The 125954-nt window shown below is 36.7% G+C and overlaps 2 protein-coding genes across 9 annotated transcripts; one reads left to right on the top strand and one right to left on the bottom strand.

Moving 5' to 3' along the window:
- Positions 1–19169: 19169 nt before the first annotated feature.
- Positions 19170–57886, top strand: LOC131155049 (beta-amylase 8). Its single transcript, XM_058107958.1, has 10 exons — positions 19170–19933; positions 36407–36628; positions 46033–46113; positions 46290–46493; positions 46833–47027; positions 47254–47418; positions 53119–53379; positions 54130–54342; positions 54714–54930; positions 57247–57886. Exons 1-10 carry the CDS (start codon positions 19502–19504, stop codon positions 57273–57275), a joined length of 2019 nt encoding a protein of 672 aa, XP_057963941.1. The 5' UTR covers positions 19170–19501; the 3' UTR covers positions 57276–57886.
- Positions 57887–58622: 736 nt separating this feature from the next.
- On the bottom strand, positions 58623–100052 carry LOC131155048 (alkylated DNA repair protein ALKBH8 homolog). Of its 8 annotated transcripts, none has more exons than XM_058107953.1 (8): positions 99856–100052; positions 91312–91633; positions 89771–89866; positions 89538–89624; positions 88309–88434; positions 87179–87469; positions 75788–75853; positions 58623–58916 (listed from the first exon to the last, which is right to left on the bottom strand). In XM_058107953.1, exons 2-8 carry the CDS (start codon positions 91612–91614, stop codon positions 58860–58862), a joined length of 1026 nt encoding a protein of 341 aa, XP_057963936.1. In that variant the 5' UTR covers positions 91615–91633; positions 99856–100052; the 3' UTR covers positions 58623–58859. The 8 variants fall into 8 exon arrangements, with proteins under 8 accessions (XP_057963936.1, XP_057963938.1, XP_057963940.1 ...); XM_058107949.1 differs by lacking the exon at positions 58623–58916 and adding an exon at positions 59687–60444; XM_058107951.1 differs by lacking the exon at positions 58623–58916 and adding an exon at positions 75174–75645.
- Between the last annotated feature and the right edge of the window lie 25902 nt (positions 100053–125954).

The raw sequence follows: 125954 nt of genomic DNA, 5'->3' as shown, positions 1-125954 counted from the left end.
ATAGGGTAATAAGGATACCAATGTATTCATTAGAGTGGAAACCAAAGTGGTGGAAAATGGGGTGGTAGAAGATGGATTGACATTCATATTTCTCATAACCTAATTTTTTATAACAGAATTCATATTTGATTATTTGATTATTAAAAAGATATATAAAAAAAACGTACCAAATATGTTAATAAAATTTTAATTTTACATATTATTAATATTTAGTTTTTCTTAATTTTTAGTCATATTAAAATAAATTTTTATTTTTAGTAGTGTTTAAAATATAAGGAAAAATGAGTTTCTTTCTTATTTCCTTTCCTCTAGTAAAATCCTTGATCCGCCCTATGTGAAATTTATTTTTCTCCCAATTTTTTTAATCAGTACAAATAATTACTTGCACTTGTTTGATTCATGCAATTATAGTTGTTATCACAACTACATTTAAAAATGTTAGTGATCTACTCGAGTCATAGATAAAAAGTTGCATCATAGTTTTGAAATTAAGATCGGACCGACCGAAACTAGAAATTTCGTGAACCTTGAACAACTCAATCTAAACTGCTTTGGCTCGAGGAGTTAACCAGGTTAACCCAGCTTTACCACTCCTATATATTAAGTTAGTGCATGTCTATTAATTTAATTTTTTGTGTCCCCATTAAATCCCTTACTATCGAGATATCCTTCAGCTTTAATTCCCCTTCTGGTGCATCTCTCACATAGGCTAGGCACCGCTGACATTCCTCCAGAAGCAATCTCTTCACCTGTACCACTGATAATATCTGCAGTGAGGAGAGCATGCACGTCCCCACATATCAGTACTCTTGCTCCCCTAGAGGTCTGAAGATTACCTCTTTCTTATGGCAGTCAATACTAGCATAACAAGCAACTAACCAGTCCATTCCCATAATCATTACTGTTGACCTTATTGGTCACACCCGATTTTGATTATGACAAATACTCATTATATCTAATGGGTATTTGAGGTTTTGTGTAGGAACTAATATTGTCAAGATCGAGATGAGCACAAAGCAAATAAAGATTGAAGACCATTGTGTTGTAATATATATAGTTCATTCATGTAAATGGTCTGAAATAGTAAATAGGTCTTTGGTTTGTAATAAGCTCACACACATCACATGCATGATATAATACGTAAGCTCGAACCAAACACAACCTAAAGTGACCTTAGGGTTTACCCTTTAGTCGACTGACACCAGACTTTTTCGATTCTTTAATTGGACAAAAATGACCCTAAGACACTCCCCATTGCACCTATGAATGTTAGGCACTTGATTAGGGTTTGAGTGGATCATAACATGACTGAAATGCACACATTGTGCACTTTCGATCTACCGGCCAAGGCAGTTCATTTTGCCCTGGTCGACCGAAACAGGCTTGGGTCAACAGTTGACCAAGGCCCTGGTTGACTGAACCAATGTAGTTCAAAACCCCCCGGTCGACCGAAACCCCCAGAGATCAACAATTTGACCATCTAGTCAATCGAGCCATTTTTGTACTCCAACTACCTAGTCGACCGAGGGTCCTCGGGAAAAATCCCAACGGTCTGGTCGACCAAACCAGCCAATTCAAAATGGCCCGGTCGACCGAACCTCGAAGAATTGGGAAATCGCCCACTTTCGGTCGACTGAGCCCTCAGTTCAAAAACCTCCTGGTTGACCAAAACTGTTCTGGTCGACCGGACCTCTCGGGTTACCCTGATTTTTACCGCAGTTAAACAGGGTTAAAATATTTGAAATGTCATTAAACTTCCCTAATAATACCCAATAGGTCCCTAACGATCATATCTATTCCCATGTCTATATATATGAGACCATTTGTGAAAATTAGAGAGGGATTAACGATTTTGATTAGGAGAAATTCTCTAAAATTTTCAATCCTAGAATACTCATATCTAAGCCCCAACCACTCAAACTTACCTTCTCTTATTGCCTAAACTCTCTATAAGTTGATTGAGTGTTTGTTTGGAAAGGTTTACTCTCCTTGTTTTGCTTTATTGATACAATTTTATTGAGAGTTAAACCTAAGTATTCTTAGGGGACTTTGTTAATAAGTCTCTCCTAAGAAAACTTTTATTTGATCTTCTGATGTTGTATATTCATTGCAATATCTTGAGAAGATCGTATATTATTTTGGTTACAAAATCTTTTCATAATCACTTTCAAATATCTATTGTGCTTTATATTGAAAAATATATTTGAAGAGATATTTGTTTATGAAATAGTGATCTTTGTTGCAATATTCATTCACTTATATATCATTTGCTGAATACAAAGATTGAATATCTTTTTGCAAACCAAACATATACATTACTAGAGCATTATATGATTGAGAAAACCCGCTTATTGAAATATATATATATATATATATATATATATATATATATTGTTTGGCTAGTATCTTTGTGTGAACATCTTGCCTGAATATCTTGTGATACAAAGATTGCTTGATTGATAGTCTCACGCACTTATTACACTAATAGTAAACATATATATCTGAGAGTTGAAATACGAGGCCACATTGAGCTTACATATTATATCATTTGTGGTGTATGTAATTGCGCGTATTTGGGTACATATCTGCTTTACACGAAAGCACAATCACTGTACCATTTGATTGTAATACACATCTATTGTATTCCCAGGCACGGGCCTCAAGAGGGAGACTAGCATTGGAATAGTGCTGGATTGGCTTAGACCCGGTTAGGAAAGCTAGGTGCGCCATCCTGTTAAGGCGTGTAGGTTGAGGTCAGCCCCGCTAATTGACCTGGTTAAGGTTGAGGTCAGCCCTGTGCTAATTGACCTGGTTGTAATCAGTGCCACTCCACCCTTAAGTGAGCTATTAGTGGAATCCTCGGGCTTGCAAGCTAGAGGCGGGGACATAGGCACAGTTGGCCGAACCCCGATAACATATCATGTGTTTATTTATATTTCCGCACTTTATATTTATCGCACGTGTATGTTATCATGTGAATGATGCGCTTGATTTAAATTGTCGTATATTAAATTTATCAGCGTATTTGGAACTGCATAGAAAGACCCTAGGTTGTAATATTTGCTAACATCTAGTTCAACCTAGGAGAAAAGTTTAAAATTTCAATTCACCCCCCTCTTGGGAATACACCAATTCTAACAATGTCGAACCCATGCATATCCAGAACCACCAAATTAGCAGGCAGCAACTTTCTATGAATACTAATCGAAAACCATCTAAGTACCCTCCTACACACTGATACTGTCCCCATCAGTGTAGCCACAGATAGACTAACATCCAGTGGTTGGACTTCCATTCCACATAACTTAATAAATTCCCGAGTCACGAATGAATGGGTCACCTCTGAATCAAATAGAACAATAACTTTATAGAACAAAATTGAAATCATACTTGTCACTATATCACCGACAGTTTCTGCATCTCCCGGAGTCATAGCGTAAACTCGCACTAGGGTCGTATTCCTTTGTTGACTACCTCGGGATGCTTGATTATTCCCCCAGTAGCGATTCGGTATGGATGCCTGATTCAACAGCATATGGCAGTCTCGTACGGTGTGTCTCGGTCTACCACACCAGTAGTAGACAATCACCTTGGCTTGGCATTCCCCTAGACGTCTCTTGTTGCACCTCGGGCAAAATGGGGGCGCTAGATCAGCCTGAGGAACTATGTGTCCCACTACCTGCCGCTAGCCCCCATCATATCTGCTCCACTGCCCCTGACTGGTAGTGGCCTGAAATTCAAGAGGCATGGGCCTCTTCCTCTAAGTCTGCCCTCCAGTACCTCTCTGCTAGCTAATCTCTGCTACAGTGGACTTATCTACCAATTCTGAAAAATCCTGTATCTGCAACAATGCCACCTGTTTGTATATTTCCTATCTCAATCCCCTCTTGAACCTCTGTGCCTTTCTAAATTCACCTGGTATCATGAAAGGGGCAAAACGTAACAGCTCCATGAATTTAGTAGCATACTGTGGAACTGTCAACTGTTCTTAAGTCATATTCAGGAACTCCTCCACTTTAGCATCTCTAACGGAAGCGGGGAAGTAGCGGTCATAAAAAGATCTCTCTAAAACGTCCCTAGGCCAGTGCTGCAGGTACTGGTCTTTGCTCCTCTAGGAGCTTCACTGCTGTCCACCACCATTTTGCCTCCCCTGTCAACTTGAAAGTGCATACAACACACTCTGTTCGTTGGTGCAATGCAATACTATCAAGATTTTCTCAATCTTCTGCAACTAATTTTTTGTCGTAATTAGATCTATGCTTCTTGAAAAGGCTGGAGGGTTCATCCCGGTAAATTGTCTGATCAAACAACCCTGATCAACTGGCGGGCAGTCCTGTTCTTTAGATCTCTGTGCTATCTCAACCATAACTTGCTGAATAACACTATGTAGGACCGCATCAAAATCACTGTCGCCCTTACTAGAAGGCCCTGCATCATCACCACCTCTAGCATGAGCGTTGCTATTTCCAGGGTCCATCTTGAAAATAGAATAGAAACAATCTTAAAATTTCAATGCCTTAATATGACAGTTCTATTATCTAACTAAAAACCTTAAAATATCCTCCTACACCTAAACATTCTAACGTCCCTATCCCCAATTTAAGATTCCGTCTTACTACACAGAAACAAGAACTGGCGATAGTTTATCATGACTTTCCTAAAATTGTCATCCTAGGAAAAACACAGAAACCACCATGGAATTTCTTGCTCCCAAGCCGCGAGATAGAACCCTAAATTCCACTTTAATTCCCATAACAATACCCTACTCTACACATGATCCATCCTTTTTCTACCCTCCATCAAGATCCATTCCTATACTCTGGTATTGTATTCTGCTGGAATTTGTAAAACCTAACATTGTAGGCTCTAATACCAAACTTGTAACACCCCAAAATTACTACCATTTTTTTTTCACCTCTGATACCATAACAGTGTAACCCAAAAATACATACATGCAGTGGAATCATAAATATCAAGCCAGAATACAGTATACAAGAGTTCTAGTGCTATCTTATATACATATAGGTCGCTCTCCCCAAAATGCTATCATGATCCCAAGTGTACAGATACATCTCTATAAACAAAAATAATTCTCTTCCATACTAACTTTCAACACTCTCTCTCAAATGCCCTGCTCTGGAGCGCTAGGCTCGATCCTCTCGAGGTCCTAAAACATTAGAATAAATATTGGGGTGAGACACCTCACAGTAAGACGAAAAAGGTTATCATCAGTGTGTGGCGACATGAGTTTAAATATAAATTTCATTAGAATTCTTCCATGTAAATAATCAACATATATATCCCATCAAGAACCACCCCTGTAGTGTCTCACTAGCTAACGTCATGATTCTCCCCATGATAGGGTTGTGCGGCTTGAAGGTTGGACTTAACCGAGGCTGGCCACCACGAGGTTAAGTCAAACTTCCATATATGTCTGTAGTACGATTGACCTACCGCAACTGGTCCGGACCCAGGGCGGTCAACAACTCTACGTAGGCCCAATCGACTGTCATCACTTGCACTACCATCCCAGGTCAGTGTGGGTTGCACTCACTCTTTTAATACTATAGCTACGGTACCGTACTTTTCACATCAATCGTCTACCAGGGTTCATAATTCATATATATATATATTGTCATTTACACAGTGTTATATAATATCAATATAATGAACTCTTCATATCTTGCCAACGTTATATTGGTATTTATATAACGACAAATATAATGAACTCCTCATATTCTGCCAACATTATATTCAACCAACAATATAACGAACTCCTTATATCCTGGCAACGTTATATTGTGGTTTCCATAATATTAACATGTTGACCTTATTAGTCACACCCGGTTTTGATTATGACAAATACTCATTGTATCTAATGGGTGTTTTGAGGTTTTGTACAGGAACTAAGATTGTCAAGATCAAAATGGGCACAAAACAAGTAAAGCCTGAAGACCAATTTATATTCAGTATTGTAATATATTTCATTTGTAAAAATTGGTCTGTAATAGTAATTAGGGCTCTGGTTTTTAATAAGCTCACATACATCACATGCATGATAATACATAAGCTCAAACAAACCATAAATGAAAAATGACCTTAGAAAGACCTTAGGTTGACTGACACCGGATTCTTTCGGTGTCTCTATTTTGGACAAAAATGACCTTAGGACACTCACTTTTGCTCTTGCATGTATTAGGCATTTGAATAGGGTGAATGCATATTGAAACTGGACCGAAATGCACACTCTGTGCACTTTCAGTCGACCGGCCAAGGCAGTTCATTTTGCCCTGGTCGACCGAAACAGGCCTGGGTCAACAGTTGACCAAGGCCCTGGTTGAGCGAACCAGAGTAGTTCAAAAAGCCTCGGTCGACCAAAACCCCCTGGGTCAACAATTTGACTATCAGGTTGACTGAGCAAATTTTGTACTCCAACTACCTGGTTGATTGAGGGTCCTCGGGAAAAATCCCAACGGTCTAGTCGACCAAACCAACCAGTTCAAAATGGCCCGGTCGACCGAACCTCGGAGAAATGGAAAATCGACCACTTACGGTCGACCGAGCCTTCAGTTCAAAAACCTCCTGGTCGACCGAACCATATAAGTCCTGGTCAACCAAACTTGTTTTGGTCGACCAGACCTCTCGGGTCGCCTTGATTTTTACCACAATTAAATATTTTTTAAATAGGGCTAAAATGTTTAAAATGTCATTAAACTTTTCTAATGATACCCAATAGGTCCCTAACGGTCATATCTCTTCCCATGTCTATATATATGAGATCATTTATGAAAATTAGTGTAGGATTAGCTACTTTGATTAGGAGAAACTCTCTGAAATTTCCAAATCTTATAATGCTCATATCTAAACCCCAACCACTTATACTTACCTTCTCTTATTGCTCAAACTCTCTATAAGTTGATTGAGTGCTTGATTATAAAGGGTTGCTCTCCCATTCTTTGTAAGATTGATTTGATTTTTACGAGAGCTAAACCCAAGTATTCTTAGGGGACTTTGTTAATAAGTCTCTCCTAAGAAGATTTTTATTTGATCTTCTAAGGTTGTATATCCATTACAATATCTTAAGAAGATTGTATAGTATTTTGGTTACAAAATCTTTTCATAATCACTTTCAAATATCTATTGTGCTTCATATTGAAAAATATATTTGAAGAGATATTTGTTTATGAAAGAGTGATCTTTGTTGCAATATTCGTTCACTCATATATTATTTGCTGAATACAAAGATTACACATCTTTTGCAAACCAAACATATACATTACTAAAGCATCATACGATTGAGAAAATCCGCTCATTGAGATATACATATATATTGTTTGGCTAGTATCTTTGTGTGAACATCTTTCCTGAATATCTTGTGATACAAAGATTGCTTGATTGATACTCTCGCGCACTCATTACACTGATAGTAAATATATATATATATATATATATATATATATATATATATTTGAGAGTTGAAAAACTAGACCACATTGAGCTTACATATTATATCATTTGTGGTGTATGTAACTGCTCGTATTTTGGTACATATCTACTTTACACGAAAGCATAATTACTGTACCATTTGATTGTAATACACATCTGTTGTATTTCCAGGCAGGAGCCGGAAGAGGGAGAGTAGCCCTAGAATAGTCCCGGATTGGCTTAGACTCGGTTAGGAAAGCTAGGTGCGTCATCTTGTTAAGGCGTGTAGGTTGAGGTTAGCCCCGCTAATTAACCTGGTTAAGGTTGAGGTCAGCCCTGTGCTAATTGACCTGGTTTGTATCGGTGTTGCTCCACCTTTAAGTGAGCTATTAGTGGAATCCTCTGTCTTGCGAGCTAGAGGCGGGGATGTAGGCACAGTTGGCCAAACCCCGATAACATATCGTGTGTTTGTTCATATTTCTGCGCTTTATATTTATAACACGTGTATGTTATTATGTGAATGATGCGCTTGATTTAAATTTCCGTATATTACACTTATCGGCGTATTTGGAACTGCATAGAAGGACCCTAGGTTGTAATATTCTGCTAACATCTAACTCAACCTAGGAGAAAAGTTTAAAATTCGAATTCACCCCCCCCCCTCTTGGGAATACACCAATTCTAACATAACAATTATATTATGGTTTTCACGACAACAGTATCAAAATTCCATTTTTCATAAATCAATTAATAGCCAGGTAAATCACATCTCGTATAAAAACCATCATTCTCAAGTTCAGTATAATTCAACGATTAGTTAAAGCACATTTTAGTGTAAAATTCTTATTCTCAGTTTCAAGATAAATCATATATCATAATTGACATTACTGTTGTCATATCATAACTGATAAAAACGTCATATTTACTCAATCCCTAAAACATCCTCATGCCACACAAATTTTTGTCTGGTAAATTATAATATTATATCCACTCAGAAAAATATATCTGCTAAAAATATCATTTTTAGGCATGCTTAGATATTCAAAAAAGCATTTATATAATATTCCAAAGATTCATAACATAACCTATTCCTCTTATCTGCTTACTGAGAGAATTCCTACGAAGATCCTAAAACCCAAGCTCGCGGCGATTCGGAGGTTAAAACCCTGAAATCACATTTTCCCAATTCAATCAATTCAACCCCATAATTACAATTATTTTAATATTTCCTAGGCCCATACACTTCCAATAACTAATTAAACTTTTAAAATAATTAACGAATATAATTTCATTATCTTTACCTTAGCCTTGGAGTGGTGTCTAGGAAACCCAAATTAAAAATCTACTCCGATTAAAATGACAAGAATCAACGCTAGGACCCTGTGATGGTGTCCGATCATCGATTTGGCTAAAGATTTGAGAAAAAATTGAGGAGAGAGAGAGAGAGAGTTTACCTTATCCCAATAGTGGTGCCTACGACACTCTAATCACAAATCCATTCCGGTTAAAATGTTGGTGGCCGAGAATAGAACTCAGTGGTATTTTCCATTCTTCAATCGGCCAAGTATTCGCCGAGAAAATATGGAGAGAGAGAGAGAGAGTTGGCGTGAGTGGGGGTTTCCTAGATATTGAAATCTAAAGCTTCAAGTGTAATCTTATATAAATATATATATATATATATATAATATTATAATATTATAATATTTTATATTATATTAATATATTATTATATTAATGAATTAATTAATTAATTTACTTTTAATTTTAATTTAATTTAATTATTATTTTTTTTTTTTTGGAATCACTACACACCTTATGCTTGTAACTCTTGAAATTTTATTGCTTCTAGTCAACACTAATAACAATTCTTTATCATTGGTCAATGATCCTAATTTGATCTCGAAGAAGCTCATTCTTGGGCATGTACATTTGGTTAAAAGAGTTTATCCATTCCAAATTATATATATATACATATATATATATATATATATATATATATATATATATGCAACCATTTTTCTATGTTTTTGTTTTTTTTGTTTTGTTTTTGTTTTTCTGTTTTTTTGCACACAACCTTAATCTTTTCCCCCCTTGCATAAAAGATTCTCTTAAGTTGCTAGAAATGACAAAAGAAAAGATAAAACATATGCATGTAGTTTTTGCAAATGATGAAAATACAGTAAAATAAATGGACTTTTTTTATGCACATTGAAAAAATTTTAGAAAAAAATTATTTCTTAGTACAAATTTAGTAGTTAGAAATGGAATAGAACATTTGTTCTTATTTCTTTTCCACTTTTCATGAATTGTGTTTAAGATCTTATAGTTACAAGCAATATTTTGACATTTTTCTTCCTTGGAATTATATTTTTTTAATTTTTTGGTTCTATAATGGCACCCAAGGGGGTGAATTGAGTGATTAAAAATTATGTTTTTGAGAATTTTAAATGAAAAAAAAAATCAGTTTCTTAGAACCTTTAGATTAAAATTCTTTTTGTTAATTAATTGAGTAAAATAAGTATGAGACCATGTTGAAATCTAACCAAACCACCACACAGTAGAGTAACACAAAATTTTATAGTGGTTTGGTCGATCATGATCAACATCCACTATTTGAGAAAATTTGCTTAAGACTTTTCACTAAACTCAAATAATAAGTATACTGAGCACAGAATATTCCTTCCCTCTTTTTCTCAATTGAAAAACCTCACACAATGCAACCTTACACTTTGGGCAACCTACCTGTTTCTTTCGAGTGATCTACATCAAAAATCAAAAAGGAAATTAACAATGATCCTCAGATTCTTTTCTAGATTACTTAGAAGGATTCTTTATTATAATTTGTGATACTAGAGAGATGTATAATAGTTTCAACCTATTGAAAAGATTTACAATAAGCACAATAATAATAAAAAAAAATTTCAATTATCAAGGAAAGTGGGGATTAATTGAAATGTTGGCGAAAAGGAATCTAAAGGAGAGTGAGATGGTTAAACTTTAGATTCTGTAATAGGAAAGATGAGAAAGAAGAATAGGAAAGTGAAGAGGAAAAATGGAAAAATTGAGGAATATACCCAAATTAAACAAAGTTGAAGCCAAGGGTCGAAATAAAAACCCAATCAATGGTTTTGATTTTTCCATATGAACTAGGGTTGAGCATAATTCGATGAAAACCGAGTTAACTGAATTAACAGGCCGAAATTGGTCGGTTCGGTTTGGGTAAAAAACTCTGTTTGGTCAATTCGGTTGGGATTTTACAAAAATTCGGTTAATTGATTTCGGTTCAGTTAACAACAAAAAATAATTCGATTAACCGATTAACTTAATTATTAATTAATTAAATTTTAAGTATAAATTATGAATATAATTGTTTTTAATTATGAACATGGATATACCTCGTGGAAATTAATGTTGTCGTCGAAGGGGATGACGATGCCGAGCTTGGTGCGGCTGCGGAGGAAAGTGATGGTGTTCCGGCAGACAGAGAGGAGGATGAGGGTCATGTTGAACTTGAGAGTCTCGGCGGCGCCCTTGGTGGTGGACTGGTGGTGACGCATAAGCCCATGACGTCGAACACCGCCCGGTGCTTGTACTGGATGAACTTCCAGGTGAAGAGGGCGGCGCAGATTGCGAGCCACAGCAGGATCACCCACACGCACTTCCAATTGTCCTCCACGAAGTACTGGAGGTTGCAGTAGCCTCGCCGGAGCGGGTTGGGTACTTGGGTTCCTTGGTGGGCACCAGCTTCTAACTCAGTAGCTGACTCAGTACTTGGTTGTTCGTCGCCAAGTTCGCCGACTGGCCCGGCACTCGCAGGCTTGCAGCAGCATCATCTCCAAGTTGTACAACTATTCAATACCATTGCACCACAAAAATAAAATTATTGCACCTCAAAATAAATAAGCCTATGTGATAAAGTAAATGCATTCACACAATTATTAAAATAAATTAGTTATGAAATTTTTATTTAATGTATAATTGAATAAATTTGGTTAAAATCGGTTAACCGAATTACCTGAATTGGTAATTCGGTCGGGTTCGGTTCAGTGTGATTCAGTAGTTAGGTCGGTTCGGTTAACAGCATTATTTAACCGAATTTTTTGGTTAATTCGGTTAATTGCCCGAATTTGGCCGAACCGACCATTTGCTCACCCCTAATATGAACTATTGCGTTTTAATTTGACATACATCCTAAGAAAGAGATTTAAGATGATCTTTGAATTTCACATTGCACAAAATAAAAAGAAAGGCATTCTTTACTTGCACCCTTGGCTTTAGGGAATCAAAAAATGGGAGTGGAGGGATTGATAAAAGCTCGCTTTTTCTATAGACAACCTAAATAAAGTCAATACAAGATACTTAATTAGATGATTGACTCAATGTTAGCCATGTTAGTTAGGTTAGCTTGGTCGAGGAGGAAGCCCATTTAACCTCATACACTTTAGTTAGGTCATATCAATAGAGGAGGAAGGCCACCCGACCTAAGACATATTAGCTAGGTCATATTAATAGAGGAGGAAGGTCACCCAACCTAAGACACATCATCTAGGTAGACTAGGTGATGATAGGAGGTTGCTTGATTTGAGACTGTTAGATACATTTGGTAGAGGTAGAAGGGTGCTTGAGGCGAGACACCTTGATCAAGTTGGCTTAGGTGATCAATTTGACAATTAGGGAAACATTAGCCATATAGAGCTAGTATGCTTGCATAATTGATAGCATAAATATTAAAAATAATCATGATAAAGGTCTAATCCCTCTCAGAATATTTTTGAAATTAAAAATAAGCTGATGAAAGAAGGGAAAAGATTGTAAACAAAAAAAAAAAGGGAAAATTTCACAGGAAAATGTGAATATTGCAGAAGGTGAATAATGATTGTTTGAAAAAAGAAATCTTACTAATTTGCTCCAAATTAGGTTCTAAAAACATAAATGTCATACTATGCTACAGTGATAACAATTGTAATAACCCCAAAAAAAGATATAGAAGATTAGTGGAGTGAATCCCAAAAAAAAAATAATTAAAAAAAGAAAAAAAAAGAAAAAAAAAAGAAAAAATAATAATTAATTTTTTTTATTTTTATTAATAAAATATATTATTATTAATATTAATTAAATATATTATTATTATTATTATTATTATTATTATAACTCTCCTGAGAAGCTTCAGGAGGTTTGATTTTTTTGTTTTCTTCTTCTTCTTCTTCTTCTTCTTCTTTTCTTTTTCTTTTCCTGCGCACAAACTCTTTCTCTCTCCTCTCATTCTCTCTCTCTCTCTCTCTCTCTCCTCGATTTCGTGACGGATTTTCGCCCGATCGAAAATTGGAAGATACTGTTGGACTCCATTTTCTGCTACCGTCATTTGTACCGGAGCGGATCGATGGTAAGAGTGGCGTAGACGTATCTCCTAGGGTAAGCCAATTTTTCTTCTTTCTTTAATTTCTTACAAATTATAAGCCCAATCGATGAATGGACACTACCACGAGAATTTAGAGATGATTCTCTACAAGTCTAATGGGACAAAATTCTTGTGAGGTCGTCGTGGGCAAAACCCCAAATTTGGGGTACAGAGGTTATTAAGGAGCTTATTTTTAATTAATTGGGATTAATTTAGAAATGTTAAAATGTTGAGCATCTGGAGTTGAAGCGGAATTTTTGAAATTTAGGGTCCAAATGAGCGTCGCAGGTGTAATTTTGGGACCCGTAGGCAAAATTCAGAGAATTAAGTGGGCGTGTCAAATATTGGTTTGAATGTTAATTTGGAATACATGGGGCTTAGGGAAGGCTAGATGGGTAGTATTTTGGGGAAATTAATTAATTAATATGGGAAAAGTATAAATTTCACGAATTGAAATTCGGGCACCAAGGGCGTAAAATCTGGGTGTTAATGAGTCTCTTAGTAAGCTAGGTAAGGGAAATAAATTATAACAGTATTTTTAGAATTACAGTTTAAATTAATAAGTGAAAATGAGCATAAGATTTTTCCTTGAAAATGATTATGATATAAATATTAGATAAATTGTGTGACATGTGAGTTATATTAAATTGTGAATATTAAATGAAAACTTTGTGGTATGTGACTTATATTGAAAAATGTGAAATATAACGATCTGTATTTTCTGAGGAAATATTGAAATGAGAATGATTGATGTGATTAGTGAAAAATAATGAAATGTGATATTTATGCGTGAGTAGAGATTATTTGCATGAAAAATGAGTTTGTACAAATGATTGATATGAGTTTTAGGAAATTTGGAAATACGTGAAATATGATATATATTATTATGAGATGATGAAATGTGCAAAGTTCCTACTAATTCCATTGGGGAGGTATGCTCAGTATGAAGATTGTATGTGTGTATGAAGTTCCTACTGATGTCGTTGGGGAGGTATGCTCAGTATGGAGACTGTGTGTGTATATGAAGTTCCTACTGATGCCATTGGGGAGGTATGCTCAATATGGAGACTGTGTATGTGTGCGAAGTTCGTACTGATGCCATTGGGGAGGTATGCTCAGTATGGAGACTGTGTGTGTGTGTGTGAAGTTCCTCCTGATGACGTTGGGGAGGTATGCTCAGTATGGAGACTGTGTGTGTGTGTGTGAGATTCCTACTAATGTCGTTGGGGAGGTATGCTCAGTATGGAAATTGTGAATGTGCTAAGAATTGGAATTATGTGAATTAATGTATTACGTAAAGTACATAAATGAGAATTTATGTATACATAGATATTTAATGAGTTAAAATGGGAAATGATTATGAAAAATGAAAGAGTGTGTGTTTTATAAAATAAATAATTGAGGCGAAGTGAAACTCTCCGCCTGAGGGCTTATTGAGTAAGGTAAATTCCCTGATAGGTATCAGATGTGGCTATTCCTGGCTGCATAACGTGTTAGGGCAGAAAGAAGCTACTTGTATGGGCGGGCAATCTTCCCTATTCTCAGGAACTTCACGGGTAATTATGTGTGTTGGAAATGAATAAACTTGAGAAATGGTTTTAGAGCTTATAAAAGCTTGTGTTGTATATCTATATGATTATGAGAATTTGAATATCAATGTATTTTTCTCAGATGAAATGTTGTTTTGAAAAATAAAGCATGTTATAATTGAACTCATATAATCACACACTGTAAATAATTTATTCCTTCTTACTGAGATGTGTCTCACCCAATTTATTTAAATTTTTCAGGGAATAGGAATATGTCAGGTGATAAAGCTCCATGATCATAAGGAGCTGGGACCCTGATATACAGGGTGAGTTTGGAATAGGGAGGTGTGATTCCCTAGGGTTGTATCATTTTTGGGTATGAGATAGTATTGTGTAAATACGTATGTTAGTACTCTAGATATTGTATTCTGAATAATATAAATATACTAACTTCCGCTGTTAGGTTGTATAAATAAAATAACTTTTTACCCAGTACCCAATGCGGGTCGGGTTGTATGAATGATAATAGGGTTGTTGACATGACCGATTTGTGGATGTTGTTTATGACGAATGAATACTTATTTATTATTGAAAAAAAAAATTGTACGAAAATCGGGGCGTCACAGCATTAGCATGATGGCATGTCTTATTTCAATAAATCTTAAATGAAGTTAAGGTATTTCACTTTTCTTCAAGTTTAGTTTTGACTTATGGACATTTACAAAATGAGATTTATATATTTGGACTTCAAGTTTGCATCTTATAAATGAGTGCAAAGAGATATTAAATGGGATATGAATTTAGAAACCTAACCTAATGGGTTACCAATGGACAAAAAAGTACAAATTTAGCCTTTGGCAAATCCATTCAATTGTTTCTAACTTTCTATTGATATATCCTTTATTTTCTCTCTATTAAACAATTATTTTGTTTCCAAGGACACTGATCTTGCCAAATTCATCACTCCTTCCTACACTAGCACAACCTTTTATGGTTTTGCCCTGAAATCAGATAGATAGATAGAGACGTAGAGAGAGAGAGAGAGAGAATAATGGTAACAAGGACACTGTCGAAGATGGATAGATCCAAAGTGAACTCGATCCTAACAATTGGAGTTCATATAAACAAAACATAGTAGAGTATGAGACAAAGGAATGGGAATCTCATCCTTGTACGCTTAATTTTATTCTAGTATGCCATGACCTCATTCATTAAGTTCCTAAACCATTCTTTTATTTTCTTCGACTTAGCAACCTTTCTTATACCTCATTTAGTTTTTCCCCTATGCATAGGATCTCTACCAAGTATGTTAATGCTTGCTCTTATTGCCTTATCAGTTGCTTGGTTAGCTTTATTGTTAGATCATTGACCAAAATTTCCTTCTATATTGCATCCTACATCTTCTCAGTACAATTTGTCGAGGTCAAGATCTCTAGTGCACTTTAAAATTAACATATATAGTTTTTTGGTAAAGAGGCTAGCACATAAACATTAAATAGAGATAAAATTACTCTTTTACCACTAATTCAAAAATATGTAGACAATGTGACTAAGCAAAACATAGATGTTGTGATTATCCAATTTCAACATTTCGAGAATAGATAATTCCTTATAGGGCATTCTTAGAATCTCCCTAACTAATTAGTATTGGATTCATCTTCAAGCTCCACTTTGTGTTTGCAAAGCCTTTGGAGGGGTGTCCAACCTTAACAGCTACTAGTTGAGGGGGGCTGACTTTGAGACTTTCAAACTCCCCATCGGCATATATGGTTGAAGCGGAGGCAACATGTCCCTTTTCCTCTTTAAACCCTTGCTATGGGGGACTTCCATTTGTATTGGTGTGTGGGTCTTGGTACTTTATTTTTTAGGAGTAGAAGTTGGCTTCACCCCTATTACATCCTTGCCCACCTTCTTTTGGAGAAGTTAGGGCCTTTTGCATTGTATTTGGAACAAACATCGCTAAAAAATAAGCCAACATTAAATAGTTTTGGGAAGATGAACAAATAGTCATATAAAAATATTAAGTGAATAGCTTGAACTGCACATCATCCATCAAATGCAAAAACAAGATGCAGTGGTAGTAATCAATTGTTAAATTTGTTTGGCTTGACATCTCTAATGGCATCAATCATCTTTACCTTTTATTAATAAGGATGGGAGTATAATAATGGAAGTTAAGCTCATCTCATTGATTGTCCACACTCTAATCCTTATTGTAATGAATGAAGAAGGACCTGGTTTTCAATCCTTTTATGCAATCTAGATTTTGGGAGGATTTTTTTTTCCTATTGGAGGTAATGCAGTTGTAAACCAGGTCAGCTCTTGAGGGTGAAATAGTTTTGGAAAGTTATAATTTTGGCATCCTTTGTGCCTCAATGTGAAGGCAATAAAACTATAGAATAATTCTATAGCCATTGGGGACTATGCAGGTGTACGACAATTGTAGAAAATGATCTCTCAAGCAAACTTGACAAAGCTTATAATTAGGTTGCAACGGAGTCAAGTTGAGTCAACCTGAATCAAATTTTAATATGTTTAAGATTAGCTTGTTTAGTTAACAAGTTTTGAAATTGAGTTTGGGCCTAGGTCATTGATAAGCCAACTTTAGTCTTATTCACATTCAACTCATTTTTTAGTTGTGCCTAAATGAGCTAAAAAAACCAAGTGCAATCTTATTCAAATTTCCATTGCTGATTAATGAGTCTTGAATTTAAACCTAAAATTTCTTGTTAATGTAAATTATTAAACAATTTAGCTCATTTGGACCTTGGGAATAACTTATTTACTTGTGTTTTACTATCTTATTAAAGGACATGTAAAAATATGTGGTATGTGATGACAAAACATACTTTTAAAAGACATATATATATATATATATATATATATATATATATGTGTGTGTGTGTGTGTGTGTGTGTAATAATTGATGTCAATTTAAAGTAAGCTCTAAAACAAATGTAGAAATAAATGAGCCAACAAACAAGTCAATTTCTAAGCATTATATACAAACAAGTTCATGAACTTACTAGAAAAGTTAACTCATTAGTGCATTAAAGAACCCTAATGTTTGAGTTAATTAAGGAGACAACTTGCAAACTAATTAAATGAACTAGATTGCGAGTTGATCTATGCCCCTTTAATGATTCAAATAATCCTTCAATATTTGTTTGATTCTGACGGCTAGCATAGATCTAATGAGACTTGCCCACGATTACATGAAAAAGCCTTGCCCTTTTCATTCGCTACTAGGAGAGTAAGCAAATTCTATTAGTGCAAGACCTTAAGTCGAATTAATTGTGTTATATGCAATTTCTATGAATGATGGTTCATTAATGTCCAATGATTTAAACTCTTTTCCCGTCCCCAACAACGAATAAGATCGAGAGGGCCAGGCTTAAGCTCCACTCGTTTAGTTTTCAATCTTCAAGTTCAAGCTCTAGCTTGCCTTATTTACCATAGCAAACTAGCCGTTATTGAATTGACATCGACTAGCTCGCAAACAACTTGGCTTATTGCAGGCTACTTATATTCACATGCCCATTTAAAGAGTGAAGGGAGTTATAACTTGAATTCCTTAGGGACTTTTTATATAAAAGATTCTAAGTCTTTATGCTTCAAAGAATAGGGGAACTTGGCAACATCTAGAAAGGATACCTTGTGCCCAAACTCCAAAATTTTTCTAAAGAGGTATAAATAGTAAGTCGAAATATTTTTCTTTAGGACCTACCAGAAAACCCTTATCGCTAGTGGAGATGAGAGGAAAAGGGAGAGGATGAATGGAGGAGAAAACTTCCATATGAGGATTATCTCTTGATGCATTGGAGTCCTAAAAGTAGACCAACGGAAGGGAGATTGTAATTCATCAACGCCCTTGCAACAAAGGAAGTGATGGACAAAAAGGAGCCCTAGACATGGACTCAATCCTATCTTCCTATATAAGTCTTTAGTGAGAGTGCATGATTTGAGATGTGAAAAGAATGAGCGAGCAAGACCATGGAAGAAAAGGTGAGAAAAATGAATGAAGCAATAAAAAGTAACATAGAGAGTGGGGATTGATTGAAGTGGCGACAGAAAATGAATCTAAAGGAGAGTGAGATGGTTAAACTTAAGTTTCTGAACTTAAGTTTTTATAGTAGGAAAACAAGGAGGAAAGAAAGGAAAGATGCAAAAGTTGAGGTATATACTGAATTAAACACAGTTGAATCCAAGGGTCAAAATTAAAACCCAAACAAAAATTAAAACCCAAACAACTATTTGGATTCTTTCATTTGAATTATTGCATCCTAACTTCACACATGTTCTAAGGAAGATTGATTGTGATTTTCATATAATCTTTGAATTTCACCTTGCACAAAATGAGAAGGATGACATTCTTTACTCCACACTTAGCTCAAGATCAATAACAGAGTACGGGGGATTGATTTTACTTGGCATTTTTAAAGACAACTTAAATAAAGTTGAGACATAATACTTAATTGGGTGACAAACTCAATAAGCCATGTTAGCTAGGTCAGCATGGTAGAGAAGGAATTCCATTCGGCCTCAGACACTTTGGCAGACTAGGTCATATTAGTAGAAAAGGAAGGACATCCAACCTAAGAAACATTATTAATGTAGAATAGGTGAAGCTTTTACTTGACTAGAGATAAATCATAATGATTTGGTAGAGATAGAAAACTGCTTGACATAAAATGCCCTAATGAAATGTCTCAAGTTAATAATGAGACTGTTAGAGAAACATTAACTATATAGAACTAGTTTGTTAAGTAATAGGTAATACAAATATTAAAAATAACTGTCTGATGGTTGACGATTAATTCTTCTCACAATATGTTTTAATTGAAAATATTGATAGAAGATGAGAAAAGATTATAAACAAGAAATCAAAAACTTCACAAAAGGTAGAAACCTAGCACGGGCATATCAATTCAACTGTTTATAATTTTCTATGGTTGTCTCCTTTATTTTCTTCCTATAATAAACAATTATTTTGTTTCCCAAGGGCCAAGACACTGATAATGCCAAATTCATCACTTCTTCTACACAGGACAGGCTTCACGGTCAGGTAGAGAGAGAGAGAGAGAGAAATGGTGACTGGGATACAGTCGGAGATGTGAAGGATAGTTGGGGAATGTAGTGACTCGCAGAAATGAAAAGCAGCAGCAGCACCACCAGCACCACCAGCAACAACCATCTTAAACAAGATCTGGACCCTCTCTCCGATCCCAGCTCCGACCACCTCTCTGATCCTCACTCCCTCCAATCCCAGTCCCATCGTCAATCCCAGCGCCGCCCTCGCGGCTTCGCCGCCGCCGCTGCCATGGGCGTCGCCACTGCCACATCCGCCGCCGGTAAGTCCAGGAAAGAGAGGGAAAAGGAGAAGGAGAGGACGAAGCTGCGGGAGCGCCATCGCCGAGCCATCACCAGTCGCATGCTCGCCGGCCTCCGCCAGTACGGCAACTTCCCCCTCCCGGCTCGCGCAGACATGAACGACGTCCTCGCAGCTCTTGCTCGTGAGGCTGGTTGGGTCGTCGAGGCTGACGGCACCACCTACCGCTCCTCCCCGCCTCCTTCCCAAGTGGTTTGTAGAGTCCTTTTCTTGTTGTCGTTTCTATCTGAATTTGTGTTTTTTAGTTCTGCCTTTTTTATTTTATTTTATTTATTTAATTTATTCTTTGCTCTTTGTTTTTATTGGTTTGGGTATGATTCGTCGTCCATTTTTGGAGTTCACTTCTAATCTCACTTGAGCTTTTATGGGTTTCTTGCATTTTTTTTTCTTTCATTTAGCTCCGCTAATTGCATTTTTTGGGGCTTGCGGGTAATAGGTTTTAAGACATTAAACTAAAAGAATTCTCTTGGAATATGTGCCTGACTTTATTGTATGTAATTTCGTGTTTAATTTTTCGATTTTATTGATTTGGTTTGGAGACATCCTCCATTTCCATTTTCTAGTGATTTTACTTCTAATTTCAGCCGAGAGACATAATTTCTTGCATTGTGTAATGCCAAAAGTTTCATCTGTTGATTTTTATGGAGTTTGAAGCTCATTTGATTGAAGTTTTTGCACGTGTGTTACATCCTAAATGATTAGGGCTCTCTTTGAATGTGTTTACAAGAGTGATCTTCAAACGTGTTTAGAATTGAGGCTCGTTTCTGGACAAATTTCAATTCGAGGATAATTGAGGATGCATAAACTTGCTGGATCTTCTTCTAGTCCCATGGCAACAATTTAAGATTTATTAGCAAGAAAGCATGCATGCTGCACATGAATAAATTTATTGCCATGTCAAATTCCAGCTCCAAAGCAAACATGGGAATGGAATATACATCGCATTCTCTGGATTCTTAAAAGATGCCGTGAACCAAATGGCCCTTATTGGCAGCCTACTATGACTCTTCAGAAAATGTGGAACCAATGAAAGGATGTGAACTATTATTATATTATATGATGTTTGTAGGGGTACAATGAAAGGATGTGCAAGGTGGCAAGACAACTACTGAATGGCCTCTTCTCTTTTTATTTTGCTGAAGACTGGGTTGTGCTGCTGATTGTGGGTGATCTTTTGCTAGTGAAGGGTAGGAGCTTTGGCCCAAGTTGAGATCATAGTGTTCTACGGAGTGGAGCTGTATTCACTATCTTATAAACTCATTGGATTGAGAGGAATGTGAGAATTTTTAAAGAGCTGCATGGATTATTGCACCTTCTTATGGGATAGAATGGCATTCTTGGCTTCCTTTTGGGTTCATTCTTTTGATTTTTTTTTTGGGATTTATTGCTGTCTGACATTTAAAGGGACTCAAAGGGCTGTAATCTTTCAATTGATTGTTTTATAGTTGTACTGCTGTTGAGGATTCTTGTCCTCTTCTCTTGTACACTGTTTCGTTCTTTAATAGCATTCCCTCTTATCTGAAAAAATGAAAGGATTTTATGAAATAAAGTGATGCTCGAGTTTAGTTCATCCGTAACAAGCTAGAAGCATATAATATAAATGTTCCAGCTTGAGGGGGAGTGGTATTGATTATTATGTGTCAATAAGATTTTACCATTGTTTGTTGTACATGGGATATATCTATAAATAGAATGGGAGACCTAACTATTTTTTAGGTCTTCTAGTTATTAGAAAGAATTATTAGAAAGAATGATTTCCCCCTTTTAGCTTCCCTGCCTCTTTCTCTCTCTCTAGTGTAGGACAAATGGGCAATAAATAGAGAGAATTAAGGGAAGGAGGTAGAACTGCAAATCTGATTTCAAATATTATAGCTGATGCAATACAGCACACTATCATGCAATTCAACACACAAACAAATTTCTTATACACTAAGGTTATGGCTCAAATAAATATTTTCAAAATAATAAAAAGGGCAGCCCGATGCACAAAGCTCCCGCTATGCGGGGTCCGGGGAAGGGGCGGACCACTAATCCCAAATAAAAAAGTAATTAAAAATAACACAAAAGTACTTAAACTGCACAAAATAACACTAAATTAACTAGATATCCAAATTTACTAATTTAAAACAAAGAGAAAATTGGACTGCAAATCAGATTCCAAATCTGATGACTAATGCAATGCAACACAAGCAAAGTTCTTATTCACTGGCTGTAAGGTTGCACTTTTACCTAATATGGATGCTGCATTTGTTGATGAATGGTTATGCAATGGTAGTCCAACATCCCTGTGCACCCATTCCATATGTTAGGCATGGCTGGTGTATTCGGTGGCTCCCTATTCCTTGATCAGGGAAACCTCAGAAAATGAGTCCTTTAATGCATGTTACTGATTTGCTCACCACATAAAAAGATTTCCATTAATGAAAGATGTAAGTCCATTGGAAAATAAAAAATACGCATGTCTGATGAAATGGTTGTTGCTATCTGCTCCTTACAGTTTTTCTCTCGTGCAGGCCCTCCTCTCTTCTCCTTCTCCCATCTTCCTCCTCTTCTTTTCTTCGTCTTCCTTCTTCTGTTCTCCTTCTATTGTCTTTCTGTTCTATTTATTTCTCTGCTCTCCTCTGTCTATCTCTGTTCTCTCCAGCATTTCCTCATCTTTGACCCCTCTTCTCTTCTTCTTTCTATTTCCATCCCTAATTCTCTCTATCCTTCTCTGTTTCTGATTTTCTATTATTGTCCTACATCACTTTGGTGTCTCTCCTGTAATTCTATCTGTCTCTATTACTTATTTTCTATTAGTTTTGGGCATCACTCTCTCTCTCTCTCTTTCTCTCTCTCTCTCACACACACACACACACACACACACACACACATGCTCGCATATGCAGACTCATCTTGTAGGTATTTGATTTTCTACTTATGTTGCCTTCATTACAGATCCAACCCAGTTATGTTTACCAATTCTTTATTCTCCAGTTTTGTCCACTAAGATTTTATTAATAAAAAATGGACCCAAGATTACATTCTGAGGTCTCTCTATACTTTCCTGTTTGTGTTTGTTTCCTTTTATTGAACATTTTCTATTTGTGGCCCATAACTAGTTGAGTTAAAATCATAGGAACTAATTGGAGAAGAAAGTTTGATATTAATGTTGTTAGATTGCTACTTGACATAAAAGCTTAAGTTGTTTGCTTTTCAGGTGGCAATATCAAGCCTTAAGGTATGCCCATATCTAGGAATTATATAAATTTTAACAATCATACAGTACACAATTTTTTTCATAGAAAAAGAAATTCATTAGGTAAAAATAGAATTTACAAACAGGAGGGAGGACATCTCCTTAACAAAGCTTGCGTCAATGGGTGGGCGGCAACAATTCCACCCCCGTGGGTTTGGTGCCACCCCCATCGGTGGCTGGAGTAAAAAAAGAAAAAGAAAAAAGAAAAGCCTGATAATCCTCAGGAAAACCAAAAAAGAAAATTGCAAAAACAAAAAATGACGAAAGAAACTCAAGACGCCCTAAGAAGAGACTTCCAATCGTGCTGAACTTCTGAAACACACATTCCCTTGAAATTTCTGTAGCCCACATTATAAAGAAGCCCAAAAAAGAATCTTTTCCCGCACCAACCAATATGGTAACTTTTTCCCTGCAAAAATACACGCGTTATGTTCCTTCCACAAGCCCCAAAACACTGCAAATATAGCACAATTCCATAATGCAATTCCTTTTTCCTCTCAAACCCCAGAAAAGAAATTGCCAAGAACTCCTGCACTGTTCTAGGACAAACCTAGCTTTCTTCAAAGTAATTGAATAACTTGTTCCAAACCTTCCGTGCAAGATCGCTGTGCAGGAAAAGGTGTGAAACAGACTCTGAAGTTGTAAAGTTGTGGGGCAACAATGTCGAGCCTTAACAAATGCGAATGCCTGGTATTTTTGGGTTGTCCTTGGAAAATTGGGAAGTTGGGTTTGAGTGCTTATTTTGTTCCAATAGGCTGTCTTTTTCCGAGCATTACTATATGAAAAATATTTCTAATTAGGTGGCTACTCAAGAAAAAACTTCTCTCTTGCTCCCTCCCTCTCTATCTCTATATGTGTATGTATCTGCACACACATACACCAAATCCAAGTCCAGGTTTCCATGACTTAAAAAAAAGAAAAGAAAAACTAAAACCGCACAGATATATGGCTTAACAGGTCATTTTTGGCAATGTTTCCCTGAAAGTTAATCATTCTAATCTGAGATTTTGGATCTTAGATTATGAAATGTCTAGCTTTTTTGCTAGATTTTTCTGTATTGTTGGTGATATATTGCTCTTGTTGGATTTTCACCAATGTGATGTATGATTATCATCAATGCCTTAACTCTTTTTCCTGTTATTTCTATCCTCGTTGGTGTAGAGCTTTCTTATCATATATTTTCTTCTTTGCATTTTATTAAGTTAGAAAAAAAAGAAACTTACTTCGAATTATATGTTAGTGTGTCGTAAAAAAATTCCAAAAACATGACCTAGTAAACTGGGCAGCTTTATAGGCATCCAGGTGACTAATGATGTTATCACCGAGGCATTTTGGTGATTGCATGCCCTATTCCTGAGAGGTTGGTCATAGTCTTCTTGTGAGCAGCTCCTTTCAACAAGATTCTGATATCTTCATAAATTTAGGGAAAAAACTCAGAAGCAACCAGGAAGATTTTTCATGTGTAAATTAGTGACAAGTTGGTATGGAGATCCGTTTGATATCCACAGCAACTTCACTTCATGCATTTGGTATGAATTATTGCTTCTGTATCTGATGGATTTGCCCATTATGGTCTCTGATTTATTCAGTGTTTGTTGGGGAAGATGTCCAGAGACTTCTGTTAATGATAATTTGCTAATATACTTATAGAAGAAAAGTCGAGCTTCTACATTGCTAGCTTTTAGAGGTAATCTCTATCCTTGAGGATTAGGTGAACATGTTCTTGTGATGCATTTTCTTCCCTTTTTTGTCTCTGATTTAAATTTATCATATTAGGATGATGTTGGAGGATATTGGCCGGTTTGTGGTGGAAGAGGATTTCATGTAGCTGACCCCACCTAGTGGGGCTCAACGCTTGGTCGTTGATGTTGTTGTGTATGATCCTTGATAGTTTTCTTTTTCTAGTTAAAAAATTTCTTGCCTTAGTAAGAGGAAAATATTACAAAAAATCTTTTGTGCATGCAGGTGCATGTCCATTTAGAGATCCAACCTGTTCTCCCATACAAATGAGGTTAAGCTAGGGCAAGAAGAGCCTTAAATTTTTAATCCCATAATGCATCTACTTTGTTTGTTTGTTTGCTTGCTTGCTTTGTTTTTTTCGCATTCTCTCACAAAGCCAAAGAAATTCTTGGATGAGCCGTACCTGCATCAAATATGAAGGGACGCAATAAGAATAAATGAATATTATGCATAATCAGATATTTGGAATTGAAAAATATTTAGTTTTGGCAAATTTGAGAACTTGCTGTTTTGCTGGGAGTCTTTGGAGGTGTCTTACTTATGTCTATTCTCTTTATTTCTTGTACCAAATATATTGTGGGTGATGGGTCTTGGATTTGCTTTTGGTAATACACTTACCTTGTGTTTGGGAGTGTGGATTTCCAGCTTTAGATTTGGATTTGTGTGGATTTTGACAAGATGTTGCATAAAATTGTATTGACTTTCTAAAATAGCATCCCAATCATTTACTAACGAGCCAGAACAGTCGGAGAAATGAACTTCCCCCAAGGATGAGGTGGGAAGGGGTATAAAAGAATTTGCAAGTTCAGATATTCCAGATGAGCATAGTTCAGAAGATTCTATGGCCGGGGAAGGTCCAGAGGTTATATGCAATGGAGCAGAGATCCCCACGAACAGCTGGGAGCAAATTGAAACTAGCAATCAGTTCTCTACTTTATTCTCAGTTCCGAGGGAGGAGATAATGACGGGACATGATGGGGAAGAAGAAGATGATCTGTTCTATGATTTGGAATAAGAGATGGGCAACATTGATGAATGTGGAAGGAATTATTGGTTGGTCAGCTGAGAGCCGATCTCAAATCCACAGAATAGGAGGGGTTAAAATAGATTTTTGAAGGTAACCATGGAGAGCTTGAGGGGGTGGTGCCCTCTAAAAGTGTAAGTCCAACAATGATCCCATAGAACTTGGAGAGAGATTGTCTTTAGCCAGATCTTGAAAATGCTCAAGCAGGTATAAATTTATTGATAATAGTTTTGACCATTTGATAGCTTTAAATAGCGAGGGGTCTTCTAACCGTGGCCTTGGGCTCAATATTTCTCCTGTGGATAATTGGGTTATTCCTTCTTGTAGTGTTGGGGGAATGGGTCTGGGAAGGGTGATGTCATGGAGGATCATTGTCCATCTAGGATTAGTAAAGGTATCCTTCCTTGTCCTACTCAACACATTCTTTCTTTAGAAATTTTATGCTAGAGGGAGGACTCTAATAGAAGGGAGGGTTGTGGTTTTAGCTTTGAGGGTGGTGAGATAGTCAACCTAGACCCACAAAAACTTCTTGAGGACCTAGGCTTGGATTTTTTTAGACCTGTTGGGAATTTGGTGAGGGTAGGATTGAGCCCTGGGTCGTATAAAGAAAGCTAAGAAAGTGCTTAAAAACCTCATTTCATCGACAAATTACGAATGTGGTAAAGAGTTAGGGAAGGGGTTGGGGGGGGGGGGGAATGTGTCAAATTATGAAGATAGTTGGAAGCTTTAGAGGGTTAGGGTGACTAGGAAAAGGAACTTGATTAAGGAAGTTTTGGTCAAGTACTCCTTAGATATCGGTCTTATCTTGGAAACTAAACTAGAAATAGTAACCAGGGGGTTGGGGTTTGTAGAAGAATTTGGGTTGGGGATTGGGATTTTTTGCCCCCGTGTGCTGCCTTTGGTGGTATCCTTGTCATGTGGGATTGTCAATCTATATCCAAAGTGGACACGCTGGTGGGATTTTTTCCCCTTTTTGTGCTAAGTGAGAGGGAAGGGGCAGGGATGGGTTTCCTCAGTTTATGGGCCTTTAGTACTAACTCTTAGGAGCTTTTCCTAGGAAGAACTTTACTCTATTTATGGATTTTGCTCCCCCAAGTGGATAGTGGGAGGTGATTTTAAGTGGTAAGATCCTAGAGAGAAAAAAAAAAAAGTGGGGGGGGGGGGGGGGTTAGAGTTTCCACTAGTATGTAGAACTTTGACTTGCTAATTAGGGATTGTGGTTTGAGAGAACTTCCCTTGGGAACGCTTCTTTTACTTGGTTTGTAGAGGGGGATAGAGCAGTGGCTATTAGATTGAATAGATTTTTATTTTGTAGGGAGTGAGAGGACGAGTTTCTAAACTTCACTTAAAAGTACTCTCCCTAGGTCAACATCCAACCATTTTCCTTTTTTGTTGGAATATAGTAAGGTGGTGTGGGGTCGTACCCCTTTTAGGTTCGAGAATATGTGGTTGGACCATGCAACTTTTAAGCCTTTGGTTAGGCAGTCTTGGGAGAGGAAATGGAAAGGGGTTGGGAAAGTTTTATATTTATGAGAAAATTGAAACAGTTGAAGGGTGAAGCTGAAAGTTTGGAATAAGGAGGAAGGAGGAGCAGATTAACCTCTCGGAAAGCTAGGAGATAAAGAAGAGTTTCCTTGAAGAATGACTTGGAAGAGGTGATCTTCTAGGAATTGAGGAGTTGGAGGCAAAAGACAAAATTCAAATGGGTTAAAGACAGTGATTGTAACTCTTCTTTCTTTCACAGGCTAGCAAATGGTAAGAGGAGCAGAAATTTGATTAGGAGTTAGATATGGGGGAAAGAGAGGCTCTAATGATCAAGATAAGATTGCTTTTGCTGTTACTAACTTCTTCTAGAGTTTGTATCCGGAGGAGGGACCATTGTAGATTGATGTTAGAGGGGTTGGACTGGAATCTTATAGTTGTTGATTAAAAGAGTTGGTTAGAGAGACCATTTGATGAGGAGGAAGTGACAGGGTTGGTTTTCGGGATGGAAAGGTATAAGGCCCCAGGCCTGGATGGTTCTAACATTGTTTTCTTTTTTCCCCAAGATTGTTGCGAGGTTGTTGAGGGCGATTTGTTGAAATTTTTGTTGAAAATTTTGACCGAAAGCATTGACTCCTCTTTTATATTGGTACCTAAAAGTATCTGGATCTATTAAGGTTGAGGATTTTAGACATACTAGTCTTGTCTCTGTTGTGTACAAGATTATCACTAAAGTTTTAACTAGTAGGTTGAATGCGATGGTCGTTGATACTATTTCTAGCACCCAAAGTGCATTTGTGGGGGGTGAGGAGGCAAGTAGTGGATGCCATTCTACTTGCCAATGAGGTGGTGGAGGATATTTGTAGGAATAAGAAGAGGGGATTCATATTTAAATTAGATTTTGAGAAAGCTTATGATAGAGTGAGTTGTAGCTTCTTGGATAAAGTATTTGCGAAGAAGGGTTTTGGTGAGCCTTTTTTTTTTTTTCGCTAATCATATTTCAAAAAGCAAGCAACAACCAAAGAGGAAACAGCAAAGCAAAAACCAGAAACAACAAACAGCAAACAAAACTACTATGAACTAGGAAAATGCAAACAAAAGAAAAAGAGCAATAACCAAAACCACACTACCCTGCTTGGCTTTTGGTGAGCATGAGCATTGTTGGATTAGGGGCTGTTTGTGTAATGTGTGGTTCTTGATGATTGTGAATGGTGAGCCCAAATCTTGATTTAGTTCTTTGAGGGGCATTAGACAAGGAGCCTTTTGTCCCCTTCTTTATTTGTCCTTGTAGCTGATGTGTTGAGTAGTATGGTGGACAGGGTTGTGGGGAGGGAGTTGGTTAGAGGTCTAGAAGTTGGGAGAGAGGGAGTGGTGGTATCTTATCTCTAGCTTGTAATGATACCATTTTCTTCCTTGATGATCATAGCCCTTCTTTCAAGAGTATTTTGGGTATTCTCCAAATTCTCAAGAGGGCGCCTGGCCTTAAAAAAATTAATATGGGGAAAAGTAGTTTAACAGCTTTGAATGTGCTTGTGGAGTGTGTAAGGGAGTGGGCTACTGAAATGGGGTGTGGCATTTTGGACTTGCCATTGACTTATGGGTTCCTTTGGGGGGTTAATCCTAGAGCTGCTTTTTTTTTTGGAATCCAGTTGTGGAAAGGGTGACAAAGAGATCAGATGGGTTGAACGGAGGTCTTTTCTCTTTGGTGGAAGAATAACCCTGATTCATCTAGAATTTCACTATCTTTCCTGTCTGTTTTTAAGTTTCTGATGGGATTGCTAGCAAGCTGACTTTTTGTGGTATGGTGTGGGGGGTCACAAGGACCACTTAGTAAAATGGGAAGAGGTCTGTAGGTCTAAGGAGGGGGGATGGTTAGGTCTAGGTTAGTTGGTATCTAAAAACACTGCTCTTTTAGCTAAATGGTTATGGTGCTTTCCTCTAGCAGAATCTTCTCTTTGGCATAGAGTAATAATAAGTAAGTTTGGTTGGATGAGAATGGGTGGGATACCAATTTTAATTTAAGATGTTCTTTGGGAAGTTCGAGGAGGTCCATTTCTTAGATTTATCCTTCTTTCACCCTTCACACTAAAGTTAAAGAGGGGAGGGGTTCACGTATCCACTTCTGGAAAGAACCTTGGCTGGGAAACACTTCTTTCCTACTTTTTTCCTTCATCTCTTTCGTTTGAGTTCTGAGCAAAATAGAGCCATGTTTGTCTATGTTGGGATCTGAGTAGTCCTTTGGTTTCCTGGAATCTCCATTTTAGAGACCTCTTAACAATAGGGAGATGGTGGAGTTGTCTTCTTTTTTTGTTTATTGAATGGGAGTGACCTTTCGTTGGGGAAGGATGTCTGTTCTTGGTCTTTGGATCAGTCAGGAGTTTATTCTTGCAAACTTCTTGATCTGTTTTAGTTCTCCTTTTCCGCTATATCCTGTTATTTGGAAAGCCAAGGCACCCCCAAAAATTTAAGGCTTTCACTTGGTTGATTGTGCTTAATAAAATAAATACAAAAAACTTGCTGCAAATCAGGAGACCTTTGAAGGCTCTCTCTCCTGATATATGTGTGCTTTGTTACAAGAACACTGAGATTGCTTCTCATCTTCTTCTCCACTGTGAATTTGCTTGGAGGATTTGGAATAAGCTTTTTTGGTATTATAGGAGAGAGTTGAATCTGTCCTTCGGTGGGAGACTTGTTAGTCGTTTTTTTCGCAGGCTTTAGAAGAATGAAGGATGGGGTAGCTTTATGGTAGTCTGGCATATTTGCAGTTTTATGGGGGATATGGCTGGAGTGTAATGCATGGATACTCTCTGGGAAGAAATTAAATTGGGTGATGGTCTGGGTAACGTCATTGTGATGCATTGGTTTTGGATTTTCCAGAGGGAATAGTTTCCAGGAGTCACAAGGAGATCGGAGGAACATGCTGGCTTGATGATATGAAATTTTCTTTGCTATAAAAAAATTTATATTAGACTTTCTTCCAAATCCATACAAATTCAAATCAAAAGCCCGAAATCTATGCTCCCAAACACTACCTTAGTTGGGGAATTCTCTATGATTTATCTCTTTTCCTCGCCTTTTATTGTCTCTATTTGGTGCACAATGATGTCATTGCTTCACTCCTTATCTCAAATGGGTTTAATATTTCATGGGATTTCCATCATAAGTCTCTAAATGATAGAGAGGTGGAGGAATTCTCTTCTTTGTTGTTGTTGTTGTTGTTGGAGGACTGTTCTTTTTCAAATGGGAGGGACAGGTTATGGGGTTTGAATTTTTCAGAGGTCTATTCTTGTAAATGTTTTTTTGAGCATTTGACTAGTGTTGTGGATCTGATATAAATTGAAGATTCAATGAACACGATACAGCGCTTAGGGTTAGAGATGGAGGAGGAGAAGAGAAGGCCAAGTCGACCGCTACCTGAAGCATCATACAACTCTTGATGCCTCTTATATATTAAAAACGAAAGATCATAAGGATTAAAAATGTCCCCATTTACGCTGCCTAATTACTAAAATAACATATTAAGGTTATAAATATCACCTAACTTGTTACAACCATTAGACAATGCCAGGTTAAATAAAGCCTTTGTGAAAACATTGCCTAATTGATCCATCAATTTCGCAAAAGGAGTCTTCACAAGCTTCTTCTATTATCACAAAAGCAACTCAAGAAGGGGGTTGATTAGGTCTAATTATAATTTAGTGCTAGTTTAAGGACTTGAAACAAACAAAACAAATACAAACAATAGCACAAAAAAAATGTGCAAGTAAAAGTGGTTTAAGAATGAAGATTATCAGTTGGAATGTGAGGGGTCTACGGGGTGTAAGGAAAAGGAGCCTGATAAAGGAAGTGTTGTCAAAGTATGATCCAAAATTGTCTTCAAAGTACAATCCAACATCCCTAGACAACTTCACGTTGGCACTCAAGGAGTATCAACTGGTTTAGCTACCAGCGTACTTGTCTCACTTAGCAAGGTCAAGATATATTTTTGGTTTGCTGAGATAGATTCAACCCTTTCCTACATTATACTATCTCAACATCAAGAAAGTAATATGGAGAACTAAAATCCTCAATTTGAAATTTTCTTGAAGCCACTCCTTGACATTTGCAATCCCATTGGTTTTTGGCAGTGATGATGAGAGAGTCTACATAAACTGCTAGAAGTACTACATGTGTCTTTGTTTAAAGGAGAAAGAGTGTAGAGTAGTGCTGGATATAGCCAAATGTCGAAACCACTATATTGCACTTGTCAAAAGGTTTGAGGAGATCGCTTAAAACCATAAATAGCCTTATGCAACCTGCATATCTTTCAATCATCCCCCTGCACAACATACCCAGGGGGTTCGTCTTTGCATACCTCTTTGTGCAAATCTCCATATAAGAATGCGTTCTTACCCAACTAGTATAAGCACCAATCAAAATTAACTGCCTATGAGATAGATCAAAATAGGAACAGAAAATTTAGTTGAGCAATAGGAATAATCAACACCATATGTTGGGGTGTACTTGGCAAGCAATCAAGTCATCATCCACTTGATAGGGCCATCAGGAAGATATTTGAAGTTGTAGACCCAAAGCTGCACTCCTTACCAAGAGGAAGATCCACCAAGTCCCATGACTCATTGAGTAGTCGAGGCATTTATTTCTATATCCATTGCATGTCTTCACCAGGGGTTAGCATACAGTTTAACGTGCAAGGAACAGATAGAAGTAGAGGAAATAGACAAAGCAAAAGAATGCATAGGAGTAGGAAGGCAAATAGTATAATGAGTGGGATAAGGAATTAAAGTCCGGTGTGTACATGTTTTAAGTGTCTTTTTGATGACCAATTGGATAATCCAAGTCACACCGGGGTGGATCTCTAGAAACAGTTGAAAAAAGATGGGCAGAAGAGGTGGCTGCATGGCAATAGTGATGTTGTGCTTGCTTTTCGTCATTTATAAACTTGCAATTATTAATTGATGGATTAGGAAGAGAAGTGGAAGTTTTCTAGAAGGATAAAAGAACAGGAGGATCACTACATGAGAGGGGACTATAAATTGTTGGACTTACATATTTTCTGTGTGTGTGCGGGGACCACAACATCTATATCCTTTTTGAGTTTCTTGAGTACCTGCAAAGACGCATTTAATAACATGAGGAGGTATTTGTCTTGATGAGTATGTGGAACATGAACAAAACATGTGCACTTAAAGACGCAAGGCTCGGCAGAGAACATTGATGTTTTTAGGTACATGATTGTGAAGGGAATTTGTCCCCCTAAAATAGTGGAAAGCATCGTGTTAAGCAAAAGATATGCTGTAAGAACTAAGAAGAGCATTAGTATGAAGGGTTTTAGGAACATGCATATGTAGAGATTGTGCTATGTCAAGTAAATGCCTATTTTTCTGTTAAGCTATTCCATTGAGTTGAGGGGTATGTACTCATCATGTTTGAGAAAAATTCCTTAGACTGAAGCTCATTTTTAACAAACTCAAGTGCATTATCTGATTGAAGGATTTGAATACGAATAGAAAGCTGATTTTCATTTCTTTGTAGAATTGATAAACACATTAAGAACTTCTGATTTGTGTGTTAAAAAAATAGATCTAGGTCCCATGCAAAAAATTATCAACTAATGGCATGGAATGTTGATGACCAGTCAAGTTCTCAACTCTATACGGACCCCGAATATCTGAATGAATAATAGAAAACAATGAGTTACCATGAGATTCAACTCTAGACAGAAAAATAAAGACCTAATATGCCTTCCTAACTGATAATCTGAACAGTCAAAATGAGAATTCATCTTGGACATGGGAAAACTTGTTGCAGTTTTTAAAGGGACGGATGACTCAATGAGCATGCCATTTATTTGGAGGAATTCTATGAGTCGAAATTGAAGAAGCTGTATGCAAGAGCAGGATCTATTTCATCAATGGATTTGTTTTGTTATCCGAAAAAAAAAAAGAACTGGAATTATCACCATCATCATTGAAATAGTACATGCAATGCGATCCTTCTCAAGTCCCTCCACTAATCCTCTTCTTAATCATACACTGTGAAAGGAAACAAGGTTATAGAACAGTTATGAGATTTGGTTAATTGATTACCTCATAATAAGTTTAGGAGAAATTTAGCACATATAATGCTGAGGAAAGATGAATACAAGGAAATGAATAATATTGCCATAGCTAGAAACTGGTGTAACGAATAACCTCAGAGGGTAAAGTACTGAGTTTCAAGGACTGAAATAGATTGTATGGAAGCCAAGGTGAGAATGACGAGGCAAGAAGACCGATTGAACCTGAATGGGCCACAATATAGATCTAGAAGAGTGAGTTTGTAGTTGTTGAACCCAAGATTGTTATACTCTTAGGACACAGAAGATGATGTACTCAGCTCCGACGAGGTGCACTTGAAGTGTCAAACAGTAGAATCACCTTTGCAAGAGACTTATTGGCCCAAGCTTGTTTTCCATTGAGATCCCAACAATGATTAATTGTATGATTCGTATGATTGTCCTTGTTACAACGTGTGTGTGAATTGTCACATTAACTCATCTTAGTGTTCTACCTCTGCCATGATTGCCATCCAAAACTCGTCCTCAGCTTTGTCCTTGAGCACTTGCCATATCATGGTTAGAGTTAGTGCTAACTATGGCTTAATTGTCACAGGAAAAAGCTTGAGAAGAAGACTGAGAGCCATATTTGGTGGTCTGCTGGATTCTAGCATATGCTTCATTTATGGTTGTCAAAAATCTTATCATGGATGGGTTGAAGCTCAGGATAAACCCAAATACTTGGCAGCCAAGAACTCTTCCCGTTGCCTTTTAATCATCTCAACTTCGAAATTAACTAGTTGATAAATATTGAGTTCCTCCCACTTACCCGTCAGAGTGCTATAATGCTCACTGATGGATCTACCTTCTGTGTCATATTTGGAAAAAAAACATGAGTTCTATTTTTATCTTGTGAGAAGCTTTCATGAAGATCATTCTATATGGCTTTGGCTCTTTATGAAATGTCAAGTTGTTGCTGGCTCCATGCTATTCCACAACCACACAAGCGATTTGCCATTCTCTTTTGCCCAATTTTCACAATCCTTGGAGTCTGGATATGATGGAGAAAGCAGTAGATACTTGGACTTCCCTTTTGTGCTCTATACGCATGCATTGCCTGAGACCATAACAAGTGGTTGTAGGATCAAACAGTTTTGACGGATGTGATCTGTATGTCAACTTGATCAGGTGAAGCTCACTGCTGAGGACATCAGAACCACTGGCATCAGGAATTAACAACACAGCAACAAAGCAGAATCAGGCAGCACACACTAGCACAGAACAGCAGTCCAGATCTTCAAGGGTCCAAAACTTCAACAGGAAGGTACGACCACTGTACTGAAGTTACATTATCCTAGAAAGAATCAGACATAAATAGTCTCACATTCCTGTCAAAGTTGGCTTTGACCATGCAGAATAGAGCGCAGACAGCTTAAATAGACAGAATTGGGCAGACCAAAATGAATCACTGCAGACACTTAAAAAGCAGTGCAGGTACTCAATAACCAATCTGGCAGCAGCTAGAAGCATAGGCAGGCATGAAAAGAAGCAGCTACAACATCATAACAGTATTAACATGCTACCAGCAATCACAGGAAGCATCGAAACAGCAACAGCAGTGTGCCAGAAATAGTAGGGTGCTGTCTTTGCATGAGCAAACTACCACCAGCCACATAACACCCACAAGAGTGGCTTACGGCTGAAGGGAGAAGGATAACAAACCCTAAATGACTCTCTAGCCAGAAAAGAAAATCTCTTCTAAAGATTTGACCCTAATCGAAATGCATACATTTGTCTCATACACTATGGGTATGGTGAGAAGATGTTTTACACACCGGAGGGGCTATAATTTGAGATACCATTGTTTCGCCTTTAAGAGTTGACGAGGGAGAGAAAAAGGAAAGGAAGGGCTGTAACTTCATCCGATTAATTAGGTTCAGAGAACCTGGCTCTGATACCATGTTGTGAATATGAAATAAATTGAAGATTCAATTAATAAAATACAGCACCCGGATTAGAGATGGAGAAGAGAAGAAGAGAAGGAAAAGAGAAATCCCTGGCAGTTTCCTGGAGCATACCTATGGTCTGTTGTATGTCCTTTCTGCTTCATTGTTGTATTTGGGAAGCCAACGTCTCCTCTAAGATGAAAGTTTTTATTTTGTTGTTTGCTCTTAATAGGGTTAATACCGTAAATCTGTTGGGCAGTAGGAAGCCTTTGAAGGCGTTACTTCTAGATTTATGTCCCTAATGTTTTGTTAGCTCAGGATTTGCATCTCATTTTTATTTTTTGCATTTTTCTTTCTCAATGGAGGATTTTGAACAAGTTATTTGGTTTAGTTGGAGAGAATTGGATTGCCCGGGGTTGATTGAAGATTTGTTGACTATTCCCTTTACAGGTTTTGAGAAGGTAGAGATGATGTGGCTTTGTGGAGTTACAGGGTTTTGTTGTTTTGTGGGGATATGGTTGGAAATTGGAACGGAATGCACATATTTTTACTGGAAGGGGTCACGTATTTTTTGCTATGGGCAGGAATTTTTATATGGATTTGCTTTGGTCTTTTGCAGCTGGATGTTTTAGAGTGTCTTTTTTGGATTTACAGTCAGAAGGAAGGTGCTGTTATTTTGATTATAATTTCACCTTCATCTTTCTTTTTTCTTCTTCTTTCTTGCAGTACAAGTCATATGTTACTGTGTTGGAGAAATCTAAACTGTAGATGAGCTTGGGAGTGTTGGAATTGTGTCCTAGGGGTGTCTTGAGAAGTGTTGATGTCCACCATTGACATGGCTCATCTGTAGAAGGTCTGTGCTGTGCAGTTGTTGAAAAAAATGCTAATGTTTTGGACATAATAGAATATAGTTCTTATGGAATATTGGTGGAGGCCATTTGATTGCATGGTGGGGTTGTTTTTAAGTCTGTTTCTCTAAAATACTATAAAAAATAATTTCTAGCTGCCATATGTTTTGGCTTGTCAAGGCTGTTAAAGCTTGAAAGACTTAAAATGTTTATTTTGTTTTATTCAAAGTATGGTGATTATTACTGCATTTATTTTGTGTCTGTTATGTTCATTCATATTGTGTTAATGTGTAAAATTGTTTTAATAGCAAAATAATTGGTTATTCCCAAGATTTATTATGTGTGTACAGGCAACTTATCCTGTCAGGTCGGTTGAAAGCCCTTTGTCTTGTTCCTTGAAAATTTCCTCTGTTAAAGCTTCAGTGGATTGTCAAACATCAGTTCTCAGAATTGATGAGAGTTTGTCACCAGCATCTCTTGGTTCGGTTGTAGTTGCAGAGACAGATACAAAGAGTGAGAAATACACGAGTGTTAGCCCCATCAACTCCCCCGAATGCTTGGAGGCTGATCAGGTAATTTCTTTAACTTGGATAAGATTTGCAATTTACATTTCACAGTTCAAACAAATCAGTTAGTTTTCTTACTGACCAACTTTTCCCCACTCTTTTCCACTTTATTCCATGGCAAAAAAACATCAAAAACAGAAAAAAAAAAAAAAAAAAATGTGGAATTAATCTCTTTTGTAGAAAATTTCTTTCTGTAGAAGAAGATCTTCTTGTAAATACTACTTGTCACCTTCCATTCATGAGAAAATGTTACTTTCAGGAGATAGTTGGGATAACTATTGAGAGAGATTACTATTGCCACTTTTCAAGGCTGTATGACTACTACAGAGATATGTTAAACCTAGATATACATCATAATTGAAAGATGTAGATGTGCTTTATCAATATTATCAACCTTGCTACTATCCCATGAGATCTTTTATACAAGGATATATCTAGTTGTCATAATTCTGAAGTTTTCCTTGAGGATATCAGAAAAAGGCAATTAGATTCTGTGTTTTTACTTCTCTGATTCAAAACTGGGACAATGATACAAATTTGGATCATCCTAAGTTGAGTAGCATTGTTTTATATTCTGGTTTTCAACTTTACCCAACAGCATTGCATAAAATTACCTAATCAATGTTTGGCATCCTTATACCATTACACAGCGCTAGAAATGGCAGAAACAAAAATCATAGTCATAGAGCTTGCTATGAGCTACTGCACTGTGTAAAGACTGTTATATACCCGCAAGACATACGGGATTGTTGCAGCGCAAAATTATTTTTATTTTTCTATTTTTATTCTCATTTTCTCCCTTATTTCATTTCATAAAAAACAGCGTTTAAATAAAAAAATGCCAGGAAGTGTGAAATATATACATTTATATATGTAATATAGTAATAAATTCAGCTTTTGTTGTATGCTGCATCGTACTTGATCAAAAAACAAATCTGCATTCAAGAAAGAAGTGAAAATTTGGATGACAGCGATATAGAATTATTTTTCTTTTTAATATTTAGAAGAGATGGGTTAATTAACCATATGATATCAATACTGTTTTGTTAGCTCTACTTTATTCAGTAAATATTAATAATTTGTACGTCTTTTCTTTATTGTTCTACTTCAACATTCTTTCTTTTTAAGTTTTTGTCCCATCCAAATTGCTAATGATTATTTTCTAGTGATAAATTTTGTGATTATAATTTGCAGTTTAATAGCTTTGGTTGTATATTATAACTTGTTGCTCTAAATTTACTAAATTTTTTGAACTTTAAGTAATAAAATAATGGAACTTGTTTAATTTAGTGTATGCTTTATGTGCTTAATAGGTCAATAGTGAATATCGTATTGCAAAATATAACTCAGTGAATTTTAGAATAAAATTAAATTAAGTTATGCATAAAGCTTTGTGGTTGGGCCTTTCTTCATTAAGAGCTACTGGTATCAACACTCTACTAAAGGGCAGCCCGGTGCACAAAGCTCCCGTGTATGCGGGGTCCAAGGAAGGGGTGGACCACAATGGGTCAATAATACGCAGCCTTACCTTGCATTTTTGCAAGAGGCTGTTTCCACGCCTCCAACCCGTGACCTCCAGGTCACACAGCGACAACCTTACCATTTGCGCCTAAGCTCCCCTTACTATGAAAAACAAAAGTTCAGTCTTAAACCCGGACTGATAGGACGTTGTGTTGGAGAATGGGAAGAACTTGAACCAATATTTTAAAAGCAGGCTTTGGCATATGGGACTGTAGCTTATCAAATTGATCTTGCACTTATCAGCTCTCTGCAATTTGGTGCTTGGGGCTTGCCTTTTTATGTTCTGTAGGTCTGAAACACAAAATTGTCATACATGACTGGTTAACCTTGCAGGTGCCAATTGCCAAACACAGCCACTGGATGGAGGGAAAACACATTTTCAAAAACTAAAATTTAATGTGTCTCACAAACATTATTTCTGTTAAAAGTCAAATATGACTATTCCCTAGATGAATTGCATTACTGCTAGGCTGCCTATATGCGTATCGCAGTCACCAATGTCTTCCTCATTCAATTCTGTGCTTCCTTGAAACCTAAATGTTTATAATCTCTTACTGTGATAAACTTTGACTCACAGTGCCTCCAATCGCCCTCTCTCTCTCTCTCTCTCTCTCTCTCTCTCTCTCTCTCTCGCATGCGTTGACAGAGATCCGATTCATTGGTATATATAAATGTGTGTTTTCTGGATAATTTTTTTCCTACATTAAGAAAATTTTAAATGAATTTATAATTTTTTTTTTGTGGGGTATTGCAGTTTGGTCTGGTTTTTGAACAGGTTTGTTTATACCCTTTTTTTTTTGTTTTTTGTTTTGGTTTGCTCTCTTAGGGGCAGTTTCTTATCCCCAGAAAAAAATATGAAAACAAGAACCGGAAATGAAAACTGAAAACTAGAAACAAAAACAAAAAACCGAAGCCCAACAACCTAGGTTAATATTTATAAAAATAATACAAATTAAAAAATTGATTTGAGTTAATGCTCATTTTTCTCCTTTAGTCAAATAACAAATTTTTTTAAGAATGAAAGAATAAAAATGCAAAAATTAAAAATTAAATTATAGTTTGCACTGACCTCCCTTGAGGTTTGCCCAAAAGACACTTACCTCCCTTGAGGTTTCAAAAATCCCAGGGACGTCTGACATTCGACTTTTGGGACAATTGCACTCCTAAAAAATGTTGTTTTCTTGCAAAATATAAGGAGAAGTTTGTGGAATTTTATAAATCTCAGAGTAGGGTTTTGGGATTTTTAAAACCTCAAGGGAGGTGAGTGTCTTTTTGCTAAACCTCAGGGAAGGTTGATGCCTTTTGTCTTAAATAATGTTATAATAAAAAAAATTACTATAATTATTTTTGCCTAATATATTATATTTCAAAACTCACTTTTCAGTGCTACTTATTGTACATGAAAATTGAAAAATAGTAAAATAAATAAATTAATAAATAAAACGAATTATTTTCAAATAGTTTAAAAATAAATAAATAAAATTAATTATTAATTTTTCAATTTTTTATAAATTTTATGGATATATTATTTTAATTACATTTTAAATTCACATAGTTATTTTATTTCAATTTTAGTTAAAAATTGGAAGAAGAGTTAAGGCAATGCAAATCAATATGAGTGTTGGCTGCTTCAGTGACGAAACATTTCACATGATTGAAAATGGGACAGCTACAATTACATTCCAAGCACAACATGTGGGCATCGCTGAGATGAAAGGCTATTAATATTTTACAAATTAAATAGAAAAATTGCATTCTTGCTTGGTTATGTTTGCCATTGTATCTAGTTTTTTCTTGTTCAATTCAACCTTTGTAGTTCTATTTTATAACTAGAACAATTCCTTTTTCTTCTAATGACATCATTTCTTTTTTGTCAGTAGAAGAAAAAGGAAAAAAAATGAATTCTATCTAACATGATCATGCTGATAATGTCTTTACTCTATTAACTGCTGTCACGATGATAATGGCCATTTTGTCACTAATCTTTAAAATCACTTCAAACTTCAGGTTAACCAAACATTTGTCATAGCCAACAGTGACATCAACTGGAATGACAAACAGCAACTGCAAACAACGGCAGCAATCACTTACAGCAACATGAATACCAAACATGTCTAGAGTTCTTATAATCATATAATAAATCATGCAACGCCTTTTTTTGAAATTGCCACCTAACAACACATGACTAGCATGCAAATAACAAACCTAGCAATGGAGCTGTAACGGAATCCCACTGAGCAATCCTCACCAACATAAGAAGTAATAGTAGCCCAAAATGGTCATATGCCAAGCTGATGAACCAAATGATGACAAATCAGATTAATTTTAGCTCGAGTATAAATAAAAGTATGATGGAAAATCTTATTCAATTTGGACTTGGTCCTGGGCCTCCTGGCTCAGGCTTCATCATGTTCTGATGGATAATTGCTCAGATCTAGACCACTGGCTCTAATGTTATGTATGTAATCACCCACACACGATTTAGGTTCCTCATTCTGCTTTAGGTTCCTTTCACTCATCCACATTTTCTGGGACAATGAATATCCCCTCTCTCTGCATTCTAAGCATTCCAGCAAATGCTTATCGGTCATGTTCAGCTCAACTGGCTTAGTTTGAATGGGAGTTGTTAATGGTTTGGACTCGAGATGGTCTACCCTCCTTTTTTCAGTCATCTTTCGTTTACGTGATATTTTTGTCAACATCCTTTGCCATGAGATGCAGCCTGCTCACTATATTCTAAGTTATGCTATTTTGTTTTATCCAGATCCCATAGCACAATTGACCAATATAATGTATAGTTTGTGTGGTTTACTCTTATAAAATTGACATCTCGAGATGAGTTCATGAAATTTGTGTGTCTGTCTGTGTGTCCTTCCATGCTAGGAGGGAGAACAGCCTTGAAGATACTTACCATTCATAATTAACACGCTTTTATGAACAATCACCTTCTTCATGCCAACGGATGATTCCTAGCTTGGAAGTAGATATTGTTCCACCCAATCCCCTAACCTTCAAGATGGGTGATCGCTAGATTTGCCTTTTCATTCCTAACAATCTTTACATTAAAATATTTCCAATTGGTTGAATGAATAATATGCCATCAGGAACCTGCTCTAGTGAGATTGGGAAAATTAACAGTGTTTGGGAAAGTATCTGGAGTGAGCTCTATACCACGATCAGCTATGAGAGTAGCAGATCTGCAATGTCCTTGATATTATGTTCTTGGGCCAGTCATATTCTCCACAAGACTATGTTGTTATCTTTATTTAAAACTAAGCATTGGTAACTACACTTTTTCCCCTAACAGATTTGATGCATGGCTGAGCTGCAGGGGCTAGATAGATCCTGCCAGGTACAAATTTGCTAGGTTTAAGGCAGAATTGGGTTCACTGGGTTTTGGAGCTGCTGCATCAAGGTTTAGGTTCAAGGTTAAGGTGCTGGTTGTGGGCTTGGGCATTTGGTAAGGTACTGGGCTCTGGTATTTGGGTCAGGTAGGGTTATATTATGAACCACCTGGTTATACAAACCAAAGCTTGCTTTCTGGTTTAGAATTCCCGATAGAGCAGGGCAGAAATGGCAATTTCCGGAGATAAAGGGTGGTTGGCTATGATGTACTGCCAAAAACAGCTAATTGACAAGGAGGATGGAAAAATCTCAGGTTGCAGCTACCCTTCAACAAGGATGCTGTAAAGATAAGAATATTTTGACTGCAATGCAGGATCGATCTAGGGGATAAGCTTTGATTGGTGGATGATGCTTGATTGGAAATTTTGAGGTAGTTCACTATTTCCTGGGGGTTCTGCTTTTGTTCAATTAGCAGTTTTTGCGGGTTAGAAGAGACGCTGCATGGAGAGAAGGGTGGTGGGGGGAGTTATTTAATGGGTGTTGGAGTAGTAGTGATTAAGATAGTGGTGATAGCAGTGAAGCTCTGGTTTCCAGCAATGATGATGGAGCTTGTGGTGTGGCAGTAAAGGCTGGCCTGTGGCTATAATTTGATACCAAGAGGCTTTCGGCTGTGGACATGTCCAAGACACAAAAGGAGTAATAGCTGGACTCAAGTTCTTAATTGTCATGTTCCAAAAATCCAAAGATATTATTACAATTCAATATAAATGATAAAACTAGTTTTTCCAAAAAATAACTTACTACTAACAAAAATTAAAATTAAAATTTCTAAAATTTCCTCAACAATGCATGGGGTTCATGGCATCGCCATTTCTCCACAAATAACTGCTGCCACCACAAAGTAATACCTCAGCTGACTCCTTGATAGTTGCTCATTATGTAAATGGATACATGCACACTAATAAATTCATTCATAGTGCCCCTTTGTGTGTGTGTGAGTGTAACAACTACACAACGTTGAAGATGATGATGACAACAATAAAACAACCGCAGCAGTAATAACGATCAAGCCTTATGCCCCACAAGGTCGGGTCATCTATATGAGTCCTTTGTCATTCTGCACAATCTATGACAGAATCCTGTTGAATTCTTTCTTATTACCATGCTCCAATTTATTTTTAATGCATTTTTATTAAAAATTGTTTGTAGTTTCTATTAGTTGTAGGTGTGATCTAGAAAATAGCCTGTGAAAAAAAAAAGAAGAAAAGGCAAACATGTACTTCGCCTGTGTAACACAAATTTGTACACACAGCTGGTCTCAAGCCCGGATAAAGGAGCAGGGTTTTGTTAGGTAGCTGACAGTCAACATAAAACTTTGTTTGATCTTATTATCATGAATTCTTACCAAATTTACCTAGGTTAAGGGAATAGATCGGATCAATATAAAAGGGAGAGGATAAATAAGTTAGCACAAGAAATTAAGTTTAGATTAGCAACTTGGAATATAGGAACTCTCACGGGAAAAAGTATGGAAATAGTGAAAATAATGTTTAGGAGGAAAATTAACTTAATCCGCCTTCAAGAGAAGAAATGGGTAGGATAGAGAAACATAAAAACGGGGTGGGTGTTATTGTAGACAAAGACCTAAAAGATAACGCAGATGTTAAAAGAATAGGGGACAGGATAATTAAAATCAGGATAGCTTAAGGCTTGGAGATAGTGAATGTCATTAGTGTATATGCTTCCCAAATAGGATTAGCAGAAAATCTTAAAAAACAATTTTGGGAAGATATGGATAGTATTTTACAAGGGATACCTATGTCTAAAAAGACATTTATAGGACTTGATTTGAATGGTCACATTGGAAAGGATAATATAGGATATGAGAGGATACATGGAGGCCATGGATATGGAGATAAAATAAGGCCGGTGGTACAATCTTAGATTTTGCCATGTCTTATGATTTAGTTGTATTGAATACTTGCTTTATAAAAAGAGAAGAACACTTAATAACCTTCAAGAGTGGGTATAGTAAAAACCAAATAGATTTCTTTTTAACTAAGAATGGGGATCGTATATCTTGTAAGGATTATAAAGTTATTCTAGGTGAAAGTTTGGCTACACAACATAGAGTCTTAGTGTTAGATATACATATTAAAAAGTGGATGAGAAGGAGTAGTATAATTCAACGCTAGAGAACTAGATGGTGGAACTTGAAGGGAGATAATATAGTAAAATTTATAGATAAAATGAACAAAGAGTGTGATTGGACTGTACAGGATAAAGTTGATGCAAATGTTGTTTGGAGTAGAATGGCAAATTCTATTGTAAGGATAGCAAAAGAGGTTTTAGGTGAGTCCAAAGGAAGATATTCGGGTAGTAAAGAAAGTTGATGGTGGGATCAAGAAGTCGAAAAAGCCGTTAAGACAAAAAGAAATTGGTATAAAATATGACAAAATTGTAAAAATATAGAAAATCATGAAAAATATAAAGAAGCAATAAAAAATGCAAAAAAGACTTAGTGAAGTTAAGCATAAAGCTTATGATACTTTATATACTAAACTAGATACAAAAGAAGGATAAAAAGACATTTATAAACTTGCTAGAGTTAGAGAAAGAAAATGCAAAGGTTTAGGTGATGTAAAATGTATAAAGGACCAGAATGATAATGTCTTAATTAGAGAAGAAGACATAAAGAGAGGTGGCGGAGATACTTTAATAAGTTGTTTAATGAAAACCAAAATGAAAGACTAAACTTGGAAGTGACAAACGAGGAGAAGATTAAAAATAGAAGATATATTTGCAAAATTAGAGTCCTTGAAGTTGAGACGACATTAAAAAAGATGAAAAGTGGGAAATCTATAGGACCAAATAAAATACCAATTGAAGTTTGGAAATGTTTAGAAGATAAAGGAATTGTTTGGTTAACTAATTTATTCTGCACTATAATAAAAACTAAGAAAATGGTAGAAGAATGGAGGAAAAATAGATTAGTACTTGTGTACGAAAACAAAGACGATATTCAAAATTGTAATAACTATCGTGGAATTAAGATTGTAAGTCATACGATGAAATTATGGGAAAGGCTAATTGAACATAGAATAAAATTAGAAATGAAGATTTCAGAAAATCAATTTGGTTTTATGCCTGGGAGATCAACAACAGAAGCTATTTATTTTTTAAATAGATTAATTGGAAAAGTTAAGAGAAAAGAAGAGGAACTTGCATATGGTTTTTATTGACCTAGAGAAAGCTTATAGAGAATTTAGGGAAGTTCTTTGTTGGGTCTTAGAAAAGAAGGGAGTTTGTAGTAGATATATGGAGGTCATTAAGGATATGTATGATAGAGTAGTGACTAGCGTTAGGACTGTAGGAGGTGAATCTAGAGATTTTCCAATCACAATAGGTGTACATCAATGTTTTACTTTGAGTCCTTATCTTTTTATTTAATAATTGATGAACTAACTAAGAATATCCAATATGAGATCCCGTCGTGTATGTTGTTTGCAGATGATATCGTGTTGATTGATGATAGTAGGAGCGGAGTGGAATAAGCTAGAACTATGGAGAGCCACATTAGAGTCTAAAAGGTTTAGGATAAGTAGGAATAAGATAGAATATATGAAATGTAATTTTAGTAATGTAAGGAGTAGCATCGAGAGAAGATTAAACTTGATAATCAAGAGATTAATAGAACTGATAGATTTAGATATCTTGGATCTATTATGCAAGCTAAAGGGGAAATTGAAGATGCAGTACATAGAATTAAAATAGGTTTGGTAAAAACCGTAAAATGGAGAGTGCGTCAGGTGTGTTTTGTGATTGTAGTATACCCTTAAAATTAAAAGGAAAGTTTTATAGACAGCGATAAGACCAGCTATGCTTTATTGTTCAGAATGTTGGGTAACTAAGAGACAACATGTATAAAAATATAAAAGTTGCTGAGATGCGAATATTAAGGTGGATGAGTGGTTTAATATTAAAAGATAAAGTAAGAAATGAACATATACATAATAATTTGGGCATAGCACTGGTTGAAAACAAGATAAGGGAGGGGCGGCTTAGATGGTTTGGGCATTTGAAATGTAGTAGTGGAGCACCTGTAAAGCGTAGTGAGTTAGTCATTGTGTTTGATATGAAAAGGGGTGGGGGTAGGCCCAAAATGACTTGGAATGAGGTCGTGAGGAAGTATTTAATAGTCCTTAATCTAATAGAAGAAAACGCTCTTGATCGGGTGGATTGACGAAAAAGGATTCATGTAGCCGACCCCACCTAGTGGGACTTGAGGCTTCTTGTTATTGTTGTTGTATTCCTCTCTCTCAAACTTCAACTTAGTCATTCTTTTTCAATGGAGCATCATTCGGTCTATGTTGCAGCTTTTGAATGGGGTGTGTAGGAGGGTGTGAAATCTTTGTTATGCTTTACTGACATATACGATATGTTTTCATTTACCATTTTGTTTGGGTTCTTAGATATCATGCTAGTCAAATTTAGTTTTATTTTGAGCTGTGGTATGCATTTGATATTTTGGTTGATTGGTGCAGCTAATCCAAGATGTTCATTCTGGGGAATGTGCTAATGGCTTCACAGGAACTCCTTATGTCCCTGTTTGTGTGATGCTTGCTGTAAGTGGTTACTATTTACTTTGATCTGTAATCATTCTTCTGCGCCTACAATTTATTTCTTAAATTTGGATTCATTTTTGGATTGCTTTTCTCGTCATCATCATCTACATCATCATTATTTTTCCTCTTGTTTTCCCCACTCAAATGATATCTAAATCCAAGGAATTATGTGGCAGGCTGACATTATCAACAATTTCTGCCAGTTGATTGATCCAGAAGGCATTAAACAGGAGCTAAGTCAAATGAAATCCTTGAATGTAGATGGTGTTGTTGTAAATTGTTGGTGGGGTATTGTTGAAGGTTGGGGCCCCCAGAAGTATGTCTGGTCAGGTTATAGAGAACTATTTCACATCATTCGAGAGTTCAAGCTGAAATTGCAGGTTGATTGTTTCCTTGACCCGTGCATTTGAATGCGTTTTTTGTAAAAGGAACTACTCATCACTCATCCTTGGTTTTCTGAAATTGCTGATCATGAAAATTCAGTAGCTTTTCGCCTTTTATGCTATAAATGGGAACGTGGAACTCAAATTGTGTGAATATATACAAAATTCAATATAACTTGTGTTTTGAGTTTTGTCTAAAATTCAAGGTCCCAAATCTGCATTCCCTTATGCTCGTCATTATTTTGCTAAGAAATTTTTCCGTATTTATGGTTTATAGTTATAGACGACACTTTCCTTCGAAGTAGCTCAATTGTAATCTCCTTTTGATTTCTGAAGGTGGTTATGGCATTTCATGAGTATGGAGGAAATGACTCTGGTGAGATGCTGATCCCCCTCCCTCAGTGGGTTTTGGATATTGGAAAAGACAACCAAGATATATTTTTCACAGATCGTGAAGGAAGAAGAAACACTGAATGTCTAACTTGGGGCATTGATAAAGAACGAGTACTAAACGGTAGAACTGGTATCGAGGTAGTCACTTCCCGTTGATGCATGATAGACTGGTAGTCTCTTTGTGTATTTATTTATTATAATTATTGACAAGGAATTTGTTCTTCATAATTATCAGTGTTTCTTTCAGATGAATGGATGTGCATTACAAGTTTTTTTGCACACAGGAGCTTATTGTTTCAGTGTGCAGTCCCTTACTTTATTTTGTCCACTCTGGTTTTCTGATTAACATTTCCATAACATGCAGGTATATTTTGATTTCATGAGAAGTTTTCGGACAGTTTTTGATGACTTGTTTGCAGAGGGCACTATATCTGCAGTAGAAATCGGCCTGGGAGCATCTGGAGAGCTCAAGTACCCTTCTTTTTCAGAAAGAATGGGATGGAGATATTCTGGTATTGGTGAGTTTCAGGTATTTGTTAGAGGCATCTCTTTTGCTCACAGTTCACTATAGTAATCACATGGATTTGTTATTTATTTTAATTCCTGAATTATATGTTTGAAATTCCCAAAATTTTCTCTTTCTCTGTTAATGTAATTCTGTTTAATAAAAAGATAGAAGAAATTTGATGTTTTATGTTTATTAGGTTTTGAGGCTGGCCACAGCTTTTGAAGTGTTGTGGGAGCCTAATATTTTCTTATGCAGTTGTTGTTCCCAGTGTCTCTCTCTCTCTCTCTCTCTCTCTCTCTCTCTCACATTTACTAAAAGCAGATCTATTTGAGTGTTATATTGTAAATGTTGCTTGTCTGAAAGTTTATGACTACACTGCCCTTAATTTTTTTTTTTTTAATAAAAGAAGAAATTTGTTTCGAGATATAATACAGAAAAGGAGGATACAGGAAAATAAAGCCAAAACTAAACAATGCGAAAAAGATAATGAAGTAGAGCTCTCCGTCCAATCCCTCTGCAAGTTGTGTAGAGAAACTCATTTGAAAAAATCCATTGGCAGAGCACTATAGTGAACAAAGTAAGGCCACCCTATCCAAACAAATGAGCCGAGGGAAAAAGAACCTTTGAATATTCTAGCATTCTGTTCTGACCAAATAAACCATATACCAAATATTAAGCCTTCCTTCTTTTTTCATAAAATCCAAAACCAAATGAAAGAGACAAACTTTTCAAAGAAGGTGGGGAAACCTAGTGCTTTCCAAAAATACGAAACAAATTATTCAAAATAGCCCATGAAAAAGGATTACTGCCAAAAAAAAGGAAAAATATGCAAACACCTACCCATTCTTATAATAAAGCACGCCCATGCGAGGCAAAGTGTTTCATTTAATCTTCTCCTCTGAAGTAAATCATTAGTATTGATTCCATTGAATATACGAGTCCAAATGAAAGCCTTGACTTTGAAGGGCGTCTTAGTTTATTGCAATAAAATAATGGAAGAGAAATGGAAGTACATTAGAAGCATGAGTTGAATGAAGAAAACACTAACAAGAAAAATCCCCAGAAGCATCCAAAGGCCAACTCCTATCCCTCTTTGAAGAAAAAGAAAGAGTCAACTCCTATCCCTCTTTGAAGAACAATGAGTCCTATGTCTTCAACAAAATAATCAAATCGTTGGTATTGCTTTCATTTACATTCCTACTAAAGTGAGAATTCCATGAGTCCCTATCCCATGAGTAATAAAGAAACTAGAGATTGGAGCATCATGAAGATTAGAAAAGAAGGAAAGAAGAGAGCGGGAAAAGCTCAAAAGAAAGGAGCTACCCAAAGCCAATGATCTTCCCAAAAACAAGTTCTTTCTGCATTGAATTTTCAATTCTATTTCTAACATGAGAAGGATATGGGAGATTTGAAGATTTCTGATTTACCTCTTGCAGATGATGCCATAATATTTTTTGGTCAGTTGAGCAAATTCTCAATTTAAGGTGCATCCTGACAATGCTTCAAAGTAGTCTTTCGCTTAACTTAAGCAAAATTCAGGTAATCCCCTTGTGGGAAGATATTGAGGAGGTGACCCTAGCACACTTCGGGATGCAAAGTGGGATCACTTCCTATGGTGTGTTTGGGGTTACTTCTTAAAGTTGGGAATCTGTTGTTGAGAAATCTGAGAAAAACTTGCTGGGCAGAAGATGAACCTCCTATCCAAATGGCAAAGGCTCATGCCAATTAAAAGCACCATGGCTAACAAGCCTTTTTTTTCAAAAAAAAAAAAAATTTATGTCCCTATTTTGCATTCTTAGTACTGTGGCAAAGAGGCTCGAAGAAATTAAAGAGATTCTTGTGTGGATAACATTGGGGATGAGTTCAAGTATCACTTGCTTAAAGTGGGGTTTGTTAAGAATTAGGGGTTTGGGCATTAAATCTCTTCCTTGATTCAAAAAAGTCCTTCTAGGAAAGTGGATTTGGCACTTAATGGTTGAAAAAGAGAGCTTATGGAGGAAGATAGTTGCTTCTTACTCAAAGTGTGGCTTAGTGGGAAGTGGGTGGATCAGAAGGAGCTTAGGTAGACATATGGTGTCAGAATTTGGAGATAGACTAGGTAGAGGCCTATTGGCAACACGTGGCTCTTGCAGTTGGGAAAGGGTATTTAGTCCTTGTCTGGCATGACAACTGGTGTAGGAAGCAACATCTCCAAATTCAATTTCCAGAGCACTTGTGGTTGGCAAAAGGGGGGATGCTTTGACCGCAGAACTGTATTACTTAAATGAATGACACAGTAGTTTGTAACATTAATTTTCAATAACAGCCAAGGACTAGGAAGTTGAACAATTTTATGGAATCTTTAATTGTTTGTATGAGTAAAATATTAGTAACCTAAAAATGGGAACTGATGGGGGAATGCAAATTCCTTCTACAGAGAGATTACAAGGCAGGAGAGTGGTGATTGCTCAGTGGGTTTTCCTTGGCAAGGCATTTTGGAAGCGGGGAGGTCCAGCAATAGTGGCCTGCCTTTACTTGAGAGGCAGCTTGGCAGAGGATCCTCACTATAAAAAATGTACAAAAAAGAGAAAAGGTTCTAGTTAACAGATGTTTTTAATGCAAAGAGGGAAATCTGTCTGTTAACTCCACTATTTTTGGGCTAAGGGGCTTTGCAAAACAGGAATTTCTATTATAGGTCTTTCTTTCATGATGGCTGGTTCTGTCGCCCAAGAATTGTGGTCTTGGTCAGGAATCAATAAGAGAAGAAAAAAATTGCACAATTAAATCCCTATTTTTTGGATTATGTGGAGGGAGAAATAGAAGAGCTTTTGAGGGAAGGGAAACTCGTCTTTGTTCTACTCAAGGATAGATGGTTAAAAAAATTCATCATTTTGGTATAGTTGTAACTGTGAAATGGATGTATGTGCTATTTTAGATCTCGTTGATTTTTTGAAGTGTAAGTGATACAATTTGGGTTTTATGGTGCATTTTTTGAATGCGTCCACCATTTTTTTTTTAATTGAAAAAATAATATCTCCAAATTGACTTCTGAATGGATGATGTTGAACTGAGTAGCAGACAAGGAAAAAATAAGGGAAAAGGAAAGTAGAAGGAAAATTATAGGGAAGCAGAACTAAAAAAAAAAAATCAGTTTGAGTTTCAATTCTCAATCATTCAAGTTGTCTAAATATATGCATTCCGTCAAAATCTAAACAGGGAGACAAGTAAAGGGAAAAAAAAATCAATTCTCTAAAGAATTGAAGGTTGACACCAGCTGCATGTCCAAAAAAGGGTTGCAGCTTTTGGAGCACAACTGGAGCATATTTTTCTACATGCAATTTTTTTTTTGCTAATATATATATATATATATATATATATATATATATATTAATTCATTTTCTGTAAAGCAGATCTATTTGCGTGTTACATTGTAAATGTTCCTTGTTTGAAAGTTGTTGGCTGGTACCACTTTGATTTGACTTGTGTTACTGAGGTAGAAGTTAGAACCATTTACCAATCAAGAAGTAAAAGCAAAATAAACAGAAATAAAAGGGAAATAGAAGGAAATTAAAACGGGCATAGCAAAGAAAATGTACTCAAGTTTCAATCCTCAATCATGCAAGTTGTCTCAAAAGTATACAATGGAGTCTTAATATAGTCATTTCCCCCCAAAAATATAAAAAATAATCTAATAAAGCGAAGATAAAAATAAAATCCTTACAGAACTAAAATTACAAAATAAAATCCAAAATGTTAAATCCTAAACTACGCATCTGTGGTACTTGTCAAATTATCATGATCCCCATCATTTTTCCCTGGTTCAGAACGTGAGGAATGATTAATGTGTTGCTGCAAAATGTCAAGAGCAGGACAGAATAAAGCATCCTCATCAATCCACGCAGGAGTGGAAGCAGTGCAATACTTCCATTTTGCATGAAACTGTCGGCCATGTTAAGGTGCTACACTCTGATTCTCTGGTAGAATCTAAAAATGGTCTGAAAACTTCTTGACTAGTAGGAACTGGACGACCTCCATGCAAGGAAGGAAGCTTGAATGTCCCTTGGTAAGGGATTAAATCTGTAACATTGAAAGTTGGACTGAGACTTGTATCAGTTGGCACTTCAAATAAATAGGCATTAGGTCCTAGTCTTTGAAAGATATGAGAAGGGATAGAGGCTTGAGAGTCTCATTCCTTAAAGAAATTCTTGTGGTAGCACTCAGGATGAATATGTACGATCAAATAATTCCCCTCAAATTCTAAATAGCCACAGCAAGCACATTAGTAGAAGGTTAATTTTTTATGCTCAGTGAAATCTTTTTGTCTAATAGCAGGTCATGTATGTGCTTGGGGAAAGAACTGACTTGGGAAAATGGGCATCAGGTGCAAAGGGCGGTCAACAGGCTGAGTGGAGAAAAAACTAGTACAATCTTGGAAGGATCTTTCCAGTTGTTCAATTCTCTAAAACAATTGTAGGTAAAATCTTCTGTAATCAATATAATTTCCAAGTTACTCGACTAATCCCCAACTATGTGCCAAAGTAGGTAACATAAATTATGATTAATCACCTTAGTTTGCCCTTCAGTCCGGGGATGGAAAGTAGAAGAGAATTTCAAACAAGTTTTGAAAAGATTGCAAATGTACCTGGGAGAGTGGAAGTGGGCAAACAGTGGGTCAGAGGACCTCTGTAGACAGCAGTTTAGCAATTTAGTTATGTCAGGGGCAGCACTACCCTTGCTGTGTGAGAATTAGTGGGCCATTTTGTCGTATGTGTTAGTGACTGTGAATGTGGAATCATGCCCTCTAGCGATCCTAGGTAATCCATGAACAAGAGCATATCTTATGTGGTTGGCAGGTGTGACATTGTGGAACAACCCTTGTGCCATCTCTTGTTAGGGAGGTCAGTAGAATCTATCCTCCATGAAAATAATAGTCCTAGCTTAACCGAAGTGACTGGCAGGATCACCAGCATGGAACTTCTGTCTCTGTAAAAGGAGGGACTTTGTAGTATGGCATTATATTATTCAGCTCTTCTGAAGTTTGTTTGGAAAATGTCTCCAGTCAATTAAGTCCATCAATGATTTTAACTGTTGTTTTGTGCTTCATGATTGATGATGTCTGGCAAGGTCTTATATTTTGATTTAAGTAAAATTTTGATTTTAAAAAATGATGAAAAGTATTAACAAAACAACATTTTTTAAAAATGAAACTTTAGAAACATGTAGTAGAGGTAGTAATAAAAGAATTAGAACTAAAATATTGTAAACAAAACACACCAATGACGAATGTGTGGCTGTAAAACAATAACCCTGTTAAATGTCCTTGATTAATATCAAGATGGAAATTTCAACTTGAAGGGTTTTGAGTATCAAACTTCAATTTTAAGGAAATTTTGTTCCATACTCAAAATTTCAACAATTTTTTGTTAAAATTTTGATTTTTCAATAAATTCAAGATAGTTTGTGAAAAATTTGATGGTAATTTTGTATGATTATAACTAACCGCTGTTTTAATTTTGAGGATGATGGAATGAGGAAACTTGGGCGGAAATTTTGACAATTTTATGGAAATTTATGACCATGATCTTTGCCCCTTGTATGCAAAAAATAATTCATGCTAGTGTCCTGTCTTTGTAGATTTGTAGCCTCATTGACATTTTAATTCAGGCCTGCTTTTATTTTCTTTATTTCAAAGTCCATTTATGCTCATTATACCCCAATTGATATGTACTTGCTTCTGTGCAGTGCTATGATAAATATTTACAACACAGCCTACGGAAAGCTGCTAAATTGCGGGGGCACTCCTTCTGGGCCAGGGGACCGGATAATGCTGGTCAATATAATTCCCGACCACATGAAACTGGGTTCTTTTGCGAACGAGGAGATTATGACAGCTACTATGGGCGTTTTTTCCTCCATTGGTATGCCCAGTCATTAATTGACCATGCTGATAATGTTTTGTCTCTTGCAAAGCTTGCCCTTGAGGAAACGAAGATAGTTGTTAAGGTATGTTTGAGGTTTATCCCAAGTTGTCATTACCATTTTTAGTATATTAGGCTGTATCTGGTTGATTTGATGCCTGGCCATCACATATTTCTGCTGGCATTATCCATGTATTCTCTTTCATAGTCCACTCGAAAATGCCCTTCAAAATTTTAATGTCGTGCTTTGTTTTCTAGATAAACTAAGAAACCTTTTGAGGCTGCATCAGGTTTTGTTCTCTTTGACAGTTATTGAATCTTTTAGCAAATGGTCAATAGATTAGGTCTTGAGACTTGGCTTGCTGCCAACTAACACCATCAAGAGCTCTTTTATTTGATTCTCATTTTAAAATGAATTAGCCAGATTAGATTCTAGCCCTATGATCAAATTTAGGTTAAATTCTAAATTCTCATTGATCAAACATTCTAAGTTGGTGCATGCATCAGCCTCATTTGCAGTAAAAGTTCTTTGTTGCATTTAATATTTATGGATCATGTTCAACGATGGATGAACATATTTTTGAAGATGTTAAAGCGATGAATGAACCTATTTTTGAAGATGTTGAAGGGTTTTCTTATAGATATTTTGAATAGTTTTATAGACATGGTTGATAAAAGGAGAACATGGGGCATTTTTTCCCTTTGGTTTCCATGAGCAAGGGATAAAAATAGAAAGTTGATTTTGAGGGAAAATTAACCCCAGATTAACAGAATATAATCTGATTGATTCTATTACAGGAGTTATTTGAAAATAATAATGGATTCTAATCTGCAGATTCCTGCCATCTATTGGTGGTATAAAACTGCTAGCCATGCAGCAGAGCTCACAGCAGGATACTATAATCCCACAAATCAGGATGGATACTCACCTGTAATTGAGATTCTTAAGAAACACTCCGTGACAATAAAGTTTGTCTGCACAGGGTTGCATAGCTCTTGTCAGGAAAATGATGGAGCACTTGCTGATCCAGAAGGTTTGAGTTGGCAGGTGATGACAATTTTTCTTGTCCTTTGACACTCCCTATACTTCTGAAGCCCTGGGAGATGTCTTTCTTTATCTAGGGAGATTGTAGCTTTCAGTAACTGTTGAGCGAAGTCTTGCTCTTCTTTTCTCAGAAAGATTGAGAAGGAATGAATATGCTAAAAATTTCTTTAAAATGGATTCCTTGGTCATTTAAAATGTGGTCTTTTTCTCAACTTCTGTTTTCTGAGATTTGAATGTTTACTGAAGTTCCCTAGAGTTGCAGTGCTAATAAAGCACCCTGGTTCCAAGTTTTAGATATTTTAGGGAGATTTAGTTGACTTTGGCCCCATGTCAAGCTTAGATATTTGTTAAAAATTTCACTTTTGTTTTTTCAGGTTTTAAATTCAGTGTGGGACCGGGGACTGATTGCAGCCGGACAGAATGCTCTTCCATGCTATGATAGGGAAGGTTTTATGAGAATGGTTGAGATCGCAAAGCCGAGAAATGATCCAGATCGTCATCACTTTTCATTCTTTGTGTTTCAACAGCCATCTTTTGTTCAAAGAACAATCTGCTTCTCCGAATTGGATTATTTCATCAAATGCATGCATGGTAAGAATTCTTAAGCTCATGGTTATTCACTAGGGTAATTAATTTGGAACAGAGGTGGGAAGAAGAAGCAGACGGGAAGAAGCAGAGAAAGGTGAGGGTAACTTTAAGTGCTTCATGAAAAAAAAAAAACAGAACTGTTCTATTTTGCTTCCCATAGCATAAGTGCAAAAATCCATGGACAAAAGCTCCCATACCATACTGGGCATTTGGGGAGGGTGATTCCTCTGCACAACCGGGGTCTGGCTTAATTACATGGTTTTCCCCTAATATTTCTGAATTGCACTGTCCCTCCCATATCAATGCTATTGACAGAAAATGCAATGTCTATATACAACTTTAATGAGATGAAGTAGAACACCACCATTCTTTTAGTCTCTCTCATTCTCTCTCTCTCTCTCTCTCACACACACACACACACACTGAAATAAGTTATTTCTTCTTCCATGTTTCATGACTTTCTTTCTGTGCCAGCTATACAATGATTTCATCTTCTGATCACCAAGTCTCTAAAGCACCAACACTTCAGTCAAACACCAACATGGCCTTGACATGTTGGACATTTCTGGGCATGGCGGGTCACTAATATTTCTGCATGGGTATCAGACATGACAAAGCTGGAGTGTGAACCTCACATTTAGTGCAAAGAAAAAAAATTAAAAATTTTAGGGGCCATATAATATTATCAAATATTGAGAGATTATTATATTTACTATATTAAGCGAACTTATAACTTGCATCAATCACATTACTCTAAAAAAAAATCATGTAGCTGACCCCACTTAATGGGACTTAAGGCTTATTGTTGCTGTTGTAGTCAATGAAGAGTTTGAAAATCAGAAGGGACCATATCTATCATCGTAAGCAAATTCAGTGACGCTTGAATTTAAAGAACCATCTCTGGATTTAAAAAATGTGTTATTTACACAATCATATATTACAATATATGTGTGTTTTTTTTGTCACTATCTGTCCATGGAGTGTCATTTTTTGAATGTTTTAAGATTTAAGTGTCAACATGTCAGACACGTAGTGTGTCGGACACCTGTGTCTGTGTCTCCATGCTTCATAGCTGATGACCCTGACCACCAAGATAACATATGCCACACCCTCCATCATCCTCAAGTCACCCACAACTATGGACAGAATTTTGTGTCAATCTCCCATAAGCATAGACACAGAATTTTATTCTTTTTGTTTTTTTTGTTTTTTTTTTGTTTTTTTTAAATGTTGAGCGGGTTGTATGGTGGTGGTGGTTTGCTATAGTAGTCTATCGTAATTATACAAGATAATTCTAGTTTTAAAATTTTGTGGGCAAATTAATGTTAATTTAATTGTGTTGATTGATTTATAGGGAGGGAGAGGCAAAGTACCTTTGATTTCCTTTATGTTAGATGATTCTCAGTTTTGAATCATAAAATAATTTGTTGTGTACAACATTAATTTCAAAATATTGGGGGGCATTCTAAACAAATTTTTAAATTTCTACATACATCATTAATTTCAAAATATTGGTTGACGTTCTGAACAAATTTTTAAGTAATAAGAATAATCCTAATATACCACAAATGCAAATGTAGAGGTTTGGGTGCAGAGGAGTGGGGGCACGGGCAGTTTTGGTTCCACTATTGCTCAAATATCATGGCCACCATCTCAAGTTGCAACAATTCAAAACCAATGAGCTATCTTCTTCAACGCCATCTACAATACCACTGCAAATCATTGTTAACTCCCATGGCTACCTCTGCTATTAGTGTTACCCATGCCCCGTAATTATTGCTACTGCTTTGTTTGTTTTACTCCTAATCTCTCTCCACAACTGAGACTCTGTGAGAGACGTGTAATTATTGTTATAGTTGGTGATCTTTAGACAAGGGTGGAGACATCTATGTAATTTAGGAAAGGTCTGTGGAATGATGCCAAAGGACCAGGTGAGTGTACTTTATGAAAATATCTGCTTCAAACTTGAATTATGATTTTGCCTCCTTGAAAACACAGCCAAAAAATGATAAGACTAAATAAATGAATAAATAAATAAATAAAACAATGACCTGAAAGGTGTATTGTCATTGTTGGTGCTTGAAATCTCTTCAAAGTACATATTTTTATGTCCTCAGACAAAAACAGTAAGTAAAACGGCCAGTCCATTTTATGTACTGGATCATATTTTACGTGGTCAAATCATATCTTATGGTCAGAATATTAAATTCAAATTAATATGATCTCTAGATGTGATGTGATGTAGTTCTTTACACTGTCTTGCATTCAAATTATCTTCTTATCCTTTCTAATGCATGTAGGTACTGGTTTTTTCTGCAGGAGAAATCACCCTCAACTCACAACACTGATTTAGCGAGACGCATCCCTTTCTTGAAGGTTATAATAGAAGCCAAACCTACTGTAAGGCAGGCAAACAGTTTGCTTTAGAGAGGTGTAATGCAGCCTACAAGTTATGGGATGTGAAATCTGCATATTGTGTACTTCAGTGGTGGCTTAGTTCATTGAACTTCACATATATGCTCAATGATCTGTTAGTTATGTCTGTGTTATTAAATCTTTGATTATAAGGGCAAGGGTGAACCTAAGGAATTGGTATCAGTTCAATTGCAGTAATGCAGACCATGAGCATTCATGTTGTAATATTTTGACATGCAATCTGAGCGCAGAAGCAGAAGACAAGCTCATAGCAATGGTATTAGGCATCATCAACAACCGAGCATTTACTCAATAAACTATTTGGGTTGATGGGTGAGGGTGAAAGTAGAAACCAGGTTTGTAGGGATCAGAGGTATTTTAACTAATACAAAGGCTTAGTACCAACTATGGGGGATCTTCTATGGTGATTATCTCTCTTTTGTATTTAATATTAAATCAACTTAAGTTGCAGTACATTGCATCCATAGAGCTTTAATTATCTGCATAAAAATGTTATAAAATTTGTGACACTAAATTCGTATAATTTCAGATTCAAGTTCTGAATTCTCACTTTATGCTTAAGCCTTAAGATTAGGTGACGATAAAACTTTCAGAATGATGTATTGCCCTCTGCAATGGGCTACGGTGCTGTGCCCTTGGCTTCATCTCTTTTCATTAGAAATATGGATTACCAATTCCCAAGAGTGCATTTCAACCAGGAGATATGTGCTCATTGATGCATTTATTAGTTGAAAAGGAGGCTAGATCAAAGCTGGGCATTTGTAGGTGCATAAATTCGTGATAATTCTCAATTATGTTGGCCGACTAAGCCATAAAGAGCAAATAAAAGCAAACAGCAACAGGATATTAGCTCGACTTCTGGGTAAAGAAAAATGCAGAAAACTATTGGAGGCTAGAGAATGCTTATTTTGGAACTTCAAAATATTCAAAACATTACAAAAATTTTAGGAAACAAGCATTGGTTTTAAAATTTGCATTTGAATTTATATAAATTTAGATGAAAATATTTTTATATTGCATTATTCAAATTCACATAAAATTTAAATTCAAATCTTGAAATTCAAGTTCCAAACACAGAAAAAGGGTACCATAGAATGATTTCATGGGGTTTATTTTGAGTGAAACCTTTTAAGAAAATGGATTCATAAGGTGACACATTTTTCTTAACTAAAACTTATTTATAGAAAACCTGGTAACCACTGGATGATCTTTGGACACGATGGTTCATAAAATTCAGTGAGAGAAGCCAGAGAGTTTAATTTAGTTGAAGGGCGGATTTTTCCCTTTCTCAAGTTGCCAATAGCTGAAAATTTTCTTCAATACATGCAAAATACAATGGAGGCATTGTCCCAAAAATTCCAAAAAAAATTATTTGACAACTTTGATGCCGCGTCACATTTCATTCTTTGCTTCACCTAAAATATCACGGGTTCAGTTAAAAATCTGGATCTCTAGGCTGTTACTTCACTCAAGCATATGAACAATAGCCAGTTTTACTATCTCCAAGAGTCGCAATATTGGGGAAACTGACATTCACAAGGTCCTGTTTTAACCTGCAATCCATGAAAGAAATCAGCCTAGTTTCTGCATTTAAGAACTCCAAAATGTAAAAGCAAAGAAAACAAGTTGAATCCTCAACTATAATTTGAGTATTTTCTTAAATATTGAAACTGAGGTCGCTATTCCAAACTATTCCCTATGCAGCCAAATTGTTATTCCGTGTATGAATGAGAAAGGCCACCGACTAGGTATTTTTTCCTTCTTCCCCACATAATATGACAGAACCCCGTTTGAAACTTAGAAAAACATTACGGAAATGAGAGAAAAATACAAACCTACTTTTCCATGTTGGACTATCAAGGAAAAAATTAGAAAAAAGAAATAAAAAATATACCAAATGGACAATTTTAATTATATACAACATTAAGATTTAATTTTTTTTAATTTTTTAATCATATTAGAACAAATTTTCTTTTAATTATTTGATATGGAGAGAAAATATAATAAAAAATAAATTTCCTTCTTATTTTATTTTCCTTTCATTTTTCCAAACAAAATATTTGACCAAACGGATCCTAAATGACATTTAAAAGGAACAACATGTAATGGCATACAGCAAAGAAGGGGAAGGGGAAGGGGACGAGAAAGAGTCGGCAAATATTAAATTCAGTTCAATACTCTGGGCCTCTAAATAGGTACAAACTTTTCTAACCATGTAACTGATATTTGTTGTCTAACTCTTCCTGCCAAAAAAAACTCAATCCGTTGCAATGGGGAAAGGGCCAAGAATGCCATCGCTAGATCAAGGATCAACATGCTTCATAGGAAAAGCACCAACAATTTATTTCAACTTAGCCACAGGAAGATTGAGAAGGTATCAGCTTGAACTTTTTGTTGATGGGAAAAGAATATAAATACAACCAAGATCACCTAAACAAAATGTAACAAATCTTGAGAGGAAGAATGTCACATTACACTGCTTTCATGAGGGACTCAAATCTTGAAAGTGAGCAATGATCATTCATCTTTAAGTTGTACTGTTGAATCAAGTTCTCTTGTAGGTCTGAGGATGGGGCTCGGCCTAAGTTTAACTAGAAGCTTCATCAAACCCAGCTACCAGGATCAATACCAGGATCAATAACCGAAAAATAGTTGCTGCTTATGACAAATTTCCCAAGTCTGAAATCTTTGGTTTGTTCCCAATCCTGTCTGGTGTCAATTATGCGATGGTAACATATGCCAAAGCAATAAGCAAGCAGGACAATAACATTTTGTTTCAGTGTTAGCTTTAATTTCAGTGTAATCATCAGTTTGTTTTCAGCAAGGGCAATAACATAAGCAGGACACTTAGCGGCATGATGAACAAAGTCTTAACACTTCAAATAATGAACTCGTGTCTGGACATTAGAATCTGTTCTAGAAATGTACGGAACTTATGGATACTTTTACCCAACTGGTCAATTTTGCACATAGAAAGCCTCTCAAACTGATGACCTCTAGGAGGATGGTGCTGCATCTGTATGCCCTCTTCAACTTGAGTTGCATCCTGAACAGCATCTCCAACTGTAATGAGGTTGCATGCTGCAAGTTCAGAGGCAATTGTAAACCTTCAACCCTTGCCCATGTAAGACAATCATAACATGTGTGTTCCATTCCATATCAATTCCAGTGGCTAAGTAATAAAATCTGCTGGTACAATTGGAGACAGTCATTTGTCCTTTCTCACACTGAAGAGCTGGAAATGAACAAGTTGGTAATTAGGAAGTAAAAATTCCGAAATTGGTCCTACATAGCTTGATCATCTGCTGGTATATTCAGAGAGTCATGTGATTGTCTCACAGTAAACAGCTGGAGATGAACAAGTTTTTGGTAATTAGGAGGTACAGATTTCGAAATTGATCCTACGTAGCTCGATTCATCTCATCCCATGTTTGGATTTCTCCCACTGTTTGAGCTATTCAGTTAGTTCCCTTGAGTCTTAGATTCAACTAGATAAGTCTTTGGGTTTTATTCAGGTCACGCATTGAAAACAAATTTCCAAAGGTAAATCTAATTGCTAAACTCATTGAGAGGATCATCACCATGTAAATCAGGAACATCCAAACTCAATTCCCCAGTAGTCAAACCCGGTTGCCTCTAACTGCATAAAAATGAGAGCAGCATGAGTGATACAACTTTCTTGATTAAAACACAGTGGCAAAACATGAGCTTTGCTGGAATCTGAGAGGATAATTTTTGTAACCTTACTGATCTCGTCAATGGAATCTCCAATATGTTGCACCTTGTTAGATAACTTACGGAAGGCAATTTAGGCATTAGACTTGGTCACCTTTTTCTGAGGCTACCACTGAAGCTTCTTTTTTTTTTTTTTTTCTTTCCTTTGGTGGGTCGTTTTGGGCAGGCCGAAAAAAAGAGCGGGATATGGTTCGTCCTCGTCCTGTTGCAGTGATAGGAGAGGGTCATCAGTGACCTAGATTTGCCGAGATGATCTGAGCAAGTGGCAACTAGAAAGAACAGCGGCATAAAGGTTGTTGAGCAGTGAGAACAAGGAGCACAAACAAAGAGGTGCAGCTGGCTTCCTGATGCCATAGGTTGACAGTCAGAGGGTGGACTGGGGAGAGGAGGCATGGAATGTGGGGATGTTGCTACTGGACAATAGTTGTGGTACAACAGCGAGAACACAGAGTGCGACAAGGTGATAGGAACTGCAAATTTTGATGATGAATGGCGGCGAAATGAGGACGATGCTAAATTGCTAATGATGGTGGATCAAGAGGACAACTGCGACAACAATAGAGAGAGAAAACAGTGTGGTGACTCCTAGAAGATGAATGGGAATGATAATGCAATACCATGAATAGCCAAAGGACAAAAATAAAAGGGCAAATGGTGCTAGTATTTTCTTTTCACTTTTTTTTAACATTTATTGAAAACCTGTTGCTGCAACTTGCATGATGGGAACACAGTAGGATTAGTTGACAGTTGAAGAAGGTAATCCAAGGGAAGTACACCCAGGTTTGGGTCTGATGATAACTAATGGCATATGACCAAGAAAAAGAAGGAAAAGAGAAGAGACAAAGATGGCCTTGGGAGTGGGGGTTGGGGACTAAACAGGGTATACTAAACTAACTAAATTCAATAAATAAAATTATGACTACAATAATTTTTTTTTTTTTTAACAAAATACCCAACTTTATTTATAGCCCTCACTTATGGCGGACGAAAACCGTGGTTACAAATATGCCACAAGGGATTTACAAAAACCTAACAAAAAACCAGCTCAGGCACCAAAATCAAATCAAGCCTAACAAAACTTGAATCATTAACCAACTAAAACAACCAAAACAAGCCCAAAAGAATTCAAAACAAACAAAGAAAAAAAAAAAATTCTTGCAAACTGAAGACAAAAATCTGCAAAACAAAACCCGAGGAAAACAAAGGAGATCCAAGAGATGACAAATTAAAGACGAAGGCTTGGAATACTCATCTTATCCATACAAATTAGACCTCTCATTTTACTCAATATCTCATCACTTACAAAATATCTCCTCGTGTGGCCTCCCTCGCCTTGACAAGCCAAGAAATTCGCCACCTGATTACCTTCTTTAAATTTGTGCTTTATAGAGAACTGAAGTCCATTAGCTCCTCCTTTAACAATTCCCAAAAGTCCTATAAGTACCAGAAAGAGCAAATTCCAGAAGTGATCCAACCCACCACCAATTCCGAATCACTTTCAATACGAATATTATGATAACCCAACTCTTTACAGAGCCAAACACCACTAATAAGAACCTACAACTCCGATCCATTGTTAGTACCTCACTCAAATTTTTCAGAGAAAGCGGCCTTAATATTACCTAAAGAGTTGCGAATGATACCACCACCACCACAAGAACCCAAATTTCCTCTACAAGAGCCATCTATGTTTAGTTTTAACCAACCTACAAGAGGTTTTTCCCAAACTACTTTTCGAGGAGTTCTAACCTTCGGAGATATCGTTTTCACTTGGAACTCTTCCAATAAATTCTTATCGATAGTAGGCAGGGAACCCTTCACTCTTTTTGTAATTTTTCCGAGCCAAAACCTCACCAATAGCCAAACTGCATTCCTTGACTACTTATCTTCTATGCGGGCTTTACAACGTCTGAGCCATAAGCTCCAAGAAATTATAGTAGGTAACAAATCGATGATCGTACCTTTGAGGGTTGATTTTTAGCACATCTAAACCATCTACTTTCACCCTCCTCCAAGGTTCAACATCAAAATTTAGAATTCTCAAGACAGACACTGCTCTCTTCCAAACCATACTTGTGATGGATCCCATACTCAGAACATGATTGAGAGATTCCTCCTTTTTATCCACGCAGTAGTTGCAACAAGAGACCATATCAACTCCCAGCTTCCACACTCTCTCATCTACAGGAAGACATTGGAACATAGTTTTCCACATACACATGGAAACTTTCTTAGGTAAAAGATTACACCAGACCCACTCCATCCACTGGTACTGCTTCCCTTTAATTCTTATCACCTCCCAAGCCGAGGCAGTTGAAAATTTTCCATTAATGGAAGGCTTCCAAATAAACACATCAGACCCCAATTTGTGCTTTACAGATGACAGCAAAATCTCATCCTTTTGGGGACCCCTACCAAATCTTTCAGAATATCCATATCCCAATTCTCAGACTCCCAACAATCTTGAATCTTAAGCTCAGGATGCTGGACCATGTAAGAATGCTCCGCAAGGGGACCACAGCTCAATCACTAATCAAACCAAAAGGAAGCTTTTCCTTCTCTAACCTTCACATAAACATTCTCATAGACCTCTGGAAAAACCTTTAAGATTGTCTTCCAAAACCGAGAACCCGTAGGAGTATAATTGATTGAAGCCATGTGACCTGATTTAATGTATTTAGCCTTAAAGAATTGGGTCCAAAGGTTATCTACCGTCATCAGCCTCCAAGCAAACTTCATGTGAAAAGATCTTTGAATGTCATTAAGGTCCCTTACGCCAACACCCCCTTCATCTAGGGGTTTACAAACCTTTGACCAAGCACACCATTTCATTTTCGCCCTACCATTACTCTCCCCCCAGAGAAAAGAAGAGAGAATAGAGTTAATATTTCTGATCACCACCAAAGGAACTGAGAGAACTTCTAGCGTATGTTTTGCCATGCATGATAATACATGCCGAATAAGGATGAGACCCTGAGACAGCAACCTCATCTTCCAACTTGCCAGCTTATTTCAAATTTTTGAGACCAACGGATCAAACATTCTAGTAGTAAGGCAACCAGAAATCAAAGGAGCCCCAAGGTACATCGTTGGAAAATTTCCTTCCGCAAAACCCGTCAATCGTAGAAGCCCCTTTCTTCTAGAAATGTTGATCTTGTTGGACAAAAAGAGAGCTGATTTCTCCTTGTTGATTAATTAGCCAGACCAACTTTCAAACAAATCCAATGTTTTCAAAAGCATTTTCAAGGATCTCCTTTCTCCGTTAGCAAAAACAAGTAAGTCATCCATATATAATAAATGCGAGATTAAAGGAGCTCCTCTTGGAAGATAAAAATTTCCAATCCTGCCTTCCTCAAATATTTTTTTAATAATCTAGAAAGAATTTCTTCCATCAAAATAAATAAATATGGAGATAGAGGATCACCTTGCCGAAGGCCCTGTTGAGACTTGAAAAAACCCCTATACGTACCATTCATCATGATTGAAAACCAAGGGGTCTTAACACATTCTTCTATTAGGTTTACAAACATGACTAGAGAAACCATAACTCTCCAAGACCCAAATAAAAAATCTCCTATCAACCCGATCATAAGCCTTTGTCATATCCACTTTTAAAACACAATTTCCCCCTTTACTCTTTTTGTTGATTGAGTGAACTATTTCCTGGGACAAAGTAATATTTTCAAAAATACTTCTACCAGGGAGGAAAGCCCCTTGCTCCGGAGAGATAATTCTATTTAGGCTTACAAGGCTTAAAATCTTGTTTCGATGATAACAAATAAGATGAACTTAACATATTTGGTTAAGTGATGATATTTCAAGACTCAAGTATGTGAATACAAAGTCAAATGCTCATAAGGATCATTGAAAGCTTATACTTCAAAGAAAGATGATTAAATAAAGCTTAAAGAGTCAAGGCATGGATTTAAAAGATGTCCTAATAAAGCTTGAAGATTATGAGAGCATGGATGTTAAAGAAGACTTGAAGCATGGATGTTTAAGAAGACTTGCTAAAAGCTTAAAGTATTTCAAAGCTTGAAGACAATATAGAGCCAAAGAAAGACAAAGCAAGAGAGCTCAAAGAAAGACAAGCATGAGGACTTAAGTGTTTAGAATGTCAAAAGTCATAAGAAGTCTTTATGTAAGTACTTCTTGTTTAAATATCTCTTGAAATATTTTTGAAACTCTTCTAAGGTTAATTATGGACTTAAAAACCTTATTTCAAAGCCCCGGAAAAAGTTTTATAAGAAATAAAAACAAAAGAGCAAAAAGGATTTTTGAAACCTAAAATGAAAATTCTGAAGTTGGTTTGCCCACTCGACTGTGGTGTACCCTCAGAAGTCTGAAAATGTACCTCAGACGACTGAAGTTTTATTTTAGACGTCTGAAGAGTTTCTTCAGAAGACTAAAGGATTAGTTCAGTCAACTAAAGATTTATTTGTTGAAACACAGAATAGGCAGAACACCCTCAGAAGACTGAACCCTTAGTTCAGTCGTCTGAATTGAGATTACAGAAGACTGAACCTGAAGTTCAGTCATCTGACCCTGTGTCCAGACTATAATTTTCAGTACTTTAAGGAATATCAGAAGACTGAACCCGATAGTTCAGTCGTTTGAACGCTGTTAACGGTTAGAAATTTTAAATGTTTTAAATTTCAAATAAAGGTTTCTTGAGCCCCAAAATTAATGAAAACTTGGAAGACACTCCAAGTAAACTTGGGCAACACAAAATCACTTTTAGAAGCCTATAAATACATGGTTTTGCAAATCAAATTATAAACCAAGAACAAAAGAATTGAAAAATCTATTTGTAAGCTGAAAGCTATCTTGCTGCTCTCTCTTGCTCAAACCTTTGCTTAACTGAAGTGCTGAATTTTTGAAGTGCCGATCCATCTTACTTTTGAGTTATGAGTTGCTAATTCTCATCTAGAAGGAACTCGGTGATAAATTCTCTTGAACTTCATTGTTATTCATATTGATATTTAATTATTGAAGTATATAGTGATTGAATTTGTACTAATCTGCTCTTTGTGAGAGTGTCATTGTACGCAACTATTGTTTCTAGTTTCTTTGACAATTCTAAGTTGTTAGATCGTTGACCGAGCGTGAGGTATCACTTGGAGAGGCATTGCTCTAGCCAATTAAAGGAGTGACCGAGTGTGGGGTATCACTTGGAGAGGCGTTGCTCTAGCCTATTGAAGGAGTGACCGAGTGTGGGTTTCTGTAAAAGGTTTGTTCCGACCGGAAAGGAATAGTATAGTGGAATCCTTTGTTGGTATTGGCTAAAGGCGAGGACGTAGGATGGAGATCAGCCAAACCTTGTAAAACACGTGGTGTCACTCTCTTTCCTTACTCTCTTTAATTTCCTGCAAATATTAAACTACGTGGTTGTGTTTTAATTTCTGATCATAAACACTACGTGGATTGGATGTTAAATAAACTAAGGATTAATTTGATTTTGGGATTTGCAGAAACCGAAAGGAAGTACGTTAGTTGATCAATATAAATTGCAGAAACGGTAAGGGAGTACGTTGATTGATTCAACACCCAAGACTTATAAACTGGAAGTTTATTTAAAGTCCAAGTTCTTGGAAAGAGTGTTGTGTTTCACATTGAGAAATAAAATCCATCAATACAGGGCTTGAATCAATTATATACACAGGGCTACATACAAAAGCTGAGAATTGTCAAAAAGCTAAATATTATATTGAGTGGTTGATTACTTTAAAGTTGATTGATTGGTTGGATGTTTGTTTAAGTTTTGTTGTGTTGTGTTGTGTTGAAGAGTTGGATTGTGGATTGATTAAAAAACTAAGTTCTTTACTATGTGTTTGATAATTTAACAAGAGGTCAAAGAATTCATAAAAAGAATTAAAAGAAATTTTAATAATCCAATTCACCCCCCCCCCCCTCTTGGGACAACTCCTTAACTTTCACTCTCCAAGACCCAAATCAAAAATCTCCTATCAACCCAATCATAATCCTTTGCCATAACCACTTTTAAAACTAAATTTCCCCCTTTACTCTTTTTGTTGATTGAGTGAACCATTTACTGCGACAGAGTAATATTTTCAAAAATACTTCTACCAGAGAGGAAAGCCCCTTGCTCCAGAGAGATAATTCTATTCAAGCAACATGTCAATCGGCCTACAATAATTTTTGAAAAAAATTTGTATGCGACAGAACACAAGCTAATTGGTCCAAAGTTTTCAAAACTTCTTGGATCCTTCACCTTAGGGATAAGAACAAAATATGAAGACGTGAAGAATCTGGGTAGAGGCGCTCCACTGAAGAATTCCTTGGCAACTTCCAGCAAATCCTCTTTAACAAAATCCCAATAGGATTTGTAAAAACCAGATCCAAAACCATCTGGACCTGGACTGCTATCTTTTGGAATAGAATTTAGAGCTGTTTTCAACTCCATTTCCGAAGGATCTTTGACCAAATACTCATTTTCTTCATCCAATATCTCCTTTGAGATAAGATGGCTCAAATAAGGTAGAGCTCTAGCAGATTGTTCTGAGAGAAAATTTTGAAAATGCTTAACCACACCTTCACGAATCTCCTCGAGGGATGTCAGAACCGTACCATTCTCTAAGACCATAGAATTAATCATCAAAGAATTCCTATTTTGATTAATAACAACATGAAAAAACTTGGAATTTTGATCACCCTCCACCAACCATCGCTTCTTCGCAAGCTGAGCAACATAGGTTTCCTCTCTTTTTTTCCAATAATCTAGTTCACATTTTGAAACCAGGAAGTCTATCTCCACCTCCTGACCATAACCCCTTTGTAACCTCTAGATCTATCATTTGATTTTCTAAATCCTTGATATTAAAGTCCACCTGGCCAAAGACCTCTACATTCTACCTTTTAAAAGCAACTTTAGCCTTTTTGAGCTTTGCAACCAACTTACACATGCCCGAAACCTGAACTGGTTCCATCCAAATTTGACGAATAAAAGGGAAAAAATTTTCATGGGAACTCCACATATTTTGATACCTGAAAGGTGATGGCCCATATCTTGTGGAGTGATTTAAGAAGTGTATCAGCATAGGTTTGTGATCCGACGTCTTCCTCGCCAAGTATTCCAGCCTAGCAGTTTAAAAACGGTTAATGAACGGCACATTCACAAGAGCCCGATCAAGCTTCGCTCATCTCCTAGTCGGACCAACATGCCCATTAAACCAAGACATATGCCCACCATGAAATTTTAAATCAACAACACCACAATTGTTTAAACAATTATTAAACTCCTCCATAGTAGCCAAAGGTCTAGGCTGCCCCCCAATTTGTTCCCCGTCCTCCCGAATAATGTTAAAGTCCCCCACAATAAGCCAGGGATACAACCCTACTTGAAGAGCTTCTAAATCTTTCCAAAGACCCCTATGCTCATAAAAGGAGCATTTCGCATACAAAGTTGACAAGCACATTTGTCCCATTTAAGACCACCCATCCCGTGATCATTTGATTCGACATACTCACTATTTCAAAATCATCATGCTCATTCCACATTACCCATACTTTACCACCCATTGCTTCATTTGAACAATAGTTAGGAAAATCTAAAAATTGTGCGAAACGAAACATAGAGTCCTCCTGCATGAATGGTTTTGAAATTGCCAACACAGAAATCGAATATTTCCTAACCAAATTCCTCAAGCGTTTCTTTGACGCGCCTATACCTCGCATGCTCCACACCATCATTTTTGTCCTCATAAATTAAGTCTTACACGATGGGCAATGACCCGTTGGGACTACCTCGCTCTACCACTGGAAGCTTTTAACAAAGGAATTCTGGGTTGAAAAAAATTACCTTCCGAATCATAAACCTTGTCAGAAGCCAGACCATGTAGTTTACTCTCATTCTCATGAGCGAGCTGAAATTATTCTAGGTCCAACCCTGTATCCCTTACATCAGAAACTGGTTTAACAAACTCCCCTTCCTCTATCACCATATTCTTTTCAAGCATCTCTTCACCCTGCACTCTTCCACTCGATTGATGCGTAACACAATCTTCGTTTCCTCCCTCACTACCTTCATACACCACCAATGTGTTACACTCTCTTTGCCCTTTAAGCTTAGCTAACTCGCTCTTCTCAATTGCTTGAGAATTATTGCCAAGCCCACCCGCATGCAGACCCTCATCAATGAGGATTGGGTGAGGACTATCCTACTTAAAAACCTGTTTTCCTTTATCTGTGACTAACTTCACCTCCTTTTCAATCTCCTTATTACCAAACACCAAAATAGGATCCACCTCCACATTTTTACTCGTACCTTCATTTAACCTCTTGTCCTTTCTTCGCACCTCCTTCCAAGCTTTGACCTCCTCTTTCTTCCCTTCAATCATCATCTCACTCTTATTAACTAGTTTCTCTTTGATACGATCACCCAACCTACAAGCAACCTGTGTATGTCCCCGACGAAAACATTTTTTGCAATAAAAACCCCGCTTCTCATACTCCACTTCCTGCCAAACTTGATGTTTCTAACCTATCACCAATGGGAAGCCACTAATTGGCTCCTCCTACAAATCCACTTCCACACAAATTCTCGCCCCCATAGCGCGTGTTCTATATAGTGTGGCATTATCCGTTCCACGAAACTTTCCAAACCTTGTTGCCAAAATTTGAAGACAATCCAACCGGTACAAGAGCAAAGGAAAACCCGATAGGAAGATCCGTTGAGGAGCCATGGATGATTCTTTCTTTACATCAAAATCAACCATCCAGTTGAACAAACAAAATTGACAACCAGCCATAACCCGTCCCTCCCTCACCCATGCGTGTAAATAATCTTTCTCATTCACCAGGTGCAACAACACATGATATTCATCAATAAAGCTAATCATTGGCACCTCACTGAAACTTCACGTCTTAATAATCTGAAGTCACAACACATCTATTGACGGTCACTTCGATAAGAACTTAAGAACATGTGCAAACTTTAGATCCTCAGCTGCTTTGTCCATCTCAACATCCAAAAAAACGAAGCCTAATTTCCTGTTGATTATCTCAAGTTTCCTCAATGGTAACCAAATTTTGGATTGAGGAACAGGTCTTTGAAGTGCCTGCACAAAACTGCGTCTCTGACCAAAAGCATTGTTTTCCTTCTCAACCAACTTTCCATCCCGAACAAAGTCTAACCCATCAACTTAAGGTCCAAACTTGATAGTCCTCTCGATCCCGCCGGCGACAAGGGTCACTGGAGGGCCACCCATGAGGGGCAAAGATGAGAAACCAAGCGTGCACTATAAAAATGTGATAAAACAAAACCGGGTTTGTAGTTTGGAACGAAAATCTATTTGTGGTTTAGAACAATTTTTTTTCTTTTTGTTTGGTTGGAAAATGTTTTGAGCTTGAAAACACTCTTGAGTAAAAATGTGAGATGAAGAAGAAAAAGACGGGGAAGAAACAGTACCTTTGCTCGTGGAAATGTGCCATCACTTACCAGAGAAACGCCTTTGCTTACCGGTACCTTCAACAAGGCAACGTCTGGCAACGATGCTACAAGTTGTATGGTACACCTACGCTTACCAGAAACCTTCAGCAAGGCGACATCCGGCAACGGAGGCTACGAGCATGCCAGCAGTTCAAGGACACGCGAGTGAGAGCAAGGGCTCCCAGCTACTGCCGAACTTTAGGATTTCCACAGCAACAAAACCTTGCTAGCATCTCCCTTGGTCTCCTGGTGCTTTGCTCGTTGGGCAGGGAGTTGTAGGAAACCAAATATTGGCACTCTGTTAGATTCGCCTTCGCTTCTGGTCAGATCTCCATAGATCGACTTTTAGAGGATGAAGCCTCAAGCCTTCAAACGAGGCGACGTCTGGAGATGGAGTGTGCTAACAGGTTGAAGGTCAAGGACGAGAGCACAAGTTAGGGCTCGTTGAAACTCTCACACACTACTTTACTCTTTTAGGCACTCACAGGAATTCTCGTCTGTTGACACTGACTCTTTGAGCCTTCCACGAGGTGACGTCCGGCGACAGAGCGTGCTGGTGGGATGAAGGTCAAGGACGCGAGCGAAAGCTAGGGCTTAAAACTACATCTTCGGCTATCTACTCGATTGAGATGATCCTTGATGGCGGCAGAATATCTCTAACACTCCATAATTAAAAAAAAAAATAAACGCCAAGATAGGAATACTTTTTTAATTCAATAAATAAATTTTAAAAGGCCTAACCCAATTTTGTTTCTTGGGACTAGGCTTCTATATAGGTCAAGCATATCAAACCATGCAGCTACGATTTGTCCCAACATGAGAATGGTGTCCTAGGGGGAATGGTTGGTCGGGCAATAACTCAATGGCTTGTCAAACTAAACATACTATTGACAATGAGTTTTGTTTGAGCAATTGATGCAAAGCAAGGAGGACCATGGATAGACCCTTATTGGAGGCTGATTCAGAAGAATTGAATTGAGAAATCACTAGGTCATCAGCTCAATAGAAAACAAAGTTTTCAAATCCCACTGAATCACAGATAGTGCAGACCTCTAAAAGCCCCAACTATAGAATCCCACAAAGAGCAAGAAATACAATTAAGGCTGACCACAGAGATCTGACTGTTCCTCTCCAGCCAAACATACCATATCATGGCAAACACAGCTCATCTCCACAACTCCTCATCCCTCCCAAAATCCCTAGAAGAATAGTAGAAAAAGACTAAAACATCCAAAAAATTTAAGCAAACTCACACTATCGAAACAAACAAAATTTTAATTAAACATACTCCAAGCAGTAAAGGCATGCAAACATAGAAGAGAATAAGATACACCCCTACTTCAACATATCAAACAAACATCTAGAGATAAAGCATGGTAAGGCCTTTAACCTGCAACATGCAGCACATTGTTGGTGTTGGCTCTTTAGAGGATTGCCAATCAAACAAAAGTCCTAGCCTTAAAAGGAACCCTAGCTTTCCACGTATGATTCAGTAAAGAGAATGAATTAGGAAATTAAATAATATGAGAATAGAAAGATTTTTATAACAGACATCAAATATATCCAAAATCCAAATCTTGTAATTGCCTCTCCAATGGTCCCCCAAAAAAAAGAAACCCCAACAATTTCCACTTTATAATTGATCTAAGGAAAAAAGTAGAAATCTGGGAAATAAGTCTCCAAGGGCCAGCACAGGTAACATTATCTCTAAAGTTAGCATCCCAACCATTCTCTCAAAGGCCTACTTTTTATCACTTAATGACAAAGGGAATTAATATCCAAAGGAAAACTTTACAACCAGTTCCAACCAACGCAACCAAGACCCAAGCCTCATAAGACTTAGGCCTACAAACTATCTCCCAAACTTACCAAATGGTCTTTCTATCTTTCTTCTTTCTTACCCTAATCAAGAAAATCCCTCATCAATCTCTCCAATCCATTTCCAATCCCAATAGGAGTTTTAAACAAAGATAAGAAATAAAGGGAAATATAAGATAAAGAAGCCTGAATTAAAATAATACAACACCTTAAAAGAAAAGGGCCCAATTGGTTAAGGATCCAAAAATGAGTTCTTCTGTATTGTTGTTTTTGAAAATGAAAACACGGGGTTGTGTCATGTACTTTTTATGCTAAAAAATGTGTTTGGTTAGCTGTTTTCAATATTGTTCCAGAAATGAAAACAGTTGAACTTTGTTTGGTTAATGTTGATCTAGATTGAATAAAATAGAACGAAAACAGTAGATTCCTGTTTGGTTAAGGAGTTTGAAAAACAATTTTTTGTATAAATTTTATTACCAATTAAGAAGTGGCAATTTATTACTATTCCAGTAGCTAGATTGCAATAGAATTTGAGTGGAACAGATTGAAGCTTGGAATGAAGGATTGAAAGAGGAGAAATTGCAGGGGCAGGACTGCAGGCAGGGGTGAAAGAGGAAGAACACATATCTAGATCTGTGTACGCCATGTCAGAAGATCTAGATCTAGGGCCGTGTTTGAACACACCATATAAATCCTACAACTAGAGTAATGAAGAACATATAAGAAAATTTTCCTCCATGCACAAATTTTGCATTGAAGAACTGAACAAATTTCATACATACGGAAAAATGAAGAACAGAGAAGAAAAAGGAGAGGAACTAGATCTGTATCGGTGCTAGATAGCAGCCTTCCAGTTGTCAATGAGGGCTCTCTTCTGGTTGTCTTCCTCATCAACAGGAGTGTCGGTGCTGAACATGAGCGTCAGTGCTGAGAGCAAGTGGGAGAGAGCAAGAGAAGGAGAGAGGGACTATTGAGGGGCATTTCGTACGGTAGAGATGGAAGAGGATAGGGGTTATACCTCTTGCTTTTCCTTGTATCTGAAAAGCCAAATCAGAAAACACGGGAAGCACATTCAAATCATTTCCTGAAAACCTGTATCTTTTACGGGTGCTTTTGGATATGTTTTTCTGATAACATTTAACCAAACACGAATTACTGTATTTTTTGTATCCGGCTTTTCCATATATAGAAACCTTAACCAAATCAGCCCCTAGCAACCAGATGATCCCAGAAAGCATTCAAGCAAGGATAACCACAAGAACTCCTAAATAAGAAGCCAATCAAGAGTAGAGCACCTAGCCAAAGAAGTCAAATCAGACAACTCACTAAAACTCAAATTCATAGAACCTGGCCACTCTTAGATGCATTAATTCTCAAAGCCAATGTTCTTTCAAGAAATTGCACAATAATAAGAACACTAACAAAAGAAAAAATGGATCCCTAAAAAATAGTGTTATCAGCAAACTGCAAATGGGAAACAAAAACCCCTTTGGATTCAACCAAAAAACCCTAGACACCCACTATCAACTGCTCTACTAACCATCAAACTCTAGTCACTTGCAACTAGGGTAAGCATGAAAGGGGGCAAAAAGTCGCCTCAATGCGCCTGATTAACCTCCAAGATCGCATTGTTGTGCAGATTCAACAAACTATAAAGAAACCGTTAGGGAAAAAATACCTAATTGGGAAGCAAAGAAGGTTGCAAACATCCATATGCAAGTGGTTGTTGTTCCAAATTCTGAAATTTGTTTTTTATCCCACTAAAAGGCTGCTACAATTATTGATTGACTATTGAAGTTTCCGCATTTCAGCGAGGTAATGCAGATCAGTGCAGGTATTCCTGTGCAGTAATATATTTTTAGGTGCTTCTCAAGGAATTTAGAAAACCATCCTTGGATGAAACTTTAATGGCTCTGGTAGTGGGAAAAAAGTGTAATAGCTACAAAAGATGTGGCCGTCCAGGACTTTACTAAAAGACTTAATTTTCATTCAATACTATTTAATATGTTTATTACTTAACAGTTTAACTATTAATTTTAATTATTTTCTATTTAAAGCATAAAATATAGAGTTAATTGAATCCTTAAAAATTATTTTTTGTACACAAGGATATTTTGGTACATTTAACATAAATTTAACTCCAAACCTTGGTCTCACTGCATATAACATGGGAATGGAATTGGTATTCCATTCTAGGCTACTCCAACAAAACAGTGGAATCCTTCTACTCATTCAGTTCCATTACTTTCCATTTCTGCCTTCATTTGATTACTTTCTCAATCCTCTTCTATGAACCAAGCAGACCACAAAAGAATCCCTTAGAGATTTCGGTCTGCATTCTTGGGATACTAATTTAGGTCAAACAAAAGAACGACTGAAATACATAAAAGGTCTCCATTCCTTGTCTACTAATGTCTTCTGATTTATGAAAGTTGAGGTGTATCCATAGTTTTAAAATTTGAATCATTAACCAACATTGTGAAGGCACTGAGTTAGTCAAACCAGTGGTGTCAAAACGCGCACACACTAACCGCAAGCACACACCCTGTGCATTGTTTCATGATAGCAGCAGTCATGGGCAGTTCTTCAGTAGTTATGGGTGGATAGGAGTGCGAAAAATAAAGAAAAGTGTGTACTTGCACACAGTTATCTATAAATTTGTAAATTTACTATTTTACCCATTTTTGAACATTTTATTTCAGCTATAAACATGTGAAAGGAGGACTTTTTTGGGGACAAAATTGTGGAAAATGTAGATTGAAAACGGTCTCTGCTGGTATATTAAACATTACATACAAAACAAAGTATAAGTTTCAATTGGTTCTATATAAGCATAACAAAGCATTACCCTGAATTCAGTAAATAAATTTATAAATCATATAAATAATGAAAGCCATGTGCCATAGTAGTAAGGTCATCAGTCATCATCCTTGTACCACAATACTCAGGTTCCAGCATTCAAGACTCCATTTTACTCACGAAACATGATCCTTTTTTCCCCTTCGGGGACTGGGTCAAAGTGTTTGACTCACCAGGTTGGCAGATTTGAACAGTCATGCTAGGTCACACTGAGTTGGCCACTTTGACCCCAGCTTGGTGAATTTCCACTCTTCACATGTAATTGGGACCGGCTGGCTATGTGGCCGGGACTGGTCCAACTGGACGACTCTAGGCTTGAAAACCATGGGCGTATCATATTTACAGGTTAAAATTTTCTAAATACACAAATAAGTGGATACCCCGGACCCTGCATACGCGGGAGCTTTGTGCACTAGGCTGCCCTTTTTACAAATAAGTGGATACATCAGAAAACATGTAGAGCATCTATATGTCAAGGCTATTGTACTCAATTAGTGAAAAACAAAATTCAGAATATGCAATCAAGTCATTGGAAAACAAACCAAAAGGTTAGGCTTTACACACCTTACGAAATGTGAAAGATACCCTCCTTAACCCCCTTCTGATCATTTTGTCCTTCACTATGTCAACCTGTAAAACAAGCATAATTCATATTTTTATGCTTAAGGGTGTATTACAAGAATAAAAAAGGTCATGGGGAAGCAAGAACCCACCCATGGCAACAGCAAACAATGTTGACATAAGAAAATTTTTGAAGCAAATGGGGGAGGTGAGCAGGCACTATTAATAAAAACAGAAGAAAAAAAACTCATCAGAGTATCTTTCTCTTTTTTCTTTTTCTTTTTTGGGGGGGGGGGGGGGGGGGGGGGAGAGGGGCACAGAGCCTTCCATTTAAGACCCGAAGTCAGCAATCATCTATATCAGTTGTATAGAGGGTAAAAAATTTCCAATGAAAATGCTATCAACACGATTCAAACAAGCATATCCAAAGAGGTCTTGAGTCTCTTGACTCCCATAATGGTCTTTCATTCCTCTCCTTCTAAATAACACAAAATAATTCAAAAATAAATAAATAAATAAAAAAGCTCATGTAAAATTTCTTATACAAGCTAAATTAACTCCTTCAAGAAGTAGAATTTTAAATTAGTCATATTGAAGCCAAATAAAATCTTTAAGCCAACTTTCCAAGACAAACTAAATTCATAAAGGTAACAGTCTAGATTCCACTTCCTTGTATGTGGACAACTGAAATTCTTCCCCTTTAAGCCCATAAACAAGGGCTACAATTGCTACAAGCCAAGCCCATGCTCATAAACTGAACGTGTGAAGGGCCATGTGGAACTAGTTTTAGCACACAAACTTAACTAATCAGCCAAGAGTTAATTGTGGATACACCAGATGGGTATGTTCACAAGCATCCAAGTAAACACTAAAAGTGAGTAGTAAACACCAAAGCAACGTAATTCATTTTACCTCTACAGGCAATGTGTGTTTAGCAAGGGAAGCTAGCAGGCTAAATATGTTTGCAATAGCTAATGAGTTTTAAATGATTGATGAGCACTTAAACCCCCTCCGAAAAAGAAAGTTTTTATGCAATTCCTACTCTTAACACAAGGAAACATCATAATGCTTGAAGAGTCATACTCCCCTTCATTCCCTAGATCGCACAACAACTTTAAGGACAAACCCTACACTACAATTTACATGGCGGTTATCACCAAATAAGCGCAAGACAAGCAGTCATAGGCAAGCATGAGGCCTTGAAAAGTTCAGCTCCTGAAATTCTCCCCCATCTATGTGGTCAACGTCCTCGTAAACTTTGATGCTAGGTACTATTGAACTTGATCTACAAACTAATGCACGTCTTCTGCTAACATCTAGTTGATTTCTTCATCTTTGAGACCCTTCCACTTGGCTGACAACTTGTAGTCTTGATGATGTGAACTCTCTATAAAGTCATCAACTTCTCTATTGTCAGTTGCTTAGTCTTCATTGGTCTTTGGTTGACTACTAGTGGGTTGCATCTTCTTGAACGACTTAAAGGCATGTGAAACTCAAGGTCCAATCCACAAGATGAATCTAGTTAAAGGCTTTCTCACTTTGACCAAGATCGGTCCTTTATATTTGCAAAATAGTCTAGTGACCTAATTTGTTCTAGATGGAGGTTAACAAGCACCAAGTCTTCCATGTTGAAGTGCAACGGTCTTCTCCCTTCAATTGCCCATTTCTTTATCCGCTTGGTAGCTTTCTCTCGGTAGGCTTGGGCAATCACCCCATTTTTTGTCTTTATTCTTCGATGAAGAATTATGCTCTCGGACTCTTTTCCTATAAAGCTCAACCATCATGTGAGGTAACTACAATAGCTATCCTACAACAAGCTCAAAAGGACTCTTGTTGGTTGTTGAGCTCTTTTGGGCATTAAAACATAACTAAACCATGTTGAGTGTTTGCACCCAATTCTAGTGGTTGGCATTAGTGCAATGGTGTTAGCATTCCTCTAGTAGCCATTGAATCTCTCCATTTGGCCATTAGTCTGCATATGATAGCTCAAGGAGATGTCAAGTTGAAAATTAAGGATTCTGAAAAAGTTCTAACAAAAGTTTTCTTTGAATCTTGTGTCTCGATCATTGACAATATCTTGGAAAACACCTCAATATTTCACAATATGTTTGAAAAAAAAAAATGCCCTATTCGAGCAATATTTCAATGTTGGTATAAAAGTGTCATAGTTCAAAAAACTATCTACACCACAAAGTAAGTTGGTATAAAAGTGTCGCAGCCCAAAAAACTATCTACCACCACAATTATACTCCCTATATCCTCTACTCTAGGTAGGTCTCTAGTGAAGATAAATGAGATATTGTCCATGGTTTCATTGGCACTAAAAGGGGCTCCAACAGCCTCTTCTTCCTTGACCTAGTCTAGCATATACTCAACCACATCATCTTGCATATGTGGCCAATATTGCATCTACTTCAATCATGCCAAAGCCTAATCCTGTCTGCATGGTATCATGACATTCCAACAACAATTTCTATCTGTCCACAGCAAGCCATCCTTTCATTGTACACTTTACCCTCTTCCACCAACTTCATAAAGTTTTCGGCCACTGGATCTTTGACAAGGTTCTGCTTAATGCGCCCCTACATTGTTGTGGTAACCCTACCTCCAGGCAAGCGTGTTACCATTTGAAGGCCCAAACTCGACAAGGGCTGTAATTAGGTTTTGGCCAAAATCAATGACCTTGGTTCCAAACTGAAAGAAAGAAACCGAACCAAAAGCCATTAGTTTATTTGAACTTAGTGGATGTATTTTCTTGGGTTTGGTTCGATTTGGTATTATTCAATTTAAAAGCTAAAATATTTACCAAAACTTTCAAATAACCAGTTCAAGTCACAACACGGCCAAATAAATTGTTATTTGACCACTAGCAAAAATGATGGCTTGACAGGAAATCCAAATAAAATTAAGCATGAATGGTTGCATAGAAGAGTAAGAATTGGCTAGAGTTGCAAACAAGAGGGGATGAAATTTTCTTTTATAAGAGAGGGAAGGATCTTCCCCTCTTCCTCTTAGGCGATGTGGGGCAAATTGTTCCCAATAGTGCACAAAAGTATCTAGCAACTTGTCCTTTAGCCTTCCTATTGCCTACATCGAAAATGAACAAGGTGCAGGAGCCTCCCTTTCTCTATAAAATTTGACCTATCCCTTCTTCCATGATCCCACTCAAACTCAAACTATAAATTTTAAAAATAAATTTTAAATTGACTATTTAACAAAATTATTAAAAAAAAAAAGTACAAATATATGAAAACAAAAATGAAAAAATATATTTATAAACCAGATTTCAGATTGTTTTTCTTGGAAAATTTAAACCAAAGCCAATTTTTTTTTTATTATATTAAAAACCAAAACCAAAAAACCGTATCAATATGTTTGAAGGACTAGTTTTGGTCTAGTATTCTCAATAATTTTTGTACACCCCTAAGTGTCACGAGCCGACTATTTTCACACCTTCGTGAAAGGACCGTGTCACGCTAGCCAAAGCACTCTTGCTTAACCAGCCAGCCTATCGTTTACCACAATTCGTCCACAAAACACTTTCATTAGCATTCAATCAAATATCAGCGGAAGCAGTAAGCAATTATGAAAGCGGTGGCAAGCAAGCAAAAACATTGAAGCAACGTAATTCATTAACAATACCTCCATTAACATTGTGTGTTTAGCGAGGGAGGCAAATAGACTAAACACGTTAACAATAGTTAGTGAGTTTTACAATATTGATGAACACTCACCCTCCCTAAAGAGCTTTACATGCAATTCTCATTCTGGCACTAGGAAACATCAAAGTGACCGAGGAGTCATACTGTCTTATTTGGTATATAGAGAAACAACTACTAAAAAATAAACCCACACTACTATTTACACGATGGAAACCCATCCCAAACGCACAAGACAAGCGGTGACAGGCAAGCATAATACCCTGAACAACCTCGGCTCATGACGCTCCCCCACTTATGCAGTTGACGTCCTCGTTGACTTTGACGCTAGGTACACTTCAACTTTGTCCACGAACGATTGCATATCTTCAGCAGAAATCTAGCTCATTTCTTCATCACCAAGGCGTTTCCACTTCACTAAGAACTCCCACCGCCTATTCCTTGAGGATATGAACTCTTTGTCGGCACGGATATCTTCAACTTCACATCTGTGAGGTTGCACTGTCTTCAACTCCACTCTGTTTGATTGACTTATGCTCGGATCATCGGTGCCAGCGTTGAACGACTTGAGGCAGCTGGCGTGAAACACATGATGCACTTTCATCCAGTTGAAGTGCTGCGGTCTTCTCCCCTTATTTGCCCAGTTCTTCGTCTGATTAGAAGCTTTCTCTAAATCGACTCAGGCAATCTCTGCATTCTGTCTCCACTCTCTGGTGAAGATGTATGCCCTAGGACTCTTTCCTCTGTATGGCTCATCCACTGTGTGAGGTAACAGCGGCTGCTAGCCTGTAACAAGCTCAAAAGGGCTCTTGTTGGTTGTTGAGCTCCTTCGGGCATTGAAACAAAACTGAGCCACATCAAGTAGTTGCACCCAATTCTTTTGATTGTCATTGACGAAATGGTGCAAGTACTCTTCCAGTAGCCCATTGAATCTCTCTATCTTTCTGTTTATCTGTCAACGGTAACTCAAAGAGATTTCAAGTTGTAAACCGAGGATTCTAAAAAGTTCTGTCTAGAAATTGCCGATGAATCTTGAGTCTCCGTCACTAACAATGTCTTGGGGAATACCCCAATATTTCACAACATTCGTACATAATAATTGTGTCGTATCCTTTTCCGAATAGTACTTTGGTGCGGCTATGAACATACCAAACTTTGAAAACCTGTCTATAACCACAAGTATGGACCCTGCATCTCCCACTCTAGGCAGGTTGGGGATGAAGTCCAGTGAGACACTTTCCCAAGGTTTGGATGGTATCGGTAGGGGCTCCAACAGCCCTACACTCTTCTTCCGCTCCACCTTGTCTTGTTGGCAAGTGAGAGATGTTCAGGTATAATCAACCACATCATCATGCATGTACGGCCAATAAGACCTCTACTTCAGTAGTTCTGCCATTGGAGTCATTCGCCACGAATACCCCTCTACGAACTTCTTGTAATAGTCAGTAAGCCGAAGAAAGGAACACAACTCCTTCACTGTCGTGGGGATCTTCATTTCTTGAATCGACCTTACCTTCTCCATGTCCCTCTGGATATGACCCTGCTCAATCACATGACCAAGGAATTTGATGCTCCGCTGAGCGAAAGAGCACTTCTCTTTCTTTACATATAGACTGTTTCCCCTTAGCCTGTTGAACACCTTCCGTAAATGCTCTTTATGTTTCCTATGAAACAACACCGGTGCTCCCAACGGTGCTTTGGAAGGGCGAACATATCCCGCTTCCAACTCATCAAGTTGTTTCCTCCGCTTTGCTAGCTCTGGAGGCGCCATCCGATATGGCCCTTTAGTAGGTGGTTTCACTCCTGACAACAACTCGATCTCATGCTCCACACCTCGTCGTGGAGACAATTTGTGAGGCAGCTTATCCGGCATCACCTCTTTGTACTCATCCAACACCGCTTGGATGGTTGTAGGCACTAGCTTTGGGCCTACTTCTTCATCTACCACCACCATGGCTAGATATGTCTGCTCACCCTTTCTCAATCCCTTCTTGAATTGCATGGCCAAAAGGAACTTCCCATCATCTCCTTTCATCGAACGGCTTGCACCACGCACGGGTGATCTCCCATCAGACACAGGGAACCAACAAAAGGCACTGGCACTACCTTCTTCCCCCTTAGGAATTCCATTCCCAAAATAATTGGAAAGTCATCCAATGGCACCACTATGAAATTCGTATGACCTTCCCACTGTCCAAGCTTCACAATCACTTGCTTGGCTACTCCCAGAGTAGGCTGGCCTACAGAATTCACTACTTTCCTGCGTCCTATATCCTTCTCCAACAATAAGTTGAGTCTCCATGCTTCTAACTGGGAAATAAAATTATGAGTAGCCTCGGTATCCACCATAGCCCGGGTACTCTTCCTATTGATCCTCAAGTCCACAAACATCAGTCCTTTTGCTTGTGTAACTTTCGATGCTTTTGCTTGTTTTTCCAATGCGCTCACCTGACGCATTGCACCCACTCTCGGGGTATCCTCCTCTTCCCCATCACTTTCCACCACTTGTCCTGAAGTGGAAGCTTGTAAGGCATTGAGGGATCCCATGTGCGGGCACTCCATAACTCTATGAGGACCTCCACACAAGTAGCATGAAATTTTACTCTTTCCATTGGGTGTGTTGAATCCTCAAGACGATGAAGCTTCCTTTGAAGTTGAGGTCTTATAGTCGGTTCCCCCACTCTTAGGTTTGCCTTTCTTGAAAGACTTTCCACTGTTTCCCTCTCCGCCAAACCCTTTGGACGAAGCAGTATTATCACGAGCGTAGTTAGTCAAGTGTTCCACGGTAGCTTTTGCGATGGACAAGTCTTGAACTCTTTGCCTATAAAGTTCTGTCTTGCCCACGACTTCAACCCCTCAAGAAAATAGAATAACTTATCATTTTCTAACATGTCCCGAATATCCAACATCAAAGCAGAAAATTGTTTCACTTATTCCCTAATTGACCCAGTATGCTTGAGGTCTCTCAACTTTTTCCTAGCATTAGACTCAACGTTATCAAGAAAGAATTAGGCCTAGAGCTCTCTCTTTAATTCTGCCCAACTATCCACTACACAACGCCCATTTTCAATTTCATTGTACTTGATACACCACCACAGTTTGGCGTCACCAACCAAGTACATGGTCGCAGTATCCACTTTTACCTATTCTAAAGCCGTCCTCACAGCGTGAAAGTATTGCTCCATATCAAACAAGAAGTTCTCCAACTCCTTGGCATCACGAGCACCCTCATACGTCCTGAGTTCTAGTACCTTGGTCTTGCTAACTCCCGAAGTGTTGGAATTCCCCATAACAAGAACCATCAGATTCATCTTCGCATCCAGATCGGCTATCCGCGATTGCAAAGTTTCTACAATATGGTGAAAGTCCTCTAACATCTCACCTAACAAACTTGCTTGATGCTTTTTTGATCCCATTACTTCATCAACAAGTTCCCTCAATTGGGCCATCTCCATGACCACATTGTTGGCTGTTGTCTTAGCCTGTGCTTCCAGCACACTAATTCTCTCAGCATTGGTTGGTGCCATGGTCATCTACCAAAGCTTTCCCAATCCTACAACGAAGGTAACTGAATTCACATAGCAATTAACCGAGCTTTGATACCAGGTGTCATGGGACTATTTTCACACCTTTGTGAAAGGACCGTGCAGCGCTAGCTAAAGCACTCTTGCATAACTAGCCAGCCTATCATTTACCACAATTCATCCACAAAACACTTTCATTAGCATTCAATCAAATATCAGCGGAAGCAGTAAGTAATTATGAAAGCAGTGGCAAACAAGCAGTAAACATTGAAGCAACGTATAATTCATTAACAACCTCCATTCACATTCTGTGTTTAGCGAGGCAAGTAAGTAGGCTAAACATGTTGACAATAGCTAGTGAGTTTTACAAGATTGATGAACACTCACCCTCCCCTAAAGAGCTTTACATGCAATTCTCATCCTGGCACTAGAAAACATCAAAGTGATCGAGGAGTCATACTGCCTTATTTGACATATAGAGAAACAACTATTAGAAAATAAACCTACACTAGTATTTACATGATGGAAACACATCCCAAACGCATGATACAAACGGTCACATGCAAGCATAATGCCCTAAACAAGCTCGGCTCGTGACGGCTTCGCCTTCCTATTTAGTCCATTTATGACTTCATCTAGATGCCATGTGCTTGAAGAAAAAATCAAATTCTGCTGAAAATTCTTGCCAATGAGCCTGCTTAGGGGATAATTTAGGTTGTGTAAAGAAGTGGCTGACAGCTCAATTCTCTATCTTCACTATAAACATTGACCCAAGTAGGTAATGTTGTATACATGAAGATAATAAATCACTGCTAATGAGCAATGTACTTCTTCTATTCAACTTCATTAAGCTTGTGACTCTTGTATGTAATAGGATGACCCTCCAGTAACAAGACAACACCAAGAGCATAGCCAAATGCATTTTTCTATACTTTGAAGGGTCTCATAATATCAAAAGAGTAAGTATATATCATTCACCATGGTCCTTCAAGTTGTCAGACTCCATAACACTCTCACATCCAATTCCACCCATGACCCTTCTTCACAATTCAATTAACAAGGGAGTTCTCCTTGAGTACCCCTCAATTAATTTGCAGCAATAGTTGAAAAGACCAATAAAGGAATGCAATTCCTCAATTCTCATTAGGATCTTTCAATTTTGAATAGCCCTTCAACTTCTCCATATCCATTTTGATACGACGTTGTTCAATCATATTGCTGAGAAACTTGATATCATTTGTGCAAAGGAGCACTTTTCCTTCTTCACATATAAGCTATTGTCTTTCTCCTAGCAAACACCATCCATAGATGCTTTTGATCTTCTTTCAAAGTAAAACTATAGACAAAAATTTCATCAAGATATACCATGACAAACTTGTCAAGATAATCATGGAACACAAGTGTGCATAGAAAGTAGCTACTAGCTAGCACATTAGTTAACTTGAAAGGCATCACCAAGAACTCATAAGCCTCATATTGTGCTATGCAAATAATCTTCTGTTCATCACCTTCTGCTACCATCACCTTGGTGAAAGTACTTGGCATGATTGAGTTGACCTTCAATTAGAGGAAACAAATACTCGTTGCACATAGTAGCTTTGTTGAGTGCGCAGAATCCACACATAACTGCATCCTCCCATCATGTTTTTATGAAATGGTATGAACAGTGCTACAAAGGATTGTAATAACCTGCTTCCAACAACTTATCAAGTTGATTCCATAGTTTTGCAAACTCTAAAGGCACCATTTGGTATGATCCTTTAGCGAGGGGTTTCACCCCTAGTAACAAATCAATTTCATGTTCCACATCTCGTATTAGAGAAAGGTTGTTTGGTACTCATCTAGCATAACAACTTGGAACTCCTTCAACATATCTTGGATGGAAGTAGGCACTAGCTCTCATCCTACTTGTTCATCCACGAGCGAGATATGTTGGTTCACTGTCCTTAAACCCTTCTTGAGCTGCATAGAGCATAAAGGAACTACTTTGCATTTCCTTTCCTCACCATTGCTTGAACCATGCAAGGGTCATCACCATTAGAAGAAAAAAAAAGGATCCAATGAACAGCTTTGGAACTGCGCTAACCTCCTGCTAGAACTCCATCCAAGTGTCCCTTGAAATCATCCATTGGAATGATAATGAAATTCGCAAGTCCCTCCCAAGGACCAAGCTTCACAAGCACATGTTTGGCTACTCCAATATAGGTTGGGCTGCATAGTTTATCGCTTTCATGCATCCTGCAACTTAAAGTTGAGTCTGTATGTTTCACCTTGTCACAAAGTTGTGGGTAGCCCAGGTATCCACTGGGTGCTCTTCTCGTTGATAGATCCACAAACATTAAACCCCTTTCATCTACTCCCTAATCCATTACGTGATAGCATCGCACCCATACTAGGGTGCAATGACTTGTGAGGGAGCAACTCAATGAAGGCCTCAATGTTTTCTTGATAATAAAAGAAGATATATTATATAAAGAAAGAGAAGTTACAACAAAAGAGGACAAGAAGTCCACCCCATAAAAAAATAAAATAAAATAAAAGAAAAAGAAAAACAACAAACTAACAATTAACCAAGTAGCCCCCTCTTCAATCCTTTTCCTTCATAATTCACCAAACACTTCAAATTAGCTAACTTCCTTTGACCCTTTTTAGCTCTGTTTTGACACCCATCAAAATGCACTTCATTTCCTCCAAGGTCACAAAACTCTAAATCCAATTTATCCATAAGATTTTGATCTTCTAAATCCTTCCTTGAAATCTCCTCCAGTGGCACTATTAAAATTCCATCCTTGTGCTGCAGATCATTAACCAAATCATTGTTATCAAATATAGAAACCCTCTCCAAACCTTTCCAAAGGGTATAGATGTGCATATGACAAGTCCCCTAGGATGTCACAGGGATAAAAAACACATCCATATTGTTCCCTAATTTCATCCAACAATAAACCCCCACACAATCAAACTCACTAAGACAATCTCTTTCATTATTTGATAAATCCCCCATTTTGTTACCTTATTTCCTTTGCTAATCCCATCACAAGAATGGTTGGTCTTCTTAGCATACATGTCTTCCACAATACTTAACTTTCCTTTTAAATTCCTCTTTAAAATCTTTGGCACTACTTCACTAGAGTGCTTTCACTTTTCTTCGGACATTTTTTTTTTTCATTTCCACACCCATCAGCTCAATCTTCTGACGACTATAAACCTTGGGACACTAAGATTCCTCTGCCTTAAGGTTTGAGGCATCAGATTTCCTTCCCATTTCCAAAACACCATCACCTTTGTAAACCTTCGCTGCAGCATCCTCTTAGCCATCTGCAATGTGCAGCAAGTGATAAATAAACAAATAGTTAATGATTTTTCAGTTATTCTGGCATCCTGTTGCCAGAATATTATAGTATTCCATAATTAACTTTTTCGAATTGAATCATTCATTTTATACAATCTTTAAATTAAAATTAAGATAAAATAATCATATGAATTTAAAATATAATTAAAATAAAATGTCCGTAAATTTCAAAAAAAGCTAAAAAATAATAAAAGTTATTTAAAAAATAAATTTTACTATTTTTCAATTATAATGCACAATAAGACTATTCTTGTAAGTGAATTTTGAAATATAATAATTAAGTTAAAACAATTATGATAATTTTTATTTTTATTATATTATATTATTTTGTAATTATATTGATATTCAAATCATATTTTTAGTTGTTACTTGATTCAAGGACAAAAATGAACATTTTTTTTATCATCTTTTTAATTTCTTTTAGTTTATGAAACATCAACATCAACATCAACCAAACAATTTTCAGTTTTTAGTTTCTGTTTCTAAGTTTTTAGTTTTCAATTCTAATTTTCATTTTCATAATTTTTGACAATGATACCAAATGGCCCCTAAGAGAAGATTCAACAGTTTTCAATCATCTTTATTTTTCAATTAGTTTTTGTAAATTATTAAAAACAAAAAAACCTATACCCTTTATATGTTATATTATCTCATATTATCCTACTATATCTTTAAAAAAAATAAGAATGTTATTTTAAATTTATGATTTTAAAATCCATTCATAACTCCACATTATCTCAACTTCCCCTACCATATCCGAAAAATTAGGAACACTGAGAGCTGTGAACATACATGTAGGGTGCACTAGGACAGACATAAGGTCTGCCCACAGCTAGTATATGTGGAAGACAAGACTTACCTTATGGTGTGGAATGTAATGATGCCAAGCATACCGGGCCTCCCCAGATAAAAGGAGCATGGACCTTGGGGGAAGATAAATAGCCCTTCTTACAACAGTTGAGCAGTTTTCAGGATCCTCCAATTTCTTATCAGGGTCTGAAGCATGTCTAGGAAGCCAAGCACCTTCTGAATATCTCCTGAACTCCATAACGCAAGACCCTGCTAATGAAAGGCTGAAAATAGATCCCTCAAATGCTGAATGGGTGTCTATATGTGGGGACAATCCCACACCAGGTGGATATTCATTAACCTGTAACAAAATTTTATGAAGCCTTTAAGATATTAAATAAGCTTACTTATATCTTACAACAAACTAGAACAATTGCTCAGCAGGAAAAAAGAAAGAAAGAAAAAATGACATGGTACTGTTTATTTTGCATCAATGTTTTGAAAGGTAAAAGCAGAAGGCAATGTCTTGTAACACTTATGAGGTGAGGTGTAAGCCTTAAGGCATTGAGACATCAGCCTTTTGGGAATTTTATTTTTTAGATAAAAGCAGGCAAATAAATCTTGTATGTTTTTATAAATAAAGAAAAATTAATAATATCACAAATAAAATTAAAAATCAAATATCATATGATTTCTACTTGTTAGCCATTATAAGAGTATTAACTTGAATTCAGTAAGTAAATCATGCCCAGAGATATTTATAACATTACAAAATTCAAATTATTTTCATAATCTAATATGCAACTCTCAATTATTTTGGAAAGGGTGAGTTCAAGAGTTTTAGAGATCCACTTAAATTAGGATATTCCTTCTAACAAACATGGGGCTATAATTTTTCTAGTTAAATCTAACCTGAGATTCACACATCCAAATGTGTTTGCTTTATACAAAGAAGGCACAAAGGTGTATCTTTTGTACAAATGCCCAAGGCTTTGGCCTTTTAGTGGTTTGGCATTCTAATTACACCTCAAGGCGTTTTGGGCATGCCTCATATGAGGTGAGCCTCGATGGCATTTTCTGAAAAAATGCATTGCTTTCTATGTATCACTAAACAAAAAATGGAAATAACATAATGCCAAAATTATCTAATGACAGAATCATTATAGAATTTATAGAGTGCAGAACATAATTACTAAATACCGTCAGTTGGTCCAGAACTAAATCTTCAGCATTGCCAAGCTTGGGAAATGATGAGATTCTTTCAAGTATCAGAGAAACAAATGATGGAAGTTCACCCAAGTGCTCTTTAGTATTAATATTCCTTGTCTGAACCAAAGGCACAGTGAAAATCATTTGTCAACAAAAATTAATAGAAAAATGAAAAATCATATCACTGTGATCTCAAAAATTATCTGGAGACAAGAAAACTGCATCATGTCTGAAGAAAAGATTGTGACACAACAATTATAGAAAAATATCTTAAAAAGAAAGAATCTTGAAACAAAAGAAATCCATGAATTTCTTACACTTCTACATCTTCATTGCAGTATCATGCCTTTTGCAACATAAATCAGACAGCATATTAAAGACTTGACAATTTATCACCACTAGACAAAAGAGCCTACAGAAACTAATCCACAGCAAAAAAAAAAAAAAAAAGTAACACTGGTTCAAACATCTAATTTCTAAACTGGAAATCATTCATGCAATTCCACACAGCTAACCTGACCATTGTTTCACTAATTTGTTTGTTTGAACAGGATTTCCTTGCTTAACTATGGTTTCTACACCTAATAACAAGAATAGAGATTCATAATGCACTTACAGGGTTTCTTAAAAATTTTCTGACAAATAAATTTCATAATAAAACAATGATAGATTAGTTAGCTAATATGTTATGTTATGCATATCTGGCACTACAGCAGTTAACTAACAACTACCAAGCACTACCAATTCCCAAGTCTGTATTTTGTCATTTGTGTCCCAAAGAAGGTCCTCATGTTTCTAACTGGTAAAAAACCATGAAATCATGTAATGATAGATTGCTGCAAACTGCAGCAACATATTAAGCCAGAATATCTGTACCATTATTGCAGTTTAACAGATTTTCCTTCATATCATAGAAATGATCATAAAAAAAATTTTAAAAAAAAAAACACACACACACTTTTTAGGCTTGGTGAAAATGACCTGGCTTGTTCCCTTTTTCTTCCTCTTTTGCAGTGTCTTTTTGCATTGCTTTCATTCTTTTCTTTATAATCCCCCCCCCCCCCCCGGTTTTTTTATTTGTTTTTTTTTTGGCGCGGGGGGGGGGGGGGGGGGGGGGGTGGGTGTGGTTAATTTGCATGAAAAGAACATTTGCAGCATATGGTATCTTATGATGTGGATCAAACGGTAAGAATCAACTCAAAAAGAAATTTGTCACTTACTTCATAGCAAAATTCAAACCCATAATGCTGAACTCTTCTTTTTGAAAGACTTTTCCATGGCATATCATCAACTGATGCAAGAAGTTCCTAAAGAGTCCAACCAAAAGGAGCATATGCAAAGGATAAATCTAGAAGCTTCCAGCAATAAATCTCACTAAAATTCCAAAAATCAATAGCAGATTCCTCAGTAAAATTTGGTTCAAATATTGCTCTGAAATGTATATATCTTTTACCATTTCTTCTTCAGCAGTGACAAAGTCATGCAACAGATACAGCCCTGGAATGTTCAACTCAGAAGCCAACAATGATACAGGAACTGAGTCAAAGGCCTGAACCAAAATTACAGGCAGGGTTCATATAGGGGAAAGAACTACAGCAATAAATGTGAAGCAAAATGAATGAATCATAAAAGGGTTTAGACATTGACAATTTTTTGCTCTATATCACATAGAATAAGTAATGTGGCTCAAAGACATCCAACATGTGCATATACACGGCTTTTAGTCACTTTCAAAGGAGTAAATGACAAAGGCCATGGATTTACAAAAACCAAACATCTAAGGGTTTGTTCAGCATCACTTCTGTGTGTTCGGTTTTTTACTTCTGTAAAATGAAAAAACAGATTATGAGAACACATTTATTTATGTAGAGCTCGTTTTCTGTTTCTATTTGAAAAAAAAAAAAAATCAAATCTTGTGGTTTTTAGTTATTTTGGCAACCCGTTGCCAAAATAATTTAATATTCAGAATTAACTTTCGTAAGTTAAACGATTTATTTCATACATAATTCTTAACAAAACTAAAATTAAATGATCATTGAATAAAAAATGTAACTAAAATAAAAATATATAACATTTTCTAAAATCTTGAAAAATAATAATTTTCATGTAAAAATATTTTTTGTTATTTTCAATTGTCATGTAGAATAAGATAGTTCTTGTAGTACTAAAAATGAATTTTGAAGTATATTAATTAAAATAATTATATAATGATTTCTACTTTCGTTATAATATTTTTAAATTTTGGGTATTTTTATTATTTTAGTTATATTTTAATTTTTTTTATTTGATTAAAACAAAAATGAACATTTGTTCAATCAATTTTTTAATTTGTTACAGTTTTCCAGAAATATTGACCAAACAAGTTGCTAGTTTCTGGTTTTTAGCTTATGGGTTTGGTTTTGAATTTTCGTTTATGGTTTTCATTTTCATAATGTTTGACAATACCAAATGGCCCCTAAAATGCAAAATTTGGTCTTAGACTACAATTTCAACATAAGCATTGGTCAACTAGAAGTCATTGTCCACTTATTGAAGTAGGGTACAGAGTGTATGCGTGGAAAATATGGAATGGCAAAAATCTAGATTTTAGCATGCATGGACAACCACAACCCTCAACTAGTCATAATTTAGAAACAAATAACATTTGAGCAAATTATAAGCAAACAAATAGGTTCCACAACCCAAAGTAGTTTGTCAGAAGTTTGAAAAGCCAAGTAGTGATAACTATCCAACTTTTTGCTCACTATTCAGCGATCAAGAAATAAAATATTTGTTGTTTCAAAAGAGTTCAAGGATCACAAGGGGCTGCTAACACATTGCATTGGTGCTTAATAAGCTTCAGCATAACTTTACATCAAAAATTGTTAATTTATGTGACTGATTCAAACTAACAATTGCCAAGCATATCAAAAGCCATTCAAAGAAGAGGATACCAAATCTTCACAGAAGAGTGCGAAAGTATGATGCTTTAATAAGTATGCATCTTGAATGCACCTTGCAAGGTTGCTGAAGTATTGAATAACGTATGTGCAAACAGCGACCTCCAAGTTCTGGGCAAGGGTGTCCATTCAGTGCTTTTAAGGCTGCTTGAGCAGAACTCTCTTCAGTAAAAGAAATGATAACACGAGCACCACTCTCATCAGCAGCGTAGACTCCAGTCACTGGTCCAAAGGAACTAAACACTGACGCAATATCTTCAAAAGAAAGTCCTACAGTTGGGCCACAATTGGCTACATAAAGATTCGGTCTTGGCTCGCCATTCACTCCACCTGGACGCACAAATCTTGGCAAACCCATAAAATTATTCAGCACCGACCTACAATAAGAATATTTATCTCACTTTTGCTTCTAAGTCAAATAATTATCAAATCACTAAAGAAACTCGTTCAAAGATGTTCCCACATATAACAACCATCACTCGGTTGAAACCTAAACATTATATCCTAAGAAGTGCCCCAAATCACCACATAAGTTTGATGCACAATCTGTGCTCAACAGTCCAACCTAAGACATGTGAAGCAAAAATTTTGGTGTTGGCAGTGAATGAATTCTAAAATCAAGCCATTGAAGAAAAAGGGAGTAAAATCATTATTATTAGTATACAATGGTCAGTGAGGATTTAGAGAAGTTATCACGCTTCAATTTTTCCTTACCATTTGCCATAGTGATTGCCATTTTCCTTCATGGCAAATGTATACACTTTCAATTCCAAATCAACCACCCCCCCCCCCCCCCCAAAAAAAAACAAGAAAAGAGTAATTATAAAACAAGAAGAAGAACTTAACAACAGCAACAATAATAGGGCAAAGTCAAAAAAGACACCTAACTGCACACTTGAGTCTTGAGGATTCAAGGCATAAAGAACCTAACATTTCAGAGCAACGTTTAAGTAAGCTGTGCATGTTGCATGTGATCATATGAACAGCATTGAGTTGCATATTTAAATAATTTATGATTCAATTTACAATTTTTTTTTTTTTTTAAATTGATAACTCATTGTCATAATTAAGTTTATAAGCCAAAAGTTCCAACATTCGACATTGTTTAAGGCATTTATATCTATAGCTGAAATAGAGATATGGGACCCAACTCCAACACAACTTAGATAAGGGAATGAGACAAATCCTGAAAAGAGAAAAAAAAAAAAAAAAAATAGAGGATAGGACACAACAAGAATATACAATTAAAATTTTAAATTCATCCAATGTTATACTTAATATTTTTCCTATGTCAATTTATTAGGCATATATAGGGTACAAAAGAGTCAAAAGGTATTAATTTCTAAAAGGATATTTTTCTGACAAATCATTTAACAAATGTGCATTATATAATTTTATAAAATGCACCTATGTTGCATGTGAAATTTTCATTGTTGTTAACAGTAATGCAAGACTTCCCCCATGGATCTGAAGGAAGATACTTTTGCGAGCGGTCATGGCATCACTCATCAACCTTGCTGGAGCCACCAACACCATGGTGCAAGTGGTCATCATTGATGCAAAACATATTGCCCTTCATCAACAAAAACTCCCACTGAATGCCACTATGATTTCACAATTAACACCATACCTAATCCCTCAATCCTTGTGAATGATTGAATCAATATGACAACAAGTCAGTTTCATCATTCCTCTTTCTCCCAGTTCTAATTTAAGTGAAAAAGTGCCTAGGAGCAAGGCACACTCAGGCACTAAGGCTTCCACAATTGGCAGCCTCAGGTGAAGAAACTAGCAAGAGGCATGCACCTATGCACCTATGCTCACATTTTCCTCTTTTTAACGAAATATATAAGAATTACTATTGAAATTTTTGCGTGGGTAATATATATATATATATATATATATATGTGTGTGTGTATATATATATATATGTAAGTATGTATATAAATTCATATTTTCTAAATGAACAATATCAACTCTTTTTACTGTGTATGTGAGTCATGCTTTCAATTTATAAAATATTGAAAATATATATATATATACATATATATTTAATTTACAAACCAAAGTGGGACAAGAGGTTTCATACGCAGAAGCCAATAGTTGTAGTACACAAGTTTGATATGTATGAATTGTTAAACATTATTAAATTGTTACCTATTAACTAACTTTTAATTTCAAATAAAATTGATCCTTTTTTTATTTGGAGGTAACCTCTAGGTCTTTGATTTTTTATTTTTAATATTTAAATTTTAGAAAGTCAAGTAATTATTCATGATATTAGACACTACACTAGTTTTAGGAAATGTTAGAGGACTTTACCTATTTTACATTTTTTTATTCAGGGTGTACTTTTTTTAACATTTGTGCAATTTTATCTTCTTTTTAGTTTTTTTTTTTTTTTTTGGAGAATATTTTTGTTTTTTTTATTTGAAAGGTAAGGATATTTGTTTCAGTAAAATGATTTACAGTTCTGTAAATTTAATATAGCATAAAAAATAGTCCCCCCAAGTGTGGGATTAGAGTGCACACATCATGCACTCCTTATACCCATGATAGCATGGGAACCTTATGCACTAGTTGTTAAAATATAGAAACAAATTTTCAGAACTCTTTTGAGAGCAAAAGCTAGAATAGTTTAAGCAATCAAAATCAACAAAAGGACTTCTAAATTGCCAACCAGGAATTAAAGTACCCTAACGAGCCGAGCTTGTTCAGGGCATTATGCTTGCCTATGACCGCTTGTCTCATGCATTTGAGATGAGTTTCTATCATGTAAATACTAGTGTAGGGTTATTTTTCAGAAATAGTTTTCCCCTAAGCTAAAAAAGGGAGTATGACTCCTCGGTCATGTTGATGTTTCCTAGTGCTAGAGTCAGAATAGCATAGAAAACTCTTTAAGGAAGGGTTAGAGTTCATCAACTTTTAAAACTCACTAGCTATTGTCAACGTGTTTAGCCTACTTGTCTCCCTCTTTAGACACACATTGTTAACAAAAGTGTTGATAATGAATTACGTTGCTTCAATGTTTTACTGCTTTAGTGTCACTGCTTTCGTAAGTTGCTTATTGCTTCCGCTTATATCTGTTTGAATGACAATGAAAGTATTTTGTTGGTGAATTGTGGTAAACACTAGGCTGGCTAGTTAAACAAACGGGTTTTAGCTAGTGCCACACGGTCAATTCACAAAGGTGTGAAATATTCGGCCCATCACAACTGATATTAGAGCTTGGTTAGTTTCTATATGAATTCAGTTGCCTTCATTGTGGGATTAATAAAGCTTTGGTAAATGGCCATACCGACTAATGTCCAAAGAATTGAGATGCTGGAAGCACAGCTGAGACGACTGCCAACAATGCGGCCATAGAGTGGCCTAACTGACGGAGCGTGTTGATGAATTGAAGGGATCACAAAAGCATCAACAAAGTTCGATGGTGGAAATGTCAAAGGACTTTCACCACACTATGGAGACCTTGCAAGCTCAGATAGCTAATATGGCTGCAAAGATGAATGTGATGGTTCTTGCTATGGGAAACTTTAACACCCCGAGGTTTAGTAAGACTAAGGTACCAGAACCCAAGATGTATGAGGGTACCCATGATGCCAAGGAGTTGAAGAACTTCTTGTTTGATATGGAGCAGTTTCGCGCTTTGAGGATCGACTCATGATAGGTGAAAGTGGATACTGCGACTATGTACTTGGTTAGTGACGCCAAACTATGGTGGCGTACTAAGTATAGTGAAATTAAGAATGAACGTTGTGTAGTGGATTGTTGAGCAAACTTGAAGAGAGAGCTCAAGGCCTAATTTTTTCCTGAGAATGTTGAGTATAATGCTAGGAAGTAGCTGAGAGACCTCAAGAATACTGGGTCAATTAGGGAATACGTAAAACAATTTTCTACTTTGATGTTGAATATCAGGGACATGTCAGAAAAGGATAAGTTGTTCTATTTTCTTGAGGGGTTGAAACCGTGGGCAAGAGCAGAGTTTCATAGGCAAAGAGTTCAAGACTTGTCTACCGCACAAGCTGCTGCGGAACGCTTGACTAACTACGCTGGTAATAATACCGCTTTGTCCAAAGAGAGTGGCGGAGGTGGAAACAGCCAAAAGTATTTCAAGAAGGGCAAACCCAAAAGTTGGGGAGCCGATTATAATGCATCAACTTCAAAAGAAGCTTCATCGTCTTGAGGGATCAACACAACCACTGGAAAGGGTAGAATTAGAATTTCATGCTACTTGTGTCGAGACCCTCACAGCGTTGTTGAGTGCCCTCACAAGGCATTACTTAATGCCTTACAAGCTTCCACTGCGGAGCGGGTAGTGGAAAGTGATGGGGAAGAGGAGGATACCCCAAGGATGAGTGCAATGCGGTTGGTGAACGCATTGGAAAAGCAGGAGAAAGCACGGAAAGTTACACAAGCAAAAGAATTGATATTTGTGGAATTGAGGATCAATGGGAAGAGTACCCATGCTATGGTGGATACCGGGGCTACCTATAATTTTGTTTCACAGGCAGAAGTAAGGAGACTCAACTTATCCTTGGAGAAGGATTTAGGAAGCATGAAAGCGGTGAATTTTGTAGCCTAGCCTAATCCGAGAGTAGCCAAGCAAGTGACTATGAAGCTTGGGCAGTGGGCAGGTTATGCAAATTTTGCAGCAGTGCTATTAGATGACTTCCAAGTTATTTTAGGGATGGAATTCCAGAGGGAGACTAAGGTAGTGCCAATGCCTTTTGTTGGTTCCTTGTGTCTGATGGGAGATCACCCTTGCATGGTGCAAGTCGTTGCAAAGAAAGGAGACGATGAGAATTTCCTTTCATCCATACAACTCAAAAGGGAATTGAGAAGGGGTGAGCAAACATATCTAGCCACGGCGGTAGTAGAGGAAGAAGGAGGCCAAGAGTTGGTGCCTACGACCATCCATGCTATGTTGGATGAGTATAAGGAGGCGATGTCGGATAAGTTGCCTCACAACTTGCCTCCACGACGGGGTGTGGAGCATGAGATCGAGTTGTTGCCAAGAGTGAAATCACCTGCTAAGAGGCCATATCGGATGGCGCCTCCAGAGCTAGCAGAGTTGAGAAAACAACTTAATGATTTGTTGGAAGCAAGATATATTTGCCCTTCCAAAACATCGTTCAGAGCACCGGTGTTGTTTCAAAGGAAACATGATGGGGGCATGCTAATGTGTCTAGACTACCGCGCGCTCAACAAGGTGGTAGTGCGCAACAAGTATCCTATTCCGTTGATTGTCGATCTGTTTGATCAACCGAGTCATACTAAGTACTTCACTAAACTCGACTTGAGGTCAAGCTACTATCAGGTGAGAATTGCTGATGGGGATAAGCCGAAGACAAATTGTGTGATAAGTATAGGGCATATGAATTCTTGGTGATGTCATTCGGGTTGATGAATGCGCCTGCAACATTCTATACCTTGATGAACTAGGTATTTCGTTAGTACCTTGACAAGTTTGTCATGGTGTACTTGAATGATATTGTTGTCTACAGTTCCACTCTAGAGGCACATAAAGAGCGTTTATGGAAGGTGTTCGACAAGATGAAGAAAGAGAAGTGCTTTTTCGCTCAACGGAGCATCAAATTCCTTGGTCATGTGATTAAGCAAGGTTATATCAAGATGAATATGGAGAAGGTGAGAGCGATTCAAGAATGGAAGATCCCAATGACAGTGAAGGAGCTACATTCCTTTCTTGGTCTCGCCAACTATTACAAGAAGTTCGTAGAGGGGTACTCACAGAGAACTGCTCCTATGACAGAACTACTGAAGAAGGGTCAAGGGTGGAATTGGACAAAGAAGTGTCAGGGAGCCTTTGATGACTTGAAGGATGACATGATGAGAGATCCGGTACTTGCTCTTTCAGACATCATGAAACCCTTCGAGGTACAAACAGATGCATCAGACTAAGCCCTTAGAGGAGTCTTGTAACAAGAGGGACATCCTTGTTGCGTATAAGAGTCGTAAGATTAGTAAAGCGGAACGGAAGTACACAGCTCAAGAGAAGGAGATGTTAGCGGTGATTCATTGTCTCCACATGTGGCGACATTACTTACTTGGTGTGGTGAAAACAAATAACTCGGGTGTTAGCCACTTTTTCACACAGCCGAAGTTGACACCCAAGCAAGGCCGGTGGCAAGAATTCTTGGCAGAATTTGATTTTTCATTTGAGCATAAGGCGAGACGCTTGAACCAAGTTGTTGATGCACTGAGTACAAAGGCCAAGCTAGCGGCCTTGCAGATAGTAACACACTTGACTATGAGTATCGTTACCACGACGATGCATGAGCGCATCAAAGAGAATTTAGCCAAAGATTTAGTTGCACAGAACCTCATGAAGTTGACCGAAGGCGGGAAAGCATGTTAGTTCTGAATGGGAGACGGATTACTGATGACCTATGGTAGCCGACTCTTTGTGCCACGAGTTGGAGATCTGAGAAAGACACTGTTGAGAGAGTGTTATGATAACATGTGGGTCGGACATCCAAGATGACAGCGCACTATGGCATTATTGAAGTAGAGCTATTATTGGCCACATATGTCTGATAATGTGGTTGATTATACTCGAACTTGTCTCACTTACCAACAAGACAAGGTCGAACGGAAGAAGATTACAGAGCTGCTAGAGCCCCTACCAATACCATCCAGACCATGGGAAAGTGTCTCAATGGACTTCATCACCAACATGCCTAAAATGGTAGATGCAGGGTCTATACTTATGGTTATAGATAGGTTTTTGAAGTATGGTACATTTATACCTGCACCAAAGTACCGTTCGATAGACGAGACAACACAATTATTCTTTAAGAATATTGTGAAGTATTGGGGTGTTCCCCAAGATATTGTCAATGATCGAGACTCAAGATTCACCGGCAACTTCTGGACAAAACTTTTCAGAATCCTCAGTTCACATCTTGATATCTTTTCGAGCTACCCTCCACAAACAAATGGATAGACAGAGAAATTCAATAGGCTACTAGAAGAGTACTTGGGCCATTTCGTCAATGACAATCAGAAGAATTAGGTGCAACTACTTGATGTGACTCAATTCCAATTCAATGCCCAAAAGAGCTCAATAACCAACAAGAGCCCTTTTGAGCTTGTTAAAAGCCAGTAGCCGTTGTTACCTCACATAGTGGACGAGCCGTACAGAGGAAAGAGTCCCAGAGCGTACATCTTCACCAAAGAATGGAGATAGAATACATAGATTGCCTAAGCCTACCTAGAGAAAGCTTCTAAGCAGATGAAGAAGTGGGCAGATCAAGGGAGAAGACTGCAGCACTTCAATGTAGGTGACTTGGTGCTTGTTAAGCTCAATCCTAAACAAATCAAGTCACTATGGGGACGAGATAGGAGAATAGTTCGTAATTATGAAGGACCAATCCCCATCTTGACCAAATTCAGGAAGACTTCTTAAAAAATTGACCCTCCGACTTGGATGAAAGTGCGTCTTTTGTTTAACGTTAGCTGCCTCAAGCCGTTCAATGATGGCATCAAAGATCTAAGCCGAAGTCAGTTAACCAAAGCAGAATTGAAGACAGTGCAACCCGAAAAACGAGAAGTTGAAGACATCCTTGCAGACAGAGAGTGTACATCCCTAAGGAAAAAACGGTGGGAGTTATTAGTGATGTGGAAAGGTCGTTGCACAAAGAAATCAGTTGGGTTTTCACGGAAGACATGCAATCGTCCGTAGACAAAGTTAAAGTGTACCTAGCGTCAAAGTCTATGAGGACGTAAACCGCATATGTGGGGGAGCATCACGAGTCGAGCTTGTTCAAGACATTATGCTTGCCTATGACCGCTTATCTCATGTGCTTGGGATAAATTTCTATCATGTAAATACTAGTGTAGGGTTATTTTTCAGAGATAATTTTTCTCTAAGCTAAAAGGGGGAGTATGACTCCTCGGTCATATTGACGTTTCCTAGTGTTAGAGTGAGAATAGCATAGAAAACTTTTTAAAAGAGGGTGAGTATTCATTAACATGTAAAACTCACTAGCTATTGTCAACGTGTTTAGCCTACTTGCCTTCCTCGCTAAATACACATTGTTAACGGAAGTGTTGATAATGAATTATGTTATTTCAATATTTCATAAGTTGTTTATTACTTTCGCTTATATCTGCTTGAATGACAATGAAAGTGTTTTGTTGGTGAACTGTGCTAAAAGTTAGGCTAGCTAGTTAAACAAGAGGGCTTTAACTAGCGCACAATCCATTCACATTCGGCCGGTGACACTAAGCATAGAATACTATTACCAATTGGGTCTTCAGAGTTCAACTGCTTTTGACAAAATCATCGGATCAAAGACAATAAATCCGGCCAAAGCCCACAAATTCACGGACGGATGCACGCAGTCATAAAATATAGATATGCAAACCGATGGCTCTCAGCGGGTCAGCGACTAAAAAACTACATTTTGGGTCCGAGCTGGGCATTATAGAACACGGATATGGAAATTCGAAGTTCAAAGAAATTGAATACAGCGTTAGCGCAAATTTACATAAAGGCAAAAATCTGAAAGAGCATGTGTGTTTTGTTTTTCATTCACCGGGTCTACTCCAGAGAGAGAGAGAGAGAGAGACTCACCGGGGTGCAGAAGGTGCGTGTAGGTAAAGGATCTTCGGAAGAATAGCCGATCCAAGAATGCCTCGAGGAAAGACGGACTCGCGCACGCAGGTGTAGCCGTCGAAAAATAAAGAAGCAAAATTTAGGAGAGTGGAGGATCGATAAAAAAGTCACCCGAAATTACAAACACCTACAGCTCCACACCCTAACAAACAATAAATTATCTCTAATGTTTCGAAGCATCAGCATGGAATATTGAAGCCCGATTTAGTTTTGAAAAATAATTTTAATTTTTAAAATTATTTTAATAAATTATAAAAGAATAGTTATATTTTATTTTTACAATAATTGTATGAACTTGTTAAAATATTTTTATTTTTTATTTCTATTTTTAAAAATAATTACAAAAATTTCACTTGAAATTTTAAACTTTAGTTTGTATAGATTATGCATATAATTTCTTCTAAATATAAGCAAATATAAATTCAAGTTTAAAAAATTCATAATTTCAAATATTATCTTACATAAAATTTGAAAAATTAGGAAACAAGTTGTTTTTTTTTTTTTGTAATAATGTTAAAATTTAAAAATAAAAAATAAAAAATTATTTTACACAATTAGATAGACTTTTTATTTTTAAAATTTTTAGACGAATCTTGAAAAATTAAAAATAAGCTAAAATTTTTATTGTTTTTTAAAAACTAAAAATTGAGAAATGGAAAATGCTTTCCAAACCCAAATGGGCCCTTAAATTTTACTGTCCAAATATTTTTGTCACATAATCTATTTTTATTAATAAAAATTAGAAATTATTGTGTTGAATTTTTATTCATTGTCATTATCAATCTATTTCAATTATTGTAAATTTAATAACACATCAACATCATCTTTGAAATAGGAGAGTGTCATTGTACACTTTTCATCAATATATTAATTATTAAACTATTAATTAAATTAAATTATTCTTAAAGGACTAAAAGTAAAATTTTAATTATCATCAAAGTGACAAAAATTGTAATGACAATTTCACCCTTCATTATGTATCATGAAAAATTCAAATTTTGCATGTGATCCAAAATCAAAAATTGAATATCTAATCCTTTCATCTTCATCATTCTAAAAGTTGTTCAAGCCGCAACCCATCGATGTTCACTCATTGCCAAAATCAAAATTGAATGTCTAGTCCTTCTATCTTCACCTGATACCTGTTCAATCTTTGTTTCTCTTAAATTTATTATCCTTTGCTGTTAGAAAACATTGTTGTCAACCATTGAGAGCAGCAAACGAAGTGAATAAATCCTTTCATCTTAACATTTTCAGTTGTCATTCGTAAGAGTCATTTCATCTCCCTTGGAATCCTCTTCCTTCCTCTTTGTGGCTATGTAGGACAAGAAATCTTCGGTCTTGATTTGCATAGCCACCATCTCGCAACTGCATTATCATGGCAACTAAATTATGAATTTGGTGCCTTTCTCTTTCCCTTTAACGATAAAATTTCTCAAATTTCCTTCTCCTATTATCGGTTTATTATGATGAATACCAATGTAGATTTGGTACCCTAAAGCTACCACTGGAATGGCCAAACTTTACAATATCAATTGACCTTGGTGTAGAAGAATTTAGTCATTTTTTAATTTTTTTTAGCGTAAAATAATTTTATGATTATGTTTGTATATAATATTTAATTAAAAATTATTTCATTTTATTTAAAATTAAGTCGCCAATCTAGATAGGTTTAATTGGCTCGAGCTATGGAAGCAGGCAATCCACCCTCTTATACAATTATTAGGATGTATTCATGTTGCGACTCCAGTTGAATTAGCCTCTTCTCGATCTAAGCAAGCAAGATTATTTAGACTTTGCACCAAAGCACTTGTCAGTCATTTGAAAATATCATCAAGCAGTGGCTGCATTATAATTGCCATCACCTAGGCAAGGCAAGGCACAAGGGCATGTACTAGTTCTCCTTGACCATATGTTGTTGGATATCACTATTTCCTTACTAACTAGCAAAATGTTGCAAGTTCAACGGGCTTGGCTAACTACTATTTCCATCAATTATTCTTAATGTAGGAATTAAAGACTTTTAGTGTTGAGATTGGATCAAGGGATTCCGAGTAAGCTGCCCTTATGTTAGAAATACAATTGTAAATATCAAATATTGACATACTTTTACTAATTTCTAAGAGAAATTGCTACAGTATGTAGAAGGTGGTAAAGCTAAAATTTAGGCCAAAGCAATAGAATTATAGCTGAAAATTTAAATGATGATTCTAACAAGGTAAATTGTTCCAAGAAAAGTAAACGATAGTGAATATTAAATAACTTAAAACAAGCAGTGAATCAAGGATAAACAACAAATCATCTCCACTTTGGATGATATTTGTGGAGAGGGTTCTTGAGAAGGGAGGAGATATTCATCGTACACAAGTAACGAATGTTTGATTTGGAGAGCGCCTAGACAGGAGAGTCAGGCAATTCCCAAGAAGTTGAAGTGTGGATTGTGGTAGGTGAAAGTATTATAATGGCTTAAGGGATTCCATGGGCTAATGGAAATTTGAAGTGGAGGGTGTGTGTACTGTGTGTGTGTGTGTGAGAGAGAGAGAGAGAGAGCTTGATCGTCCAAGTGTCTTGAGTAACCTAAGAAAACACTAGTGGGTAGGAATTCACTTAATATAGCCTGATTGGGCTCACCAAGCCAAAACCATCTAGAACGTCCCAAGATCGAGATTAGTACAGACCCTACCACATGTCTAGCTAGCCTATATCAACACGCGCCATCAATATTGACCTCCTATAAGAACACAAACATGATATAGGTAACACTTTATATAATTAATATGTACATGCACATTTGAGATTGATAATCAATTTGACAATTTAGGGCAAAGTGGTAATTTTATACATTTACAATCTTCATGTTTTCTTCTCCTATAAAATGAAATGATATTTTTATAATTTTGGAAACTGGATGCAAAAGAATGAAGATAATTTTTATGAAATAATTCTCAAATAGTTTATTATTATCTCAAGATAATTGTACTATTTTCCTATAGAACGCCCACCCAACAGTTTGTCTAACTATAAGAGTCCTATATTAAAAGTCTCAAGTTCAAATAGGGACAATTTGGAAAACTATACATTATATATTAAATCATGAAATTACTTAAGTTAAAAAATATGATTAGGACCGTATAAAATTATGAAATAAGAGTATGTACTAACAATATTGATCCAAAATAAAGATTATTTTGTTAAGTTGGTTAATTTTTCAAATCATTTAAAATGTTCCTCCTTGAGGAATACTCCTAAGGATTTGAAATAATTAACTTTGAGAATTATATATATTTTGCATTTTTTATATAACTTGTTTCTCCCACAAAAAAAATAAAATAAATCTAGGTCCCCCATTGTGGCTCTATGAGACATTGTTGGACCAAGCCCTGATGGGTTCCTAGTAATTAAAAAGGGTAATCATCATCAACTAGTATGGTAATTAAACATACCTAACCAGGATGAATATTTAATAAATATTACGAATTAAGTCATAAGCTATCTCGAATAGGGAAAGATTAACATATAAATTTAACTAAACATTAATTCACAAGAAAATACATGCAAGCTAGCTTTTTCAATCCTTAAATCACTACAAAAAAACTGATAAAAACTGTCACTAATACTGCACTTTTAGTGATGTTGTGAAAATAATATTCAAACAATGCATAGCGGAATAAACATTGTAAAGGATCAAATAATACCATATGCAACAATCTCAATGGTGAAATATAGAATTATTCCACAACCATAGTAATATAAAGAAAGTAAATATAAGAGCAACGACACTAGGACTTACGTGGTTCGGCAAAGCCTACATCCACTGGAGCAATAGGCAAGAGATTTCACTATGAAAATAAAAAATACACACTCAATGATCTTCTCTCCTTCTCTCACTCCTTTCTTATTCTTTGACATGTCAAAATATGCCCAGAAGAACACACACACACACACATATATATATAACAAGCCCTCGAAGACTTCCCTTCGAATCCCCAACCATCGCACCATTTACATTCAATATTCAAATATTTTCTCGCAACCCAGAAACACTTGTCGATGAGAACAGGATACTCGTCGACGAGACAGAGAATACCCCTCGTCGACTAGTCTATCCACTAGTCGATGAGTCTTTATACTCTGAGATTTTCTAGCTTTCGGTATCTCCTCGTCGTCAAGTGCTTGTTAACGAGTCTTTGCTGCTGCGCTGCACCAAGAACACATCCATATGTTTTTCTCCCTTTGTTTATAAACCCCCGAAGTATAAGAACCACACCATAAACAACAATCTCCACCTTGGCGATTATACAAGGAGAACTCGAAAAACATATCTAACTGCTCCACCTTAAACTCAGAATGCTTGGTTGGGACCGTCTCCTTTCTAACACTTGGAGACATGCACCATGTAACAACCCAAACTCAAAAAAATAAAAGAAAATAAATAAAAGGTAAAAGGGGGAAAATAAAAGAAAGGGGAAAAGAAATTTAACAAGGGTATCAAGTAGGGACTCATCGATGAATTTATTCTTCTTGTCAACGAACATCCTTATGGGTTTCGTCGACAAGTACACGTGTCTCGTCGACGAGGAATTACCAAGAATAAGGAAAATTCAGGTTTTTAAACGCTTTGTCGACGAACATTTTGACCTCATTAACGAATGTTCTTCTTGGCTTCGTCGATGAACCCATGTGTCTCATCAACGAAGGCGTGGTTATAAATATGCTTTGGATCTTCTTTTCCGCAAATTTATCCCTCATCTCTCATTTTCTCTCTATGGGTTTCGTTTTCCCTACTTATTTTCTTCGAATCCAGCTCGGATTCAGCCTAATTCAATGATCGAAAACTACCACGAGATTCCTGAGAAGATTCTCTACAACATAGGTGGAACAGATTTTCAGTTTGGAGTACTTGGTCAACACTCCAAAACCAGGATAAGTAGGGTATTTTTATTATTAAATTAAGTATTGGGAGTGTGTGGGCTTAGGAGATGATAAATGTTAAATATCCTGAGGTTAAACTAATTAAGTTAGGATTTTTGGAATACAGAGTCTCGTTTTCCATTTGATTTTAGACAAAATCTCGAGGAGTAGGTAAGGGGAAAACATTATAGCAACTTTTTATTAATTTTAACTGATTAAATTATATTATACTAAAATATATATACTTAGGTATAATTTATCTGAACAGTTAGGCATTTGGAAAAATATTGATTTTGATTATATTTCATATTTGGGAAAAAAAACGTGTGGTATGAAAATAACTTTTATAATTAAATGGTTACAAGTACTGCTTGATTGTGATTACTATTCGCTTGTGGTTACTGTTTGTGTTGTAAATTCCATTTGGTTGTGAATACTATTCAACTGTGAGTTTTGTTTGATTGTGAATACTGTGGTAAATGTGTTGATGTGTCTGGATGATTGATTATGCAATGGAAGTGTATTGTTCTATGGTTCATGTAAATTGCGATATAACGTTTGGTAGTGGTATGAGGATGTCATTATATCGTACCTGATACAATCGTCATATAACGTTGGCAGTGGTATGAGGAGGTCGCTATATGGGCGTTTATATTAAGGGGGTAAAACATTGGTAGTGGAATGATGAATTTGTTTTACCGATTTACTATGAACTGGATTATGTGTATGAATTTGTAACTGGTGTGGTTGAGAAGCTTGTGTAGTAACTTATGTGGATGTGGGTCCTATGTGGATGTGAGTCTTGTGTGGACAGTATTCCCGTGTGAATGTGAGTACTATGTGAACGTTGAATTCTGTGTGAATATGGACCATGTGTGGGTGTGAATGAAGAATGTGTATATCTTGTGTGGATTGGTTTTGATATGCGTATACATGTGGATCTTTGTGTAATGATTAGCATTGGACATGTGTAAATATAATTACATAAGTATTTATGGTAAAGTAAATTCTCCACCGAGAGCTTGTCGAGAAAGGCGAATGCTTTAGTAATTTTTTTTTGGTACCAGAGCAGAGGGAAGCTATTTGTATGGACAGGTAAGTTTCTCTATTCTCGGAGACTTTGCCTGAATACATAACCCGAGGGCTTATTAAGTAAGGTGAGTGCCCTAGCATTAGTGTTAGAGCAGAGGGAAGCTACTTGTATGGGCAAGTAGTCTTCCTATTCTTGGGTATTATTAGTAAAAATAATTATGAATGTGTGCATGTTATCATATGTCAGTGATGTAATTGATGATGTGGATTCTTTGATGCTAATGATATTAAATAATAGATGATTATTTTTGTATGTACTGAATTCTTTGCCACACAATGTTATAGCTTTTTCTTCCTTATTGAGAGGTATCTCACCCTGACGATTTATTATTCTTTTCAGGTCCTTTAGGTGATTGAGCTTAGAAAGCTCTGGAGCGGGGTTTAGTTGTGAGTGGTTAAAAGAACAAGTTTATGTAAAGTTTTATGTTAAATTATCCTAGTTATGTAATATGGAGAATTTGGTTATACTCTTTTATGGGTTTGTATATATGTTTATAGTACTCTAGTATTTTATTTGAGGTTGTTTAATTAGTTCTGCTGCGTGAATGGTATTAGAGACATGTGATTGGTCTCATAACACTTTGGGCCCTACTTGGTGGGTTCGAGGCATTACACACCAAGTTCAAGCAACACCGCTTGAACTTGTCAATGACAGTTTCAGCTTCTACCATCAACCCCGATACAGTTGTAGATGCAATACTCAAAGATTTCACCTTAGGCTTCCAATAAGACCATCCCACAACAGTAAACACAAAATTCGTTACAAGTCTTATATCACCAAAGCCCCCTGTATAATTTTCAACAAAGCTAACAATTGACGGTCCACTCTGTTACCTGCTGAAACACCCCATTGCAATCATGAGGAACCTTTGACATTTTTCGAACATCACAACCCGTCCTTGGGTATCACAGTAGACATTCCATATTAATTCTCCATAGAACCCCCTTGAGATAGCAAATGATGCCTCCCTGTGGTTCCATCCATAAAGCCAACTTGAGATAATATCAATCCCCCTATAACCCTATTCACAAAACCCTCCTGAGATAACACCAATCTCCCTACAGTTTTGTCCGTGCAAATCAGCAAATCAAGACCTATCTTGGTCGTACCCAACACATTCATGTCAAAACCTTTCAACAAAGTTCCCAACTGATTAACCTTAGTCAAAGCCTTTCCAGCCAATAACATGTTATTCACACACAACATATACATCACTCCACGACATCCTATCATCTTCTTTCAAACTGGAAGCCTCACCAACTCACCTGAGTAGTGATCTAATAATACATATGAGCCCACCGTGATCCTATTGGTCTCCCGAGCTGGAAAACTCCCTGTAATATGAACTATGTCATCTCTGCCCTGAGTTTGTTGCTCCACCTACATCGCATGTCTATTCATACCATGATACTATTGACCCGAGATAGAACTCATCACATGTCTGCCTTGAGTCCCTAACTCCACTTGAATAACATGATTGTTGTTACTACAGTTTTTTGGAATTTGTTTCTCTTTCTTTACCTGAGTACGCTGCCCCATGACTCTATCATCAAAGCCATGTCCTCAATCACCCATTTGTTTGCTTTAGGATCACCCATCTTGCTCCCACCTTTCTTATACCCCATAAAAGTGTATTGTCTGAACATCACATCAAGCCTAGATCCTCCATCACTAGAATAGTGCACGAGTGGACGTTAACTCACAACCGAGTAGTCTACTACAAAACTTGCCCACAATTTACCTGTAACTTTCCTATCTAGCGATGCCTTTGGCGATTGATCACACGAGAAATGCCCCACACTCGCTGTCTTCACCAAGAAGTACTCTGCATATAACCTGCCTTGCTCACAAAACTTCTTGAACGAAATCAGCGTACTCAGTCCCAATGTTTGACTTGAGAATCCCTCTTTCGATCTGGTTCTCCACCTCAACCACTACATGAAGTATACCAAGACCCTTCGTGATAAACACGCGAAATACATATGTCTATCCCCTGATGCTATCATCATCTATTCCCAAATATCTGCATACATGTAGTCACCCATATGCTTTAACCGCATATGCCATAGGATACCTAACTCAGATTTAACAGTTGCAACTCCATTTACAATTGTAACACCCTGCAATGCATAAATATTTCCCGCTACTTTTTCTCTTTTCATCACTATCAAGTTACCTTCACACACTTTCATTTCTCCACATTCAGACTCGTAACAATATCCATTACGGTCTAAAGTTCCCAATAAAATACCATTCTTCCTTAGACCCGATTCATGCTTTACATCACATATGATTCTTACAACACCATTATACATTTTGATTTTGACATTTTCTATAACAAACATTTTTGCATGAAATATCATTTTCCATCAAAATATAACCAGCATAAATTGACCTATAAATGTCAAACCATTTTTTAGGATAAAAGCATTCGGTATCTAAGATCTAAGAATCACTTGTGAGGTACTCCGAACTCGATGAAACACGTAACATATCTCTATCACTACATTCTGAGTCTTCCTCCACTATACTTGTAGATTTTGATGAACCCTTAGACATATATCGACATTCCTGTTTTCACCCGAGAATTCTCATCCATGACGTGATACAACACATCCTTAGCCAAACAAAGACAAATGATTGCTCCCAATTCATTTCAAGTCATTGCATCTATGCTATCCGGTTGAATTTTGTATAAGTCTTTCACCAAACCTTGTTGCACTAAGAGATCCTTCAATTCAGAGGCGATACAACATGCGCTAATACCAATTGTTGTGAAAATAACGTCTCTTCAAACAATGCACAACGGAATAAACATTGTAAAGGATCAAACAATACCATATGCAACAATCTCAATGGTGAAATATAGAATTATTCCACAACCATAACAATATAAAGAAAGTAAATATAAGAACAACGATACCAGGAATTACGTGGTTCAACACAGTCTACAGCCACGGGAGCAATAGGTAAGAGATTTCACTATGAAAATAAAAAATACTCACTCAATGGTCTTCTCTTCTTCTCTCACCCCTCTCTTACTCTCTTACATGCCAAAATATGCCCAAAAGAACATATATAACAAGCCCTCGGAGACTTCCCTCTGAATCCCCAACCGTCACACAGTGTACATTCAATATTCAAATATTTTCTCGCAGCTCAGAAACACTCGTCGACGAGAATATGGTACTTGTCGACGAGATAGAGATGACCCCTCATCGACTAGTCTATCCACTTGTCGACGAGTCTTTGCTGCTACCCTGTACCAAGAACACATCCGTATATTTTTCTCCCTTTGTTTATAAACCCTCGAAGTATAAGAGTCACACCATAAACAACAAGTGACGAATTTGAAAGCATCACTAACACTTTCGTCACTAAAAACTAATTTTCCTGCTCAAACTATTATGGGAAAATATTAGACTTTTTTTGTGCATTAGTGACGAATCAAAAGCGTCACTAATAGTCATTTATTAGTGACGGTTCCAAACCGTCACTACCAATCCACTTTCCCACCAATTTATTTAACTATTAGTGACACTTTATAAGCACCATCACTAATAGTCTTAACCTTTATTTCCCACCAATTTATTTAGTCATTAGTGACGCCTTATGAGAACTGCCACTAATAGAAGACTATTAGTGACAGTTAATAAAAAAACGTCACTGATAGTTTTAACCTTTATTTCCCATTAATTTATTTAACTATTAGTGACGGTTGTTAGAGTATTAACGACGGTTTTGAAACCATCACTAATAATCTAAAACCTAAAACCCTAACCCCCATGTATTTTTCACCACATTTTCCCCAAATTTCTCATCCTCCCTGCTCCTACCTCCTCCTCCCTACGCGCAGCTCAGTTCTCCCACTCCCTCCTCTTCCCTGCTCCTCCCACTGTTGCCGCCACATGTTCCCTCCTCCCACCACCACCACTACTCTTTCTTTCCTCCCATCGCCGCCGTTGTCTTTCCCTTTTGCCACTTCCGCTTTCGCCGCTCTTAGGTTCTTCTTCTTCTTCTTATGAAAATGACAATGTGCGTGTGTGAGTTCGTGCATGTGCATGTGTGTGTTTGAAATGATTGTGTGTGTGTGTGTGTGTGTGTGAATTGCACTATAGTTATTACACATGCAAATAGTTTTTATCAAGAAGTGAAAAATGTAAGAGCCAATTAATTAATCATTTATGTGTGTTTGTTTACATGAAAGTGAGCCATAAAATAGCCTATGAGAAATAAGCATATCTTAGATGGGCACATATGAAACACAATGTCACGTTTGAGTTTCTTTATGCTAATTTTGATTGTATGATAATTCATTGAATGACATAAAAATAATGTATATAGTGATTAAAATATTACTTTGTAATTGTTGAGGAACATATTTACATGTTTACTCCATAATCAAATGCACTCTCAAAACGATACTGTGTATTTCTTCCATTTCGATCAGTTTATATACAAAAAAAACATGCACTCAATATAAAAATTAAATTAATAATTTTGTTAACAACTAATAATTGAATTAAAATTTTTTTGTAATTTAATTTTTTAACTTCTATTAATAATTGAATTTCATACCAATCACACTATTGACTTCTATAACCATTGTTAATAAATAATTAGTCTATGAAATAATAAATGTAATAATTAATATTATAAAGAACCACACAAATAAAATGATTACTATTTCTTGGTCATAAATTTATAATTTAATTTTTTGATTACTAATAATAGTTGAACTAATTAATATCTCTATAACCACTAATCGTAATTGAATTAATAATATATAAATAAACTAACAATTGTTTAATTAATAATTTATTTAATCATTTATAGTAATTGAGTTAATAATTTTTTGCAAGCGTAATTGAACAACTATAAAAATATTAAGTATAATAATTACTATTTTAGAATCGTTCCAAAAACAAATTGACAAGTATTTAAAAGCACCTTATAATTCTAAAATTTTATTTATTTTTTAATTGCTAATATTGTATGAAGAATTATTTTTTTGTAATCTCTATTATAATTAGATTATAAATTTTGTAAGCACCAACAATAGTAAATTTATTTAATAAAAATTAAAATTGTTATTAAAATATTATTTTAACAATATAGTTCACTAAAATATTATTGTTGGTCTTACAAGATTTAACATTTTATTTTGATGTTGACAAACAAGTGGAACTTAAAATATTTGGTTAAATAATGTCATTTCAGGACTCAATTATGAGAATGCAATGTCAAGTGCTCACAAGCTTGTATTCTAACGAAAGAAAATCAAATGAAGCTTAGCGCATGGATTACTTAAAGCATGAATTCAAAGATAAAACTTGAAGATCACGAGAGCATTGATTTTAAAGAAAAAGCTTATGAAAGCTCAAAGGATTATTGAAACTCAACAATAAAGAGAAATCAAAGAAATGAAGAGAGTCAATAGGAAATATATTGTAAGTACTTCGAGTATTTTCAAATTATGAAAGTTCATTTTGAAGCTCATTAGGAATGAAAAGACCTAGAGACTCTAATTTTTAAAATCTTGGAACATATTTTTTCAAAGAAAACAAATTGATATTCCAAGAATTAAGAAGCAAAGAGAGTGAATACAAAAATATTTTAAAAACTAGATTTTTACTTGACAGGAGCCTGACTGCACATGGTCAGTAGGCAACCATTTTAAAAGCTTTTAAAATATACAGACAGAAGGTCGTTAGGCTACTGTCTAGGTCTTGACAGGCGCCTGATGGTGCAAAATGAGAAGCCTGACGAGGTTTTATCAGGCTACTGTCACCTTTTTGCCTCTTGTTTAAAACTGGGTTATTTAGTGACAGGCACCTGACCCCAAGGTGACAGGCGAGTGCCACCCTATTGCCTGTGTATTTTAGTTGTGTAATTCATTGACAGACAACTGGTGAGAACCCCTCAGGCTACTACCACGCGGCAGATTTTAAATTTTATAACGGACATATTTTTGAAAAGTCAACTACTTGGGACTCAAACTTGTTCAAAAGTTGGATACTGCTCCAAGTAAACTTGGGGATCAAGTTAAATGTTTTTCTAACACTATAAATACACCCAAGATCAATTAATTCATAAACCAAGAATCAAATTTAGCTTTCAATCTCTCTCAATTGTTCTCAAACTCTCAAGGGCTTTCTCACTCTCATCTTACACAAAATTTACTAGAAGTTTTTCTGATTCTAAATCACTAATCTTGTGCTACGATTTTGAATTCTTTCATCCATTGAAAGCACTATTTGGTGATACACTCTTTGAACTTTAATCTGAATTTCATATTTTTGAATTACTTTGAAGTATATAGTTCTGAATTTGTACTAATCTGCTCTTTAAGAGAGTGTTCTTGTACACAGCTATCAATTTGTATTCTTGTAGTGTTTTTTATGATTCCAACATTGTTGGATCGTAGGCTAAGCGTAGGGGATTGCTTAGAGAGGTGCTGCTCTAACCTAATTGAAGGAGTGACCGAGTGAAGGGATATCACTTGGAGAGACAGACTCTAACTTATTGAAGGAGTGTGTAACGGTGTTGCTCTGCCTGGAAATGAACTGATATAGTGGAATTCTTTGGTGGTTTGCCAAAGGTGAGGACGTAGGCTGGGGATAAGCCGAACCTCGTAAAAATCCCAGTGTCACTCTCTTTCCCTTACTCTCTTTATTTTCAGCACATATAAACTGCGTGGATGTTTTAAATTCATTAATCTTAAAAACTACATGAATTGGATTTCAAATAAAGCTGAAGTGTAATTTGTTTTTGGTTTTGCAAAAACCGAAAGGAAGTACGTTGGTTAATCAATATTTTTCGGAAACTGTAAGGAAGTACGTTAATTGGTTAACACCCTAAAACCTATTAACTAAGGTTTATTTGAAATCTAAATTTTGGGAAGAGTGTGGATGTTTTGTTGAATATCAAATTGAGAAACAAATTTCACATATACAGGGCTTGATTCAAAATTTCATTCACTACAAGGCTGCAAACAAACTAAACATCTTGATAGAATATTGTGTAGTTAATTGATTGGTTACTTACTTAGAGATTAATTGGTTTGAGTGGTTGATTGATTGTTTATTTGTGTTGTGGTTGTGGATTGAATAAAAGACTTAAGCTTTTGTTGTGTATTGAATAAATCAATAAAAGGTTAAGATTTCATTAAAAACAAAATGAAATTTTAAAACCCATTTCACCCCCGCCTCTTAGGACTACATCTTAGTTTTTCAATTATATATTAATTTCATTCCATAACTATTTTACAAATCTCAAATAATTTATATTAATTATATTTTAATTCTAAAATATAAAAAATTTAAATTTGTGCATAGGATGCGTCTCAGCTAGTAATTTGCATATAAAGCATATTTATGCAAATTTATTTATGGTCTTGTGTGTGTGTGTGTGTGTGTATTGTGGCATGTTTCTTTCAATTTATTTGTGGATAAATTAGTTCTATGATTGATGATATAGGTAGATCTGGGAATTGGAACTCCAATGGAATTGTAGCTTCATAAGTACAATACTTTTGCATGTGTTATGTTGGTTTGGACTTGTTTTGCCTTGTTCATTTTAAGGGTACTCATATTGCATGTGAAACATGTTTATATTTATATACATGTAGCATTAAAGTTTTTTTCAAGCCTATTTTCATATTTCCCTCAACAGATCATGCATGCTATGGGCGTTAGAATGTGTTAGTGTGAAGAGAGTTCAACAAGCATTTAAGCCTCATTAAGGCGGCACTGCTTGACGGTGAAACACTTCCAAAGTCTTTTTATGAGATAAAGACATATATGCGTGAATTGGGTCTCGGTTACACTCCAATACATGCGTGTAGGTATGATCGCACACTTTTTATGGTGAATTCGAAAATGCAAATGAATGTCCAGAATGTGGTGAACCGAGATATAAAAGTAATCAAAATAAGGGTAAAAAGATCCCCCAAAAAGTTTTACGATATTGTAATATTGAGGCTTCAAAGATTATATATGTGCAGAAAGACTACTGCAAATATGAGATGACATAAAGAGAAATGTCTTTAAGAAGAAAACACTCTTAGTCATTTAGTAGACTCGGAAGCTTAGGCCGAGTTTGATAAAATGCATCCGTGATTTTCTAGTGACCCTCACAACATCATACTTGACCTTACTTAGATGGTTTCAATCCTTTTAGTAACATGAACAACTCGTATAGCATGTGATCAGTTATGATAATGTCATACAATATGTTGTCATGACGATGTATGAAAGAACCCTTCATTTACATGTCTCTACTTATTCCTGAACCGATGGGCACCTAGTAATGATATTGATGTTTACTTGAGGTCATTAATTGATTAGTTGAAAGAACTATAGGAAAAAGGAGTGGAGACATTTGATGTAGAAACTGGGACAACATTTCGAATACATACTGCACTACTATGGACAATTAATGATATCCCTGCTTACGAAAATCTATCGGGCTAGAGCACAAAAGGTTACTTAGCATGCCCAGTGTGTAATAAGGATGCTGGGTCCTTATCCTTGAAGCATGGACGCAAGTTATGTTTTATGTGCCATCGTCGTTTTCTACGACTTGGACAAAGAGAAACATCTTCTTTGAGTTACCATTCTAGAAAGATCTTCCACTACACCACAACTTGGATGTTATGCACATTGAGTAGAACATTTGTGAGAATGTTATTGATACATTGTTGGATATAAATGGGAAGACAAAGGACAATTATTGACGTTTTGAGTCTGATCCCTCTTTTGATTATGACAAACAACAACATTTCACTTGTATACTTAGTGAATATATAGGTTTACAATTCTGGAAGCACAAGTGAAGAATGCAAAATGGAAGCCGTAAATGCACTTCAAGCTCACACCAATTGGCGTATTCCATGGGAATCAAGAGAGCAAGCTTGAAGACTTTATTTATTTTTGGGTTGTAATAATTAATTAGGTTTAATTGTACATGCATGTCATGATTTAATTTGAAGCTCATACTTGACCTAAAACTAACCTTAGACACTCTATATTTCATGGAAAATCATTTTACAAATGTATAAAAATTATTTCAAGTGCAAAAATCTTTTTTTGAAATAAAAAATTCCAAAGCAAGCTTTTCAAAGACCCTTTCATGTTTCTTCTAGCTCATTAATGAGCAATTTTCTCGATCAATCCATTCTCATCTTAAAACATGTTCAACATAAAAGTTCTGGTATTTTCTCTTAGCTTTCTGTTGTCACTAAGAACGTTCAATTTGAAGTCGTATAGAAAATGTTATGGTCAAAACACTGAAAGGTGTCCGTAGTAGAAAAATTTCCTTTATGTTTCTTCCACGTCATTGATGAGCATTTTTCTCAGTCTATAACTTCTTATATTAACAACTGTTCAACATTTAAGTTGTGGGATTTTTTCTTAACTTTTGATTGATATAAAAAACGTTCAATTTGGAATTGTATAGAAAAATTCATGGGCAAAACACTAAAAGGTGTCCACGCAGAAAGCTCCCCAACAGCCGAAAAACGGCTTGTTTTCAAATTAAATCATATTTTAATACCCCAACGGCCATGAAACGGTTAGTTTTGGTTTTAGCCTATAAATATCAATCCTAAGCACTTGTAAAAGGTGAAAAAAATCCCTTGAGAGTATACTTCCTTATTATTTGTTTTTCCCTTATTTTATACCCCTTTGTGCTTTAAATTTTATATTTTTCCTACTATTTCATTTTTAAAATTCTTCTAGAGAGAAAATCATGTGGGTTATCGAAGAAAGTTTGGAGCACATATCAACTCATATATTCTTGCTTCAAAGGCTTTTTATTTATTTTTTTTCTTGAGGTAATTTTGTTTTAAAATGCTTAATCATATATTATCTTTCATATATATATATATATATATATATATATATATATATATATATTGTGCTTAATAGCCCTTTTATTTTCATGTTTTCCAAAGACCAAAATTTCTCCTCTACTCTTCATTTGAAAATAATTTTGGAGGAAAATATTTTGGGGGGTTTTGTTTTAAAAAGGCTTGAGCATATATATTCAAGTTTATATATATATATATATATATATATATTACTTGATAGCCTTTGTATAATTTTCAAAGATTAAATTTCTCCTATATTCTTTTATTTGGAAAATTATTTTTTGGAGAAATTTCTTGTGAAAAATGTCTTGAAAGTTTAGGTTAATATTCTTACTCACATATTTTGCTTAAATGCCTTCGTAGGATTAATTTTACTAAAGTCAATCATTTTGACAGCAAAATCCTAGTTTTTCCTACTTATCTTGAAGTATATTTTTGGAGAAACTCTTTAAGTTATTCAAGAGCTTTGAGCATATATTCATTAATATATATTGACTTGAAAAGCTTATTGAAAAAGGTTAAAGCATATATTCATTCTCATACTTTTTGCTTGGTAGCCCTTTTGATTTGAATTTGAAAAAGTCAATCATTTTAGAAAAGAAAATCATTTTTTAAACTCTCAAGTTTTTATTTGAAAAATATTTTGAAAGAAAACTCATACTCTACATGAGCTTCATTTCAAAATCATATGAGAGTGCATATTAGAATTTAATGTTGTACATCCCTTCTTAGTTTAGAAGCATTTTTGTGTACGCAAATTTTATTAAATATCTTTGTATTCCAGGCGTGGCCTGAAGGGGGAGATTCGCCTTATGAAGAGTCCTGGATAGACTTAGACTCGGTTAAGAAAGTCCCGAATTGGTTCAGACCCGGTTAGGAGAACTAGGATCACTGTCCTGTAAGGTGTGGTAGTTGGTTGGGCTCAGTCCAGTAATTTGAGTCGGGATATTCCTCGACCTGTAAGGAGAGGGTGTAATCGGTATCGCTCTACCCGTTAAGTGAGCATTAGTGGAATCCTTGGCCTGCTGGCTCAAGGCGGGGGCGTAGGCAGGATTAACCAAACCTCTATAAAAAATCTCGTGTCTCTCTCTCTCTCTCTCTCTCTCTCTCTCTCACACACACACACACACACACACACACATTTAAATTCTGCCCTTTAATTTTTGCATATGTATATATATTTATTTATTATCATTCTTATTTTTCATACACATTTTAATTCTTAAATGAGATTTAATATGGTAAATCGGTGAAATTTAAATTAGCAAAATATTTTTAAATCCCAATTTACCCCCTTTTGGGATCACACCATAACTCTCAACAACGCAAATGCTCATCGGGATTTGAAAGATATGAGAATATGACATGAGTTGCATCTGATTCGTGATGGAGACAAGTTTCTCATGACATCAGCATGTTACACATTTTCGAATGATGAAAAAAATAATCTTTTTGAATGATTAAAATCAGTGAAGTTCTCTTATGGATATGCATCCAACATATCTTGATGCATAAGCACGAAAGAAAGGAAGATGTTAGGAATGAAAATTCATGACTGTCATGTCCTTCTGCAATAATTTCTACTCGTTTTCCTTCGTGAACACTTAACTAAAGATGTTCGCTCGGTGCTAATTAAGTTGGGGATCTTTTTTCGATAGTTGTGCTTCAAGAAATTGAGTGTGAACGTACTTGAATGGTTAAAGGAGGATATTGTAATCATACTATGAAGAAAATATTTCCACCAAAATTCTTTGATATGATGGTCCACTTAACCATCCATTTACCAAGGAAGGCCATAATTGCAGGATCGGTGCAAAATTGTTGGATATATCCTATTGAGAGGTAAATTATAAAGTCATTCTACAATGTTTACATGATTTTCTCACTTTCTTTGTACTAAAAAGTCACTAATGTTATGTAAAATGTATAGGTTCTTGCCAACTTTGAAAGTTTAAGTGCGCATTAAGGCACGACCAAATGGTTCAATCATTGAGACATACATTGACAGTGAATGTCTTGCATTTTACTCAATGTATCTACATAATATTGACACAAGGTTCACTCGTGAGAAGTGAAATTCAGACATTCATGGTAATGCTAATGATGAAGAATCTAGAAGCTTTGTATTTCAAGCAAATGTTCGATCGTTCGGTAGGCGAGTTTATGATTTCATTGATATGTAGGACCTATAAAAGACGTATTTTTACGTCCTCAATAATTGTGATGAAATTGTTCCACATATCGAGTACACGGTTCTTAAATCCATACTTTGCACTGTATATACATATGTATATATATTAGTTGACATTAATATGTACTATTATTACATATAGTGAGCATAAAACTGAACTTCTGTACCAAAATGAAAGGAATATTGATGAAAGACATAAGAAGAAATTTGTCAATTGGTTTGAGAGCCGTCTAAGTAACAAATTTTATGTGAGTTTGAAGCAATGTACAATTTCAATATTGACGGTTTACTCATCTAAACTTCTTTTTAATTAATAGATGAAAGTTATGTATCATAATAAAGAACCAACGACAAGCAAAGATTTGTACGGGTTGGCATGTGACCCCAATTAACGAGTTAACTGCTACCACTGGTTGCATTGTCAATGACTTAAGATTTCGTACTAAGTCCCTCAAACTACATAAAAGAACCCAAAATTGTGGGATTGTCGTGCTAAGCACAGAAGGAGATGAGGATATTGACTACTTTGGTATCTTGGATGATATTATTGAGCTGAATTATGGAGCCAATAGACTCGTTTACTTGTTCAACTATGCTTGGTGGGACATTAGCAATAAAAAAGTGGGATAAACACGGATGCCTACTTTACTAGTGTCAATTTTAGTAAGATATGGTATCAAAATAATACTTTTGTGCTAGCAACGTAGGCAGAACAAGTGTTCTACCTTAAGGACACAAAATTGAAGGGTGAATGACATGTGACCCAAAAAATTCCTTCTCGAAGTTTGTATAATATTACAAAAGTCACAAATGGGGAGAAGAGTGTTAGCGAGGATGCTTTCCAAGAAGATGAACCATCTGTCAGTACAACAACTTAATCTGATTTCAATGTTGCTGAGGAAAGAGCTAATCCTATACCATTGAATAGGGTTGGTGCCACGGTAGAACACATAGGGACTGCTGACATTGGAATTGACCCTTTTATACATGTTGACTTCATCAACAATGATGAAACTGATAGGGAAGATGAAACAATGGTCGAATATTGTAGTGAGGAGGACGATATACTAGAAAGTGAGGATGATATCGATATTGAGTATGTATAGGGAGTAAGCATGTTATGTTGTCACCATGTATTTGATATATGTAAATTACTAAAAATATATTTATTATGAATCCATTTAATATGCAATCTTCTTATATTTACTTGTGTATTATATTGTAGACATGACACCAGGGGTCATCAATCTGTTTGGCCTAGGTTGTCCAGTACGACCACCCACGAGGATGCAACATCCTCAAGAGAGCCGGAGCATGTCGGTGCTGATGCGTCACCGTTTAAGCCCTCGGGAACCCATCTCAACATGCATCCGTCAGCCGGGGAGACCCAAGGTGAGTTGCCTACCCATATGAGCAGCATTGGTAAGATAATGAATATTTAACTTTTTAATCAATTGATTGTCTTACACGTGTATCTATAATGAATCCTTGAACTATTTTTTCAGCATCAACCTCATCAACATAGACGAAGAGGTTAGGTCGTGGTGCAATGAAGAACATCACACTCCGCAGACACCTGTAAAGGACGCAACAGCGAATCGGGATCAAGATTCCTCTACGCTACATGACACTGTTTGGCGATTGGTGCGCGGCCTAAACATGGGAGGTCGACATTATATACCGACAATTTGCCCTAGTCACCTACCTCACCTGGCCAAAGGTGACTGAGGAGCAGCACTTGGTTCTCTACGAGCACATCATGATACGTTTTCCAACCAGTTCTATTACTTTTAATATACTAATTATTTACTGTCTAAGATTTTATATGTATTTCGAATGCAATATTCATTTGATATTCACATTTTCACCGACCCTAATGTTAAAAGGGTGGTGAACATGAACTTGTGCACTCAGTTTAGGACCTATAGCAGCAAAATGCACGAGCATTTTAAAACAATGGGAGATGAAGCTGAATGACACCCGTATGATACGATCTCCCACGAAGATTGGGAGCTGGTGTGTTGACATTTCCGTAACCCTCACTATCAGGTGATGTGTTTAGATTAGAACTACTTTTTGGTATCAATGTAGATTATTATCTCATTAAATCTTTTCTGTAGGAAATTTGTCGAAAAAATGTTGAGAATTGCAACGAATTAGGTGTGACACATTGTGATAGGTCGAAGTTATTTGTGCATCATCAAGCGGTAATTTCTATAAAACAATCCAAGTATTACATTACAAGTGTTATATATGTTTACACTTCCAAAGTTGTTAATATGAGGTTTTATATTGGAGAAAAGATAAACTTGATAGACAATAAATACTAGCACTAGTAAATTTTGATACCTTAAATCTATTATGCAAGTTAAAGGAGAAATTGAATAAAAAATGTTATACATGGAGTTAAAATAGATCGAGTATTTATTGTAGAATGTCCTTAAATTAAAAGAAAAATTTTAAAGAAATACAATAAGACCAGTTATGCTATATGAATCAAAATATTGTCCAACTAAGAAGGTGTTTCGCAAAATTGAGCATTGAATGTTGAATTCAACTTTAAATTTTGTTAGCAAATTTAGAACTTGATTGAACCCTTAACACTGAAAAGATATATGAATATGCATTTTTTAAAAATAATTTAAATTTATGAAAAAATACAAGACTATGAATCTAGTTTGTCAAGTCATGCACCAAAGAGATTTACATATGCAATAAATTATCAAGGAAAAAAAATCTCCCAAACTTTAGTTTTATCGAATAAATTAAAACATTTTCAATCTCTTGGGTTTGCACCAAATTTGGCGCATCAACCAACATTCCAACTATGGTCTTCAAATCTTAAAACTTCAAGATCATAGCAGAGATTGTGACAGAGGTGGAGGTGGTAATGTGATAGGGGTGGCGGCAGATGTGGCAATGGTAGCGTGAGGCATGTGGTGGGGAATGTTGTGCTCTAGGAGTGTGGTAGGGGGTGGTGGTAGAGGCTGAGGTGGGAGTGTGATAGGAGGATCCATATATGGTGGTCGCTATGATGGGAGTGTCATCAACAATCTCAAAATGATCTCCTATAGATCTGGTAGGAAGCGGTGGTGGTGAGAGGTGATTATACGAGGGGGAGCAATGGTGAAAATATGGCCATGTCTCACGATTTGACTATTTTCACACCGTTGTGAAGTGGTCGTACAACGCTAGCTAAAACATTCTTGTTTAACTAGTCAGCTTATCATTTATCAACATTCATCCACGAAACACTTTCATTAACATTCAATCAAATAGTAGCGGAAACAATAAACATTCATGAAAGCAGTGGCAAGCAAGCAGTAAACATTGAATCTACGCAATTCATTAACAACACCTCCGTTGACATTGTGTGTTTAGCGAGAGAGACAAGTAGGCTAAACATGTTGACAATAGCTAGTGAGTTTTGCAATGACTGATGAACACTCACCCTCCCCTTAAAAAAGTTTTTATATAATTATCATCCTAACACTAGGAAACATCAAAGTGACCGAAGAGTCATACTGCCTTATTTGGCATACAAATAAACTACTAGAAAAAACTAACCCTACACTAGTATTTACATGATGGAAACCCATCCTAAGTACACGAGATAAGCGGTCACAAGCAACCATAATGCCCTGAACAAGCTTAACTCGTGACATTCTCCCCCACTTATGCGGTTGACGTCCTCGTAGACTTTGGCACTAGGTACACTTCAACTTTGTCCACGAATGGTTTCATATCTTCCGTAGAAATTCAGTTGATTTCTTTATCATCAAGGCATTTCCACTTCACTAGGAACTTTTGCGACTTCTTCCTTGAGGACATGAACTTTCTGTCTACAAGGATCTCTTCAACTTCACGTCTATCAGGTGGCACTGTCTTCAACTCTACTCTGTTTTACTGACTTCTGTTAAGGTCATTGGTGTCGGCGTTGAATGACTGAAGGCAGCTGACATGAAACTACGGTCTTCTCCCTTGATTTGCCCACTTCTTCATCTGCTTAGAAGCATTCTCTAAATAGGCTTGGGCAAACCCTGCATTTTGTCTCCATTCTCTGGTGAAGATGTACATCCTAAGACTCTTTCGGTTGTACGGCTCGCCCACTATGTGAGGTAACAGCGGCTAATAGCTTGTAACAAGCTCAAAAGAGCTCTTGTTGGTTGTTGAGCTCCTTTGGGCATTGCCACAGAACAGAACCACATCAACTAGTTGTACGTCATTCTCTTGGTTGTCATTGACAAAATGGCGCAAGTACTCTTCTAGTGGTTCTCTGAATCTCTTCATCTGTCCGTTTGTCTGTCAGTGATAACTCGAAGAGATGTCAACATGTGACCAGAATATCCTGAAAAATTCTGTCAAGAAGTTGTTAGTGAACATTAAGTCTCGGTCACAAACAATAACTTGGGGAACACCCCAATGTTTCACAACACAAGGAACAATTGTGTCATCTCCTTTGCCGAATAGTACTTTGGTGCGGTCATGAACGTACCAAACTTCCTCTGCTCCCCCTTGTCTTGTTGGCAAGTGAGACAAGTTTTGGTATAATCAACCACATCATCCCGTGTGTGCGACCAATAATACCTACCCAGTAGTTCGGTTATTGGAGTCATTCTCCGCGAATACCCCTCAACGAACTTCCTACAATATCTAGTAAGGTCAAGAAAGGAACGCAACTCCTTCACTGTCGTGGGGATCTTCTGTTCTTGAATCATCCTTACCTTCTCCATACCCCTCCAGATACAACATTGTTCAACCACATGACCAAGGAATTTATTACTCCACTGACCGAAAAAGAACTTCCCTTTCTTTACATCCAGACTATTTCCCTTCAGCCTGTCGAACACCTCTTGTAGATGCTCTTCATGTTTCCTTAGAAACAACACCAAAGCTCAAAACGGTGCTTTGGAAGGGCGAACACATCCCGCTTCCAATTTATCAAGCTGTTTCCCCAACTCTACTATCTCTGGAGGCGCCATCTGACATGGCCCTTTAGCAGGTGGTTTCACTCCTGATAACAACTCGATCTCATGCTCCACAGTCCGCCGTGAAGGCAAATTGTGAGGCAGCTTATCCGGTAACACCTCCTTGTACTCATCCAATACCGCTTGGATGATCGTAGGCTCCAGCTCTTGGCTTACTTCTTTATCTACCACCACCATGGCTAGATGTGTCTATTCACCCTGACCCGATCTCTCATTGAGTTGTATGACTGAAAAGGACCTTCCATCGTCTCCTTTCATCGCAACAACTTGCACCATGCACGAGTGATCTCTCATCAGACACAGGGAACTAGCCGAAGGCATCAGCATTGCCCTCGTCTCCCTTAGGAACTCCATTCCTAGAATGACTAGAAAGTCATCCAATGACACCACTATGAAATTCGCATGACCTTTCCACTGTCCAAGCTTCACAGTCACTTGCTTGGCTACTCTCAGCGTAGGCTGGGCTGCAGAGTTAACTACTTTCATACGTCCTGTATCCTTCTCTAAGGATAAGTTGAGTCTCCATGCTTCCAACTGTGAAACAAAATTATGAGTAGCGCCCGTATCCACCATAGCGCAGGTACTCTTCCCATTTATCCTCAAGTCCACAAATATGAACCCTTTTGCTCGTGTAACTTTCGGTGCTTTTGCCTGCTTTTCCAATGTGCTCACCAGCCACATTGAACCTACCCTTGAGGCATCATCATCTTCCTCCTCACTTTCCACCACTTTTCCCGAAGTAAAAGCTTGTAAGGCATTGAGTAATCCTTTGTGTTGACACTCACTCACTCCGTGAGATCCACCATACAAGTAACAAAATTTTACTCTTCCCCTTTCCATTGGGTGTGTTGAACCCTTGAGACAACAAAACTTCCTTTGAGGTTGATGATTTATAGTCGGCTCCCCCACTCTTGGGTTTGCCTTTCTTGAAAGACTTGCCACTGTTTCCCTCTCTGCCAAACTGTTTGGACGAAGTGGTATCATCACCAGCTAGCGTGGTCAGTCAAATGTTTCACAACAGCTTGTGCAGTAGACAAGTCTTGAACTCTTTGCCTATGAAGTTCAGTTCTTACCCATGGTTTCATCCGCTCTAGAAAATAGAACAACTTATTATTCTCCGACATGTCCTTGATATCCAACATCAAAGCAGAAAATTGTTTCACATAATCCCTAATTGACCTCATATGCTTGAGATCTCTTAGCTTTCTCCTTGCATTATACTCAACATTTTTAGGAAAGAATTGGGCCTTGAGCTCTCTCTTCAAGTCTGCCAAACTATTGATAACACAGTTTCCATTTTCAATATCTTTATACTTGGTACGCCACCACAGTTTGGAGTCACCAACCAAGTACATGGTCGCAGTATCCACCTTTGCCTATTTTGAGGCCATCCTCATAGTGCCAAAGTACTGCTCCACATCAAACAAGAAGTTCTCTAATTCCTTGGCATCACAGACACCCCCATACGTCCCGGGTACTGGTACCTTGGTCTTACTACATCCCGGAGTGTTGGAGTTCCCCATAGCAAGAACCATTAGATTCCGCTTTGCATCTAGATCCACTATCTAAGATTGCAAAGTTTCCACTGTATGGCGAAAGTCATCTGACATATCACCTCGTAAACTGGCTTGATGCTTTTGTGATCCCATCACTTCATCAACAAGTTCTCTCATCTGAGCCACCTTTGCGACCACAGTATTGGTTGTTGCCTCAACTTGTGCTTCCAGCACGCTGATCTTCTCAGCATTGTTTGGTGTCATGGTCACTTACCAAAGCTTTCCAAATCTCACAGCAAAGGTAATTGAATTCTCGTAGCAACTAAACCTGGCTCTGATACCAAGTGTCACGGTCCGACTATTTTCACACCGTTGTGAAAGGACTATGCGGCGCTAACTAAAGCACTCTTGTTTAACTAGCCAGCCTATCATTTACCAACATTCATTCATAAAACACTTTCATTAGCATTCAATTAAATGGTAGCAGAAATAATAAGCATTCATGAAAGCAGTGATAAGCAAGTAGTAAACATTGAATTTACGCAATTCATTAACAATACCTCTGTTGACATCATTTGTTCAACAAGAAAGGCAAGTAGGCTAAACACGTTGACAATAACTAGTAAGTTTTACAATAACCAATGAACACTCACCCTCCCCCTAAAGAGGTTTTTATCCTCCTGACACTAGGAAATATCAAAGTGATCGAGGAATCATACTACCTTATTTAGCATATAAATAAACTACCAGTAGAAAATAACTTTACACTAGTATTTATACAATGGAAACCCATCCTAAGTACACGAGTCAAGCGGTCACAGGCAAGCATAATGCCCTAAATAAGCTTAACTCGTGACACCATGAAAGAAACAAGGAGAGAGAGAGAGAGAGACCGCCGCACCCCGCCCGCCCGCCGCGCGCAGGCGGGGGGTGGGGGTGGTGGGGGGGTGGTGGACAATTGACAATGAGGCTCAACAAGAATCTATTGCATTAGTTTCATCTTCAACAATGTCAGGTCTAACCTTTTATACATGTAAAAATGTAAAAGTAGAGAATTTATTTTGTTTTATTTACAAAAAGATTATTATATACTCTATGCGAGCACAGAAGAATAGGGCGAAGAAAAAACCCCTCAAGAACTTTATTTTTCTTTATCAAGGATCATTTCAAGTTAATATTCAATTCTAAATTCACGAAAAAACGCATCTCCATCAAAATTCTAATCCTAAAAACGTCACCAGCACTCGTTTCTAGTTGTAAAAAATGTCAGCAGCTCAAAAATCCAGCACCAAAATTCTAATCCGAAAAAAATTGTTCTAATTAATAGACATATAGTTGTTCCAAGTTGAAAGTGACTCCAACAAAAAAAATAAAAAAAAAAAAGCATTACTTGATGTAAATTGCTTTCATGGAATCCTCGAATGCCCACATTTTAATTAGACAAGTGCAAAAGGAAAGCTGATACTTCTTCTCAAGAACTGCCCTAGGAAACACAACACATCTGTTT

The sequence above is a fragment of the Malania oleifera genome, chromosome 5 (genome assembly GCF_029873635.1).
Source record: "Malania oleifera isolate guangnan ecotype guangnan chromosome 5, ASM2987363v1, whole genome shotgun sequence".
Classification (NCBI taxonomy): domain Eukaryota; kingdom Viridiplantae; phylum Streptophyta; class Magnoliopsida; order Santalales; family Ximeniaceae; genus Malania; species Malania oleifera.
The sequence above is the reverse complement of the archived record's forward strand: the minus strand, read 5'-3'. Positions and strand labels throughout refer to the sequence as shown.

Coding starts and splice junctions, on each gene's coding strand:
- LOC131155049 (XM_058107958.1), top strand. CDS start 19,502: ATGAAAAGCAGCAGCAGCACCACCAGCACCACCAGCAACAACCATCTT. Junction 46,114..46,289: donor CTGTTTGTGTGATGCTTGCT/GTAAGTGGTTAC, acceptor ATTATGTGGCAG/GCTGACATTATCAACAATTT. Junction 46,494..46,832: donor AGTTCAAGCTGAAATTGCAG/GTTGATTGTTTC, acceptor TGATTTCTGAAG/GTGGTTATGGCATTTCATGA.
- LOC131155048 (XM_058107949.1), bottom strand. CDS start 91,614: ATGGGTTTGCCAAGATTTGTGCGTCCAGGTGGAGTGAATGGCGAGCCA. Junction 88,435..89,537: donor GGTTTGAATTTTGCTATGAA/GTAAGTGACAAA, acceptor CCTTTGGTTCAG/ACAAGGAATATTAATACTAA. Junction 87,470..88,308: donor TAGTTCTGGACCAACTGACG/GTATTTAGTAAT, acceptor ATTTTGTTACAG/GTTAATGAATATCCACCTGG.